A 125,428-nucleotide genomic window follows, 5' to 3' on the forward strand; every position below is an offset into this window, starting at 1 on the left:
TGCCAGCAGTAAAGTACATTCAGATACTTCTTTAACGGAGGACAAAGTTCAACATACAGTTTGTGTAGAAATATAAGAACATAACACAAAACAACATCCAGAAATGACAGGAATGTATGTTTGCAGTAGTCAGAAAGCAAGCAAAACCATCTAGTTGGAGTCGTCTGCACAGATGCAGTTGGCTAGTGCAATTACTTTAATCATGCAATCTACTGTTTTTTTTCTTTACATTGGTTCACATGACAGAAAAAGGGAAGCACAATAGACCCAGAAGGTTCAAACACAAGAGTTCAATCTGTGTGTCTCTCACAAAGAAACAAATCGATGAATAAGTCACCATTTAACAAGTATCATTTCCTCTTTTTTTATGCTTTTTTTTAAATAAATTTGCCTGTTGGTGCTTTAGATGTTAGTGATACTTATTATATGGGCAGAGAGACATGAGAAAACCTTCAGCAGAAACCAGTTGATAGAAGCAGAAGATTTACATGAGTCAAAGGTGTAAGCTCACTCTGTAAAGACTGCAGAAGAAAGGGACGAGAAAAACCTCAAAAGTACTCTGGTCCTCTTCTCAGATTTGGGGATTTTTAATTTTTTCAAGAATCCCATCTTGATTTAAAAAAAAATAAAAAATAATGGATAACTGGCATTTTGAATGTGTTTAAAGCCAACAGGGCTCTCGCCTGGTCCAACCCAGATCTACTCAAATAATCATAAGTAATTAAATGGACAAATCAATCAGATATGTATAACATATCGGTCTGAGGGAAAAGTCTCTCCACATTGTGGGATTTGGGAGGGATTTTAAAAAAATGTGTGAGACTAGAGAGACAGGAGCACAAATGAGGCAGAAGAAGTGTGGAGTGTTTGAGGGTTAAAGGTGAGAAAAGAGGAGGGAGGGAGGGACATGAGACGCCCCTACGAGGATTACGGCCTCAGGAGAGAGCCTGAAACTCACCGGAAATTCGGGAGAGAACTGTTTCAGCCAGTCTCCCAAAAAAGCCTCAAACTCATCCCCGTCCGGGAGGGCATCAAAGTTTATGTCTTGTAGGATATGGTGAAAACCTATGTCTTCAAGGCTGTTGTGAATAAAGACAACTAAACTCTTAATGTCACTTTACAAAAAAGCAGCATTCAATACATTGATTGTCTTTTAAACAATTTATTTTTCCTCACAATCATATCTCTTCACTAGACGTTTAAAAGACAGGGCTGTTTGGAGCATATCGTCGTGTGAACAATTTGTCTCCCCTCAATAAATAGGTCTAACAAAAATAAATCAATGAATACATAAAATAGAGGCTATTTTTTTTTTTTTTTTTTTTTTTTTGGAATGAACAAAAAAATTGGTCCACAAAGTAGATATGTGTGTCCTCAAGTGCTTTTTAAGTACAAAATAAAAAACAATATTATTATCAAAATATTCATTTTAATGGCTTACTTCATACATAAATACATGTTTAACACAAAAGCGATCCACTGATTGTTCAGATCTCAAAAATGACTTCATGTGGGGCTGCACACACTTAAGTTTTTTGTTTTTTTGTTAGTTTTTTTTTCTCAGGAGGGGAGGAGGGGGAGGAGGATGCTACAAATATGCCAGCCGGCGTCCTTTGTTTCTAATTCTCTGTCTATACCTTTTCCCAAGGACTGCCGCCAGGTATTTCTTCACCGCCATTTGCTTTCGGTAGCGGCTGTAGCTGTCCGTGAAGATCCCGTCCGAGTGTCTCTTGGACAGAGGCTCCGAGCTGTCGTCCAGCGTTTTCCCCCCGCTGTGTGAGAGACAAGAGGGATCACTATCATCACACGGATGCGTTCACATTCACATGACCCCCCTCCCCTGTATGTACAGCATGTGGTGCTGTGAAAAGCATCTTTGTGACATCATCTTAGAGGGGGAAATAAATAGATAATCAGATTTTCCATTTTGTCCAGAACAATCCAGCCTGCAGAGCTGTGCAGAGATTCAATCTATGTCCTTAACATAAGGGACATAATCAGATTTCACCACTTAAAGTATACTGGCATTGTCATAGATTTAGATTTTAACATAGGAGATATGTTATTTAGTTTAATTTACAGCCCATCCCAGGTCAAATCTGGCATATTTCATCCTGCATTAAGGTGTGATAGGCCTGCTCATAAGGTTTCAGTAATTGCAACCCCCTTCCCTCTTCCATCGGGGGACCACTGGGACTTCATCCCATGAATTATTCACATGGAAATAAATTTAAACCTGAGCGGGCTAATTCTTCCCTCTCTCTACACAGCAGCGGACTCAGAAAACCCACACTTCTCAAATCAATCAAGCCCCCCTTCTGTGCTCTTATGGCATTAATAAAGGCTGATGCAGAGGACAGAGCTGCATGCTGGGAGATATATATACAGACATATATGTACAGGACGTAGAACAGCGTGGATCATGGAGCATTTAAAGGACCAGTCCAAAGAAACAAGAAAACACACACACACACACACACACACACACACACACACACACATAAGACAGGAAACAGTAGAAAAGAAGAGGTGACACAAAAGAAGATGTTCTTACCCTACACGCTTTGCCATCAGAGAATGCAGATATTTCCTTGCTGATAACTGACCCAGCGCTTTCCTGTAGGCTTTATTAAACATGCCGTCTGCATGCCTTTCCGTTCTGGGATGATAGATAGCCACACAGTAAAACATCACCACACACCCAGCGCAAGAGAGGCAACAATTTCAAGTAACTGCACTGTAAAAAAAAATGATAATCGTCAATTATGGAGTAATATCGGGCCTCTTGCTCTATTTGCTTGTCATAAATACAAAAAGATTTTAGGTTATTTCCCTTGTGTCCTTTTAAGGTGTTTTCTTATATAAATTTAACCAGAATATTTTTTTTGCCTTGATTCAACACTTTTTCCCTCAGAAAACTACATTTTTAAAGACTAATTAAGAAGTTTTGCAGCTCTATTTAATTGCTTTTTCTTTTTTTTTTTTCACCCTTCTCTTTCAGTTTGAATATGTTGATCATTTTAAAAAAGAAAGCATGGATTTTAGTCCACTAAACTCCCCTCAGTGACAACAGACTACCAAGACTTTTTTTTTTTTTTTTTTTTTTTTGGATGAATTGCACGTCTCGAAATAATAAATAACAATCACTGTGCTGAAAGTTACTGACAACATTTTGACGATACGTTACACTGATTCACACACAACAAAAAACCATAGACAGAAAGTAGGACTACGGCAATGAGACGTTCAACGCGGACACGACAGAAACAAGTGTGATAGTCACCTTTTCTCTGGTGGGTAATACAAAGTGAAGACGTCGTCATCCATGGACGGAGAGCTCCTTACTTCCATTTGGTCTCTGTCGTAATCCAGGGACGGTAATGAGTTCCCATCCTCATCGTAAACCTCACTGTCAAGTCTGGAAAGATTACACACGTTTTCAACATCAGCTGCTACGATCCACTCAAACACAACAATCTGACATGTTTTTATAAAGTCGTTTAGCTACTTTTTATGTATTATAATAAAATAAAATAAAAAATAAGGATTCTATGTAATTATCCACAGTTAAAATTCACATAACATGTATTTTTTTAAAAAAAAAGACGCTCTAAGATCTGACCTCTAAAGCTTTTGTTTCGATGAAAACGTTTTACATTTAATTATCTAACAACATACAATGATCGATTATCGGCTGCAGGACACATTGAGACACCACATCACTGGCTCAGTAGCCTGAATGACATTACCACCGTGTGAGCAGCCCAGAGGAGGTTATCCAGTAATCCAATAGGCTATTATAGGCAGATGTGGTCTGCACATTGCTGCTTTTTTTTTAGTGAAACTGTGTTCTCCTGTCCAAAAAAAAAGTCATCTACATCTGAAAAGAGACACTTAAAGGGAAAAGTGAGAGCGTACGTACCTAACACCGGGGAAGCTAAGCCCCACAGGTGAGCAGTGGACGCTGTAATGCATTATGAGTCCATAGATGAGTAAGGCTAAAGTCGCTTTACTAGACATTGTCCTGCTGCAAAAGAAAGGAAGAAAAAAAAAAAAAAACAGTCCGTGAGTGAACAGGTGTACAATCAAACTCATGGGAATAATTATTTGATGCTTACTTTCACACCACACCTGTAAGTTCCTAAAAGCAAACAAACAAACAAAAAACAAAAAAAGCAGCCACACCTGACTGGTCTCCAAACGCTCTCCACGTCAAAGCGCCTCAGCTTACCAGTTGTGAGTCGCGATCAGCTGAAGATCTCAACTGGGAGAGCGAGATAGGATCTCTATCTCAGTCTCTCTCTCTCTCTCTCTCTCTCTCTCTCTCTCCCGTCCTCTCCTCTTCCCGTTAGTTCCCTCAGTGAAGCTCCTCTTCGGTCTCCTTGTGTTTTTGCTCAGTTCTTGAGAATTTCTGCGCCAAACATTTGTCTGCGGAGAACTTCCCTGCGTCCTGTGAACTTAACTCCCGCTTGGTTTTTTATCCATGCATCCGAAAGACATGCCTTTTTCACTTGTCACGTAGGTTGGGGGGGGGGGGGATTGGAAAGGGGAGGTGGGTGGCTGCGTCATCGCCCCCCCCCCCACCACCACCACCACCACCGTCCCATTGGAGTGCATCGTTCCTCCGCGTCAATGAAAAACCCCAGTCATAAAAAAAAAAAAAAAAAAAAAAAAGAAAAATGGATCTCCTGGATTCAAACATAATCCATTAAACAGGGTATTAATGTCAACATTTTGACGTCACTCCAACAGGGGTGCGTGAGGCCTGGTTGGGACGAGAGGGAGCTGTCCAGTGCTGAAATGTGACTGACAGCTTCTCTTCTACAAAAAGTTTATTACATTACAGTCATTTAGCAGACGCTTTTATCCAAAGCGACTTACAATCAGTAGTATATTACATATCATTCACCCATTCACACACTGATGACAGGCTACCATGCAAGGTGCCACCATCAGACTCTACCTAACATTCATGCAACATCCAGTCCACACCGATGGCAAGCCTTCAGGAGCAACTTGGGGTTAAGTGTCTTGCCCAAGGACACATCGACTGCCGAAGCCGGGTATCCGGAGAACTACCTTGCTCTCCACTACGCCACAGCCGCCTCTGAATCAACTGATGTCATTTATCAGTAATCAGTTTCACCTCTCAACCTCTGTTAAGGTCAGAGGTCAGACTCACTTACACAACCACATACAGCAGAGGTCGTCAGTTAAATATTCAACATTAGCTATTCTCTTGTGAGACTGTCGAGTGCTGAAATGTGACTGACAGCTTCTCTCATGAAAACAAGTGTCTCTGACTAAGCGTTGTCTCTGAGGCAGCTGACTTCATCTATCAGGATGTGTTAATTATTCACCTCTCTAACTTTATTAAAGGCACAGTTAGCTTTAAAATAAAAAAAAACTATTTTCTTTCAACCCTAGTTCCTGATGAAACTGTTCACTAAAAGTAAGCAGGTCATAATTTCTGGAAAGAGACATTGCTGTTGAGATTTTCAGATGTATCTTTTTAAGCTTTGAGCACTATTTAATTCAATTATATTGGAGAGAAAAGAGACATCTCTACTGCAAACTCTCACCAAACAAGATCGACTAATAAATAAAACTATGAGGGAAAAGATGGATAATACGTATTTTTGCTTTTGGGGTGACCTGGACCTTTAAGAGCTCAGACACAGTTACAAAACAAGAAACTTAAAGGTGCAGTCAGTGATTCTAATCCAATACATTACTTATGATATGATACTTTTCTAACAGAGAGCCATCAGACTGCGTGGAATAATAAGTATGATTAACATCTTTGAACACTGTGTAAATGGACACAAAGTGACAAAACAGTATTGCAGCCAATCAGCAATGCTGTGCATGTCAATGCTGGGGCAAAGGACAGGTGAACGACTGCTGATTTATAGAGAGGAAGACAGTGAAGGTTAGAAGGACAGTAGTTTGGGACAGTTCGGTTGTTGAGTCCAAATATCAACAATCTTTCTCCAGAATCGCTTGTTTAAACCTGAATCATCTGGTTGAAGGATTTGAATAATTAATGATTATTTTCTTCGTCGTGTGAAGGACATGTATCTCCAAAACATGTTTTTTTTATGTAACAAAAACAGGTTTGTTTGTAGTATTGTGATGCATTTTCCACATAATCCAGAGGGTTATTGGATGGTTTAATTATTGTAAAAAGAAGGAACCATTAATGCGATAGCACATTCCGAATCACCAAATTTGGAAATGCAGGTTTTTTAGTGGATGGTGTCATAATGCTGACGTGTTAGTCTATTTATATATTAGACTCTCAGCTATCCTTTTATGGAGCTGATCAGTTATGTAATATGTCTGACAGTCTTTCTTCTCCAAGAAGTTTTTGTAGTTAAAACACTAAACAGAGTCACTGAGGCAGCTGACTCATTCATAAGTACATTTGTTTTTTCCAATGTCATCTTGTCATTTCTTTAACCACTTGGCTTTCTGTACACCTAATTCATTAATATATTCAGTGGTTGAAAAGTACTCACATCCTTTAATTTAGAGAGTACTAATACGGCACTGTAAACAGGCTCCATTACAAGTAAAAGTCCTGCATTCAAACTCCATTATAGTCGTAAAATGTTTTAAAAGTAAAATGACTCCTGAAGAATGAGAGCTGGGGTCGTGGAAGTTTTCCACATAGTTAGATTGTACATATTATATTTCTATATACAGGTAGGTAGTTTAGTCCAGTGGTTCCAAAAGGCCACGAGATGAAATCTGAGTTAATGAGGTGATGGATGCCTCTTTTGGCCTCAAATTGTTATTTAAATGGAGCCATTTGAGTTTAGAGGGAACAACACTCTTTGATGAAACTGAACAACTCCCAGACATCTGAAACATGATAAATAGACTCTATTCAACAAATTGTTTTCTTTTATTTAAGTAAAAAAAAGAATCTGAAAACAATTAGTAACTACAGCAAAGTGAAGAATACAATAGAGTAAATGTAGTGAAGTTGAAGGATAAGGTATAAAAATTGAATAACTACAGTGGCCGGTTACTTTACTTGAAATATTTAAAACTTTGTATTTCATTTTCTATTTGCAGGCTCTCCTGTCTTCAGTATTAATCTCCACTGACTCAGCTTGGTCCCCACAGGTATCAGGATCATGTGCTGAATCTTCAGCGGGTGATTCAGACCGGTCGATCCTCGTCTGGCTCTGACGTCGTTGCAACGGTTTGAATCCTTGAGAAGTAGAGGGGATAAGATCTGGGAAAATGTGGAGACTCCCTTCGCTCTGAGAGAGCACTGCACCCAAGTGGCTGAGAGAACAAAGTACACTGCAGAGTATCAAGATTTTAATCTCCTCCAGGTAGACTTGATCAAATCTTATAGAATAGACAGGATCTATATTAGTAGGCCGACATCACAATGTACAGAATTACTGACACAATTTAAAACGGACATGTAAAGAGAGAAAAATCACCAAATTAGTGTGTTAATTTATGAGGAAATTGTGAACTTTAGGATCATTAAGGTTTTTAATTTGGTAGATAAAGACTAAATAACATTTTCATGTTTTTTTTTTATAATGTCAAATACTCTACGTGTGTATGCCATATTGCCTTTTGGACCCTTTAATGAGTTTTCTCGGAAATTCATTATGATTAACACAAGACAATCATAATATAATCAGGGTTGTCTAATTGTGTTGAGTCAGTAATCACAGTAAAACGCTGATTACTCAGCCTAATCATGTTTTTTATTCAATATTTGAGCTTATGCTAACAGGATATCACTTCTTCAGCGTCTAATTACATGAACAGAGCCGAGAACATTAAGTAGATAAAAATATTGATCTAGTAATCACCCGATGCTTGACTCACCACACCATATAAGTGTCTTCCTGTGAGAATCATAGTGGAATATTAATAAACTCGCCGCCCTGAGCTTTTTATTTTCCCGCTGAGGGTTAAATGTTCATTGCTTTTGTTGCCACACTTATTGTATTGATTGCATGTGTTGATATAACATCTGGATTATGTCATTAAACTGATAAACGATCTGATGAATGTAGCATAAAATCTCTATACGGCACATTTTATGAATGTCTCCTAACATTGACTCATGATGATATTGTCACTGTACGTATAGTAAAAGAAAATATGCTCCTGTGTGTGTGTGTATGTTTGTGTTTGTGTGTGTGTGAGCGTGAGCTTTATATCACCAAAGAGGAACATATGAGTCATTCTAATTTAAGCACTGTTAGCTTTTTATAGCACCTACTGGTCGTGTTTAAAGAGTTTTATTGAGGTTACAGTCTCATGATTCAAGTATTTTACCACCCAGCTTTTACAACGACAGGTGTTGACAGGGAGTGGCTTTTTTAAATCTAATTTATAAGGTGTGTGTGTGTGTGTGTGTGTGTGTGTGTGTGTGTGTGTGTGTGTGTGTGTGTGTGTGTGTGTGTGTGTGTGTGTGTTTGTATGTGTCACCGGAAGGGTCGAGATGAATAAAAGAGACATGAAATGTGTTATTAAGATGCGAATTGTAAAATGTAAAATGTACAAGTTCATTTAATCTATTATCAATTTATTTTGTCAGATATTTTACATTGCAATGTTTTATTCCTCTTTATTTTCAGTTAATCACTTTAAAAGAACATCTCCACAACATCATATCTTCATGAGTTGATAAAAACAGATTTTTTTCAGCGATGTGATAATCATTTTTCATGGGTCTTTAAATTGTTTATTTAGCTGACAAAGTACGTGAATTTTCTGAACCCATAACGCATGTATTAATCCTTGAGTTTATCGCAAGTAAAAGTAAGTAAAAGTAAAACAAAATATGCAAATTGGACATATAATAACATTTATCAGTGTACTTTTTATCGTCTTACTTGAGACATACCTTATTATGTTTTCAATCTCACTAAGGTTAACTCAGCACTCCTGACCAGTAGCATCATTGATGCAAGGTTATCGAATGCAAACACTGCATTTACACTCAAAAACAAAGGACTCAACATTGGGATGATTAATATTGAGTTTATTTTTTGGGTTATAAGTAACGATTGCAAAACTCAGGAAGTTGAGACTCAGGGTGCTGGTGTTGCCTCCATTGAAAACTCCTCTTGTTCTGAAAGAGAGAGACGGGGGGAGAGAGAGAGAAACAGACAGAGGAGGGAGGGTTAGTCACACCCATAAGGACAGGAAACTGCCTCTGGAAATGAGGTGTGGACTTTGTGCCCCAATTTAAGTTTTGGTCATTTTTTGTGATCATCTATAGTTTTAACATCACTAGTTTAGTTTTTTTAGATCACTGCAGTACCACTCTAATTACACATGTTTGATAAAATGGCCTTAAGAGAAAACAATTTACAAATCATAGGTCGTTCTTGTCGTGTTTACCCTTATGTGTTGTTAATACTATCCTGTATGGTTCATTAGATTAAATCTGTTATCTGTTAACATTCTCTTAATCTACTAATTTAGTGGTGGACAATCCACTGAGATGATTTAATGCATTTATAATTAGTTGATCTGATAATATAAAATCTCTTTCTTTAAAAGTCTTACTTTTTAAAAGTGCAATAGGAATTGTCTGTTGCGCTGTTACTCTATAACGCTGCTAGTATGCGCTGCTAACTTCCTGGGAACTATTGAGCGGCTCCATTATCAGCCATTGCTGTAAAATGACACGACTCTCATTAAACGGCTGTTTTTTAGTAAGGACATCTTAATCAGAAATTGTTACAGTTGCACCTGGTCTCCCCTACTTGGATAATCAAGCTGATTCAGATTCAGTTTTCCTGTCGCTAACTTTATCCTGTATGGTTCATTACCTTAATCTGTTATCCGTTAACATTCTCTTAATCTATTAATTTAGTGGTCACTAACATGCTTTGATGCACATGTTCATTTAAATTAGTTGTGCTGATAATGTAAAACCTCATCCTTTAAAATGTTTTACTTTTTAAAAGTGCATCAGGAACGGTCTGTTGCACTGCTAGTATGCGCTGCTAACTTTCCAGGAACTATTAAAAGGCACCATGAGCAGCCATTGCTGTAAAATGATGTAACTCGCATTAAACGGCTCTGGTATTTCGTAATGACATCCAAATCCCAAAAAGTTACAGTTGCCTCCGGTCTCCCCTACTTGGCAAAGATTTGCTGTCGCTAACTTTATCCTGTATGGTTCATTACCTTAATCTGTTATCCGTTAACATTCTCTTAATCTACTGATTTAGTGGTGGAAAATCACTAACATGCTTTAATGCACATGTTCATTTTAATTAGTTTTGCTAATAATGTAAAACCTCTTTCTTTAAAATGTTTTACTTTTTAAAAGTGCATTAGGAATGGTCTGTTGCGCTGTTACTCTATAACACTGCTAGTACGCGCTGTTAACTTCCTGGGAACTATTGAGCGGCTCCATTATCAGCCATTGCTGTAAAATGACGTAACTCTCATTAAACGGCTGTTTTTTAGTAAGGACATCTTAATCAAAAATTGTTACAGTTGCCTCCGGTCTCCCCTACTTGGATAATCAAGCTGATTCAGATTCAGATTTGCTGTCGCTAACTTTATCCTGTATGGTTCATTACCTTAATCTGTTATCCGTTAACAGTCTCTTCATCCACTAATTTAGTGGTCACTAACATGCTTTGATGCACATGCTCATTTAAATTAGTTGTGCTGATAATGTAAAACCTCTTTCTTTAAAATGTTTTACTTTTTAAAAGTACATTAGGAACGGTCTGTTGCGCTGCTAGTATGCGCTGCTAACCTTCCAACCCATAAGGACAGGAAACTGCCTCTGGAAATGAGGTGTGGACTTTATGCCCCAATTTAAGTTTTGGTCATTTTTTGTGATCATCTATAGTTTTAACATCACTAGTTTAGTTTTTTTTTAGATCACTGCAGTACCACTCTAATTACACATGTTTGATAAAATGGCCTTAAGAGAAAACAATTTACAAATCATAGGTCGTTCTTGTCGTGTTTACCCTTATGTGTTGTAAAATGACATAACTCATTAAACGGCTGTTTTTTAGTGAGGACATCTTAATCAGAAATTGTTACAGTTGCCTCCGGTCTCCCCTACTTGGATAATCAAGCTGATTCAGATTCAGATTTGCTGTCGCTAACTTTATCCTGTATGGTTCATTACCTTAATCTGTTATCCGTTAACATTCTCTTAATCTACTAATTTAGTGGTGCAAAATCACTAACATGCTTTAATGCACATGCTCATTTAAATTAGTTGTGCTGATAATGTAAAATGTCTTTTACTTTTTAAAAGTGCATCAGGAACGGTCTGTTGCACTGCTAGACTGCACTGCTATAATGCGCTGCTAACTTTCCAGGAACTATTAAAAGGCACCATGTGCAGCCATTGCTGTAAAATGATGTAACTCTCATTAAACGGCTCTGGCATTTGCTAATGACATCCAAATCCAAAATAGTTACAGTTGCCCCTGGCCTCCGTCCTACTTGGCAGATCAAGCTGATTCAGATTCAGATTCCCCTGAGCTCCAGATGTGGCAGCTGCAGTACCAGCAGCACAGCAACCAGCAGGGGGGGCTATAGCTCCAGACTTGTGCCTGATGTGAGCACACATAGAGGACGCTTAGAGTCCACCCTTTTCTCCACACATGAAATCCACCCTCCAGTCTGCCGGGCCGCTCTCCTCTCGTCTCTCTCACATGATCATCTCTTTTATCATTTTCTCTATTCAGCCGGTCCCCCTCCTTGGTGCGGTCGCCTGGTCTCCTCAGCTGTTCTGAGATCAGCTGTTCTCAGATCAGCTGTACTGGACGGATCTCTCCAGCTGTGTGCGGCTCTCCAAGTCCCGCAGACAGGGTCGGCCATGTTGTTGTGCGGTGGGGGTTGATGTAAGTTTAGTAGTAGGAAGTGGAGGCTACAAAGAGCTGGGACACTTCAAGGATCTGACTTTTTTTTTTTTTTTTTTTTTTTTTTTTTTTAAATAGCTGGATTAATCCTCTGTGATGACTGTGCCAGCCTCCTGCGTCCTCACTGATTGATTTAACTTCAGCATTAAATCTGTGTGTTTTTTTTCCTCTCCTGCTGGATGGATGAAGTGAGGATGAAGGTGGTTCGGTCCCGGTTGGAATAACTCTGATTTTTCTTTTTTTTTTTCTTTCTCCTGGATCTGATTTAGGAGGGGAAGAAGAAAAAAAAAAGGAGACACCAAGAAGAAGAATAAGAAGAAGAATAAGAAGGCGGATTTGAGAAGGTAACATCCAAAAATGAAAGTGGTCTTTGTGAGCAGGATTAGATAAGGATGGGCCGAACCGCAGCTGCTCGCCTGTCTGACCTGTCACCAACAAAGGAATGGAACTGTCCTATAATAATACACATATATAACCTGTGTGTAGACTCCAGCATGCATGTAATCCTCCCTGCAAACCAGCAGCTATGAATTAATCAGCACATCATTTTTTTTTTTAAATAGGTTAAAAATTCAGTGAAGATACAGCATGTGCTTAAAGTCCCTCAGGAATATTACTGAACCCATATCAGAAGGCAGATACATTAGTTAAAGTAGGACAAGGTCAGCATACCACGTATATTTTACACTGTAATAACATTTAAGCATGTTACGTATTTCATAATATATTGTTTCATTTATATGGTATTTGATATCGTAGTAAATCAAAAGGTTTTCAGTTAAACTCAAGTGAAAAGAAGTGATTTCATTCATGTTATCTGTCTGTTTTTATTAACTCTCACACAAAAATGTTCTCCCGTTTCATCAGATATTTTGCACTTATTGTGTTTGATTTAAAGCCAGACACAAGATGCAAAAGTGCCACCTCATCATTTCAGTTGTTTAACCCAATATTTGACTCGTGCTGAGTCAGATTATAGTAAAAGCAGTAAAGCAGGTTAAGGAGGAAGAGGAGGTCCAGGCCCTCTTTGGTGTGAACTCAATATTCCTGATCGAACAGCTGAGTCACAGTTTATTCTGTGTCTTCCCCAGTTTTTTGCTTTTGCTTTCCCACCTCCACGTTGAGTTCAGGGACTGATGGATTCTCCTCATTACCTCAGATTAAACTGACTGTTATGCTTGATGAACATGTCACGTAAAGGATGCAGCTAAATCCTGAACAGCTCTGCACAACAGTGACTGGATCATTGCTTGTATGAATCCATATAAGGGCTGGTGAACTTCAGGGAGTGAAGGAAGTTAAAGGGGGATACCGCAATTTCTAAGATATATGTTATTAAAACATGGCACCATTCTTTAGACAATTAATGGACAGTGACTTTGTTGACCCATTCTGCAAGATCTCTTCCACCAAAGGAAGATTTAATTTATTTCTGTCCATATCGCTCAACAGCAGTGCAAAGTTATGCATTTTACATTTTATTTAAGTGTGGCAGTAGAACTGGTTCACCTTACTGTGTGGAACCATTTTAAAAACATTTTTATTTAACACGTGGTAGTAGCCTAAATACTGACTTTTAAAATGACATTGACAAAATACCTATTACGTAATTGCTGACCCCAGAACAGCTTAGTAAGGTCAGTGTCAAGCGGATGCAAATCGGGGGTGTGAGATGGGTGCAACGTTACTACGCCGTTTAATCTGTAGCTCATTTATCATCACAAATTCTGATTTCCTGTCTTTCTAGCCCCAGGGAAAGAGTTACAGACTAAATGTTTCGGGATTTGAGAAAGGCAGTGGACAACATTTGAAAAGCTAACATGTGAAACTGCGATCGAAAATGAATGAAAACTGATAGATCCGCACGCCAAGTAGCTCCTGTTAGAAGGAGTTTATATTTGCTGTGTAACGTTTCCAGCACCAGGTTCTTCCCCAGACTTCTGACAAGCAAAGAGAGTCGCCATCTTAAATACCCATAATGACACCATGCCTGTTGCAAATAGTCAATTGAATATTGGTAAGAAAATACAATGTATATTAAACATTTGCAGTTATAGAATATCAATGCTACATATACAAAAAGTACAAAAAGGTACATAAAGATGAACATTTCAGTGTTTATACAAAAACATGCTCCCCCATAAACAAGTGCTCAGACACTTTATTTACCACCCCTGTTGCAAATGATCAGTCAAAACATAGTGAGGAAAGGCATTAAGTATATACATAAATATATAAATATAGGCTACAAAAACACACAAAGGTATAAAAAATAACCTTGAACAAATAAAGAGAATATCATGTACCCACAGTAGTTGTTTTTCTATGAAGGATTTATCTGTTTTACAAATTATTTTAGGAAAACAAGTAACACCAAAAAAGAAAAAGCCTTAATATTTTTTATACAAACATCCAAAAAGAAGCACTGCTGCAAGAGAGACGACACAGACTGAACTTTGATTGAAAAATATGATGTTTTTTTTAAAGCAGAAATCTTCAGATGATCTTCTCGTCAGCAGTCAGTTTGTGATGTGGTCTGGATACGTTTCTGCAGAGAAAACAGGCCCGATCCAGGCCCTCACGTGGTCACTCTATTAGATGTTGACACTTCAAACACTCCGCCCTGTTATGTGCTGACAAATTTGTAGACACACTCAGATTTCCAAAATAGCTCACACTTAGCCCACTCTCAGGTGCCAGTATTCAGGTATTCCCATGAGACAGGTTTATTCCAGAAAATGTGTGATGTGTTCTGTGGCAGCACAGAAACTCACATGAGCACAACAAAAAGCTTTTCTAGGAGGACTTGTGTTAAAATAAGGGATCAGATTAACTTAAATTTCCAAGAGAGCATTTTACTTTAGACTGAAGTTTTGATTCTAAAGATGGTCGATGATTATATGCGGCTTTATTTCAAAGTAAAACAGTCGGGCAGCCTGAAGTCACTTAGTGATGTTTCTCCATAGACGCCCTGAGGCTTCACATCCGTAACGTCACGTGATTTTTTTCTCCAAACCCAGTTTTAACCCTTTGGTATCAGAGGAATGTGGGGGAGATGGCGGTATAGACAGCATCTGTTGCAGATCTGAAGCCCAGTAAAGCTCCAGAGATCTTCCCGTTCTGCAGACGTTCACAGCTGTCTGACGGGATTCTGGGCCGGGTTTCACTCAGACCCAAGTCCTTCAAACGCTTCAGCTCGGCTGTTTGATTTGTGGCCAAATGTCAACTTCATCATGTCTAGAAAACCTAAACCCCGGAGGAGTGGAGTTTGTTTCAATAAAGTAAGATGCTGAAAAAAAACTAAATATATTTTAGAATCAGAGTTTAGTTCATTTATAATGCATGATATGCAAAATATTTCAAATAAGTCTTTTCGGCCAGATGGCAAGTTTACTTTTGTTCAATGTTTTATACTTTACTTCTATCATAACTTAACCCTTTTGATTCAATAACATTTGTCATTTATGTTCTCACTTCTCTATAGTACACCGACAAGTAACTTCAATCAAACCCTAACACATTTTAATATCATTAATGTGTACATGTCAAATATTACTTCAAAATGCTTGCTTTTTCTTTGTAACAGTCATAAAAATATTAAAAGGTTTGTAATTTAAAATACTACAGTAAAATAAAGCAGCCAATCCCCACTTGTGATTAGTTGGAAAAGGGATGTTATGGGATGTTTAGTGATCGATGATGCTAGCATTTAGCTAACATGAAGCTAAGAACAGCCTCACAGTCTTGATGAAACAAACAACTCATATTTACATCTTTAGCCAGTTTGCTAGTTCTGCATAAGATGATATGAGGACATTAGTTGAGAAAAAAGGCTTTTATAATTTGTGTTTAAGGCTACAAGTAAAGGTTATTTTCGTTATCTAATATTTAAAGCCCCTTAAGTCTTTTAAAAGCTTGTTTTGTCCATCTAACAGTCTGAAAACCAAAAGCAATCATTCCAAGTGGTATAAAACAAAGAAAAAGCAGCAAAACCTGGCATTCTTTGCCTTTTAAATAATGATTTAAATTGTTGCCAATAAAGTGTGAGTCTCTCTACGTGATTAATCATCCAATCTGAACTTAATTAAAGTGTTTTAAAGCTAAAGGCATCTCTTTGTGTCTGACAACCACAACAGTGAATGTGGATCAGTAATCCTGCACAGTCAGCTTACTCAGCTGAACTCTGTCTCTGCAGACGTGTTTAAAATTCTGAACCATGGCCACTGCAAGCACCCAAACTTCTTCATCGTTCTGGCCACGATTGTGTGAGGGAAAAAAAAGCCCCACTGAGCTCTCCTTTGACTTATCAGCATTTTGTGAAGCCTGGGTGGAATTCTTCCACTGTGGTCGGAGCGGGGAGGGGTGGAGGAAACCGAAAGCAGGTTGTTGATAAGAAGAGTGCAGGTTTAAAGGTTATTACACTAGAATATGTACAGTTAGGCCTTAAACATCTGTATGTTCATGGTGGAAACATGAAGGGACATGAGAGGTCAAAGGTCAATCTGGATCTCACATCTGTTGTTGCTCATCCTCTTGCAAGCAATGTGTTTAGTTATATTTGCTGTGTCGGTAGCTTTGTTGATACATAACAGCAAGTGGGTTAAATAACTTATTTTAGAAGAGTCCAACATGTAGTTGATTGTTGTAAATTGTTATTTTGATAAGAAAATAATGGTTTAAAGTAATTTTTTAAGCAATACTGACAAATATTTCATGTTTTCAGCCTCTCAAATGAGAGAATTTGATGCTTTTCTTCGTCACAAATGATAGTAAACTGAACATCTTTGGGGATTTGCTGGTTGTAAGACACATAATCTCTGCAGATATCCGTTCCACAGTAGCTGACAGACCCCAAAGATAGTGTCTCGTCTGTGTTACTGAATACTACTGAGAGATAAAGTCAACTTCAAGAAACTAAGAGAATTATTATTATTTATTTTTAATTTTCTGTAGTCCACACAAAAAAGAAAAAGCATCTGGTAGCACTGAATAAAAGAATACACATCTTTGTTTTTCAGATTTCATGCTGTCTAAAGAAAGAGACATGTTTTGCCTTTAGCAGATCATTTCAAACAGTCTGAATCAGATCACAGCGGTTTAACTGAAGCTGAATGAAAAGTCAAGCTCGATTCTTCTTTATTTTCCGTCTCTCCGGACTATAATAGCACCACTGATGGAGGAAGGATCCTACACGTTTTGTTTTTTGTGATGACATGTAATCTTCCTCATCTAAACTCTTCACCTTCCTCTTTCATTGTTAATGTTTGGCTCTAACTGGTGTCCTCTTGCGTGCTGTTGTAGGTCATGTTATCATCCTGGGGCTAGAGAGATGTTGTCAGCAATAAGAATAAGTTGCTATTATTAGCAGCAAGGCAGCTTTTTCCCTGTGGTTTCATGGCTCCGCTGTTCAGGAATGAGCTTGAGTTTAAGTGAAACGACTTGAATGTTAAAGTCAGTGAGGTTTGACATTTAAGATCCAGTCTGGCTGCTCAGATTTGGATTATTTATTTAAGATGAAGGGCAATCGTTCTCAGACACCTTTCATTAAGACATCTTACTCTTTGTGGCCTCAGATGCCACCCAAGACAATTTTTTTTCCACCTCCTCCTTGGCCGCTGCAGTCTCATTTTTGGTGTTGCAATCTGAAGTGTGGATGAAGCCCCCGGTGTCATGACGTAATGGCAACGGATGGAAGGTCATCACATCTCACTGACACCACCAAAATGGGCGTGTGCAAGTGGAGTCTGGGGATGGCACTGTTTCAGCTCCCGGCCCTGGTGGTCACTCCTTTTTTTTGTTTTCTGCTATTATCCTCTTAGGGTAAATCCTCCATCCTCATAATCCTCCTAGTTCAAGCTGGTATAGCGGGCACTGTCGGCCTGGTTGCCCCCCCCCCCCCATCCTGCTGTTCCCCCTGTCAGTTTCTCTCCTACATCAGATCATTGTCTTAATGCCCACACACAGACATTAAAGGGAATTTAATTTAAGTTATGCTGTCGCTTTGCAGAGCTCTACTTGTCTCCCTGGAGTCAGTGCGAATAGTCTGACTTGGAGACTATTCTCCAAGTCTATATAGCACATAAAAATCATATTTTTATGTGCATAAAACGCAGCGATTTACCATAATTTAAAGACTTTTTTCCCCAGAGGAATTAAGGGCATCTGTGTAGTATGGTTTAGTTTGAGTTCAGCTCTTGGTAAAGATGGTGGAAACATATGTCATATGACTGCACACACCCTGTCTGCTGACTCCAACAATGCTCTTCTGCTGCAGCGTGATGGAATTCTGTGTGTTTGTAACACTGCATAAAAAACTCAGGATGTAAAGCATGAAAAACTTTCTCTCTTGGTTGCTGTGACATTCGTCTAGATCTTTCTGTATATTTAATCCTTATAAGGGTTGCTGCTAACACTTGTTTCAGTCATTGCTTGGTCTGTTTGCTGTTTGTCTCTGGAACAGCTTACCGTCTTTAACCATAAGCCAAAGAACAAAGTGTTTTAAATAATAAAACACAACATCTTGTGGCCCCTGTGTTTCCGCACAGTGGCCATTTAAACTAAATGCATGCTGATGTTAGCATTTAGGTTGTAATATTTACCAGGTTCACCATCTTTGTTAAGCATGTTAGCATGCTAACATTTGCCAATTAGCACTAAACAAAAGTTCTGCAGATATTTGGTCATAAACCAGTTTTATTAAGATAAGATAAGATAAGATAATCCTTTATTAGTCCCGCAGCGGGGACATTTGCAGGCTTACAGCAGCATAGAGTAAAGTGCACACAAGAGACATAGTAAAGAAAGACAAGATAAAAATAAAAATAAAAAATGAAAATAAAAAAACAAGTATTATAAATAAGCAATAAAAAACAGTAGAAAATCAATTGTACTGAACAAAGTAGTAGTAAAGTAAGTAAAATCAAATTGTGATCTGATGATAGCACAAAAGATAAGTCAAGGTATCACCAAAGATTCATTCATCCTCTAGGAATGTTGAATATCTGTAGAAAGCTTCAATTCATCCATCATTGTTTTTATTGGACCAAAGTGGTGGACAGAAACACAGATGAATCTTTTCTTTTGTAAAGCTTAAGTCAGCAAGTGTTTGATATTTTTTATGAAGTAAATTAATAAAAGTATTTATTTTCTGTATTTGTATTAGAAAGTATACATTAAAGGGATGACAGGAAATGAGAGGAGAGAGATGATGCTTTTTAATGCAATGTAAGCAGCGTGCAGGGAGACAATGCAGTTAAGAAAAAAACCTTATGCATAATTATTAAGCAAGCTTCTTACACAGTATGAATACAAATGACAATATGCTAATATGTTTTTTTGTTTTTTTTATTCTTTCAAAGGCTCAACTAGTTCAGCTCAGTGTTTATGCATTAATGTTAATTTTGGCAGAGTCATGTCACTTCTATCTAACGGCTGATGTCTCAATTTTGGAAGAGAAAAACATCTTCCCATATAAATCCTGGGACGCTGTCCAGGGTTTTATGGCGTGGTGAGTTCACTGCCGATCCGTTGAGCCAGACTCTCGGTTGTTTGATGATGAAACAACAGCCCACCATAGCTGAATAAGCCACCGAGTGAAGCCCTCTGCTGTCTTTCCGTGACACTGGTTTTGTCTGGAGGTTAAAGGAAAGGTTGGCTCTGACACTAAACGTCTTTTTTTCTTTTCCATACCAACATTCTCAACACACTGGCTCAAGATCTAACGTCTGAGATTAGATTTATTGGTCCTTTGAAGACATTTTTTTTAAAGAAATCTGCTTCAGACTTCTTCAGTGACTGGCCGCTCATAAAATGTTTTTTTTTGTAGAGGACGGCCAGCGCTCGGCAAGAGCTGCAACCTGCAATTTAAACGCTTGTACGGTTTTATTTGAGCAAAGTGCTCTGAATCTTTGGAAGGTTTCTGCGGTTTGGTCCCCATTTCGTTGATTTCCTTGGCAGTTCAGCCGGAGAACTCGATGAACTCTCGGATGCGCCCACTCTTTCGCTGATGAGGTAAAAAAAAAAATCCCTCCCACCTCCCAAAATCAAGGCCACTGTTCCAAAAAAACCAGTGAAAGGTGTATTAGCAGATCCTCTTCTGTGACCCTGTAATCTCGTCACCCCTGTCACCGACTGTGCCGCAAAGCAGCTCGGTAGCACTGCGTTTGTTCAGTCTGCCTTCACACTCCACATCGCTGAATAAAAAAAGCTCCTGCTTCACTTCAGTCCTCTATTGTTTAACTGTCTTGTAATGTGTCTGCGCCAATTAACCGAGTCCAACTCCTCCAGCAGCTGTTGTTCTTGGAGAAGGAAAACGTTCTGATCTCCCCGAGCTCAGACTTCTTTTACGAGCGTGTCTGATTGTCTCCACATTTTTCGGGGCCTTCACCTCACAAAAGAATGCCTCAGGAAGAGACTCTGGCCAAATTATGTTAGCAGGAGGAATGACAACCACGCAAATGGAGACTCACCGATGTTTTGAAATCCCGTAGCGTGGTCAGACTGAGGCCTGGACGGATTATGAGACATTGTGTTTGTGGGTTCAGACATGTTAAAGACCCCTCAGTACTCGCTGTTGGTGTCTTTGTAGTTGTTTTGAGTGTCTTTGCGTCCCTTTTGCATCTCTTAGTAGACTCTTTGTGGTCACTTAGAGTCTTTGTGGTTGTATTGCTTGTTTTTGTACTCATTTTGCATCTCTTTCTGGTCATTCTGAGTCTCTCTGTAGTTGTTTTGCATCCCTTTGTGGTCATTTTGATTCAGTTTCAGGTTATTTTGAGTCCCTGTATAGTTGTTCTGCCTCTCTTTGCAGTTGTTTTGTGTACCTGTGGGGTATGTTTGATTCCCTTCGTGATCATTTTGCATCTTATTCAATTCACTTTCCATAAAACTATAACTATGAACATCATGCTGTTCTGGCCCAGTAACCCCTGAACCCTTGGGCCTCTGGGTCTGTGCCCAGTAGGCATGTGTAGTAATACATCCATGGTCTGAGGGCCCCTAAAAGGGCTCTTTGATTTTTAAATGTAAAACACAGCAGATACTAAGTTCCCATTTTCTCCATTTCAAGGCTTTAGATTGCTTGTAATCTGTCATTTGTCTGTAAACATGAAGTAATCTCTTTGTGGAACAACGATGACATGTAATGGATCACAACAATGTAAAATGATAATCACCCTCCATCCATCCGTTTTGCAGTTGTCATACCTCAAAGCATGCATGCTCGACTGAATCTACACTTTGGGTCGTGCGTGGCTCAAAGCGGATTTATCATTTACCCATATGTCCCAGTTACCACATGGCTTATAGTCTTAGTGGGTCGCAACAACAAAATGATTCACATGAAAATATCAGGTCATTAGATTTTTCGTTTCATAACGCGTGTTCATGCGCCTACAGGCCTTATGATGGTTAATCCTGTACCTCCCTTGGCCCTTTACTTTATTTACGTATCATCACTGATGAATTGAATGCTCTATTCTTTAATCCGCCGCCATTAAAGTGACTGTTCTGTGTTGCGTCTGTCCAGGCAGGACGAGACGATGGGCTGCATAAAGAGCAAAGAGAACAAAGGCCCTACGATGAAGTATCGGCCGGAGAATTCCACGGCGTCGGACCCCAACGCCACCATAACCACGCCTCACGTGGGTCACTACGGACCGGATCCCACACAGCAGCAGCAGAACCAACCTCCCTCCTCTTCGTCAGGCTCCGGGGCTGCAAACTTCAACCACACCCTCACGCCGTTTGGTGGCGCGTCTGCCATGACCCCCTTCGGAGGAGCGTCATCCTCCTTCTCCGGCCCCGTGTCCAACTCGTTCTCTGGCGCTGTCTCAAGTGAGTAGTGTTTCATTGTAAGATGTCATTACAATGCTGATGAGGGTCCTCATGGAGAGCCTATTTGCTTAAATGCTGACCACATTTATATTAGAGCGTATCATTGGGTTTTAGTTTCTTCTTATCTTCCAAGCAGCTACTTGTAATCTTTGTATCCTTCAATCAGCTTTTCGCTGTAGTATTTCCATAATCCTGTATGGAATCTAATTTTTTAAACCATATGGATTTGAATTGCATATTTGAAATCAAGTTGTTGAGTCTTGACTTGCTGCAGATGTGTAATCCATCATGTTTCATTCATGCAAGCGGCATGGTATTACATATAGAAATAAATCTGACTGACTTGATCGACTGATTGAAGTGATATTGAATATATTTAGAATCGCCACTGTTAAGTTGATATTTTTGGTTTTGAGTAAAATTTCCCAACAACTATTTGATGGTTTGCCATGAAATTTGAAACACACATTCATGAACCCATCAGGATTTTTGATCAAGTGGTTTTCATTATCCAGCACACCTGTTAAGGGCAAATTTAAAGGGTTTTAGTTTGATTGATCTGGACAAAGCTTATCTTAGAGAAGAGAATGGTGGTATAAGTATAAAATGAACAATGTTGAGGAGAATAATCAGCAGTGTACATGGTTGTGTATGACAGTAAATGGTTCTAAAACGTGCAAAAATACTTAACACTTATCTTAACGTGGTGAGTATGCTGATCCCTCATGTCGGGGTCACGGCTGATGCCTTAGCCGTTGTGGTTTTAACTAGCTTTTCCCTGTTAGGGTTAACACAGGTCCTGTTATCATCTGTGATCACCCTAAATGTGTCTGAGCAGCTTACAGCCATCCTGATGAGCAAAGAGATGAGATCGAACCCTCCTGTTTCCATCGGGATTTAGGGGTTGTAATCCTCCTCCATGTTGGATTATCTGCTCTGGGGGGGGGGGGCACTGCCATGGTTTAGGATAACGAGATTACTGTGTACAGCATTGTTGTCGGTGGTCGGTATATGAATATCATCTGTCTAAAGGGTGTGGCTGTACAGCAGGGTGAATGATTTACAGGATGCTGACATGGGACGGAAAGATGGGGTGACTTATCATTTACTGAACTGTGTCTTGCAAAACATATAACATGTGATAATAATATGGCTATTAGGGATATAGATTATGACTCCTAGGGAGACGATCCTATTAAAAACTCCTTTCATGCATCGACTTTCCTTCTGGAGTCTAGTCACAGTCGTGTTTCCATGCAGGGGAAGCACTCATACTGCAGAATTATAAAGCATAGAAAATCAATACAGTCTGAGCTCTCAGACCTTGGCAAGACAGATTTATCTCCCTTAATAGGCCGTTTAAACAGTCACACACACAAATAAAACAGCTGTGTTTCTGATGCAGTCCCCCTAGTCTTCAGCATCATAATGCCCTCTACTATTATGTGTTTACTCACTTTAAAAAGGTAGTTTTTCATCACAAATGCGTCTGTGTTTTGTGTTTTTTAGGTGGCGTTACCTTCTTTGTGGCCTTGTATGACTATGAAGCTAGAACAACTGACGATCTTTCCTTTAAAAAAGGGGACCGCTTCCAGATCATCAACAACACGTAAGCATCTTCCCAGTTTCTCTCTCTTTTATTTAGATCTGTTTTCCAGTGATTACGAGATGACTCCCTTTCGAGCAGTAATCCTGAACCGCACCTGTTCCCTGTGTGTCTGTATTAATGAATGCGTTTGATTGCGACTTGTTTCCCGATGCTTGCTTTCTGCACAGTGCAGCAAGAAAGCACTTTTATTTAATTTGTTCTGAGGCAGAATTGTCGCCTGAGGTTGCAGCATTGTCATGTAAAGTAGATTAGTCTTATTGAATTTCCATTGTGACGGTGTTTTTCAGTCCTACCTCACATTTTGAAAGAATCAGGGGGTTTCAATTAATGCAGAACAAATTACTCAAAAACCTATGTGCCCTCAAACCAATTTCGGTAAGCCACCATGCTAGCTAAAGGGAGGATAATAACCGTTAGTATCTGGTTTTCATCCAGCGTATCAGTCCTAGCAGGATATGGTACCAGGCCTTGGTTGACGGTTAAATGGCCGAGTCATTTGTCTCATCTCTCCTGTGTCATTGTCCTCCTGCAGAGAGGGAGACTGGTGGGAGGCTCGCTCCATCAACACGGGGAGGAACGGCTACATCCCCAGCAATTATGTGGCCCCTGCTGACTCCATCCAGGCTGAAGAGTAAGGCCTTGTTACAGCCTCATTACTCCGTCTACGGCGTCTGCACCAGGAGACAAATAACACTAGCATGATCCCGTCTCACATGGCTAACAACACGGTTCAAATAATAACGGCTTTACGACTTGGATGAAGCTCCATGATGGGATTTTACAAGTTATATTCTCAGTCACCAATTAAAGAGGACATATCATGAAAAACTCACTTTTTAAGTGCTTGTCCACATACTTTTGGGTATCTGGAGAGCCTACCAACACACAAACTGAAATAATACAGCCTAGTCGGTTTTTAAATCAGAAAACATGTGATTCATCAAGCCAATCAGATTTCGCTTCCCTTCCCATGTCACATGCAGGCTCATTAGAATATGCCACCATCTGAGTAGCTCCACCTACAACTTGAGAACTACCTTTGCAAAGGTGCACAATCATTTATTTGCAAGCCAATCAGAGCAGACAGAGCTTTTTTAAAGAGACATTGCACTAAAATGGAGCGTTTCAGACAGTGGGTGAATACTGGTATATTCAGACAGACAGTATGAGGAAAAATAAGGTGTTTTTGAATCATTAAAGCATTTAAAAATGTTCTAGTAGAACCCAAATACACAAATATGAACCTGAAAAATTTGCATGGTATGTGACCTTTAAAGTTTGAGTTTGGCTGGTTTTATTAATGTATACGATTTCTCTTGATAGGTGGTACTTTGGTAAAATGGGACGTAAAGATGCTGAGAGGTTGCTGCTGAATCCAGGAAACCATCGAGGAACTTTCCTGGTGCGAGAAAGTGAAACTACTAAAGGTGATGATCACTTCTTTATAAACAGAGTAGTGTAGCAGCGCCGCGGACGATGCTAGCCTGCTAGAAGTTGGAGCACTTAAAGGCACGTATGGACTCAAAACTGACCCGGTTTCATCATCAGCACGTAAGATCAGCAACCGCATCAGAAAACGTCAGGCTCTGCGATTAAAAATTCAAATGTAAGGAAAGAAGTTCGCTACAACTCCCACTGAGCATTTTGACATGAAGCACGCAAACACCCGAACTGAGTTGATAGGATCCTGATAAGAAATTCAACACTTTATATCAGTTCACTTTTAAGATTCTGGGTCAGCGTTGATGAATTCTGCAACAACGGTTCTTTCTCAGCAGCAACGTCAGCTGACAATCATGGGTGTAGTAGTATTTAGAGCACATACAAGGCAAGCAAAATGTATTCATGGAGCCCTTTTAAAGACGGACGCTTTCCAGGAAGAAGAGAAGTAGTAAAAGTTGTAGTAAGAAATAGGGAGATAAAAGAAACGGAGAATACAGTGAAACAGTCTAACAGCCCTGCTCTATGAGGCTTTGAACTAAATGCTAATATGCTCTTTGTCTTTTGTCAGTAACTGATAAAATACGTTAGCTTCATTTGGGAGCAATGAGTTCAGTCTGCTGATCTTCTGCACTCAGTTTGTTTCTTGATCCAGCACCTTTCAAGTTGATACGGATTTGTGCGATCTACAGAGTATTTAAAGCCGTTCGCCACACCAAACTGATGGAGAAAAATCAATTCTAAGAAACAAAGGAGTTACTATGTGGAGGAGAGGCAATCATTAACAAATAACTGTGATAAAAAAGTACCAGCGTTTGATCTTTTTGTCGGCACCACACAGTCCAATCTTTGACACGTTTGTTTCGATGGATGAAGAGCATGTCCCTCGTCTCCTCCAGGTGCTTACTCTCTCTCCATACGAGACTGGGACGATGCCAAAGGAGACAACGTGAAACACTACAAGATCCGCAAGCTGGACAGCGGGGGATACTACATCACTACCCGAGCTCAGTTTGACACGTTACAGAAGCTTGTCAAACACTACACAGGTATGCAGTTTGCAAAGCTTCCCTCTCACTCTCACTTTTTCTCTCTCTGTCGTCTCTCATTCATTATTCATCATCACTCTTTCATCACCCCTGAAAATTACTCTCGGTCACACCTGCTGCTTTGTGCCACCGTGCAGCTTTCTGTGCCGCCCCTGCAAAAAGGCCCCGGAGATGAATAGTCTTTAATTTTAATCACAATTGATGGAGCAGTTAGGATTTTTGGGGCCTCGTCTCCGACCTGAGGAGAGCTGAGGTTAAATCTCTGTTATCCCACTTCATTGCAGTGTGACTCTGGAGAGGGGTTTTTGGTATATCTCATTTATATTTCATCACAGTTAGTATAAGAGCATGAATTCATCCACATCAATGATGTATGAAACAGACTTTAAAACGCTGGTTTCGAGGACTGATATGTGTGTGTTTGTGACGCTGCTGGGTGTGATGTAGCGTTTTTGATCTCTGCGACTCGTTCTTTTATTACAGAGCATGCCGACGGGCTTTGCCACAGGCTGACCACGGTTTGCCCCACGGTGAAGCCACAGACCCAGGGGCTCGCTAAGGATGCCTGGGAGATCCCCCGGGAGTCCCTGCGACTGGAGCTCAAACTGGGCCAGGGCTGCTTCGGAGAGGTCTGGATGGGTAAGAGAGAGACAGACGATATACTCGCGGGAACATGTTTAAAAAAAAAAAATGCTTTCAGGCTTCACACATTTGTTTAATATTTCCTGGTAATTATCTAGATGCTGTAATGCTCTTCAAAATCAGTCCAGATCTGTGTAGTCGGACACGACGCCTGTATTCATGTGTCTATTTCTGTCCAAACTGGGGAATTATCCACTTCCTGCAGTTGCTTCCTCTGTTTGTTGTCCTCTCTTTATCTCCAGAGATCATCTCACTCAGCTCAAGACAAACTTTATTTGTACCTTTCACGAACCCGCCAGGCTCGTATCCGCTCATCCCAGGCATTCTTCTGCGAGGAGTGCGCGCATGACAGCACATGTCTGAGCAATTACAAGACCTAATTAATGATATTGTCTAGCTCCCGGCACGTTAGTATCGCTTATTACCCCTTGAGGCCTGTGGGCGTTTCAATCCCTCTCTTTGTCTCTGCAGGCACGTGGAACGGCACCACTAAGGTGGCCATAAAGACGCTGAAGCCGGGCACCATGTCGCCCGAGGCCTTCCTCCAAGAGGCCCAGATCATGAAGAAGCTCAGGCACGACAAGCTGGTTCCTCTTTATGCTGTGGTGTCCGAGGAACCCATCTATATTGTCACAGAGTACATGGCCAAAGGTACACGCAGAAAAATACCTGAAAACCTTCTATTGTTTTTGCATTTAAACTGACTTTCTGAGATCTCTCAACCTTGGAGAAGAAGAAAACTAAAACTGAATATTAAAGCAAAGTCTTAGCTTGTAGGTTTCTCAGGCATAAAAATTGATCTTGCTGGGTTTCGGTTTTCCAGGCACTGCACTGAAAAATGTAAATTTTCATGGATGTTTTAATTAATGTGATGCACAGATTGAAAGTGCCTTGAGAGTCCCTTGTGGTTCCCTGAGGCCTAAAACTGGGAATGTTTCATTGAAAACTGCAGTGGATTTGTGGGAGCTTTTCAAAGCAATAGCTGCAATGCGTGTATTTTTTTTAGTAATTAGATTTATGTGTGTGTAAATGTTAAATCTATGAGATATGCCTCTATGTGAACATGTGTGTCTCAGTTTTGTTGATCTACTGCGTGTTGTTTTGATCTCGTGGATTAACTGATGTGATATTCTCCACAGTTCCTCTTCGAATCGCATACCAATTCACAGTCAAGCTGATTTTGATATTCTGTTTAATTTCCAAACCCGGGCATAGTAAGGATCGGGGCTAAATTGAAATATTTAGCATTTCATATAGCAGAACATTGGTATTCAGCTGGTATCGTGGCCCTTTTATTGCTCCTACAGTATATCATGGCAGCTCTGCAGTTACAGCTTCTCACTGTCGCTGCTTTTATAGGAAGCTTACTCGACTTCCTCAAAGAGGGTGACGGCAAATTCCTGAAGCTCCCGTTGTTGGTGGACATGGCTGCACAGGTGAGACAAATCACACATACCTGTATTTTTATTTTGTATTCCTCGAGTGCAGAATTTGTGTCAGTGAATGTTAATTTTAGCTTTTCTATTTTAAGCCACTGATTTAAAAAAACAGCCTCAGGTGAACACGTATTCTTGTTTGCTTTGGTTCTTTCATTATTTATCTTCCTCTTTGAGCCCGACGGAGGGCTTGATGTTCTGAATGTGTGAAGAGCTAAAAATGAGTCACAGAAGCAGCCGTCATGAGGTGCTTTCAAATGTCTGTGTTTTTAAGATCGCTGACGGCATGGCGTTCATCGAGAGGATGAACTACATCCACAGAGACCTGCGCGCCGCCAACATTCTGGTGGCCGACAACCTGGTGTGCAAGATCGCCGACTTTGGCCTGGCCAGGTTGATAGAGGACAACGAGTACACGGCGAGGCAAGGTGGGCGGGCCTACACATGCACACATAACACACACACACACACACACACACACACACACACACACACACACACCTAGACACACACGTGAATGAGGTGTCAGGATAGAGAAGTGACCTCACAACAAGGACGACTCCCTGTTGTTTCCTCCTCTCGTGGTGAATTAGGATAACAGTGGAAACCAGATGCTCCAGTCTGATTAGTTTCGCTTTTCACTTCACTTCATCTCACTGCAATGTCTGCTCCTTAAAGGGCTTATCTGTCGTGGTTTCTGGCTATGTGGATATTTTCGGTTTTATTCGTCCAGGTTTTGAGATCCCCCCCCCTCATATTTCTGCCTCCTGATACAATGGAGCTCTGCTGCACTTAGTAAGCATGTAGGAGAACACACTTTGAACTAGAGTGGTGCAATCGGTAGAGTTGCAGATCTCCGCCAGCTGCAACAACCACTGCTGTAATGTGTAATCTTATTAATGCAACCAACAACTACCTAAGTAGAAGAGTAACTCCAAAAAAGAAAAATTTGTGGATTACTTAGTATTTACCGAAACATAGTTTCTGAAAAGACGCGTTGATAAAATGCATTAACGTATTTTTCCTCCCACAACTGTGACTTCTAAGAGAAAACAATGATTTTTTTTTAATAAAATGTGGTTGTTCTGTGCTTATATTTTCCATTACTCATGTATTGCCTTTATATAATGACTAATAAACATTAACCAATAACATAATGTCATGCTTGGACACAGGGGAAGCCACTCTAGGTTTTTAATTTGGGTGAACCAACCCTTTAAACACCAGATCCTTAATAATATCCTTTATAATCATTCTTATCCCTTGAAGAGAGACTTTCCTCTGAGGTGTATATACAATGATGTGATCTTAATGCTCAATATGTCTTTTTCCCAGATGGCAGGGAAAACAAATCAGGTGTAAATAACGAAATGAATGATGGCTGAATTTCCATTTAGCTGCTTTGGTTTCAGGTTCTTTGTATCCTGCATGCTCGCTCACATTCACTCTCACTGGGACACTGAAATAGGACAGAGCCATTGTAATGTTATTAGTAAAACATGTGCTTTTCCTACTATGACAAGTCAAAATGTCTGCTGTGAGAAAGGCTGACTGTAGGTCACTATGGTGCTTGTGATTCACTGGATATAAAGCCAGACATGGAGACACACGCCCTCTGGTGGAATCACCTCACACCCGTCTCCTCTCTGTAACATTACAGGAGCCAAATTCCCGATTAAATGGACGGCCCCAGAGGCTGCGCTGTACGGCCGCTTCACCATCAAATCAGACGTCTGGTCCTTTGGGATCTTACTCACTGAGCTCGTCACCAAAGGCAGAGTGCCCTACCCAGGTAAGTGACAGTGACACACACACACACACACACACACACACACACACACACACACACACACACACACACATTTCACACTCTGGGTGTGGAATTAAAAAAGTGCAGGTTGGCGACAGAGGGCGGTGATTCACAGGTGGAGTTATCAGCTTTCAGTCTGTCAGTAGACGTCAAGCTGGCGGGTTTGTTAATGTCTGAGGATGAAGTGAAGCCGCCTGACATTGTCTGTGCTGGTTGTTTATGCCTCTGCAGGACACACACACACACACACACACACACACACACACACACACACACACACACACACACACACACACACACACACACACACACACGTCTGAGATTAGATGAGACCATCTGGTGGAGGGCGATCAGGAGATTGAACACCACTCTTGTTTATAACCATCTGCCAGACTGACACCGCCCTGGGGAGCAGTGCCTGCTGTGTCCTGCACCACCTTCACACAGCTCCCCCTTTCTATTAGATGTAGCGCTGAAACAAATAATAGACTGGAAATGGAATGGAAATTTGGGATAATGACAATATATTCATTTTCTCGCTGAAAGTACAATGAGAAGATGTCTGTGAGCTAGAAGTCCGTTAGCTGGGGTTCTAGAATGACTTTCTGGAGTCACAAACGTTGCCAGGCAACAAACATGGACTTGTTAACTAGTGAGCTTTAGAGATGCTGTTTGGCGGATTTTGTTACCTTGGGAAATAGGCAGGCTAGCTGTTTCCCCCTCTTTCCAGTCTTTATGCTAAGCTAAGCTAACCGTCTCCTGTACCTTTAAAATGTAGTGAACAGATATGGAAGAGGCATCCATCTTTGCATCTAACTCTCGGCAAAAAAGCAAACAAGATAATGTTTTAAATTGTGGATCTATTGTTTTAACTATTTGCATCATTCATGAAGAATAAATGCCAAATATTTGCTGGTTTGAACCTCTTTTCTCTTTGTAAATTAAAAGAAATTATGATGTGTGCTTTTGGATATTTTAAATACAAAAAAAAGAATTGTTTGAAAAAGAATCCCCTGAAACCTAAACTAAACCCCCCGAAAAAACAATCAAAATCTCTGACAGTCCTCCTCGTCTCCTGTCTCCTCCTCAGGCATGGTGAACCGGGAGGTGCTGGAGCAGGTGGAGCGAGGCTACCGCATGCCCTGCCCCCAGGGCTGCCCCGAGTCCCTGCACGAGATGATGAAGCTCTGCTGGAAGAAGGACCCGGACGAGAGGCCCACCTTCGAGTACCTCCAGTCCTTCCTGGAGGACTATTTCACCGCCACAGAGCCACAGTACCAACCTGGAGAGAACCTATAGCCTGGACCCGTATCCCTACGCCTGGGAGGACACTTGCTTGAAGACATGAGCTCTTAATTACTCGACGCTACCAAAAGTCGACTGGAAACCAGACTAACCAGTTGCATAAACCACTACTTGCTCTACTCGTTTTAGATTTTTGCTTTTGCTTTTGCTTTCAGCATCCGCCATCATTTCATTTTTACTTTTATATCTTTTAGTTTTCTTAATGGTACGAGGCAAGTCTTACGTGAGTGTAATGTTTGATTATTAATGTGGATTTTTATCACAATGAACATTAATGACACATTTATTTCAGTTATGTTAAATACACTACATGTTTGGTTCTTTCTCATGAACACAGTCTATTGCTGTATAAATAAGCTGTGATAATCCTTTGCAATAGAAAAACATGTGGTTTAAAGTGGAGTTCTCGTGCTCCATTTGCCTCAAAATTGTATTATTTTGTGGTAAATTGGTGAATTATGCATCAAAACAATTAATTATTAACAGAGATAATATATTTAACTAACAGGGAGAAGCTCTCGGGGGTGCCTGATGGTCATAATCACAGTAATTATTTAAAAGTTAATACCACACAGCTTAACTTAAGCTACATTTCATCAGCTGCAGTGTAATTTCTTATTTGTTACAAATCAGTGACTACAGTGAGAACTGTGACATGGTCTTTTAATGCCTTTTTCTAATATTTTAAAATGCATTTTCACTTTTTTGTTTTCATATTATTTTAAGACTTTATCACATTGTATTCATATCACATTGTTTTATAGCGTCATTTGAAGACTGTCCTGACTATCCATCATCATCATATGGAAATCTCTGCTAAGACTTGCCATACTTCTTTCTGTCCCTCGCTGACGGTGGTTGTATAATCTCTCTACGGAGGCATGCTCACAGAAAAACAGTGTGCGTTATGTGTCAGTGAGTTAAACATTGATGAAACTCGAGGACTTGCGGCTTCTTGCTAAGCCAGAAAATGACACTTCACGAATGCAAGATGATTTTACGGACTCTCTCTAGAAGTGGAAATCATGAACAAAGCAATCGTTTTATCTTCTACAATGTGACTGACTGACTGACTGACTGACTGACTGACTGAAGCACTTGGGACTCTTTGGTGTTCATGTATCTAAAACCTGCTCTGCAGAAACTATTTGTAAAGCAATGATGACAGTTTTTTTACAGGGATCTAATCTTTGCATTTTGCTCTCGTATATTCATTGGGGCAGTATTATGATGGGAATAACACTAATTGACGACTGAGCTTGTAAAGAAGGGTTTTGTATATTACAAAATGGTGTTTTTTTTTGTTGTTTTTTTTACAATTAATAATAAAAAATGGACAAGATTGCAAAATATATTTGGGAGGGAGGTAACAGGTTCAGTCTCATGTGAGGAATTTGTACAATAAAGACTTGATTTGCAAAGAAGAAATGAAATCATTTGATTTGTCTGTGCATGAAGTGGTCAATGTTTAAACCAATCACAGGCTGAGGTGGGTGGGATCACCTTGTTCCGGGACTCTGGAGAAGGAAGTGCTCCAAACAGTTCATGAATCGCAAGATCTTTAACAAAATGTTGCAGAAAATCACCAGTGTGACAGTCAGGGACGTGAGGTTCCCCACGTCTCTGGAGCAGCACGGCTCAGATGCGATGGTGAGGAAGTTGTGCGCAGTCTGTATTAACAGTGCACTGTGTGTGTGTGTGTGCATGTATTGTGTTTACTTCACTGTCACTTCCCCACACTTGCAGCACACCGACCCGGATTATTCGGCCGCGTATGTGGTGCTGGACACGGACTGCGGGCTGAAGGGCTTCGGCTTCACATTCACTCTGGGGAAGGGGACGGAGATTGGTGAGATCTGTACAGTGGTGATTAAAAGTGCACTTCTTAAAACAGTGTCAACCATGAATAACACACACACACACACACACACACGCAATGGTGCTGCTGCGTTCAAGTGCATCTAATGTTCCACCTCATTGAGCCTAAATAGAACTTTATGCAAGTTTTTGTGAATTGGACCAAAAGGGTTGTTGGATAAAATAATGTAGGTCATATATCAGCCAAATATACAGAACCAGTCAAAAGTTTTGGACACAGCTTCTCATTTAACTACTTTGAAGAATGTAAAATATAAAACATATTCTGGTTTGTTGAGCATTTGTTTACCACATAATTCCATATGTGTTCCTTTATAGTTTGGATGTCTTCAATATTAATCTACAATGTAGAAAAACATTGAATGTCAAAGGTTTTGGACACAAAACATTGAATGAGAAGGTGTGTCCAAACTTTTGACTGGTACTGTATTAAAAGCAAAAATGCTACTTTTGTATTAATAAGCTTTGATCATAGCTCTATAGAAGAAAAGGGTCAGTAATGAAAATAATTTCATCCATGAACAATTTATCCATTTTTTTTTAGATCCCAACCAAAATGTGAAAGGTATTCCACCTCCCCAGGACGGGACACTATGTTCTTGGCTAAAAAGGATACAAAGGATTAAATTGAATGAATTGAAATCTAAATTTGATTACCTTATAATTTATATTTATATATATATATTTACATGTCACAATGTCAGTGTTAACAGATATTTTCAAGAAGAAGAAAATCTTTGTACGATAGTACATTTTCATAAATTAGTGAGATTTGTAATTTGAGTCTTCAGAGTCTTCCCCCCTTCACAATAGTATACATAAATAATTCACCTAGCTCTTGTAAAAGTAAAAACATTAATAAAAAAAAACACAGAAGACTTTAATGGTAAATACACTTCTTAATAATTAAATGTTAACTTTAGGTATCAAAATAGTTTCCATTATTCTGACTGTACTTGAAGGCAGCATTTATGTCTACCATGCTGGTGTACAAACCATAGAAGGTTCAAAGTTGAACCTCACAGCGACATCTTGTGGTGATAAATATTAAACACAATGCAACTGATTTCAGGTGCATCTGTTCAAAGACTAGAACAATGGAACAATAGAACATGTGGTACATATGAGATGTGGATGTATTCCATAGACTGATTTGTGTTGGTTGTGACCTGCAGTGGTTTGTGCTGTGGAGGCTGTGGCTGGACTGGTTGTTGGGAAATCCCTGCAGGAGATTGTGAACGACTTCCGGGGATTTTACCGCCTCCTGACCAGTGATGGTCAGATGAGATGGGTGAGAACAGACACAGAAGCACTAGAAAAATAGTGAGAAAAGATACAGATAACACTGAACAAAGCAGCCTGATATTTAACATATTTAAAAGCAACTGTAGAATAACCTGAGATTTATTTTCCTGCCTCCTCCCTGACTTTTATCAAGTTATCCATCTTGCTTAAAGCACCTTGCTGTATTTTAAAAACTTGTAGATCCCCTTATCTTGTCATAGATGCCGTTAAATCCATTTATTCTTATTTAAATAAGATACATGGCATCCGTCTGATTCTTGCCACCTCTCTAGATTCAAAAATAGGAGCCATATGAATCCTAGTCCCAATTTATAATCATTCTGTCTGTCATCATCTACTACATGGTCCTCCAACCTTTTTTTCTGAAGGTCCCAATATCCTGATTGGAGACTGACTGGCCAAGACGATAAATACATTTTACAAATACCGGCTTTTCAAGAAGGAGTGTCAGGTGCATGCAGCCAAAAAAAAGTAATAGAGGCTCTTTGAATACAAAGCTAAAAAATACATTTTCCTGATTAAGACTGATTGGCCAAGACAAATAAACGTTAAAGTGTTTGTGCTCTTGAATTCAGGCTTTTCGAGAAGTAGTATCAGATGCATGCAGCCAAAAAAAGTAGAAGAAGCTCTTTAGACACAAAGAAAAGCAATTTAGAATTTGTGGTAAAGGTAACAAAAGGCGAAAACATAAGTGCGCACTCGAATCCAGGCTTTTCAAAACTTTGTTTCAAGTGCATGCAGGCAAAAATAAATAGATAAGGCTCTTCAGATACAAAGAAAAGCAATTTCTAATGTGTGAATAAAGTCCTTCTAGTTGTTGAAGGTCTCAAAGTTCTGGTTAATATTTGCACACTTTTAACAAACTTTTTACTGTCTTTCACTACATCTTTATTTCCGTCAGGTCTTCATTTTGGTGTTAGTCTTTCACATTAGGCCTCTTTTCTAATAACCTTTATTTGATGTACACTCTAGTTAAGCCTTTTTTTCCCCCCCAGTGCTTCATGTTTTTAAACTCTCTTCTGAACCAGTTAGGCCCAGAGAAAGGAGTGATCCAGCTGGCCGTAGCTGCAGTCCTCAATGCTGTGTGGGACCTTTGGGCGAGGGCAGAGGGCAAGGTGGGAAACTGTCTGATGAGACATTATTGAAAAAAAAAATGTAATTTCCTTCACTAGCTTGACATTTCATGATTTCATTTTCCTTGTAGCCGCTGTGGAAGCTGCTTGTCGACATGGTGAGTCACAGGATATTTAGATGTTCTGATTCATGTCCAGGATGTGACCACACGAGTAAATATATCGTCTCTTATGTGTATCAATCCAGGATCCCAAGCAGCTCGTCTCCTGCATTGACTTCAGATACATCACCGATGCGCTTACAGAGGAGGAGGCTATAGGTGAGACCGCTTTACAACGTTTAACATATGTTCAGCACAGTTTGGGGAAAGAAACTCCCCTTTTGTCAAATCAACACTCTTAATGCTTCTCTTTTCTCTTGCAGACATACTCATGAAGGCACAGGAGGGCAAGCAGCAGAGAGGTGAGCACACTAACCAGCGTCATTAATTACACGGCTGAATTGGATTTTGCGGAACTAAATTGCCTCTTTAGAAACTAAGGAGTGCTTTAAGCCTGCATAATGGCCCCCTGCACTCCACGACTGCTCTATTAGAACACACTTCTGGAGTGTTTATTACCCGAATGGCTGCTTCTCTCTCCTCCCAGAGGATCACATGCTGAAAGAGGGTTATCCCGCCTACACCACCTCCTGTGCGTGGCTCGGATACTCAGACCAGCTTCTCAAAAAGGTTATCTGCGCTTTGAAATAAGTGTAGTTTCTCACGTTGGACAAATCTATTTCAATTGCCGTGACAGTTGTGTGCTTCTGAAGCTCTGCACAGATGCTCTTAAAAGCGGTTGGACCAAATTCAAGGTGAAAGTCGGTGCAGATCTAGAGGACGATATACGCAGGTGCCGCCTCATGAGGCAAATGATTGGACCCGATAACACTTTGGTAAGGTTTGGTTTCCAGTCTCGTCATCGTATTAAATTAAGAAATGACAGTGTGCTAAAGTGCTGTCGTGTTCAGATGATCGACGCCAACCAGAGATGGGACGTGGCCGAGGCCATCAGCTGGGTGTCCAGTCTGGCGGAGTTCAAACCTCTTTGGATCGAGGAGCCCACGTCTCCAGATGACATCCTGGGTCACGCTGCCATCTCCAAGGTGAGGAAGAAGTTGGATTCTCCACGTTGACGACATGAAACAGACTATTAGACAATTTGTAGAGCATCTTTTATAGAGGTTAGTACAGTTCAAGGTGCTTCACAGATGACTGACGAGCCAAAGTGAGACAGAGCAAGTGTGGACCATGAAAATTTTTTTTGTTTTTTTAATTAAAATAATTAAATTAAATTAAAAAATACAATTTCACAGCTTCAGACGAATGTATGCAAGATAATAAAATAATAAAATGCAATAAAATAGGATTAAAAGCTATAAAACAGTAGAAGTAGTAAAACAGTAGAAGTAGTAAAACAATAGAAGTAGTAAAACAATAGAAGTAGTAAAACAGCGTCAAATTAACACTGGATTTAAAATGATAATAAAATAGAATAAAATGTTCAAAAACAAGATAATAAAATGTACAATTTAAATACAATAAATAAGTAAGTAAGATTACAAAAATGACTATAAACCGTTCTTAATCGAAATAAAAAAGAAGTAAGCCAATCAGATGGAAGGAAAGACAAACGGTTAGTTGTTCTTTGTCTCTTTGTGGTGGTTTTGGTTCTCTATGTGGTCGTTTTAGTTCTCTATGTGGTCACTTTAGTTCTCTGTGTGTTTTAGTCTATGTGGTCGTTTTAGTTCTCTATGTGGTCACTTTAGTTCTCTTTGTGGTCGTTTTGTCTCCCTTTCTGGGCGTCAGGTTGTTTAGTGTCTTTTTTTTTGTAGTTTTGCATACATTTTGTAGTTGTTTTGTATCTCTTTCTGGTCTTGTTGCCTCTAAGTTTTATAGTACTTTAAGCTTTGTAGTTGTTTGGAGTGTCTTTGCCTCTGGTCACCTGCCCTGTAGGCCCGTTCAGTAATCCTTCCACTGTTGACGACTGAATAAAGATGTTTGGCTTTGTTGCTGCAGGCTTTGGCTCCACTCGGGATTGGTGTGGCTTCAGGAGAGCAGGTCAGAGCTCATGTTTGTTTCTAGCGCACATATCACTGGCTTATGAATCTATATTTTCTAATTGGTTTACCGTTTCCTCTCCAGTGTCACAACAGGGTGATGTTCAAGCAGTTCCTCCAGGCCTCGGCTCTGCAGTTTGTCCAGATAGACGGCTGTCGAGTGGGGAGCGTCAACGAGAACCTGGCTGTGATGCTGATGGCCCACAAGTTCCAGGGTAAAACTCGAGACATGATAACAATGACGTATTTATTTATGACCTCGAAAGTGAAAAAAGTGAGTAAAATATTGTTATACCAGTCAAAACTTTAAAAAAAAAAACTATTTTATGAACTGATTAGTCAAAACACAAGTATAAACTCCATTTTCACTATTTCAATAATAGTATTTATAAATTAAATTAAATTATTAAAAAAAACATGGCTACATCACACATACTACTGTCTCCTACCTCAGTGCCCGTCTGTCCTCACTCTGGAGGAGTCGGTCTCTGTGAGCTCGTCCAGCATCTGATTCTGTTCGACTACATCTGTGTGTCTGGAAGTCTCAGCAACCGGTAAGAGCAGGAGTTGTTTTTTTAAGATCTCTTGACTGAAACCAAAAATCTAATTACATCCAGCAATGTTTTTTTTTTTTTTTTCTTGACAGAATGTGTGAATATGTGGATCACCTGCATGAACACTTCACCAGTCCTGTGGTGATTCATGATGCCCACTACATGCCTCCCAAGGTAAGATGAAGGACAGGCGGCGTACAAAGTGAATATCTACATTACTCTAAATAAACATGGGCGTTGTTTTATTATTGCAGCTGGTAAAGGTGGAGCATGTTTTTCACTTTATGGAATGCAAAGTTCTGCTTTTGTTCTTATTTTTAACTAAAATATATTTTTTATTGATAAAAAAAAATTTGAATCTGAATGTGCAGAGTACCTTTTAAGGTATCAAATAAATGAAATGGAGTAAAAGTGCAATAATTTCCTAAAATGTAGTGGAGTAGAAGTAAAAAAAGTAGAAAATGGAAATAGAAGTATTTTAAAATTGCACATCTTTACGCACTTGTTTCTGAGTCCACTGTGCTTATTGTTCTCAGGATCCAGGCTACTCCTGTGAGATGCTGGAATCATCAGTGCAGAGACACCAGTACCCTGAAGGAGAAGTTTGGAAGCGGATCATGAACGAATAAACATTATACCGAAGGCTTTTGTTTAGTCTTATAATCAGACTTGGCTAAGGGGAGTGAAAATGAAGAGCATAAGGGTAGCAGGCGCTGTCAAATTCAGACCTTTGTAATATTAAATTGTGTGTTACTGCTGGGCTCCTGTGGGTTAAAAATTCTGTACAAATCAAGTTGACACAAGTTTAGATTCTTTATTCATAAATTACAAGTTCAGTAACTTGTTCAATAACAGTTGAAAAACGGAAAATTTCCCAGCTAAAAGGCAATTTCAGACTTACAGTGGTAGAGGAAAACACTTGTCAGTTCACCAAAAATCAGCAAGAAATGATACTAAAACCCAGGAGTGAATAACACGTACTATACAGGACATATAAAGCGATACATTTTGTATTCATCATTAAAGTCAAAGTGGGATCTTTACACAGCCATCTGCATCTTAATGGCGGGATGAGGGTTGTAGTCGCAGATCTCAAAGTCTTCTGCACAGAAATCATCGATGCTCTCCACTTTTCTCAGGATCTTCAGCTTGGGGAAGGGGCGGATCTCCCTCTGGAGCTGCAAAATTAGACAGATGAGTAAGTCTGAAAGCCAGGCAGAGAGACGGGAGACAGAAAAGCCATCTTTGAACTAACCCACCTGTACTTTGAGAGGTTCGATGTGGTTGACGTAGATGTGAGCGTCTCCCAGTGTGTGAACAAAGTCGCCCGGCTGCAGGGACAGTTAGAAAAAAGGTGAGGAGAGCACGCACACACACACACACACACAAGACAGTTAAAATGAGTTTTGACAAAAAGTCAAGTGCTCTTACCTTGAGTCCTGTGATGTGTGCGATCATGTAGGTAAGAAGTGCATAGCTGGCGATATTGAAAGGCACCCCGAGGCCCATGTCGCCTGAGCGCTGGTACAGCTGACACGACAGCTCGCCGTCACACACGTAGAACTGACACAAGGCGTGGCAGGGGGGCAGAGCCATGAGGGGCAGGTCTGCAGCGACACGGGAGGAGACGTTAACGTTAAAATGATGGCGCAGTTTAGCGTGAGTTTAAGAAGATTTAGATTTTAGATGTGCAGGACCTTTGGGGTTCCAGGCACACATGATGATCCGTCTGTCCTCCGGGTTCGTGTTGATGGTGTCGATGATCTTCTGCAGCTGGTCAACACCTTGTCCTGTGTAATCTGTTGAAGGAAATCATTAAAAAAAAAGATTATTTAAGATCGGAGGGACGGTAATCTGTTGTGTGTGAAGCTGTAACAATGTGTGTAATATGCCTTGGAAATATAATCTATTTAAAAAGGAATAATTCTACATTTTGGGAAATATGCATATCTCTGAAAAGGTTTTTGCACAGATTAAACAAATTACATATTATCTTTTTAACTAATGGGCTAATGTTACTTTTAGCCAGAGCCCCCACTTTTCCTGGTTATTCTATGACAAGCATTTTTTATTTTATGTATTTACATGAGTAACACATCAATCTTCTCATCTAATTCTGGGCAAAAAAGCAAATAAAATGCAGTTTCAAAAATGTGTAACTATTCCTTTAAGGTTGAGTAATGTAGCTGTTTTATGTATTATTTTAAACACATAAACACACTGTCAGATGCTCTTACTTTTTTTAAATATAATCTTAACTGCAATGCTCAATCTAGATTTACCTACAACCATTTTACAAAGTCTTTAAAAAAGTCATCCAATTAAAATGTCATCTAATACTTTGTGTGGTTAATGGCCTGCATGTCCAAATTACTTTGATCATACAACAAAATCCACATTTTGGTTACCGAAAATATAGTTCAACAGAAGTGGAGGTTTTCGAAGAAAATGCTTTTGTAGGGAATTGATGTCCAAAAAAATTTAATGTAATAAAATGGAAATGGAAACCTTAAATAATGGAATGTGTGATTGTCAAAGTAGATACAACATAGCAAACAAAAAACTGGGCGTAACTCTACTGTAACTGCACCTGCATGCATGTTTGTGTACTCGGCGCCGAAGTGCCTCCACTGGAACCCGTACACGGGTCCCAGGTCTCCTTCCTCTCTATCAGTGAACCCGAGGTTGTCCAGGAAGCCCCGCGACCCGTTGGCTTCCCAAATCTTCACCCCTTTCTCTGACAGCTCCTTGGCATTCGTTGATCCCTGAGGAAAAAACACATTAGAAGAAATATCAGTGCCCAATTCAGTGCTAAACCAAACCCCAGACAGAAATGCTGCATGTGAACTTAAAGGGACAGTTCACACAAATTGCTAAAAGAAAAAATTCTCAGCTAAAAAGCCATATTACTGGGTTTTTCCCCCTCTACAGATAAGGATAAGTAAAAACCTAAGCAATCAATCCTAAAACTACCTGCATGGCTATAAACCACTAGAGTAAAGTGAGAAAATGTTCTTTTTATAAAAAGAATTTTGGGTGAAAAAACGGGACCAATGTTGTCGTATCATTCTCACCTTAATAAACCACAGCAATTCTTCAAGGATGCCTTTCCAAAACACTTTCTTGGTCGTCAGCAAAGGAAACTGATCTACAAATAAACAGGAACAGATTATTTGACATTTCTGACTAAATAATAAATTGCAGCAAGTTGCTTTAAGTGGTGTGAAGTAGCAAAGTACATTTTATAGGCTGACATGCTGTATCTTTAAAGCAATCTCTGATAATGACGTGAGGGTTTAAAAAATATATATATATTATAAAAAAATATATATATAAAAAGATATATTGCTTATGCAGCTATATATCTGTGATAAACTAATTTAAGCCTATTTATCAGTGGGGTTGCTGCACTGTGCATTTAATGCATGAACTAAAGTAGTTTTTCTTGAATATTTTTATGATACTGCACTTACAATGTTAAGATATTTGTACGTCTTACTCCACTGCAAATATTTGACAGTTTTATCAGTTAATTTGCAGATAAACCACATGTATGCATGTGTATAAATCTTATTATTTGGCATTAGTATATAAATGAAACTGAAATGGGACATTCTGCATGATTTACTTTGACTTTTTTGAGTTTATTTTGCAGTTTCTTTTGAATTTTGAATGCATGTTTGTTTCCAGCTTTCCTAACATGTACAGTAATTACATACATAACACTAAAAATGCAGAGATATCTGTACGTTTTACTCCACTACAAATATTTGACAGTATTATCTGTTAATTTGCAGATAAACCACATGTATAAAAATCGTATTATTTTGCATTAGTATATAAATGACTAATGAATGAATTGACTCTTTTGAGTTTATTTTGCAGTTTATTTTGCATTTTGAATGCATGTTTGTGTCCAGCTTTCCTAACATGTGCAGTAATCACATGCATAACAAACACAGTCAAACCTCTCAGGCTGTATCTGGACTGAGCCCCGAACACTGAGAGGATCCCGGTCCCGGTCCGGTCTCCCTTCCTGCGGCCGTGCTGCATGATGTGCTCGACCTGGGCCACATATCCGCGTTCATCGCACAAAACACCGAAGTTATTCTTCTCCTCCACCGCTGCAGACTTCTCCTCCTGCTCCACCGCTGCAGACTTCTCCTCCTGCTCCACCACCTCACGGCTGTTTTCTGTGTGTATTTCTGAGGTGGCGGGCATGTTTGCAGACCCCAAAAAAAAGTAACTTGCCGACTGTCAGAAAAAAAGTGTGTTGCTCAAACTATTGATTTATCTCCCGCGTAATTTAAGAGACTCCTCCCATCCAGTAAGGGAAGTCGCTATTGGCTGTCTTAAATGACGTCATCGCCTAATCTGCATAATGTTATGTTTATTATATTCCTTTATTGATCCCCATGGGGGAAATTCATACATACTATACAACTACACAGACAATAAATACACATACTATACAACTACACAGACAATAAATACACATACTATACAACTACACAGACAATAAATACACATACTATACAACTACACAGACAATAAATACACATACTTTACAACTACACAGACACAGACAATAAATACACATACTATACAACTACACAGACAATAAATACACATACTATACAACTACACAGACACAGACAATAAATACACATACTATACAACTACACAGACAATAAATACACATACTATACAACTACACAGACACAGACAATAAATACACATACTATACAACTACACAGACAATAAATACACATACTATACAACTACACAGACACAGACAATAAGTATTTTTCTTATTAGTGGCAGCTGGCTTTGGGTGTGTTTGAGTATGTTTTATATATTTTTTATATCACAAAGTTTGGCGTATAAATCAGCCTTACAACACAGGCAGTATGCCCGTGTATCATCTTTTCATTTGGTATTTTATCTTGTATTTGTTTACTATATTTTACCAATATCACTTGATTTTTATTTATTTCATTATTTAGTTTGTTTATTTGATTGTCACTTGTTATTTCATTTCTTTGTTTGTTTGGCTGTGAGAGTCAAATGCAGAGATTTATTTTAGTGTGACTGAACAAACATTTTACATTTACATGTGTAACACGGCGGCTCTGCGCATGCGCGACTCGTGTGCGGTGTCTCCTCTAAATCTCGCGAGAGTAAAAAGCACCCTGCTTTTTAGTCAAAAAAACAACTTTTTGCCACCTGAAAATATGAATTAAATTATATTTTATATATTAAAAAGTATATAAAAAAGAGTGTATGTAAATTTTATGTGAAGGAATCAAGTACGTTTAACTAATTCTTTATAATTAATTACCAAAAAAAACTTTTTGCCAGCTGACTCAAACAGGAAGCATAAAATATTCTTTACAGTGCCCTACTTTTTGCCACTTGACTGCCAAAAGTTTATCAGAAAATATTAGATAAATTATATTTTATATATAAAAAAGAGTGTATGTAAATTTTATGTGAAGGAATCAAATACGTTAAACTAATTCTTTATAATTAATTACCAAAAGAAAACCTCAAACAGGAAACAATATTCTTTATGGCACCCTACTTTTTGCCAGCTGACTGCCAAAAGCTTATCAGAAAATATTAATTAAACGATATTTTATATATAAAAAAGAGTGTATGTAAAATTTATGTGAAGGAATCAAATACGTTAAACTAATTCTTTATAATTAATTACTGACAATTATATACTGACAATACAGTACCAGTCAACCTTCTCATTCAATGGTTTTTCTTTATTTTTATTTTTATTTAAAAAATTTCAACATTGTAGATTAATATTGAAGACATCCAAACTATGAAGGGTACATATGGAATTATGTGGTAAACAAACAAATGCTCAACAAACCAGAATATGTTTTATATTTTAGATTCTTCAAAGTAGTTGAATGAGAAGGTGTGTCCAAACTTTTGACTGGTACTGTGTATAAAAAAGAAAGTATGTAAATTTTATGTGAAGGAATCAAATACGTTTAACTAATTCTTTATAATTAATTACTGACAATATATATAAACAGTATAATATCAGTATAATGTCTGTATTCTTAAATTTCTTATCGGCACAACCATAAATCCAGATTGTTCTAATAAACTGAGGAAAATGTGTTCTAATGATTTAAAAAGTCTGCTTTACAAAAAAATAAATAAATAATAAGTAATTATATGAAAGTGCCCTACTTTCTTTGGATGACAAACATAACAAAAAACAAAAGAATGGTTCAAGCACAGTGTACATCATTTTATTGCATAAACATTTAATAAGAATGAACATACGTGAATAAAAAAAATAAAAGCTGTGTGTATAAAGGTGCATTTTTAAGTTTTACAAAGATAAGCTTAATTGTTTAAGAACTGGACTCTTTATTCAGCTTCTGAACATTACTCAATTCAAGTCTTCAAAAGTAGTCTTTTGAAGACCCACACAAGCAAGTCAGGTAACTGGATTTTCACATGGCTACAAATACCAATACTGCATTGCACACGGGTGCATTTAATCTTTTAATACAACAGCAATGAAGGATTAAATTCATGATAGTTTCTTAGCTACCTCATCATTTTGGATTATAACATATCATATATTTGCATTGTGGGTCTCAGAATAAGATTTGAAGACATGCACAGGGATTTGTCATGGTGCAAAGTTGGCGGTTTCAAATTATCACATTTCATTTTACTCAAATTTTATTTGGATATCTGCCAGGTGAAGCTGGGAGCAAAATAATGACCTAAGCCAGAACGCTGCTTGGATCAAAACCTCTTATCTGTTGTTTATGGAGTGTCAGAGCCTCCTGAGCTACATATTGGATAAAAGCAGGGTCGTCCACCTGCAGCTCTGAGGGGACTGAGACGGTTACCGGGCCGGAGTCCAGTATGTCTACAACCACGCTGATGTCAGCTTTAGGTCTCATGTTCTTCATCTGCTGCTGTGCATTCACCTGAAAATAGAATAAGTGGAACTGAATCAGTGATGGCAAAAATAAAACAAGATTCTTGCCAGACAAAATAATTATACACATCTTAGGCTATTTTATATAAAACCAGGTAATCAGATTGGATTAACTGTAAATAACATAAGTATTAAAGTGCATTTGGCCCCTAGCAACCCTCATAACTACTATGAGATACAGTCTGACAAACGTTACTGCAGACGTACTGTGATCACACTGAAGGAGCTGCGTGGGCCGACGGTGCTGTTGGACAGCTGGCCGACCCAGCCGTACTTGTCCTCCATGGTGCTGAGCCATCTCTGTGTGTCGGCCGTGTGTCTGTGAACCAGCTGCAGCCGGTCGTCGTACTGCTGACGGGAGGCGTTGAGCAGCATGTGCATCTCCTCCATCTCTGAGTGTAACTGCTGGACGCTGGGACACTCTGTAAGTACAAATGATACCATACAGAGAAGCGTGCATAAATCCGTGCAGACTATTCTCTGGCTAAAATGCCATTAGTTCGATTTAAAATCAAGTAAAAACCAGCAGTTCTAAACTAAAAAGGGCTGAAATGATTAGTAGATGAATTCATCAATCATCAATTGTGATAATTGATTGACTGTTTAAGTCAGTCAGCAACAAAAAATGCAAAACATTTTCTGGTTTCAGCTTCTTAAATGTTTTTTTATCAGCTTTAAACATATATCAATCAATCTCAAGACGGCATTAAACGATTAATCAAACAGGCTCAGTAACAACCAGCCAAATAACCATCAAAATATTACCATCCTGCTAAATGTTTTCATTCATGATGCCTATTATAACCCATCAGTTGAAAGACTAGTTTGTAATATTAAGACTTTAAAATTAACTTTGCAATGTATTTTAATAATCCCTCTAGGTGAATATTTTTTTATTTTGGCCAGAATTTGCATTTAAAGTCCAGATCTGTTCTTTGTAACTGCTAAATAGTTATGGAACATATAGTGCTCACTTAATAAAAAAAAGTTATTTACCTTTTAATAAATATTCTTCACACGTCTGGCACAAACTTTGGAGCTGCCAGCACTCTGCTGCTTGACTGCGCAGTCGTCTGCACAGATATCTGCTCTGTGACTGTCCCAAAGCAGACAGGGGTCCCGTACCTTTGTAGATAAACACACACTGACAGATGTCACATTGGATATAAATCATTATTTGATACACAGATTGTTTCAATTGAATCTTATTGCTAGGCAACAGTTTGGGTCCATGTTTACTTCCTGTCAGCTTTTATTCAACTACTTTGCAACAAGGAATCTATAAAAGGAAAGGTCATTATGTCATCGTGACACCATTTCTAATTCTGTCCAGATTTATAGAGACACATAACATGCAACCTCCTGACAATAATAGGAAACATTCTGGAGATTATTAAATATAATTAACAGTTAAGTTATTGAGATGCTCTATTCCAAACAAATACATATAGAATACTATGGGCTGGGCGCCAATGTAAGTCCTGAAGTAGTGACCCTTGTTGCTTTTATACTTTTTTGCACTGCAACAGCAAATAAATAGGACACATTTTAAATGTTTAAAACTTTTAAAGGGTCTTTAATGTATACACAAATGTTGTACTACTAATGGCATCAGATACCTGTGTCCGGATGCTGAAAGTACACCTCTGCTTCTTGCATCTCCTCGAATACGTCGGCCACCGTGGAGCTGAATTCTTCTAGCACATTCCTCCCGAAGTCAGACACCGACTCAAAGATGTGATCCAGACCCAGCGTCCTGAAGAAGCCAGCGCTCGAGCTGCCCTGCGTGGAAGACAGCAGGCTGGGTCGAACCTCCGTGATGAAGGCCGCCAGGAAGGAAGGCCCGAACACCTGTTGCATCCTTTGCACCACCAGGATGCTCCGGTTGTACAGGAGGCTGGTGTTCGACAGCAGGCGGCCGAACGACGTGTCTGCATGCAGAAGCTCCAGATCTGCACCATCCTCTGGGAGCTGGTTCTCAGGTGAGTTAATATGAGCCACATTCTCCTCGTTTTGATTGTAGACGTGCTCTGTGGCGTCCAGCTGGTCGGCCATTTTCCTGAAAAACTCCTCCACCTGCAGAAAGAGAGAGAGTCATAGAGGAACCATCACATTTGGAGCCTCTTACAAATCAGTCTAAACTCTTTATCATTTTGAATGTTTGAGACCATTATGACAGTTAGAAGCTAATAGGCTGAGGTCACACCTTGAAGGAGAAAGAGGCAAAGCCGCGGCGACACGTAGACGTGTAGAAGGCTTTACAAGTATCTTCAAGACAAGGCTGACATTCTTCAAAGGAGGATTTGGTTAAATCTTGACATTGCTGCTCAGCCTCCTCTAGTTTCTGCTCTGATTCCCGGACCAGCTGCATCGCCCCCTGAAGGAACCCCAAAAAGAGAAAAAAAATTCTGTCACAGATACATTACCTCTTAATAAGCCGGAGAGGATATGATGTGGTTGGCAGAAAGTATTTTATTTTGAAATCACATTAATGAAAGCAGATTAATCTACAGACAGTTCATTTATCCTGACCGTAGTAAAACTACACCCCCGCTCCAACATTCATTATTCACTGTCTGCTTTGAGGTTTTCTCTGTGAGGCTTTTTGTGGCTTTGCTTTTATGAGGCAGAAAATATGTCATGGGCTTCAGAATAAAGCACAAAGACTGGCGTGTAACTGCTCGACTACCCTGTGGCAGAAACACCATTTTTTTTACCTCCTTCTTGTCCTTAGTGTGTCTCAGGGCCTCCATCAAATGTCGGTGCTTCTCCTCTTTTTTCTCCATCGTTTCCTTCACCTGCTTCACCCCGAGCAGCGCCCGCTTTATTTCCTCATCGACACACTGCTCTCCTGCTGCAGACAGCTCTACACATACACACACACACACACCAATGTAACACACTGTCATTAACCTATAATTGTAAGAAAACGTACCTCTTAGTGATTTTCTGTTAATGAAGGCCTCACTTTTCAGCGTGTCCTCATTCAGTGGAGGCGAGTCAGCCAAACAGAGCAGGACTTTGGTGATGCAAAGAATTTGAACAAGCAGCCTCCTCATCCTTGAGCTCTGTAAAAAAGTGCAGAAGTTACTCATTATTATTTTATGGAGCACCACACTGTACCAGATCTTTATACAACAAAGGACAGGCTTTCATTTTACTAACATTTAAAGGAACATGTCATGTACCGGTCATGTGACCCGCCACAAGGTGGTGCCATTTCTAAAGCATTTTATTATAGAGGCCTTTAAAATATTAAAACAACACAAAGAGCAATTTATTATCCCAAAGTGGACTCATTAGCATGGAATATCACATCAGTGTGAATCAAGATAAACATGATGCTACTGCAGTCATCTGTCATCTAATCAGGTTACATAAAAAGGAAAATAACGGTAATACACTGAAATTGAACTATGTATTTTAAGTCAACAAAGGTTTAAGCTCAAATAACTATTTATTTATTCCTAAATAAAAAAGTTAGACTATTCTTGTTCTAGCACCTGGTGGACTGTGGACATTCAGCAACAGTGTGCAACTGTTGTATTACATTTATTTGCACAAGTATATCATCTAGTCTATTGAAATTGATGCTGCCTGTGAAGAAAGTCACCAAGTCCACTGTCACAGAAGGAATTACAGTGATCATTAATGCAAAACAAAAACAAAATAAATAGCTAAATTGTTTTTTTTAATGTATATTTACCGTTGGCAGCTGTGAGAAGCACCAGACTCCAAAAACAAAAAGCAGCAGGTTGTTCTGATAGAGAGATGAGAGTAAGGCTTCCCCAAAGGATTGTTCTATTTTTATGGATCTACTCACCGGCACAGATCCTATTAGTGAGTTTGCATAATCAAGCCTCATGCGCACAGCGTAACTACAGATCGGTTTATGACTGAGAGTTAATGCACTCTAAACATTATGTGCTCAATTGTTTTGCAGGTCTATCTCACTTTATTGTGTCCCAACATACAACCAGAGCCGACCTCAGGTGAAAAGTTCTGCTCTATAATCTCCATCAGACTGACAGTAAGCCTGAGCTTCCTGCAGAGACCTGGCATGCTCTTGGCTCAGAAGAGAGGACTGTATGTACATGTGCAAATATGCATGCTTATACACAAAACAGTAAAGAGGAAAGCAGTGGGTGTGCTTTTAACTTTATATTTAAATTCTAGAGCATCCATCATGCTGTGTCAGCGCTGCATGAGAAAAAAATCCTCTTGCTTCCTGTCTCCTGGCTCTCTCTCCTGCTGCACACAAGACAATCTGAGTCGTTCTTAATCGCGGTATCCGAACAGGGCAGCGGCGTGGCAAATGTGGAATTCCTGTGTGCTTTCTCAGCTCTCTGTTAATCGGAGCCCACTGCTCAAAAAGCCTTGACCCAGCAAATGAGGTCCCAACCTTTTGAATGAGGACCAGCAGGAGCATGGCTGCAAAGATACCTGACCCTCAGCTGCTTTTTATCAGCATGCCGCGATCCCTATCTGGGGCCTAATACCAACCCGCTGCTCCAATTATAGCCGACAGTAAAATAACAGTTTTGAAGACTTTAGGAAAACAGCTAATTAGTCGCTTTTATCATCTCAGGCGAGTCTGGAATCTAAGCTGCGGTGGACCAGGGTCAAACTCCAGCTATTACTGGGGCTGTTTGGAGGAAGAAGCAAAACAGATCTGAGTCTGTGTCATGTTTTTTTGTTTTTTTTAAGCTCAGAGGATTCTATAGTTGGTGTTATCTGTAATCTATTTCCTGTAAATCACTTGGTTTGAACTGAGCGAGTGTAAAAAGATTAACATCGGGGGCCACATCAGTGCGTTGTAGCCCAGTGACACTAACCTGCAGACACAAGAGCGGCCCTGTCTCATGTCTTTGATGTCCGATGCAGCTGTTTTTCTGCCTTTGATCAGTGATCTGCATCTGCAGGCTGGAGAGATTATGGAGACAGGAACTATTGAAATTATCATCGCACCTGGAGGAGTCAAAGGGGAAATGGCCGCTGGTGAACCCTAGAGAATTTTGGATAGATTGTGGTCAGTATTGGCTGCCGTTGGCGACAATCTTATGCAACAGAAATCGATGTTATGGCAAAAGTAAATAAATAAAAAGATCTATATCATCTAATGAGAAAGTTAAGAAATATAGTATGTATCACAGCAAAGCAAATCCATCTTGTTTCCTATGAAACAGACATTCCAAGGAAGATGACTTTAACGCACATTGTAAAAATGATTCAGCCTGAAACTGAAAATAAAGCACTAAAATGCAAAAATCTACATAATCTACAATGTTGTTTTCATCAATCAAATAAGTAAGGAGACTTCATTTATGAAATCAACTTAATACATGTATTTGTTTGTCATATTTCTTGATTTTAATGTTCCTTTTTGTCTTTGTTTGAGGATACAGACTTATTTCTAGGAATTTCCCTAGAAGCTGCCTTCACTAGACCAGGTTAAAATGAATTTTTACTGTAATAGAATATGTCTTGAAAATATGGAGATTTTCGCAGTATTATTTCTAGGAATGTGGGGGTTATTGTGATAAATCAGTTGATAAAATACCACAAACCACATGAGTACCACATTATTGAAAACCACAGAGAGGCCAAATGGCCCTGAAAGAATATCATGTGAATATGAAAGTGATTTTTCATCCTGAAAGGAAACGAGATGTGAATATGTAAAAAAAAAAAAACTGCACAGAAATGTCGCCGTTTCGGTGTCGCTCGACCTCCTCCAGAACCTTTTGAAATTATCTTTAATGGGTACCAGATTTTTTTTAACCCGGGGACGTGATTGCCATCGACCCCCAGTAACTTAATCTCATCTCCGGCTGGCTTTACTGCAAAACGCCGCACGACGTCCCCGGGGTCTGTCCGCACCTCCTCCATCCCGACAGGGGGAGACTCAGCGGGAGAGGACGGGACAGTCACTGGGAAGACTTCAAAAACCTCAGGGAGGCACTGGTTGTCTCCGAAGGGAACTGGTGAGGATGTAGTGCTTCAAAGAGAAAGCTAGAGACAGATGTGAGGGAGCACCGGGAGTGAGGCACTATAAAATAAGAGTTTTGTCGGTAGGTGTTTGTTTTGTAGGTAAAAAAAAAAAGAAAAGGTCATAAGTGTTTGGTTAACAAATGCACATAGAGTTAAAGCAACTGTTTTTCTATCCGAATTAAACAAGTATAACACAATGTTTTCAATGGGCAGCTTTGGAGACACTTGGATACAAAATGTGAAATTATTCCTTTACTTCAGAGTTGTTTGGAAGCATCCAGATAAAAGCTAAATATTCAGATTGTAGATGAATTATTAGGTTGTAAAAGTAAAATTTAATTTTGATAACAGTTTTACGCAACAAAGTGATTTAATTCTGAAGGCAACACAGGAAGTCCATCCTTCTTTTTGCTATGTAACTTTACACTGGTAGTAAAAAAAAAAAAAAAAGCCTGCACGTCTTCCTCCTTCAGGCTCCAGTAACATCACATCACTCCTGCAGAAACTCTCCTGAAACTAAGCGAGCAAGAGAACAGAGACGATGGGATTTTAAACTGAAGACTGGACATGAAGACATACTTATAGTTTTATCATTTCTTTTATTAGTTGTGTGTCTTGGATCAAGTTTGCACCATTGCACTGGATGCTGAGATGCGCAGAAAGTGACAGGGGTCCTCATCTCTTCTACAACCCTCAACGATTTAGAAAAACGCCATGAAAGGTATGTTTTTCTTTTACGTGCAGCTTATACTTAAAAAAGAAAAAAAAGAAATGTGTTTTCCAAATGCACAGATTACACTCTTTACATATTTCTGTGCGCATTTCTTTGTGGTGCGTGATTCACATCTGGATGACATTACGGTACTGCGGTGCAGAAGTTGTGAAATACTTGGATTTTCTTGGATTTTTCTTACATCACTAAGTTACATCATGTTTTATTTTACTTGCTGGATTGGAGAAACAAGAAAACTTTTTCATTGTAAAGAAATATCCTGCATGAGTGATGATGATAAACTGCTGTATTTGTGCTGACTCTCCACCCATAGCCTCTAAAAGGCAATGTTCTCTATTGGTGGCATGAATAACCAAAATATTATTTTTACCAGCATAAAACTGAGGTGAAATAGCCCTCCAACCCCCTCTGACCCCCCACCAACAAACACACACACACTCAGCTCAACCCTGTCTCCCCTCTCCAATCCCATCTGTTTACCATTACCCGTGATGTTCTCTCTGCTCTGCTCCAGTCTCCAGTGTAGTGCAGCAGAGTGTAATTAGGGTTTACTGTCAACAACCCAGAGAAACCGCAGCCTGTGGCTTTTACAGTTCTCTGGACCTCCTATCTCCACATACACACATACACAGACAGCCTAGAGATGATACTCCACTATCTCCAACCTAATGCACTGTTGGCTGCCTCCACCCTGTCAAACTGAGATCATTGTACTTAAGGATAACATGATGAATTCTTGGCTCTGTGCAGCTGCCCTGTGGCGTTTCTTTGTGTTTTTATTTTGATTGTAGAGTCTTCCCCATTATCTTTACACGAAATGTACTACCAGTGGTGTGTATATGACCTACTTATGTCATGTTTATGTTTATGTCACACAGACGACTTTGCAGACGAGGAGGAAGTACAGTCTTTTGGATACAAGAGGTTCGGTGAGTGAAAAGTCCTTTTTCTTAAGGTGGAAGAGAGAAACAGAGACACAGTTAGAGTTCTAATCACACAACTTTTTTTTTATATAGTTGTCAGAATGAATTGTTGTGAATTAAACTATTCCATAGTATTTTTGGTTTTTCCTCTTTTCTGCTGTTACTTACCTTGAATCTGCCAGTTAACACGAAAGACACATTCTTCACGTCAGGACAGAGAGCAGGCTGCCAGAGCCTCAACAGTCCTGATATTTAGCTTGGTCGCTAATCATTCTGCTGGGTTCGGGTTTACCATAAATGTGGCTGACAGTCTGTGAGGTCCACCTCACTGCTGAACCTACAACCCCTGACAGATCAAGAAGCTTCAGAATCTCTCTTCTCCCTTTCATTCGCTTAAATTGAGTCACTTAAACGCATTGACTCACACAACCGTGAAGTTACTCAAACATTCAACATTTATCTTTCTGTTGTGGTGCAGACAGAGTTCATATGCATTTGGTTTGTGTACACATGCACCATGTGGATTGTTAAATATGCAGTCAGGCCCCATTTTCACAAGTTTTCCCATAAGACTTTGATGCTGGTAGGGAACCAGAAAAGACCAGAATGATAAAGATGAAAAGCTTAAATGGTTAGTTCACCCAAAGTACAAACACGCACCTCTAGTGGCATCAAGCCAGGCAACCAGTTGTGGTTGTATTTTTTCCAGGTTTTGGGATATCTGTCCCTCACATTTTGCCTCCAATACAATAAAACAGCAACATGTCTTTCCAGAAAAAGTGTCCACATTACGCTGAGGAATCCATAGACCTCACTGTAAACCGGTTTTATTTTCTGCCCAACAAATAGTTCCTATTAAAGCTTCCTGTAAAGTGGAAAAGTATGTATTTTTGTCGAAAAGACCCTTTGAAAGTTGCATTTCTAGCTTGTTTTTCCCCGGTGGCAAACAATAAGGTCCATCCTGTTCTTCCCCTTTTCTTCTTTGTACGTTCTCGATAAGTTCACGCAATATGCATTGTTATTTCGCATTTTATTTCGTAAATGCAAAATCTGTCAAACAAGATGTTACATAAATGATGAGAAAGCACAACTACTGTCATGCAGAAAGCGTTCGTTTCTCTGCTCTTCCACTCGCTGCTGTTGGGTTTTTTGAGGCATATGTTTGCCATCAAGCTCATGCATTCATGCGTTTGGATAAAGAAGAAAAAAACTGGCAGCAAAGGGCAAACGCTGTGTCACACACACACTCAAACACATCATCATAAGTACTTTCCTTAGAGACGGAGCGTGTGCTCCATCACTGTTCTGTTGGTTCAACATTGATTTGGGATCAGGAGCCTCTGTGTCTCTGTAGTTAGGGTTTTGCTTCAGTATGACTCATCCACACACAGTTCGGACGAGGTCCACGAGTGTCGATGTGAGGCAGCGGACTACAGCACCAGCTGAGAGGAATTCAAACTGTGTTAAAACACAATCTCTTTTCATCCAAGTTACCCAAGTAGAAGCATCCTGTTTGTCTTTCTCTGTGGGCGCGTGCAAGTGGCGCTCATGGATTAGATTAGAGAGCTGCGGGGCAGGGAGCCAAATCCCGCTCTCACTTTTAACTTTATTCAAATGAACTCTTGACATTCGGCGGAGTAGAAAGAGCGAGAGAGAGAAAGTTGCTGAACTCTGTGCTGAGTGCTGTTGGCCCTCTGAGGGACACGGCAGCTGTTTGGAGGGGCCGACTTCGAGGGTCGGTCTCACCACTCTGGAGGCTTTGTTGTGCAATCTAGCCGCATTCATGCAAACCATCACAAACCCTCATTCTTCTACTATTAGCACAATAATTCCATCACTCATGGAAACAAGCAGCTCTTTCCTCTCTGCATGTTTTGCTTTAATTCATTGCATTCTCCCAGGAGACTGATAGTGTTTGAATTGTTTTGATTTGTCAAAGCTGTAACTGTTAGTCACCACTGAGAGCACTCCATTTGACTGGTTTAATAAGTGGACATCTCTAAGAGACAGTTCATACAATACAAGTGGGCTTCTGTTTTTCTGAGCATATAGATACACATTTCACAACCTTTGCTACTACAGCTGACTGTTTTCTGAAGCGCTCTAGAAAACCTTCCAGGAAGCCATTCACTTCCATCAATTCCAATACACAATGAAAATCACCTTGCAGTTTAAAAACATGGATACATCTTCCGACTTGTGAAGCACTTTGGGTAAAAAAAATGAATACAGTGTAAAAGAAATCAACCATGAACAACAAACAAGAGGTTTGTATATTTTCTAGATTATTAGGTTGCTTTTTGGATCTTATAATTTCACACAAGCACTTGAAGATATTTCAACAAAAGTGCCTTTTTGCAACAGTATGACTACAGGAAAATATAAATGAATGATCTGTTTCAAGCCACTGCAATGGGATTTTTCATACCTTACTGAAATGATTAGAAGTCAGTGGTTGCTGATCAACTAAATCAGTCTTCAATGGACGGATGTTAAATGGACTCCAGTAGTGTAAAGAAGACATAGTTTTGTAGTTAATTGGCTAAAGCATGTAAAAGCGCTGTGGTCTTCTCAGCTAGAATGATTAACTGCTGTTGGCTTGTGTAATTTTTCCTTATAAAAGTGCATGAGGAAAGATAAAGGAGCAATGAAATACACCAAGGTCTGATGGTTGGCTTCGTTTTTCAAGAAAGTTCGTTTTCCAAGAAAGTTCCAGATTTGATACACTCAGTTGTAGAATAAAAGGCTGTAGTGCAGTTGTGAAAAAATCTGACATTTCGCTTTCATTCAGTTTCTTCATCCACACCAACAAACTTAGGCTTTCCTCCAGCCTTTCTGCATTAAAAAGAACAATGTGTAATATCAACACGTGTACAAGTAACACTTAGTGACAACATTGACATATCCTCAAAAGTAGCTTTCAGGTTTTTGGACGCACAAAGTAATGAGTCAGTTTTCCCTAAGTCAGAGAGAGCCTGATGAGGAAACACAGTAACAAACACACACACACACACACACACACACACACACACACACACACACACACACACACACACACACACACACACACACACACACACACACACACACATTTTAAACAGAATTAACTGTTCTCTATCTTATACAAATGTCATCCAGAAGGTATGCATACATCATGTATATTTACACAAATACACACATAGACACATTTTTCCACTCATTTGTTTACAAGTGGAATGGCACAACACACACATACGTACGCACACACGCACACACACACACACACACACACACACACACACACACACACACACACACACACACACACACACACACACACACACACACACACACACACACACACACACACACACACACACACACCAGTACATTCACTGAGTGAACTCATCTGGTAATCCCATCTCTCTGCCTGCCAAGTTGAAGCCAGGCTGGAATTGCTTCCACAGGGCTCAAGCTTTAAACATATTTATTTTTCAGTGGGGGGTTGACATAAGAAGGCCATCAGAATAAAATAGAAAACTACCTGAGCTTTGGCTGAACCCTTACAGCCCCTTTAGAGCTGGTATAATCATTGTTCAATGGCAGCCACCCCTTAGCCTGAGTTAAACCAGAAACCCTCCAGTTACAAAAGAACTTGTAACTTTGCAGTCAGTTGATCTGATGAAAACACAACCACAAGCCATTATGTGTGCACTTTATCTTGCTCCTAACAGTATTCGTTGCTCACTCTCTACATGTATATAACTTAAATGTTGAATGGGACAAGTTCAGTCACGTGCACTATGAAGATCAGGGATAAAGCCTAGCAATAATGTATGTTAGCAAAATGCTAGTGGCACCCAATGGGAGCAGCATTAGCATTAATGTCTGGGACATTGGTAGGGTTTTCTTTACCGGGATAATTAGGTTACTCAAGGGCAATAATAATGTATATACCATATGTACAATATATTGGTTCACTAACTACAAAGAGAAATTGTGATTATTTATTTTTTACTGGAAGTAAAGCAAACTTTCATCTCAATCCTTTGTTTTAGCTAGGATGGCAAGTTAGCAAGGAAGCTAAACATGAAAGGAGCGAGTCCTACATTATATCTTAACTTTTGTTTTAGCATTCACAAACACCTGCCAACCCTTGCAACCATTAAATTGACTTTCTTAAGAACTGGTAATGCAGAACACTGCGGCAAAGCGAGTTTTCCCAAAGGGTATTATGTAAAGAAGATAAATGCAACCTCAGTTAGGCAAACCCAAGACAGATTGAGGCAGAGTCAGTACAACAAAGAGTCAACTGCAAGACTCCTTGTGGAAAGATGTATTGCTATGACCTTTACGTTATAAATAACTGTCAGAAAATCAAAGTATTCATTTTTCACAATTCAGTGAGTTTACATTTAAGTGACAACATATTTTATATAAATGTTCTTGCGTTGCTGGATGCTATTACTGTACTGATTTTAACTGGAGGGATGTTGGTCTGCAGGTAGGAGTCAGGGCCAGTCATTAAATAATGGAGGCTTGATTGCTCCACGCAGCAGGTCCTCCTGGGATCTGGATCTGCACCCACCCCGTCTGGATCGGGGTCTTACTCCCTCTGCTGCTGTGTCTCCTGTTTCCCACACATGTGGGTTTGAAGGGACCGGGCTCGGGAGGTTTGCGGCCGGCGCAGAACCCAGAGTGCACTAATCTATTTCCTGCACTTGTTATGGTTTCTTCAGCGAGGCCCGGAACATTCCTGGAGCCGAGCACGGGCGTTTGGGTGTCTTTGCCTGGAACCAGCTGTGTCAGCACGGCCGGGGCTCGGTTCGGTCCGGTGGGTTCCTCTGGCAGAGAAGCATCACTTCATAATGGCACCTCACCTACCACCTCATCCATCCTGGTTAACATGGAATCAAACATGGTTATGTTAACACCACTAGCCAGCTTTGGTTAGACCCCGACACGTCTAATACATACTGTCATTCGATACTTGGCAGTGTGTTTGTCAGAATGTCTGATGAGGGTTCTTATGCACTTTGCTGTGGTTTCTTGGCCTTTTTTTATGGAATTATGTTGCGGTTTTTCTCAAAGTCGGCCTTTTAGTTCTGTCTTAACATTGCATGGCAGGTTTTGATCTCTTAATACTTTGGTAAACCGTACAAAGCCTTCTTCAAAATGTTCCCTTGGCCTTGAGATTTCACAGTCAGCATGCCTTCACAAACATATCTCTGTGGGAGCACATGTGTTATTTGTCTTCTTTTTTTACTATGCCTCCTGTCATCTCGGCTCAGTTCGGCTCCAGCCCCCCCCCACAACCTTGTATAGGATAAGCGATTACAGACAATACATGGAAGGATAGTTGTGCCTCTCTCTTTGCTGTTATTGTTTACATTTTCTCTCACTTGATTCTCCCAGTTCGTAAAGTCACATTTTCTCATTTTCAGTTACCGAAATTGTAACTTATTATGAAAGGTGTTGCTCAAAGTGACAAGCAGCTAAAGAGCTTCATTAGATATTTCCCCTCTGGAGTGTACGTGCATTCGTCAGAAGGACTCAAACACGACTCAGTTCCTTGGTCTAAGTTTTGTTTAGGGGCTTCATAGTGTCCTTTTCTGTTGAAAGCAGCTCCAGACGTACACATACTTGACCTGCAGCGGGTTAAACACCTGTTGTAGAGAGTAGACGTTAAGAAAAAACACTTACAGAAGTCACCTGCTAAAATGGGGCAGACCAGCAATAAAACAAACGGTTTCTCTTCGACTTTCAAGGAAGTGGCTTTTTGAGTGCTATTTTTAATCGATTTAAAGGGACTTCAAGGCTGAAAATTCAATTTTAAGAACAAATTTTTTCTACATGTGTTTCTCCTACCAAAAGTTATCATGCCTCTTTAACACCTGTTGTGGATTATTTGTGGTTTAATGCCCCACACCTGTTGCTTGTTGACTAATTATGCCCATTCAGTTTAAACAGGACTGAGTGCTGCTTCTCTGTTTGGCTCTGATGATGATGATTCTGTGGAATGAAAATGTCTTCTGCACTTCTCTGCACTTAAGCTTGGTTGCTTGAACATGTTTTAAAAATATATTTCCTCTAATTGTATGCCATCTTGTGTCATTTGCAAGTTCTATAGCCTGGGCACTTCAATTTTTTTAATTAATTTGTCTCAAAAACATTCACACACAAGGTTTTTAAGTGTTTTAGAAGATGTGGGGAGCCTCAGACACCTTAAAGCACTTAAGAGGAAGATGGATAAATTAAAGTGGTGGTAAGAGCCGAACTAAGTGTAGGTGTTTGTGTGAGTGAAGGACAGAAAATTGTAGGCGGACAAGTTATGTTTCCCAAGCAGACATCCAGAAACAGTGAAGTATTATGTGATTAAAAAAATAAAGTCACATCTCAGCCAGCAGCTTACAGAAACCAGCTCCATGTCTCAGTTTCACATGTCAGGCTGAAGTCTTATTTTCTCTGTGCAGGGAGAGAAAAGTTCACCCAGAGACTTTGGAGCAGGCCGGTAAAACTGAAGCCTCTGGCTGTAAACAAAAAGATGATGTGCAGACCAGGGATGAGGGATTTCCCCGTACCTGGTTTTGGGAGAACCTCACACCATCGGACAGACAGGAGGGAGAGATAAGACCAAAATGCTGAATGAGCTAAAAGGGCAGGGGGCGCTGGGCGAGAGGGTATTTTATCCCAGGAGATGGGAAGGGGAGTGAAAAGGAAGTGGGAGAAGGTGGAGGAGACGCAGCTGGTTGTAAGAGAAGAGAAGAGCAGGAAGTGGATGGATTGGTTTGGAGGTGCGTGAGAGGAGCTCTTTGTGAGGAGATAAGGGTACGTATGAGTGTGCGTGTGATGGCAGTAGATAAAGAAAAGAGGAGGGAGATGTAACGGTACAAGATCCAGCTGGAACTGTTTATATGAAGCACAAACTACACACCTTTGTGACATAAGAACATATGCACTCACATGTGGAATTAGAAAATCATTAGTTTAGCACGGCAGTTACGTCATTACTCACGCTCGCAGACGTTTAGACGTGGCCTTATCTCTGTTATATTTCACTCCTTTCAACCTGGAATCCCACAGAGCTGTCTGAATGTGAAGAACGGCAGACGAGAGGGGAAATGGCAGCCGATCATAGAGAAATTATATCAACAACTTTCTTTCCTTTTTCTTTGAGTTTACAATAGTACCGTCCAGGATGACAAAAGCAGTGGTGGAAAATACACACATGCCGCCCTCAAGTATGCGTTTGAGCGACTTGTATTTGAGTACATATATATATTTACAGTATATATGCTATATATATGTATATTTTCACATGTATTTTTAGTTTGTTCTGTTCTGTATGTGATCTGGACTTTAAGAGGCGAGTTAAAAACATAGGATTCATTGATGATGAATTGGAGCATCAATGGCTGAGAAATTCTGACTTAGATCCTAATTCCCATAATGCAACTTGACTCCCCCAGGCTGTAATCAGAATCAGAGTCAGCTTTATTGGCCATGTATGCATAAGCATACAAGGAATTTGACTCCGGTTTCTTCCGCTCACTAATACAAACAAATAGACAAGTAAACAAAACCCCCCAGAAAGGGGATCCAACAGGAACAAAGGATAAACATTCAACTAGTATATTCAACATGAAATGTAAGAATGCAAAAGTATATACATGAACACAAAAACACAAAAAAACAACAACAATGAAATTTAGATTTAGATATAATGTCTTTGTATTAAAAATCCAATCCCAAACTGTGATACCCAAAAGTCACTTGAGTAACTGATCTGAATACATGTTTCAACACTGAACACTGTAGAAGAACTACAGCACAATGGATGATTATAACAGTTCAGTGAGGGGAGAGGGGATTCCTGTAAACTTTAGTCCAAACTTTCCGCCCCCTCCTCTCTGTTATGCCTTCATTAGGCTGAATAAAACAGCAGTAACATGACTCCGGCCGATACAAGAGTCGATCCGCGATGTGTTTTTCCAGGGTAACACATGTGCTGGTAGTTAGCTGCTATTTTCAATCTGGCCTGCGATCATTCGAGTGTCAGTGACTTCTCTGACTCACCTTTTTGAGAGTGAGGCAAAGCAGCAGAGTCCCCTACGAGCTCCGACACACCATAATAACCCCGGTGTCCTTGACGTGACCCACGTGCATATGTCAGGGGAGGGTTTCTGGAGTTCAGTAAGGCCTCTCTTTAAGAGTCTTTAAGGGGGTTTTCAAACAAGGGGGTCTGAGTCATTGATTTAGTAATTGATTAAAAGAATAGCAGAGCTCCAAGACGGCGCTCCAAGACACCTGCGTTCCTTTAACGCCTCCCGTGAAATTACTTGTTTGTGACTTGGCGAGCTGCAGTTCTTTGTTCTGCAGGGATCGTGCTTCTACATTAGATTTTATATTTGTATTCTCTCCAGTGTGTGCTCAGCCTTAATGTAACACACGTCACACTTTTGTAATACAAAACTGATCAATTTTGTGAGTCTCGCGTGTCCACCAACACTGAAAGTTGTCCAACACCTCCAGCAGCAGAACACACAGGCACACTTTAACAACGAATTTGGGGGTTCTTGTCCCTCCTCCTTTTTAGTATAAGTAATAAAACCTCCTAAATCTGTTATTCGCAGTCCAAAACGTTAATGAAAGGGGGGAAGAAAATGACCGTGAACGTTGCCAAGATCAACCTACAGCTTCCTGGTTTGCAAAAAAGGAGTTGAAGCGGAGAAGAAAAGCGAGGAACTGCTCCAAGACTCTGTCAGATACATAATGACTATCACATTTTCCATGTGTGTTTAAGGCTGCAGACAGAGGGAATGCACTGAATTCATTCTCTGATACCTTACAGAGCTATGCCTGCATATGTTTGATTAGGAAATAAAAAAGGAATAAGATAGTACAGTATATTTCTGTTGTTCACATTCCTAATTGTATTTTGGCTGCTCTACTTTGAGTTAAAGCGACTCTGAGTTTTGTGTTAAATTCACTTTATCTGTATTCAATGACTACAGATGTTCAGTGCTTCCATGGATATGGAATAGAAGGGCTGGTAATGGTTTGCTGATAAAGCTGATGAGTGATGTGAAGTGCAGAAAATGCTTTAGGGATCTGAGGAGGCAGTGGTTGAAAAGGTTTAAAACAATAGTGCTTAACTCTTTCCATGTTCTTTATAAGAGAAGTTGTTAATGTACAAACTACTGAGCTGTAAATTTCCTAATCTAAATTTTACCTGGTTGCACTTAAATTCAGATGATGGAACAAAAGTTTGTTACTATTTGGTGATATAGGTGTTCAAGAACAATATTATTTGTGTGATGTTAAACAGGTAGTGTGAGCCAAGAGGTACAGGCAATATTGAAATTATACATGATTTACAAGTTTTTTTTACACTTTTGTATTGTTGCACATAACTTGTTATTTTTTTACATTATTGCGATTTTTGAAAATATACTTGTAGGTATTTACATTTTATAAATGAGGTATGTCTAGGAGTGTTGAGTCAAATGCATCTGGACCTGCTTACAGATTTTTGAAGACGTTTTGTCTCTTCTTTAGATTCAGCGTTCCTATATTTAAGACCTGGATAACTGAGAATCTTCACAGACATACTATAGATATTTGATGTATTATATAAACTTTACTTCTGCATGTAGTTTGCATGGAAACCTACTTTCTAAAGATGTTAAAGTTTGCTACTGTTGAAAAAGCCCTAAAGTTAATTCCATAATCTTCACACGAGTATGTGTAATCCACATTATTTTGTTTCGCTAACAGAATGAAATACAGGATGATGTAGTGCGTGATCCCTTCAACAGTTTTTATTCGGTCACCTGTCTCTGCTGTTTTGAAGGCACAGCAGTTTGATTGAGGATCTTTTTTGGTGGTCAGATCTTGTTGTTTGGAGTTATAAAGTAATCTCTTTGGTCTCTGATCACGCCTGTGCAGCGCAGAATCTTCCACCACCCAGAGAGGAGTTTCCCTCCTCAGCACTTCTTCTAGATTACCCTAAACAAACAGTTGTGTAGAGTAATTTAAAACCATTGTCTGGTGTCGATTACTGCTTTCAGTAAGCGGTATGATTCACGACCCAGATGTCCGACAGCTCCCCCTCTTGATGCTTTGACTCGACGTCAATCTGCTCTGAGGTCGAAGAGCGTGCCACCCTTCATGTCTGGAGTGTGTGTGTGTGTGTGTGTATGAACAGATTATGGCAGAGAGACTTCCTCGTCTTCCTGACCAGCGGCAAGAGAAGATGGCTTGTTGTCATTCAGACTGACAGACCGCGCCCCCGCAGCCGGCCGCAGATGTTGCAGGCCACCCAGAAGGAACTCCAACACTCGTTATGCAGCGTAACAGAAGGCATTTCCATCTTAACCCACGTCAGAGAGCATCCCATCAGTCTTTAAGATCTGTTTTTGTATTTCGACTAGCTGACTTTGGAGGAAAACTGTATAATTTTGTAATTGAACTTTCTGCATGCGGTTTAAATTTGAATTATTGTGTTTAACAATTCATAAAAAAAGATCATCATTTTTTGGTTTCCATTCTAAAGTTTAACTTTATGAGCAAAATATCCTTCCATACTAACAATTTTTATTAAACACAATTTCACTGACACTGTATGAAATAGTACATTTTACCAATCAACTTCATTCTTTAAAAAAAACTCATTAACTCACTAATTTCCTAAAACAGCTCCTCCTGTAGTTTTACTAAAAAGTACATTTTTGTAGTGATGATTCACCCAGGAAAGTTTCACACAATTCAAAACGATAAAAGAACTTTGTCATCATCGATGAGAGAAATAAATGAATTACTGGAGCCATGGGTGCCAAAAGGTAGGGAGCTGTTCTCTTGGAGCTTTGGAGGCGTGGGAATTTAGGAAATGAAGATAATAAATCCTTGTAAAGTTAATTCAGTCTTCTCATAACACGTTAGGTAATTCAATTGAAATTCTAGCTTGCCATTTTCTAGGTAACATAACTAAGCCACAGTCTTGGATGGGGTAGGATTTTTTTGGCTATATTAATTAATAAAAGCAGTGTGATAAATCTGAACTCTCTTTTTATTTAGATGGTGCTGTCAAAATTGACCATCCATCTTCCGTAACCGCTTATCCAGTTAAGGGTCGCAGGGGTGCTGGAGCCGATCTCAGCTGTCAATGGGTGAAGGCAGGGTACACCCTGGACAGGCCGCCAGCCTATCACAGGGCTGACATATAGAGACAGACAACCACTCACGCTCACATTCACACCTACGGGCAATTTCAGAGTCATCAATTAACCTAACCTGCATGTCTTTGGACTGTGGGAGGAAGCCGGAGAACCCGGAGAGAACCCACGCTGACAACATGCAAACTCCACACAGAAGGTTGCCCCCTCTTGCTGTGAGGGGGCAGTGCTAACCACTACACCACCGTGCAGCTCAAAATTGACCAGTTCCTGCTCAACTTTAAGATTATATCACCATATTTTCCAATTTTGCATATATTTTTACTACATCTGTGACTGAATTAACTCTAAGCCTCTTTCAGGCTTAACACCTGGCAACACACACACACACACCACAGTCGTATTTCTCCCACTGTTAAATCATGTAGCGTCTTACACGCAACCCTTAAAATCACAGAGTGGCTTCCTCCACAAAGACCATAATGTTATACAGACATTACCCGCATGCTACACCAGGAACACCAGGAACCACCGAGGTGCAGAGAGAAAATGTCAGGCCACGGCAGATCTGTTGGAGGAGAAACATATTCAAAGAACACAAGACGTGTTTTGGTGTTCGTCCTTCGTCCATGTGGCGGAGTCCGTGACGGATGTGGCACACAGGGTGATGAGTTTGGCTGATGTGGGCATGGCCTGTAAAAGAACTGTTCCATTGAGATTTTCCCCCTAACAGGCTCTCTGTCAAGTATCCCCAAAAAATCTGCACAGCTCTTTAAAGCCTTCCTGTTTTTATCTGGCAGCACTTCAGCAGACCAGGGACTGTTCAAACTGTGTTTAAGTAGGACATGAGGTCCAGAGGTACAGTGTGGAAATGAACTAGAAATGGCCTTTCCTCTGCTGGATATCTTTAGTTTTAGATCTTTGAAGATCGTTTTAAGGTGGACGCAAAACATCATGAGCAGTCTGCTGCTGTCTTTTTGTTCATTCGTCCAGCTGAGACACCCGTCGTCCAGCAAGCAGTCCAACCGCAAAACACACTTATTTTTTAGATTATTTTTTTAAATCTTTACAAAGAAACACATTTGAATAAATTAAATTTTCTTCTTGTAACATGTAGTGGCCATTACCGGTACTGCATGTTAAGGCAAATTTGCATTATTCTGGGCGTCATTTTGCATTCAGGAGTATACAGTATACACCACCTTCTTTGCCACAGCTAGGACGCAGTTTACAGTATACTAACAGGCAGATAACAAGTTTTTAAAACAGCTTGCAAACAAGACAGAAAAATTATATATATTATAAAATATATTTTAATGCCTTAAATACCTTTTTGTGGTTTATTGTTACAGCTGCTCATTGGAGGGAAAATGTCACGTTATTTGTTTTATTTCTGGTTTTCTCCAACTGGAGATATTTAGCTGTTTGTTTTTATTTGAAGTACTTGCCAGACCTCTGTCGGCACTGGGGGTCTTTGTGGTGGTTTTTAACATTTTGACTGGCACCTGAGGCAACCAGCGGGAGATCTAGACATCGATCAGATGAGGTTTCGGAGACAAACTCAGATCCAGATCCTTGCAGCTGAGACGAGACTTTGATGTTGAAAAATGCCGACTGAAGGAGATTTACAGAATCTCAGATTTCCTTGTATTGCAATGTTGTTTGAAAGGGAATAAGATTCAAATTCACATCCTGTATGGTTATATCGGGAAGTGCTGCACTATGTGATCAATTAGAATGGCAGCTGACTGAAGACAAACAGCCTCTGAATCCTGCTTTTCACTGGATAAAGTGTTTCTTCTGTTTTTCTTGTCCTGCTCTCCTGCATTCTCACTTTGAACTCACTTCTTCTTTTTTGACGATGGTGTTGTGTTTCCTTCAAAGTTGAGCGTAGGCAGGCTATCAAATTCCTGATGCTAATGTGATGGTCATTAACTAGTGGGCCACACACACACACAGAGACATAAAGGAACACACTCACACACACTTCCTAGAGAGCTGCAACGATTTGAGGTGCTTAAGCTCCGATGTTTTGCTTTGTAACTAAAACCTAAGTCGCTCCGTTGGGCCCCAAATCCCTCAGCTGAGTAAGTCCATTCCCTTTCCCCACTCCATTGTTGATGTAGTTTTTTTCTGGAAAGACGACCTGTTTGTGCAACTGCATCGAGCGCTGAGTCTGTGCAGAGCCGAGCGGGGCCTCCGGGGGCCGATGGGAGGGGGGCGGGGCTGCAGGAAGAGAGGATGCTGCCGCCGCCTGCGTTCCTGTCTGACCACAGCTCATCTGAAAACCATTTTGGAAGTCTTTTATTTATCTACCTTTACTATCAGTTGGTGAGATATCATTATGGTAGGATGAAGAGTGGGCAGTTTTGCCTGATCTCTGTCTTTTCAGAGTTAAATTTGCACAGCTAAAAGACCAGTGAAGAGTCTTCATGTTGAAGAAATCGAACAACAAAAAAAATCAAAACCAATCAAACTTTTTGTATTACATTTTTCTATCAGGATTTTTCTAAGTAACCTGTCAACTTGTTCTACATTTGCCAATTAAACTAAGAATGACATTTTAGAATGATATGACCTCTGCACAATGATACATCCTGAACTTATATTTTATAATAAAGCTGCACTAATCAATGTTTTTGTATTATTAATGGATCAAATGACTCTCTAGGAAATAGCTGTGTAATGTGAAAGGGGTTGCTAGTAGTAAGTGAATCATTAGTTCAACCTCATTTCCAGCTTTGATAAACCACTGTACACTAAATCCACCTCCAAACACCAGAATGACAAAGTTGTCAACTAGCTGGTGAACATAGTGGAGCGTTTAGCAGCCAAAGAGCAACATATTTCTGTTAGGAGTGGGTGGAGACCAAAACTAAGCTAATAGTCAAAGGTACATTTTGGACATGGCTCCAAATATATTCTAATGTCTATTGGTTGTGTATATAAGCAACTGTAACACATTCACCATAACAACTTTTTAAGGAGGTACTGTAGCGTTTTAAGCTGCTCCCAAGTGGCCAAAATAAAATCACCTGATGCAGCTCTAAATTTGTCTTGTATCTGTCTCCCATGGCATAAACTAAGTGTTGCATTTCTCTTTACAAGCTCAGACATTCAACCATGTTGCACTACTGGAAACTCATCTCGTTCAGCAACATCAGTGCAGACATCTTGCTTGGTCAGCACATTTTTTTACAGTACAAAAAGTGACATTTTCCCACATCAGTCCAACTTGTGCTTTAAGTGGAGGCTGGCTGGTATAACTGTTTATGTACTCTGTATTAACAAAAACCTGTGTTTTCTACTTCTTACCTCATTCTTTTTTTAATATGTGTCTAATGAAACCTCATAAACCTGTCACTGTACAAAAATACTGACAGATGAATTCGATCTTTATGTGGAAAAGAAACGATTCAGCCCCACGCTCCTCCACAGCGAGGCGGCAGACAGTTGGAGCCGGGAGAGCTGCTAGATGCTGCAATCTTGGTTGCCTCATAATTTTGACAATGCCTTTTGTTTGATGTGATCAAAAAGCTCAGTCTGAGACGTTCTTTTTTTCCTCTCCTTTTCTTTTTTAATGTAGATGATCTGGCCCTTGTCACCCTCCTCAGAGAGGTTCTTGGCTCACTGCAGACGATGTGACACGGGTTACCATCTTTTACAATTAAACCATCTCTGCTTTTTCTCCACATCTCAGATCTTCAAATCATTTTGTCCTCCTACTCTCCATCATCCTTTCTCATATTTTTTTTCTCTCAAGTCATCATTTTGCGACTGAGCGTTGTTGGCCTTGTCCTGCCTGTCTTCACTCCTCCTCTTACTCCCCTCCCCAAAATTACAGTCACGATCATCACGCCTGCTTGTCTCCTGTGATGGAGGCGTATGGTTTCCATCACATGCAATAAAAGAGATGGAGCCTGAATTGGGCCACACATAGAGTCGGTGATGGTATCGGTTTTCCTGCAGGGCCCCAAAGCCATCCCAATGAACTCAGAACCCTTTGGCCCCAATTCTGCACTTCCTCTGACTGCGTCATTGGCAGGTACGGCCTAAATGTGAGCTCAGTGGGCATCATGTAGGACGGAGTGTATGCTCCAAGATGTTAAACGGTCAGTTATTAGGCCAGGACCTCCGCTGTGAGAGACCTTTGTGCATTGGCTGAGGATCGTGTTCAACATCGCCTCTCTTTACATGTTCCTTTAGAGGAAAGAAGAGCTGTTTGTGATGTCATTTTCATTTCTTTGTTTTTTTGTGGTGGTTCCAGTGGGAGTTTTGTATAACAAAATCAAAATCACATTTTCTGTGCCGCAAAACCTCCCGGATCTCCTTCTTTTCGTCTATAAAGTTGAAGACAACAAGTGTACTTCTAATGCTTAATGATAAATGTCACCAACACAATTAAGTGTGAGAAGATCAGAAAGGGGATTAATCTTTAAAGGCGTGTCTCAAAGTCACTTATATATGTCCACCAACACTGAATGTCATGCAGCATCACACACATTCACTCACACCCACACTGTTGTAGCATGAGTCAGTGCAGACCACCTCATCATGCCATTGAGAAAGCTGAGCGGAGTATGACTCATTCATTGAGCCACCGTGTCCCTCCTGACTGTAAAACATCTTGGCTTGGATCACAGTGTTTCAGAGATCTTGTAAAACGGAAACCTCTTTCTGTTTGAGTAATGAAGGACAGATGGAACAAAAGATGAAAAAAAAAAAAATTGGAAACAAACAACTACAATCTTGGCATTCAGTGATTCAGCAGAGATACTGTTGGAGTATCTGATGTAATCAAGATGCATGAACTCAGGTACTGGACTTGTGTGCAATATAAGCCACTATGTGTAGAATTTTGTATGTGATTGTAGTATATTTTAGATTATTTTGAAGGCATATGTTTTTGTTTGCACATAAAGAAGACGACGTTATGGTTAAAACTGGATCATTTTATGAGTCACATCTCAGTGTCATTAGGTTGAACCTGTGGGATTCAACTACTAGCAGGCGCAAATGTCATTAAGCCTATAAAGCAACAAATAATAGCTAGTATTTCCGTTTTCCAAGGAAAAAGATTGTACTTTTTACTGATTGCCGTTTTATCTGGCAGCTGAAGTTACTCGTAATTTTACAGGTTATGATTTTTGGTTGAAATTGATATAAATATCGCTGTTGTCAGGTAAAAATCCTGTGTCTTAATGATGTTCAGTCAGGAACACTGAAAAACTGCCCTGTCTTAGATAATGTGTGCCAGAGAATTCATTCAACCTTTACAAGACATTCTTTCTTTTTTTATTTATTTCTATCTTTTCGAGACCATTTCAGCAAAAAAACTTTTGTGCAAGTTCAAGCGACAAAAACCCTCTAGTGGCCGTGGTTACTATAAATCTTGACCACTCGGAGCAAAGAAAGAAGTATTGTGACGTTATTACAGAGCAACAAAGTCACATATGGAGCAAGTTGAGGGGGTTGGATGAATTTCCCTCTTCAATGAGTTTCAGTTGTCTCTGTCCCTTTCTTATATCCTTTTTTCTCTCAAACTTTACTCTGTCCTTCCTCTCTGCCTTTCTTATTGTCTTGACTTGTGTCCTAACTTTTCTTCTGTCCCTCTTTTTCGTTCTTTGTTTCTTTGTTTTGCTCATTATTTCTTTCTAGCTTGCTTCACTGCCTAGAAATAGCAAAAACCGAGAATACAAAGTAACCTCTCCCTCCTCACAATGTGAAGTGTTTAAGCTATAGTACTGTATACTTTACTTGTAACAGAGTTTTTCATCTAATATAGTTAGTTCAAATGTACTTTGACTTAAGTCCAGGCTTAGAGGATTTCTTCCACTGCTGTAGTTTGTCTTGAACTTCTCTCTTTGTCTTTGGTGCCAGGTATAATTTGGTGATTGCCCTCTTGGAGTAATCTGCTCTCTTGTTCCTGGAAAGGGGTTGAGTGTGTGTGTTAGAGTGAGGCAGGGATCCAAATCACAGTTTGGGTGACCTCAGCTCACAGCTTTGTGTTCTCATCCGTTACTATAGCGTCCTTTCTGCTATTTACAGTAAATAAACATTGTCTTTTAATGAGCAGGGCCCACGCATTGTCAGTGTTTTTGCGGTGAAATCATTTTGACATGTCTCGGGCAAAAAGATGGATGAAAAACATGATGTTTGGGTGATCCTTTTGTTTCAGGAAATGACGCTGGTAAGAGACACAGACTTGGAGACACTCAATTATCAAGGTGGACACAATCCAAATATTATTTCAACATAGAGGTTTAACAGGAACAATGAGTGACTTTATCCAGCAAAAACACACAATGACATTCACTATTGAAAACCCACTGGTGTGTTGTTGTTTTGGAAAGCTGCTTTGTCTTTGGAGCATCAGTTTTGCTTCGCTGGGAGCAGTAAAAGTGTTGTGTTCAGCTTGTGGTCTGAACATCCTGGACGATGGTTGTTTTTATGGTTGTGGTCGGTCAGATCTGTGGTGTCTGACTGCGCAGGCGAAAGGGGAAAGATGACGAATCAAAGTCTGATTTAATGACGAGCAGCCAAACTAAAGGAATCTGAGTCTCTGATGTTAAACTGTGAACAAGGAGTTCACTGTTCACTTGTGCTTTCCACGGTCTGCTTCAGGTTCTCTTCTTCCTAATTTTAAATATTTAATAATAACTTGTGTCACACTAGAAGCTTCTTTTATTTACTTCATCACATGACTCAAGACCTCAAGATATTTTATCCATGTGTTGGGATTTGTGCATCTGGGCCCCGTTAGTGTGTCAGATATTTGAGATTGTGTGAAAGACGTTGGTCCTAACAGTCTCAAATCCATCTGGCCATTTGTCATGTAAACAGTCAGGGGATGTGAAGCGATGCCATATAGAACGTTTATTATTGTTATTTGTCATCAAGGAGGAAATAATTTCCCACAGTAGGTGCATACATAGCACAAACAAGTAAGATATACAAAATGATACAAAATAATAAAGAGACAAAGAGAAAGGAATAACACTTAACATACCACTGGTCTTGGATTCAGGTTCTTTTTAATGCAAACTGTGTCAAAACTAGGTTGAAATTCCTGCCAACAAAAACAACCCAAGTAAGAGGACATAAATGTGACCTATATAGTTTACAAAGGCGGGTCCCATGTAAGCATGGTTTTGATAATTTGCAGGTTAGTGGACACAACATTAAAACTGAGCTAAATTTGGGTGCAAGGTGACGTCTATAGTTACATATAAACATGTTTTAACAGAATTTCTATAAATACCTCTCAACTTGTAATTAGGACCGGCTTCACGTTGAAATGTAGTCATGTAAATGCTGTTAAAACAAATAACATAAACAGTTACTTTTCAACCCAATTTAGCCCAGTTGTAAACCTAAACACCTGAATATCCTTATTCTCCTGCTGTATATACGTGGCAGCATCTAGCATAACTAAGGCTTATTTCATTTTAATTCTGTTGTGGTACTGACCAAAAAACTTTTAAGTACTAAAAGCTGGTGTCAAATGGTTTATCTGATTCCTACTTGGATTCAAATGATCTTAATCAAAACGTTTCAAATTTAACTTTATTCATTGTGCTTATTGCAGATATATTGTTATGGGTATGTTAGTTGATAGGTAAACATTTAGAAAACAGGACTTTTAAACTGTAAAATATTCTACTCGTTATGCATTTTGGTAGCAATTATTTGAAATTAATTCTAAGGGATCCTTACCTATTGTTCATTTATGTTACGTGTTTATATTTTTAAAAAGTACTACCAATAGATGTATCATTATTGGATTTTGGTATCTCCCAAATATCAAAAATCAATTATCAGTTACTAGTACTTAAACCGTTCAAGCCCAGTCTTAAACATCATGTACTGATATAAACTCACTCAAAACAAACCAGTTAATACAATAAATTATATAATAAATGAATGGCATACAGCTTCTTAAAGGGAAAAAACAATCCCTGATATCTTCCCTTATGCAGATGACATACATGTATATGTTAATAAACAATGTAAAATAGACGGGAAACACAGATGATTGGCACAAATACCAAACACCAATATTATCCTAAAGCTTCCCACAGCCGTCCAGTCCAGCATCTGTCTCTTCTCCTTATTTGTTCTTCTCATCCAGGAAGTGACCCACTGGGAAATGAACAGCAAGCAGGTCACAACCCCCGATAAAGCCTCTAACAGCCCACTGGTGTGTCGACACTCGGGGGTTGAAGAGATTACAGCTGCTCCATCTGACGTCCGTGTGCTCATGGAGGAGCTGTGAAAACCGAAATCTCCTTTGTTGTTGTGTTGTCAGCCATGTGTGTTGTGTTATGACAGGTGTCTTCCATATTTGACAGCCAACGCAAAAATTCTCCACTTATCCACGGGAGCATCTGAAGATCATTAGTCGCCGTTCACTGAAATGGAAAAACCTTTTGCCTGTGTTATAGTTTATACCCTTCCAAAGTGTTTTGGTATCATTTCAGCGCGCCAGATTTGTAAACACTGTCAGCATGTTTGAGTTGGAACAGCAAATTTGGGGCAGCAGCGCTTTGATTACTGTGAACTGATGAACTGATATGCTTGCTTTATTGTGGAAGCATGCGCGAGCTGACACTTCAAACATGTCAGCAGTTATGAATGATTCAGAAACGCAATCATTTATCGTGGCTACATTCCCAGAGTGCACTTCTCTGCTTACAGTTGAACCCGATGGCAAGGGAAGACTTTGGTAATTCCTCACACACAGCTGTGTTAGCTGAGTTCGTGCTTAGTAACTGGCTTCACACCCAGAATTGTAGCTGTGCTTTTAAATGTCTTTCAGGCATATACACTTGTAAATACATTTTAAGGAGCCTATTGAGGCCCTCCTCATTATTTAGAGCATCAACCATGTTTTGGGGCTCTAAAGCTGAGGTCATTCTCAGGTGTGTGGTACAATATACTATAAGCAGCAAGCAACACACCATTAGAATTCTCCAGTTTTTTTTGTTGTCTTCTTGATTCTCACCGTGCTTTTCTGGCGTTTCCTCTCTTGAAATTGACAAAAGTCAGAATCGTTGATTTAGTTTATGTAAAGATGTCACGCTCTCAGATTTAATTTACCCATTTTTCACTGCAGCTTCAGGCAAAAAAATGAAAGAAGGACAGTTAATTGGCTTGAGAAGCGGTCGTGTCATCTGCTTTTGCTAAGATTAAAAACTGTGGAAGCATAAAATTAAAATACTCAGTTTAAAGATGATTAGAGTCAATATTTTTATTTTAACTATCAAATGTCTATTTGTAATCTGAAAGGACTCACAGAGAATTATCTTTACTCTGTACCGATTGAAAGTGTTTTCAACCACATTAGTCAACTATTTTTAGGGAAAAAGCTCTAAAAACCCAATATAAACCTACATGTACAAAGTCAGCAGCTAACTGGTGAACACAGTGTTGCATTTAGCAGCTTAAAAAACTGATATTTTCATCAGGAGTTGGTGGAGACCAAAACAAAGCTTAAAATAGTGGATTTATATCTGTCCGGTCACCTCACACACAACTCCAAACGAATGCTAATGTTTCTCCTTATCTACTGAATGTGTATATAGACGATTGTTTGCTAACACATATGCTTTCTAAACTTCATAATATGACAATGTCAGTGTTATGCTTATGGCTTATTATGCCGCCCCCAAGTGTTTTATCTAAAGATTATAGCCTGACCGATGCATGGCTTTTGAGGAAAATACAATATGAATATGGCCTTATACACAGAACGCGTTAAGTAGGTCGGTATTCTTGGCGGTTGTGTCATTTGAGTTGGCAAAGAATCAAAACCATAGAAGGATTAAATTCAAAACCCCCTTCAGTGTTACTCAGTTATTTTTGCAGTAAATGCCTGTGCTTTTTACCTTATATCACATGTTCTCTCAGGGCGGCCGGGCGCTGAGGAGAACTCCCTTCCAGCTGGACTTGTTGTTTAACTGATCTTTAACAATCCCTTCACTCCCATAAGAACGAGTCAAGTTGTTAACTTTGGCATCTCAACTCCCATCGAGACCCTGACGAGCCAATCAGCGCTGCATTTTTTATTAATTGAAGTATTACCTCATGTGTTAAACTAGCTGTGTGGTGAAATGGTCCTGGCTCTTTACAGGTTGATGAATAATGGTCACATGATCGACTGGCATTCAGATGGTGAAAGTCATGTACTACACTTTTTGTGCCGTCATGTTGAATATTTTGCGAATGTGAAGCAAGTTTCATTCCAGGTGCATTAAACCAGAACCCCCCCCGAACCTTTCACACACACACACACACACACACACACACACACACACACACACACACACACACACACACACACACACACACACACACACACACACACACACAGAGACACACACTTCCTGAATAGAAAATGAAACGCAGCTGTGTTCCCGTCAGTGCTGTGGATCTCGCCACTCATCTGTCATTAAAGTTTTCCTATTATCCCACAAGTGTCCTCACTAGCTGAGGTCATTTAGTTTTGACTTTTAAGTCAACTAAAGCTGCAAGAAGATTTACAAAGAGGCAACATTTAATGTCTCCTAAAGTGATTTACTTTCGGTGATTCTTGTGTAAAACTCACATAAGTCTGAATCTGTGCACACGAGAGACGTTGACTGAAAAAGAGGAAGTTTGCTGAGTGAAGGCTGAGTTCAGGAAAACAAGCATGTCGCTGAGTGTAAACAAACCGGTGGGGGGGGGGATTGTTTTCGTGTCCCTTTGCCCCTTCACCACCCGGGCCCTAAGGGAACTGCTCGACTGTTTAATGTGGGCTCCAGGGCTGTTTGTCCAGATGTGTGACTCCTGGACATGGAGAGTCCCTAGCTAACACCAAATTCTACCCACAAATCCTTTTTTAGACCTTTTTGCTCCAGAAAAACAATGTTTTGAATCATGTGGTCTTTCTTTTTTTGCACAGGGATCCAGGAGGGCACCCAGTGCACCAAGTGTAAGAATGAATGGGCGCTGAAGACCTCCATAGCTCTGCTCTATGTGCTGTGTACTCTCCTCACCATCGCTGTTGCTGTGCTTGGATACAAAGGTAAGAAGGCCCAGTAAACTACACTACGCTCTTCTTCCGTCACTGCGACCTGAAGGGTATAATTGCTGGATGACCAACATTTCTAAACATCACTTCGACAATGCAATTTGTTTGCCAAAATGATTGGCTCACAGTGTGCTGAGAAAGCGGATGTCCAAACACATCATTTGGTTTCTTTTTGTGCTGCCAAGAAATAAGAGCATGGCTGTTTGATGAGTGTGTGAGTAGACTGAGAGCTTGTGTGTGTTGTTTGTGTGAGAGAAAATGAGAGGTCTTCATCATCACCAGAGTGGCCCCATGCATGACCAAGCATGATATAAATGTTTTTTGGCATGTTACTTTGTCATTATGTAAAGGAAATAGATCAGTAATGGAAAATATGAGCAGAGGATTACTGCACCTATAAAAAAAATATCTTTCTCTCAGAAGTCACGTTTACATACAAATAAAGGGTCAGTTCACCCAAAACAATGGGTTAGATAATAGTTGGACATTTTGTGACTGAATTTAAGTGTTAGATGATACACATTAATACCACCCTCATGAACTCTTTCTGTCTGTTAATTATGAAGCTATAGCTTGCAGCTAGTTAGCTTAGCTTAGCATAAAGACTGGAAGACAAAACAGGTAACAAAATTCCCATACCAGTATTTGCGAAACTCATTAATTAACTGGTTATATCTTGTTTGTTTAACCCATACTACAACCCTTACCTTGGACGTACCAGACTAGCCTGTTCAACCTGTTTCCAGTCTTTATGCTAAGCTAGGTTGCTACTGGCTGTGGCCTTTATAATTGTCGTGCAGACATTACATTACATTACATTACAGTCATTTAGAAGACGCTTTTATCCAAAGCGACTTACAGGAAGTGTATTCAACGTAGACATGATAGTGGTCTTATCTTACTCTTGGCAAGAAAGTGAATAACTGTAATTCCCGAAATGTTAAACTCTTCCTTGAATGTGAGTAGTATGTAGCCATGAAGATCTCATCGTTTTGTTGTAATTTGTCCCTTTAAGTTTCAACCCTGTCCCCTCTCTTTGTGCTTCAGCCCCTCTGTCTCCACCCCACAACCTTCACTTATTTTACCAACACCCCCAAAGCTCACCTCCTCCTCTCGTCTTCAGGCTTTGTGGAGCTCAACTTCCTTGTTGGCCTTTTTAAAAAAATTTCCAGGTCGGGGAAACAGTCCCGCCATCTTTCGGAGAATTGAACTCTGAATGTTCCTGTTATAATTTAGCTAAACGCTCCAATATGCGACTGCGTGTGTCTCCTCCTTATTTTCTTTTTGTTAAAGTTAACATGTTTCAGGAGTTATCTGTGTGTCTTGAGTGCATTAACAATGATGTCCCCTTACTCTCTGAGCTCAGTTGGTCCTACTTGTTCCATGCTTCATGTTTTCATGCAGGCCCTAATTGATCACAGATGAGCAGCTAGTGAACTCCAGTGCAGCTCCACTAGAACCCACTGAAATTGGGTTTTTACTGGCACTGAAGCAGCGCTCTGTCAAGGGAACCACAGCTCAAGCTAAACGCACACTCCCAGCTCCAGATGGTTATGTAGTGAGACCCGGAGTGCTCTATGCACTTAACATGTGTGCTTCACTCTGTCCTTCATCGCTGACCCACAGAAACACACTGGTTGTGACTCTTTTGTTTTGATGGAGTTGAACTGTGGAGGTTTGGCAGAGATTGAGTGACCTCTGTCTTTATTGACAAGACCAAAAGCAATATGAGGTCACTCTCTGGCCTCTGAAGGGATTTGAATCCCATTCATTTTCTTCAGAGACATTAAGAACGGAGACTGGAGGAGGACATCATCTGTGCGTTTTACGTTCTTTTGATTCTCAAGCATCAACTGGATTTAAATGTGAACACGATTTTCCTGCTACAGCCTTTCTTGTTGTGGTATTACAAGTAGCTAATGGTGGCTAATGTTAGCAAGCTTTAGTTGCTGTGTAATTGACATTACAGAGTGAGTTTCTGACGTTGTGACTCTAATTGTGCTACTGCTACACTTTGCTTTAGTATGTCACAGTTAAATACTGGAATGGTTTTATCACAAAAGTAAAACCAGATGTAAACACACCGTTCCTGACTGGGAGACATATTTGTTGTTTCCTGCTTTTGGTCCCATTACACTGAGGGTCTGTCAGATCGCCTAGTGATGTCCTGACATCACCTCCAGGCTAGCTGCTGCGCTACTAGCTTCTGTGATTCAGTGCAAATCCTCACTGAACATTTCCTTCTCAGTTTTGTGATGGTTGCCCCATGGCTCCTACAAATTATGAAATATTCAAAGTATGGAGTTTACAATTCAGTCGCTTCATACCTATTTTCACTATACCTGACTTTATATACATAAGGAAGCTAAGGAAGGTTTTAGGAACCACTCACACGAGAGCTGGAAAGAGTTCAAACTGGATACAAAAAAAGCAATTTCGTACAACCTAAAGAAATAATGCTTTTCTCTGTAGACCTGTTGCAATTTTATGGTTAAATTTGCCACGGTGTGATGCAATGAGCCTCCCCGGAGGCCAGTACACGAGCAGAACGTGGAAATGGCCCAGTGATGTCTATATGTGGGAGTCTGCTTGTTTTAGTTTCAGTTTCCAGGCTAGTGCACATGTGAGTGTTGTGAAAGAAGCAATGTGCCAGTGTGGCCTATGATTCAGTCTGCGGACGTGAAGTCAAAGTGTCTTTTGTGCTCTGCAGTGCTGGACTGTATGTTCTTTATCTGGAAATGTGTCCCATGTAGTTTGATGTGTGGAGATTTTCCTGTCCATCTGACCATTTTCTCTCATAATAAAAAATGGAGACCAAAGAATTATTTTCTTTTGCGTTTGAATTCGTCAATCTAAAGGAAACTTTGTTATTTTGAAAAGAATTAGGCTTATTTGCTTTCTTGCAGAGAGTTATTTGAGATCTATACAAGTCTCATATGTGTATGGTAAATAAAAGGGAACAGAGAGCCAGAAAACAGTTGGTTTATCATAGCGTCAACACTGAAAACAGAGGTAAATGTCTAGCCTGGCTCTCTCTGAAGTTAACAAAATACGCCTATCAGCACTGTAAAACCACAAGGTGGAGATTACAAATGTGATAAAACATGACTGAGCTAAAGAGGTGCTGGTAGGCCGACTTTGCCAGCAAGCTGTGTCCCACTGTTCCCACTCCAATGCTAAGCTAAGCTAACTAGAGGCTGGTGGTAGCTTCATTCTCAACAGCCAGACATGCTGTTGAGTCCTATCAATTTTCTCATCTAACTCTCAGCAAGAAAGAAAATAAACGTTTTGCTTTAAGTTTAATATACATGGGATATAAACTGGTGGCTTACCGTTATATCACATATTTAAGGCCATTATTAGTGCTAATCGGGCCACGAATGAAAGGCTTTACCCGTGTCCCTATTTGGAGGGATGGATGGATTTGAACCAGCCCATCTTGTCACACTGGTGATTGGAAAGCATTGGGACAGAACTGTTGTCTTAACTGTTGGGAGCAAACATTCGGGATGCAGCCCCCCAGTTGGAGGATGTGTCCCCCTGGCGAGGCCGGTGGTAGAAGTGGGCTGACTCGCTGGAATCCCAGACGCATTCCAGAGGAAATGAACGCTGGTGTCGCCTGTGGGGGCGTGAAGAGCCTCCCTGCCACAGCGTCTGTCTCCTCTGTGCTGTCTTTGATCCGCCTGTTTACTGAAGAGACCCCCCCCCACCCCCCACCAGGTCACTTCCTGTCCCCTAGGGCCCTCGCCAATGTCTCCCCATGCGCCTCCATCCTCGTTGTCTATCATTGACCACCCACTCCATCTCTGCTGAATCAACGTTACTTCCTGCCTCCTTCTGTCTCTTTCGCAGTGCCTTCCTTTTTTTTGTCTCTCACTCAAAATTGAATTGCGCCCCAACTCTGAAATTCCACTTTTTCCACGTCTCCCTGCCACACTCTAAATCTGCTCTAACCCGAGAGATTACATTAATCGCGTCCAGCATTATTACATGCTTACCAGACATGTAGACACATCTTTTATAGTCAGTGGTTTCCTCTCTGATCCCTTTTATATATGATGTCTGTGGTTGCAGGCAGTTCTGGTCTCTTAATAAAGCTCGGAGCCTGTGATGAGACTATGTCACTAACCTTTGTCCTACCTGTCCTGTTTTTTTTCTTCCAGTGGTGCAAAGAGTTGACAGCGTGTCTGAAGGTATCGCAAACTATGGAGGAAAGATAATTGCTGTTGAGACTGATTTGAAAAAGCTTGGTAAGTGTCAATATCTGGGTTTAAATTGAAGTGAATGATACAGTGCAAGGCGTAAAGTTTTTTTTTTATTATTTATTGTGCAAATCTTCGCTGTCTGATGATCTAGCGGGGGAGAAGTCGGAGAATACCACCACAGAGATCCAGGCTTTCAAGAACAGCTTCTGGGCTCTCCAGAGGCAGATGTCTGCGGTGGAGGAACGCATCCACAAAGATCAAGTTAAGCTGAGTCAGCTGCAGAACATTGGCTCAGACATTCAGAACAGCCAGGGCTCCGTTCAGGGACTACTGGAAAGCAACACGGCCAGCTTGCACTCTGTAAATGGCACCCTGCAGTCTTACGGCGGCATGATCGGTGGTCTGCAGGAGGACACGGCATGGATGCAGAAAGAAATCCAGCAGCAGGTGAAACTTCAGGACCAGGCGCTGCTCAGCATCAGCAGCCTCAACTTCACCCAGGCCCAGCAGAGAGGCCTCATCGCCGTCCTGCAGCGCTCAGTGGACGACACCAGCCAGGCCATCCAGAGAATGCGCAATGACTTCCAGAACCTCGAGCAGAATGCCCGACAGACTCGCTCCGACACCGAGTGGCTTCGTAGTAAAGTGGAGAACCTGCAGGTCATGGCCAGTAATGCCTCGGTTCTCTCAAAAGCCAACAACGACAGCCTGGAGGAGGTGGGATCGCAGCTCGCTTTCGTGGCCAACCAGCTCCAGAACACCAGCAGCCTGGCCGAGGCTCACGACCAGACCTTGAGGGAGATCTTGGACGAGCAGAGGGACTTCGATAACCTCACGTCCACCAAGTTCGACCTGCTGGAGGTGCGCCTGGACGAGTCGGAGCAGAGCATTGACCGGGTGACCGGCAACATCAGCTTCACCACGCAGCTCCTGGGCGCCATCAACCTCAACCTGAACGACCTGCGCACTTGTTCCGAGACTGTCGGACGCCACTCGGACTTCCTGGTGAACCTCAACAGCAGCGTGACCGACGTGAGGTCAGATGCAGCGCGCCTGAGGGCTCAGCAGGAGGAGCTGGCAGCACGTGTGGACAAGGAGGTCAACAGCCTCTCTAATGTCATGGAGGAGATGAAGCTGGTGGACACCAAGCACACACAGCTGATAACCAACTTCACTATTTTACAGGGTGAGGGATGTGTGTCTGCAGAGTGTCGTACTAATAAAATGTTTGTTTTACAGTTAAAGAAATATACATTTTGTGCAAAACAGCTTTTTCTTAGACTTAGATGATAAGATCACTACCACTGTCAAGTCAGCACAATATGAAGCTACATTTAGCAGTGTTAGCTTAGTTTAGCACAAAGACTGGAAACTGGTTTTGTCTTATGTATTGTTTGGTTGATCTGCACAAATTGTGTCAAAATAAAAGTGTAATAAAATAGTTTTTTTGCCAGACTATTAAGATAAGCTAACCAGCTACTAGCTGTAGCTGTGATACCAATCTATTCAGAACAAAAGCAAAAAAGCGTTGTTTTTTTTCATCAATGTGTGATTAATCTTTTGGAGATTTTTTTTTTCTTAAAACATTTATTTCACTTGCTTACAGTAAATCTTATTTTTCAGGTCCCCCTGGTCCAAGAGGACCAAGAGGGGACAAAGGACCTCAGGGACCAACTGGGCAGCCTGGCCAGAAGGGAGAGAAAGGGGAAAAGGGTGGTCCGGGGATACGAGGATCCAAAGGAGAGCAGGGTTCCCCAGGTCCACCAGGTCCGCCAGGATTAAAAGGAGTGCCTGGCGTACCCGGCAATCCCGGATCCAAGGGCTCCCGAGGATCAGGAGGAAGGGCCGGACCTTCTGGTGCTAAAGGAGAGCCGGGTACTGCCGGTCTGCCTGGAAGAGATGGACAGCCTGGTCCTCAGGGGGCACAGGGCCCACCGGGTATCAGAGGCGCAATGGGGCCAGCTGGTGAGCAGGGGCCAAGGGGACTGCCGGGACCAGTGGGGCCCCCAGGGCCACCAGGACCATCGGGACAACCAGGGATCCCCATCCAGGCTCCAGTACTTCCTCTTGGTCCTGTGTCTCTGCAGGATGAGGCAGCAGCTCCGACATTCTGGTTCCCGGGTACGACTTTAAGTCCTCTCACTGGTTTCAACGTTTCTGTTGCAGTTTCACATTTTAACACTTTACTAGAATCAAGACCCTGAAGGGATGAAATTAACCAACTATCAGTCAGGGTTCCCATGCACCTGGACCAGGAAGACCTGGAACCCAGTTGACCAATTCTCCATTTATAGAAAAAACTTGAAAAATTTGAGAAAAAGTCAAATGTCCTGGAAAATCTTGTGTTGTCCAGAAAAAAATGTTCAGCATTCTCCTGTTTTCCAATGATCATATAGTCTATTAGAGCTCCCCAAAACGGAAACATTGCCATCTGAAATGGATAAGTTTATAATAATTGAAAAGGTAGTTTATGGACTAGAGTACTTTGGTTATGTTGTGGAAACGCTGTAAACACCCCCTCACCTCACCTCACGTTGTAGCACATGCAGGTGGGATGACGTTAAAGCTTAAGTTGCCAAAACTCTGAATGATGTAAGTGACATTATCCTTTAAATGAAAATAGTATTCTTTGCTCCTACACAGGAAACTGTGGTAATGGTATTTTTACTACTATGTAGTTTTATGATCAATGTGTCATAATAAAGCACATACAATATTTTTTTCATAGATAAATTATAGACTGCACATCTTTTTAATCAGACTTCCACAGAGAGGTTTTTTTTTAGGTATACCAATTTGATATTCTAGCACCATTGATAATAATATGGTAGATTTGACTCTGTTTTGCAGGCTGCCCTGTGGATTGGGTCAACTACAGAGACAACTGCTACTTTTTCTCCAAAGACCTGCACAGTTTTGATGACGCAGAGGCGACCTGTGCCTCAATGTCCGCCTCGTTGCTGATCATCAATGATATGGAGGAACAGGTGACTGATTATGAGTTTATCTTTTTTATCCATGTCAGGTAACTTCTCAGTGACTCTTGTGACTTTTTTTTTTTTGTCCTCATGTGATCTCAGAAATGGCTGAAGAAGCAGACCATTGGAAAAGGCTACTTCTGGATGGGTCTGACCGACAGGGGGCAGGAGAACGTTTGGCGTTGGCTGGACAGCACCGAACCTGCTTTCACGTCAGTATTTATGGTTCATAGGGAAAATCTTACCCTGAATAAAAGAAGGAGCCGATATGCTGGATATTCAGTTTCAGACCTGTTCAAAAAACTGCTTTCCAGTAATAATAAAAAAGCAGTAGGTTTTCACTTACATGAACCAACACCAAATAAACCCACAGTCGTGAGAAAATCTCAACTTTCTGATATTTTCCGATTGCTTTGAAATCTTGCAAAACTCCTCTACTCCTGCGGCCCATTCAAACAAAACAAATACTTTAACATTTAATAAACCTTCATTTATTTAGGGTGGTCCAATCAGAGCAGTTCGTTCTCTAGCAGCAGAAGCCAAACACTTTTAGACAATCGTTAATGCTTACAAAATGTTTAATAAAGGGTAAAGATACAATGATCTAATTCATCAAACCAGCATTGAATTAAATCTGAACAGGGCAATAAGGTAATGAAAGCCTCTTTATCTTGGAAGAAAATAAATGTAACGTGTGATCGCCCCCTGTTGTTTGCCTGCAGGAAGTGGAAGCCTGGTCAGCCCGACGACTGGGGCCACGGGCACGAATTGGGAGAAGACTGTGCAGGACTCATCCATGAAGGGTTGTGGAATGATTTCTTCTGTGAAGATCTCATTAGCTACATCTGTGAGAAGCAATTGGAGACATGTACGTTTGTTTTTGTCTTATTTTTCCATCCCCAAATGTCACTGTATCATAAAGGTTTAGTTCCTCAGAGGTGTCCTAATGTGACTCTGTGTTTTCTTGCAGCAGGATCGTAGCGATGCTTGAGAGGGAGCTTGCAGTGAGCAGCTAGACTCCCCCCCCCATGTGGCACTGGTCCACCGGCACGGCACATGGAGAGTCCGTAGGGAAAGAGCAAAGGGACAATTTTTAAAGAGCCCAGGGCTGCAGCAGCGAACATCTGTCCAACGCTGAGCAGATGCCTTTCTCCTCCGAAGTGAACCCAGTCCAACATTACCAGCAAGTGCAATACAGCAGGGCAATCACAGAGGGAGAACTTTTAGTACCAATTGATTTATATATATATATATATATATATATATATATATATATATATATAATATATTTTTATGGTTATTTGAAATACATTTTATATAACTGTATTCCACGTGCAACTGAATATCTGAATGTATATTTCATTATGCAGGTTTTGTAGGACATTATAAATTCTATGGAGCCAAGTGGACTTACCGTAGTGCTTTTCATAACATGTAATTGTTTTAAAAATGAAAAAGGTGCAAAATGATGCGCAAAAAAACACGAAATGTCGCTGATATGCTATCTTTGAGGAACCCATTATCTAACCTCATGAATGTCTATATAGCATTTTCATTTATACGAGTAGAAACAATCAAAAATATTTACACATTAATGCAGAAAAATGTCACAATCAGCTTGAGTTTTAGTTCAAGGCTGCACGTTTACAGTTTAATACTCTATGTATGATACAGTATTTTGTGATTATGAGATTTATTTTTCACTATTACAGACGAACATGTGTTTATGAATATAAATCTGTGGATCCTACCTACAAATCCTACCTACAAATATAAAAATGTGCCATTTTCTGCACTCAGGTACTGTTTCCTGTTAAGAAAAAACACTTGAGTTTAAACAACACTACACAGATGAAGGAAACACTCACAAATAAATATGTAAAAAACCAAGATGTTTGTATTTGTTATCTTATTTCTATATTTGTATGCAGATCCAGATAAACAAACCTGGTATCAGATGGTTTATCTGTCTGCATGAGCGTGAGGGTCATCACAAAACTCTCCACAGAATTGTAGAATTTAGTTTATTGATTTTGCACAAAAAGGTATTATTCACATTTCTATTGTTTCGTTCTTGCAAAATATTTTTTGACTTTTTCCTTTTTTCTCTTCTTTTACCCAGAATATAGCAAAATGTTGATTTACTCCAATTACCATGGCCTATGCAACATTTCCTCTAAATCATTTCACATCCTGTTTTCTGCTTTAGGTCAACTCCAAACACAGGCTCTCCTTCAGCTGCACAGAAGACTGAAATGATCTCACAATAGCACCTTTATTAGGAGGGAATCTAACTACCTTTCTATCAACACGAACATGAGATTCTTTATGTTAAAAAACAAACACAACAGCGTCTGAAGACTGCGAGTGCTCACAAAAAATCTGAATTAAAGTCTCACCTACAGCGGCCGATAGAAAAAGCTGCTACTATTTTGAAGACTCAAATTTGTTTAAGATGCACTCTTGTAAATTAATTTGACAAAGTAAACATCAAAGCAACATAGAAGAATGCAGAAGCCAAGCGGGGGAAAAAATGTTAAGTTTGAGCTGTGCTGTGCTTGCTCTCAGTGACACGGTATGTGAATAAATTATCTTTAAGAAATATGCTTTCTATTAACCGCTCATTTCACATTGCATCATTTACAAACGTACACAAAAGAAGCAGCATATTGTCTGAATGTAGATTTATTGTTGAGGTATGATAGAGGTATGAATATTTACTTTTTTAAACCTTTTTACAGCCACACTACTTCTGTATAAAATCACTTTGGTGGAATACACTTAAAAAAAATGAATACAATTGCCAATTGGGGGATGAAGTTTGGACTCAGGAGACACAATTTTCAATCTTCCTTCCATGTTTCATTTCACATTTCCCTGGAAGCCTTTCGTTTACCTTTTACTCCTTCAGACAGATGTTGTGACTCTTCGGTGGCTCAGGTTTATTCAGTGCAACAAGGTGCGAATAACGGACTCAACATCAGGCTTTCTGTCTCCAGCTCCAGCAACACTGGGACTGTAAACACGTTTCCAATATTACCACTCAGATAGGAATTAATCCTGAATTAATCCATCTGTGCGGTCCCGTGCAATGAAGAATGTAAAGTAAGCAGATGGTGCTAAAGATGAGGTGGAGATGAAGTGGGAGGGGGGTGGTGGTGGTGGTGGTGGTGGTGGCAGGCTGGCTCAAACGGAGGCGTGAGGTGGAGGCTCGTCTAGTCGTCCTTCTCCACTATGATCTCCCCGTGAAGCACCTTTCTCCTCTGCCGCAGCATGTGGAAGAAGAGCTGAGGAAACACTGGGGAAAATAAACCGGATAAATCAATACTTTAAAAAAGTCTCCTCCGATTGGACAATAATTACTTTGATAATCCAAACAGGCTGTTTTATTCATTCATCTAAGATATCAAAAGGCTCAGTTAGAATAAACAATTATCAACTTCACATTTTGAAGCTAACATAAAATTGTGGAGGCTTTAAATAATCCCTGCTAAAGCAATTCTCAACGAAAAGCAGCTTCTTAAAAGTAATGTTTTCTGCACTGATGTTGTGCTTTATTGGATTATAAGGTTCATGTTAGGATTTACACCCCTTATAATGATTTCACTTGGCACAAAGATGCCTTATGTAGCATTTTAACCTCAGTTAATTAATACCAAATACATTTTCAGATGTTGAGTTATATGCTGCTTTATATCACAAAAAAAGATTGCTGCAGGTCTCAAACGTTTAAAGGAATAGTTTGATATATTGGGAAATAATTATTTTGTTTGCTTGCCAAGAGTTGATTGAGAAGATTTATACCACTCTAATGTCTGTAAGATGAATTTAAGAAGAAGATGGCTAGCCTTGCAGTGACTTCTTGGAATCCGTTGCCAGGCAACTCCAGAAAATTACTGCAATGCCTTGTTTTTGCACTTCAGTTGTACAGTTGTTTAATGATTAAAAAAAGAAGATATAATATGTTACTTAGTGGGGTTAAGAGGTGCAGGGCAGGCAGATTCTGTTACCTTTGAAAAGAGCTAGGCTAGCTGTTACAACCTGTTTCCAGTCATTATGCTAAGCTAAGCTAGCCTTTTCCAGCGACATAAAAAAAAAAACACAGGTCGCTAACTCTTTCAGGGCAACAGAGCAAAGTTGGAGTTTAGAGGCCTTGTGGGCGCAGTGGAGAGCAGGGTAGTTCTCCAATCAGAGTATCGGCGGTTCGATACCCGGCTTTGGCCGTCCATGTCGCTGTGTCCTTGGGCAAGACACTTAACCCCAAGTTGCTCCCGAAGGCTTTGCCATCGGTGTGGACTGGATGTTGTATGAATGTTAGTTAGCAGGTGGCACCTTGCATGGTAGCCTTGTCATCAGTGTGTGAATGAATGAATGATATGTAATGATATGTAATATAAGCTTTGAGCTACTGATTGTAAGTCGCTTTGGATAAAAGATAAATTTGCAAATTTCCCCGCTGCGGGACATATAAAGGATTATCTTATCTTATCTTATCTTATCTTAAATGACTGTAATGTAATGTAAATGTAATGTCTCATGAAGCAGAAGATGCACAGGTGAGTCATCATCTGTCCAAGGTCTTTCTCTTTTACATGTTTTACCATAATATGCAGTTTGGGAGTAAAAAAGCTCCTTACGTGGGATGTAGGACAACATGACGACGATGAGGCAGTAGTAGTAGTCGAACGACACGTTATACTTGTTGGGGAGCCTCATGGAGTACATTCCAGATCTGCGCACGAACGGCAGAGCAGCATAAATGGTCAGCAGTTCTCCGGCAACTCCCAATGGGTACAAGACGATGAAGAGGTTGTATCTGGGAGGGAAAGAGACGTACACGGTCACACACCTGCAACCAAACACTCGTTCAGTTTAGGTCTGTGGATGTTAAAACACTCACATGCTTAGATGTCCACACACACACACACACACACACACACACACACACACACACACACACACACACACACACACACACACACACACACACACAATGTACACCCACACTGTAACAAATGCAACCTGTAAAGGATGAGTTCAACAATCAACGCATGCTGCCTAAAATATTCTTTTTAATTTCACAGTCATTGAATCTAATATGAAAGGCTAGCATAGCTTGTTTGTTTTAAGAATGAGATAGCCAATTATCTAACCCTAAATGCATTCTATTTAGTGTTATTAATATGGTATTTAACTATTTATAAGTATTCACAAACGCATGCATAAAATGAAGTTCTATTTATCATATGTATATCTCTTCAAAATGGCTGGTGTAACCAATTCAAGATAATACAAGTTGATGTGGAAATGGCAGTAAAAATGGTCAGGAACTTTCGTTAAAGCACCGATTTGCTCTTCTCACGATTTATGGAAAAGGCCTATAGTGAGTTGGGTCATGATGGTTTTTTTTTTTTAAAAGTGGATACCCCCAAAAAAAGTCCTGTACACTGTCCTGTGTCCTTGTGTCATTTCATGTCTTAAATCTGCTTTAGACAGGTAATCAAACACAATGAACTGAGTCCCCTTCGTATCTTGTCAAAATGTGCTATTTTCCTGGAGTTCATGAATTGCAGTTTCGACACAAGTTCGACACTTAAAAGTTGGCAGCCAAAATGCAAACTGACAAGTCAAGAAGCTACAAAAATCATATTTAATTAGGTTTGAATTTCCAACAAAAGTTGACAAGGTATTCAACGCTGATCAGTCATGGATAGTGAAGATTATCAACCCCAGAAAAACTAGACAAAGGAAAGTCATTCCATTGATGGGGAGCTGAGAGAGAAAGAGAGAGAATTAAGTAGAATGACAACCAGGTCATCAAAAAATGTCTATTTTTAAATTCTCCTATCTCCTAGTCCTCCTGCTTCCCGTGTGCGCCTGTGTTTGGGCTCTCCCAAACCTTCTGACTTGTGCAGATGTGACAAGTGGGCAAAGCATTAGGATCAAGTTGTCGCTGCACTTCGGCCTTTTACAACTGTGCACAAAATTGTTGATTTAGAATATGCTTTTGATTACTACTTACACACCGCATTATTGGATATGAAACAGTGTTTCATTGCAGTGCTTCTAAACATCAATAAGTAGGAATTATTCAGCATGAAGTTGCTTTACTTCTACTACTTATTGAACAAATCTGTGAATGCCACGTCAAAATATGATCCATATTCGTCATAAAAGAGCTGCGCTTCATGCACAAACTGTCATCTTCTTGGCTTTGTGCTACGACTGCCTGTCACCTCTCAGTGTGACACAGCCTGCGTCCCTCTGTAGCGATGTATGCCATGACTCAGGGCTTTACAGGTCCTGCATTGAGTGGAGACCACAGCGACGGCTCGGGAGAGCGACTCGGCGGATGTGAGAGGAAACATTCCATGACCAAAACAGACGGGTCTTTAAAACATGAGCAGCTGAACATGAGCCGCTCTCCGGGGGCCTGGCGTCTCCTCCATGCTTAAAGAAAGCCATGAAGGGCGGGGGGGGGGAGAGGAAGAGAGGGCCATCAAAAACGCAAAACAAAAGAGTAACTGGCCACAAAACTGGCAATCATATGAGACCCTGAAGTAGCAGGAACATTTGCATTCTTCTGGTGAATTTCTCACTGCAGAGACAGAACTTTAATGTCTCACCTTGTACTGATGCGATACTTAAAGGCCTCTATTCTGAACGTCTCTATTCTGAAGTGAGATGTACTGGCTGTGAGATGCCGAGGCCTGCGTGTTGGAAAGCTATCAATGTGTACAGCTGACGTTCCTGCCAACGGCTCCAATTTCAGCTGCGCTACTGTAGCAGAGAGGCTGCCACGTCACAACAGCCCTTCATACAGTAGTAGGCCGGCGTTGTGTCACTCTAGAGCCGAGAAATGTGGCGGTCGTCATCACATTTTACTGATAATCATGGCAGAAGGTTTCAATTTCAGGTTTTATTTTGTGTTGATAATTAAGGGTTTGGATTTAAAACTACTGTTTTTGGATTGCTATTCTTGTCAGATTTTTTATTTATTTTTTTATTTACAGTTTGTTAGAGCACGTTACACAAAATACTCTTTAAAATCTATTTTTTTTTTTATAATTGATAAACATAAATAAGCCCTAAAATGATTTAAGTTTTTCTGGATTACCAGAAGCACAAAGTTAGCAGTTAGTTCACCCTCCATTGACAAGACAATGGCTAACGAGGTGCTAATCAATAAACACACACACGCTTCACCTCTCTGTGTGAGCCAGGCGATACTTCACACACACACACACACACACACACACACACACACACACACACACCACACACACACACACACAACTTCCTGATGTAAAGCATGTTTAAAGGACGCATGCCAGAGGGGGGAAATCGCCAGATCAGTGACCCACATGCTTAGACGACAAAGTCTGACACAGTAAAACAACAGTTCAAGCTCCACCTGGCCCATTTGATGAAGTACGGCAGGTGGTGGAGCAGGTTGAATGTGTAGTAGGAATATCTGGTAATCTCTGTCATCGTCCACACGACAAGGAATAGGATTACGCTTTCTTCATTCTGGATCTTCATTTAGAAAATATACAGGCAAGTATACAGAGGAAAGAGGAAGTATGTTGAGTCAAAGCTGACAGATGCAAATGTGGAGGAGCAATTATGTTAAATACAAAAGGAATAAAACTATAGTAAAGCACGGGGGTACTTGCAGTTTTTTATGCAATATATGCATAAAATAGAGACAGAAAAGAAGGGTAGTTTGATTAGATTTGTCCCAATAAACACTAAGAACCTATGATTACAGAATGTTATTAATATGTACATTGTATGTGTGGGTATAAAATTATATTGTATAATAAATCTTGTGCACTTCTGTCACACAGACGGTAAAGAAAACAACACTACAATTATGAAACTCTTAATTGGTTTGTATAAGTAAATAAAACCCCTTGGTAGCAGCAGAGTGTAGGTTAGTCACCTGTCTGATGCTGTTGGTGACGAACCAAACCATGAAAATCCGTGAACACACTTGCACCCCGGTTACAATCACAGAAGTCCTCACAATCCCTGCAGCACAGCAGGAGAGAGACAGGAAAAAAAGTTTACAGCTGCAGAGATGACGGCACGAAAGGTAGATTTGTTGACATTTTACCACAGGTCACAAACAAAAATCATCACTTACCCAAGGCACAGTGTCCCACCTGTAAGACCAGATACATAAATATTAGTTATTTCTCTCATCTACTTATTTAAAATAACTGTCACTCCTCATTGTATGGACGGCGTTTTATCAATTCATGCTACGCAAACGCTTTCTACTCAATTTCTTACCTCAACTAATGCAAAGGTCTGGAAAAACTTGAGTGTTCTTGCTATACTTCTGTACAGACCCTTTGTTGTGCCTTTCTGGATGTAGAAGCGCATCATTGCCATGGCCAAAACCAGCCACCTAAAGAAACGACAACAAAAAACAATTAGACAACATAATGGCACCACTAAGTGTGAGATGATGGTGTAAGAGTTCATCCATAGTTTCCTGTATCCCAGTATTGATAAAAAGGTAATCTGACAGGTGGCCATAATTATGTTTAAATTGAAAATCATGTTATTCAGCTCTCATTTATTTGAAACTAAGATGGGAAGCTACTGCATCTTCTCCCAGCTCTGTTACGAGCACATTTCTCTCCATTTTCCGCCTCAGTCTTAATCCAAAAAATCTAAATCAGATTTCCACACATTAGTAAATTATAGCTTTAGTTAGGAGGCTTAAGACCAGGGGAAACCAGGTATTCTGTGCAGCTTCAACACCATTTGAGGACATTGTAATCTGGCTGCTCCTGTTCTTCCTCATGGTGTAAGTGCAAGTTATGCACAGATAGAGCGGCGCTGAACTTGTAGCTGCCCTTCAGTTACAATAGATATTTACAGTTGACGACTGACTTGATAAAACATGACGATTAGACACTTAAACAGAAAGTTTCAATTGTAATATTTTCGTCAAAAGAATTATATTTGAAAAGATGTGTCATAACACGGAAGGTTTGAATCTACTACAGCAGGAACATAAAGAGCCCATGGCAATGCACACTAAAAGTTAACTTGACTCTTCTCGTACACATTGTATTTACATTCTTACAGTCCAACATTAGTGATGTCTGTAAAACATAGTAACATAATACCACCTTTCCAAAACTGAGTACATTTGCATTTTACACAATTACAGAATCTTAAAAAAAAATGTTTTAAATGATCTCCACTTCCTCTAAAATTCTCCTTATGAAAAACATGTCAGCAGTAGTCAATCCTTAATATAAGGTAATGCATATATGTATAAAGGCAGCTAATCTGTTGGGACTGCTCTTGAATTTGTGTATATATGTGTCTCAAGTGAATACTGCGGAAATGTAATCCAGGTGTAACATTCAGAAACCATTGAAACAAACTGGCATGTTATGTCTCCCTCTCTGAACCCAACTCAGAGAAACACAAAACACAATCAAACTGCCATCAGGATCAATAGTATTAACAACTTAAAGGTGCTAATCGCTGGATGGAATACAGGGTTGCAACTCATTGATTAATAATCTGCTGATTATTTTCTTCATGAATCGTTTTGACTTTAAAATATAAAAAAACTAAAATAATTACTTATTTACTTTCTTAAAGCAACATCCAAAACCAAAATAAATGTATAAAAGCAGAACATTCTCACATTTGAGAAGCTGAAACTGGTGAACATTTTTGCCTAAAACAATTTGTTTACATTATTTTAGCTCTAATGGGATACTTCAAATTTGTGCTGCTCTACTGTATTGTATTCTGTATCATGATATGTGTTTAAGTGTGTGTGTGTGATCATTACATCGGAGTGCATGGCACAGTAGTTTAATGTGAGGACAAACTAAAAATGTCATCTTCAGCTGGCATTTTGAAATCATAACTACAGATATCAGACTGACTTTGCTTTTGCTTGAATTCAAACTACAAAACTGCATCCTGAATAAAAAACATTTAAAAATGAATTACACAAATATGATGGATAATAAACACAAAATACTGTATATAGTAGTTAAGTTGTATGACTGGGAAGGTATTGATCCCTGCTTGTTGTGTTGATGTACCTGATGGTATGTAAGGGATAATGCCCAACGAGGTGTCCATTGTAATAAAGTACTGTATGCCTTAATGGCAATGTTGTACTGAACTTGAGGCCAAATTGAGGTTCTTTTCATTTACTTGAGTATTTCAATTGTCTCTTACTTTATACTACTACTCCACAAGGCTACAATTCAGATTACTTTAAAAACTTAATTATCTGACAGCTAGTTCGCTACTTAACAAGTTAAGATTTTTCTGTACATAAACAAACTAAGAGCCTTTAAAACATGATTTTTTTTAAAGTGTATACAATTACAGCTGATGATGATAGTGTAAATAATCATAAGATGCAGTCATTTACAAGGTAGTTAAAATGAGTTCCCTTACAACCAACAGTAAAATCCTGCTTTTACATAAATCCATAAGTAATAATAATCTCAATAATAAAATATATAAAAGTATAATTGAGTCATTTCCCCGCATTGAGTGCTTTAACTTGTAATACTTAAACACAGCTTAGTACATTTCCCCGATACTGTAAGTAACATTTTGAATGCAGGACTTTCATTTGTAACAGATATTTCTAGACTGTGTGGTATTTCTACTTTTAATAATCCCAGTACTTCTTCCTCCACTGCACACTGGAGGCAGGTTATTGATCAGGTGACAGTATAAAGACCTATTCGGCTGTGGCACATGAGGTAGAGCGCTTGTCCCGTAACCACAAGGTTGGTGGTTCAAACCCCTCTACCGGCAACATGCCGAGGTGTCCTTGAGCAAGACACCTAATAACCCCAAGTTGCTCCCCGGGCGCTTCATTGCAGCCCACTGCTCCTCCGGGATGGGTTAAATGCAGAGAAATAATTTCCCCATTGTGGGACTAATAAAGGCTTAATTATTATTATTATTATTATTATTATTGATAGGTGACATGAGCAGACAGCAGTATTGATTTCCAAGTGTTTATCCTGACAGTTCATAAACAACGCAGCTCTGTCTGCTGTTGACAAATGTTATGTTGTTGTTGTTGTTGTTGTTGTTGTTGTTGTTGTTAAAAAACAAACAAACAAAAAATAAAAACCTGCCCATTGAGCATTTCTGTGTCCCAGCCCTGAGCTCCAGTGTCAGCGCTCTCCGGCTATACTTATCACCGCAACTGTGGGACACCACCGAGCACTCAGCCCTATTTGGACATCTGTCACTTCAACCAAACACCATTCATTCATTTTCCAACACGCACACAAATAGACCACACCTTTTTAGTATTTCGATATATATATATATTTTTTTGTTGTTGTAAATATCAAATTGTTCCAAAAAGTTTTCCGCAGCTATTAGGAGCCTGTGCAGTGAGCCAGCTGAACAGAGACGCACAGTCCTATAAACAGCAACACACACACACACACACACACACACACACTTACAGGGGCTCACTTATGGGGGTTTTATTCTGTTATTATGGCACAATATTACGCACGTACCCGGCGGTCATGGCGATGTTGTAGAAAGTCAGCCATGCGGTCGCGATTGCGCCTTTCGTCCTCTTCTTGTTGTTGTTTTCTTCCTTCTCAACCGTGCCGTCCTCCTCGCTGGACGCCATGGTACCGGGGGGCAGGGTGGAGGGAGTTCACGGAGGGAGGTGACAGCTGGGGCCGGGAGGAGGGAGGGAGGGGAGGGAGGGGTCATCTGCCCTGCCTGCTTTAAGACTGCTGCTCATGGACTGTTATTATAGTGTAGAAATAGGCTGCTCTCTGTTTAAAGTAAAAGTCAATACTTAAAGTAGTATGCAAGAATACCCAGGGACACGTAGCCTACTCAAAGTACTAAAAGTAAAAGTACTCTATTTGCAGAAAAACACCTATGACTGTACTATTATTACTTAGGTATGTGATTATTTGTAATCATTACATTACATTACATTACAGTCATTTAGCAGACGCTTTTATCCAAAGCGACTTACAGGAAGTGTATTCAACATAGGTATTCAAGAGAACTACTAGTCACCAGAAGTCATAAGTGCATCTCCTTTCTTAAACAAGCATCTCAAAGCATAAACCAGAGCAAAAGTATAGTGCAGAGGCAAATTACTACGAAAACAGTAGTTGCAACAGACTAATCCGAATATAGTAAGTGCTACAAACTACTACGAATAGGATAAGTGCAGTAAACAATTACAAATTCAATAAGTGCAGCGAACTGATACGAATACAGTGAGTGCAACAACTAATACGAGTGCAATAAGTGCTACGAGGAAGGCTCAGGGTAGTACTTCTTCTAATCATGCAATAATCTAAAAGCAGGGCTTTACCTTTGTAGTTGCTTAAAGGGAAGTTTGTACAGGACTGCAGATCCTACATTCAAACTCTTAGTTTAATCATTTCTTAATGGTCAGCATAAATAATTCATGATACATCCTGTGTTAAATAACACATTAAATCATCGTGAGTCATGCATTAGTTAAGCATTTATTATGTATATGATTTGCACCCTTCTAGTAAAGTTGTATTTGTTTTGAAACGCTGTTTTAATTGTGCTTGGCTCTTAAGTACAGTCTATAGGTAGAGCTGGTTTAAGACACAGATTACCTGTTACCCCCGCTTCAATATGATTGGCTGGTTGCCACGTACCTATGTAGTCGTGTATTTATTATGATTGTGACCTAAAAGGCTCCAACCTACCTGATGGACCTTCAAGAAATGGTATTTTTTGACACATCAATACAGTTTCTGGACATCTAGTGCCCAACATGAGTCACATACATACAGTGTGTATCCTTCAGTGTAGTAATGCCTGTGAGGGGAAACTCACGATAGGTAAAGCGATAAGTAAATAACCAATAAACAAGGAACAGTTAGCAGAATCATGATTGTTTTAACATAAATGTGTTTATTTAAACTGTTTTAGAGTAGAAATGATCATTATCGTTGCACTAACTTTAAGGTGTGAACATTGCCACTGCAGGATTTTAGTCTGTGCAATTGTATGGCCTTTAAATTCTGCCCTCTGTTTTAGTGCCAGGGATTCACACTTCAGCTCTACAGGTTCCATTGTGTCTGCAAAGCCCACCATGGATGGGGTTTTGGGCACTGAACATGTCAACAACAAGTTTTCACTTCATTATTAGATTGAAATTGCATTTAAACAAAGGGTTATGGCGTGAAAGAGGATGTCTGTGTGTATGTGGGGGTTGATTTTGAATTAAAAAGAACATGGACAAAACTACTAAATCTTTTCAGAAAATTGCTTTTAGTTGGCTACTCTGAGGGTCTGTCGCTGGCTTGCTGTCATTATAAAGACAACTAAAGTCATATTCTAATCAATTTACATGAATTTTCAGAAAATAGTTTTTAGTATTTGTAACAATGTCGGAATTTATGCACTTATCTGATTTTGCCACCAGATGGCAATGTTTAAACACGAGAAGAGTCACAAGGGCCTTGGATGTTGCTCCACCACTCATGATTGCCGGTTTTGGATGTTTGGAGTTTAATTAGAATATGTGGTCTAACTAATGCAGATGCTCAGAATAATATAGGTTATCTAGTATGTGTGGCTGATTGATAAAACTCCAAAATTAGCTTCACAAACTTGTAGTGTAGTTTTCATGACTGACTCATCCCAGATGTCTGTAGGACATAGGTGTCCCTCAGGGTGCAGAGTTAGATGACCTTTGTTTTTGGTTTTTTTATCCCATATATAAAGAGAGTAAAGGACCAGAGCCACATCGCCGTCACACCAAGGCACACAAAGCCTAGTGCAGTGTAAGCAGTCCGGTGAGCAGAGAGCCAGGGCTGTGCTGTGTGGAAAATGCTAGTGGAGGCAGACAATGCGCCGGTCCGAGGCCTGACCAGCCCTCAGAGGGACAGGGGTCGGCTCACTGCGACAACAGCCCCCCGTCTCCCTCCCTTCTTTCTCCTTTTTTTTCTGGAGCTCCGCAGCATGGGCTCGGGGAGGACGCTGAAGTTCGCCCTGTGCGAGGTGCTGCAGTTTGCAGGCCTGTGCGTGCCCCTCTTCATCGTCATGCAGAGGTTCGCCGTCATCGTGGCGAAGGTCAAAACGTCGGCGCAGCCCCCCAGAGATGGCAGCACGGCCTACTGGCTGATTGTGGCCTCCTCCATCGCCTACGTCACCTCCACCGCCCTGCTGGTCTGGGTGCCCATGAAGTACATGGTCTTCATGAAGAAGAAGTTTCTCATTGGGAGGAAGAAGTGGTGAGTTTTGTCCTGATGTCAGGGGCCTCAGAGCGTACGGTCAGCAGCTGACTGAGACCTGACCAGCTGTTTTGTCTGCAGCTGGTTTGGACTGAACTAAACCATGAGGTAGCAAGTCTGCACCTGTCCTTTGTGTTCCCGCCTTACTTTATTTACCTTCCTTTGTCTTTGAATCAGGAGGCCTGTGGCCCTCGTATATGTGATCCTTTCCACATTGCCCTGCTTTGTCTTTCTCATCGCCAGCTCTGAGGTACAACATGTCGTGGAGTGTTTGTTTCATTTTTTTTTTGTCTTTACATCAGTTTATCTGTTCTCTGATCATGAACTTTGACCCCTATGTTGCCATATCTGATGCAAGAGTCAGACTGTTATTGTTGTTCGTTGGATTATTGTATTCATCACGCAACAAAGCTTCTTGAACAACTTTACATTGAGAAAGAATAATTATATGAATCACAGTGTGAGGTATCTGTGTGAAATAAAGGGGATGATTTGTGAGGAACCTCTTGGTTCTCAGGGGATGAATATGGATAAGGAGCTACTGATAAGCAGCTTGGTCCCTCTTCCTGTTCAAGCTGCCCCCTTGTCAAATCATCTGTCCATGAGGCACATTTTCACTTCCTGGCTGGCTGCAGACCAGCTCCTATTTGCTGTTTTATGTTGCCCTTTTTAGAGCCCAAGCTGACCTTTTGGCCCTTGCTTATCTGGTGTCTTTTCCATAAGAGCCATAAATTCTGCTAAGATGACCAGCTTTGTTCTGTGTCCTGTTGGTATGAAGTCCTGACTCAGGCAAATACCAGCACGTCAAGTGATTTTTAGCCCACAAACCCAGAACTAGAGGATGTCAGACATGTAGACATACATTCTTGGTGCAAAGATCCTTTCATCGTTGAGGTGAATTAATGCATTCCATATTAAAGTGAGAAATGAATTAGATTAAATGCTCTAGTATGTTTTAACCAACGATTTTCTGGCTGTTTGCCCAGGTTCAGATAAATAACAACATGAAATATGATACATTCACGGAGCTCCCTGTATCACTAGTCCTCTTCTCTCTCATCTGTATTGACGTTGTGGAGAGGATACGCCACTGCAGACTGACCGGCCAGGGTGAGCGCCACTCTCTGAACACATCACTCAACAAGTGCTTTAAATCCTGATCTTTCCCCTGACAACCAGCATAGTGTCACCTACCCACCTTTACATTACAGGAGCTAATGCAGCTAGCAGTTCTATACATAATTCATCCACAGCAATCTTATTCTTTGGCTCTGTGCCCGCAGTTGAAAGACATTGCTGCAACTGAGGAAGTGCGCTGGACATTTGTTAGCCCCTTCTTGTAAAACAGTGCTGAACCGACAAAACTTCAGAATTGTTTTTCTAAAGGGAGGCTTTGACATGTTTCATCTGGTATTCCTTGGAAGTTCTGGCTCCAACGACTCAGCAGATCAGTGGTTGCATTGTGATCACAAGATCTGGTGGTGGTGTATTGTATCTCTGTTATACCTATTTCTTATTGGCCAAACTATATTTAAAAATAAAATCATGCTGAATTATGATTCTTGTCATGTTTGGTTAATTTAAAAAAACAACAACATATGAACTCCACATGAAAATAAGCAAATGTAGTTTCAGATTTTCTTTGCTCAGTATGATCTCTTAATTTTCTTCCCCCTAGCTAATGACATGGAGAGAGACGCTGACATCCCCTCCACTGTCCTCACACATGTGGAACAGGTACCACCCATCACTCCAGCTGCGCCGGGGCCAGCTGTGCCTGGGCAAGCTGGCCAAACTCCCATGCCCGCGAACCAGCACAATGACAGGAACCAGAACGACAGGAACCAGAACGACAGGAACCAGAACGGATCGGGAGCTCGACAGGAGTCCAACGGGAACGTCCCGGGTAATCCTGGGAGACCGTTCAGCATCTCCGGCCTGAGCTCACGGTCAGCGAGCGACACGGCATACCGCTTATCTCCGTACGCCTACACGGGTCCACTGAGGTTCCTGTGTGCCAGCGACGCACGAGCCGACGTGTTTGTGGACAGCTTCATGTTCTGGATGGATACGGTGGAGATGGTGAGGGTGGCGGGGCACCCTGATGTCTACTACTCAGGCTGGGTGTTCCCCATCTACATCTTCAGCTTCCTGTCGTGCCTGCGGGTGGTGGTCATGCCCCACAGCCCCCTGCTTTCCTCACTCGGTGTGGCATTGCAGGACTTTCCCTTCTTCTTCGTGCGCGTCGGCCTCATTGCGTTCTTCGGCTTCGTCACGCCCGTCCTCTACCTGATGAAGAACCTGCTGGTCTGCCTGGCCTTTGTCTATTTCAACTTCATGACCAGGCTGAGGGTCTTCAACACAGAGAGGATGGTGTTTTGAGACCAGCACTTCAAGCAAAAACTGTTAAAAACATTAAAACAGATAGCAGGAGCGTTAGGTTGGACCAATCAGGATTCAGGAGGCGGTTGCACCAGCTCTTAAGAATAAACTTAAACGTAAAGGATTTGAGAAAAGCTGCTGCGACCAAACCAAAGTATGAATTTGCATCACAGAAGAGCTATTCTGTCAAAATGCATGATGGTACTTTTCACAGGCCAAAAGGGAGCTCTTGGGCAATGTTTTCCCATGAAGGACATTATGTGTTGTGTTATTTACCTTTCATGTTGAACTTTTTTTTACCCCTCACCAAGCATGACACTTTGGGAATGTACCTGTAATGTAATTTGAAAGTTTATATCAGATTTTTTTTTTCTGCCATCATAAAGTGCAGTGAATATGTAAAAGCATAAATCCATGTTGTTTATATTAGGTTTTTCTTTGCTAAGTTATATTCACCAAAAGAAAAACAAAGTGTGAGTTTGTATAATTGATACATATATTTTGGTAAGATTAATAAAGAAAATAATTTAAAAGTATGTTTTAAGTTTCAGTAGTGTGATTTATCATGTATGCAAAATACCGCCATTCGACCCATTTCTTGATAAACAGACTGGACACTACCTTCCCGGCACAAAACAACAAAAAGAAAGTTTGTGACTAGCTGGTGAACAAAGTTCAGCATTTAGCAGCTAAAGAGTTATTGCCCTTAGGAATTAGTACAAACCAAAACGGAGCTAAAAAGAGAGAGAATATTGGATTTATATTGATAATATGGCCAGAAACATGACTACCACGGAATGATAGAGTTGCCCCGTATCAGCTGAATGTATAAAGACAAATTTATTGGCAAAAATGTAAAGCCATGATGAATGCATTACTTAAATAGAACTCCAAATGTTTGATTCCCCTTTAAAAATATGCCTCATTTTAGATGTGAGCTAGAAGGCCAACAGACAATTTAAACTGTTTGCTAAGGCTGCATGATTTGTATGTTCAGTTGTTGATTTCTGGAAAACTTTTACATTGTTATTAAGTTGCAGTTCATTGGAATATACTGCACAACTTCTTTATGCTCATACAAAGGACAGGTAATTAACAGGTATTTGACAGGTATTTGTCTGCTCCATTACTGGGCATCTCTGCAGACAGTTTTAGGCTGAAGTGGTCAGATCTCCACTCACTTCCCCCAATAGGAAGCAGGATTTCCTCCTGTCCTCTCTTTCTACTGACTTGTATCATCACTGCACTCCTCACCCGAAGCCCCCCCGGACCCCCTGGGGGCTACTATCCCACAAAAACCCCTCACATCAGCAAAGTGCTGCAAACCTCATTTAATCCTCATTTGCTCTGGCTCAGTAAACATGTAACCATCACATTCGTGAATCTTCCAGCTTCTTCTGAAACTTCTTCAAAGCCAGTGTTGCTGAATGACATCTGCTCTCCGGCACATATTTAGCACAGACTGAAAGGCTATTTATGATAGATAAAAAAAATCTCAGATAAAGGCAATATATTGAGAGCCTGCTTGGATAAATAATTTCCAAAATTCATCAGCCGGTGTCTCTTTTGCCTTTGATTTATTAAAAATAGAAATACTGTCCCACCCTGTTAACTATGAGTTCTCTTGAAGTAACAGAGGTGATTTTCAGCCGTTAGATAGTGAGATGTGATTGCTTAATTCCCAGTTCCTGCCTTCCTTATCTCTGCCAAAAAAACCTCTGTGGAAGCTCATGGAAATTGCTGTCGTTTGAGCAACCTTAGCTGCCCATGTGACAGGATACCCATCAGTGTGATTAGGGGGGGAAAGCACTGTGTCTCTGTGTCATTGTTGCTCCATGTCACACACCTTTAGCGCACACCAGACCGCTTCTCTCATGACTGGAAAACTCTCCTACTATCACATCCACCACTGAGTGCAAACTACACATTCAGGATAATGTTACCCTGTTCAAATGTTGCCGTGGTCCTCTGTCTCCTGCAAGTCCTCTGCATCACCGCAGACATAGGTACGTACCGCTGACGCATTTTGACTATTGTGAGTAAAAATGTATGAGAGTGATCAGATTATAATTACATTTGTGCGTTCTGCTCCAGACACTGGCTCCTTCCTGATCTTCAATGAGAACCACAACAAGTGCATAAAGGTGGAGAGCGCCACGTCCATGACGGTGGCCACCTGTGATCCTCACGCCAAAAATCAGCAGTTTCGTTGGGCCTCCGAATCTCGCGTCCTCAGTCTGTCCCTCAAGCTCTGTCTGGGGGCCACGGAGATTACCGACTGGGTGAAGGTTGTCCTCTTTGAATGCGACGAGAGCAGTGAACTCCAACATTGGCAATGCAAGAACGAGACCCTCTTTGGCCTGAAAAACCAGGACCTGCACATGAACTGGGGCAACCGCAATGAGAGGAACATAATGATCTACAAAGGGTCAGGGCTCTGGAGTCGCTGGAGGATATTTGGCACCCGGGGTGACCTTTGTTCAAAGGGTTTTCAAGGTAGGAATTGTGGGGACAATATCAATTTTAATAAAGATAAAGCCCCAATAGTGTAAACTAAAGAGTTTTACATTGATAAATGATGGAAGGGTGTTTCAGAAAGTCCTGCTGAAGTGTTTTTTTGTGCAGAATCTTCCCATGCTGGAGATTGTTGACAAAAATACATTTTTTACAAGCAATATTACATTCAGTGAATTGGGATTTTTTTACCATGTAGACCAAGTAACCCATGGCTGTAAACTACATGTAAAGACTTGTTTGTTTAAGTGATGGACTCAATAAGAACTCTATTTGACAACTTTTTCTGTTAAATTCAAATCAAAGTCAATTCATCTTCAATTCCGGTTGACTTGTAATCGATTTTATTCTTCTCAAAAAAGACCAAATAATCAGATCAAACCCCAATTTACAAAAAGAGCAGGTTGTGGTCCTGATGCTTATTTCGCTTAGCTGAGGAAACTCTTACACTCTATTCTTCTAAGTCTGAATGTAGTTATCTGCCAGAAGATGCAGTATGTTAAAATGCATACTTGAAATAATTGAAACATCCTTAAACCACGAAACATGGGGGTGCTAAAACTGAGGAGAGTGCTTATGGCTGAATAATCTTTTAAAAAGGATTCAAGCACATAAGCATATTCAGAATTGTCCAGAATGCCACAATCAGTCAGTGTTGCAAATATCAAACATGTTTAAGATGACAGACTCCTTAGGACGTCATTGGGTGGAAACAAGATCCCTTCAAATCTGCAGTCTGACTGTCGGACTTGAACCCATCTGTAACTGAACTAAAACTAGTCTTGTATGTAATTGAGAGCAATCTAACAAATCTACCTACAGCAGAGAGTCTACGTCAAGAGCTGCAGTGTAAATGGAACACTAGCCATTTGCACAAATCCAAAAGTATGAGAACTACCCCGTCTGTATATGCTGCACCTCATCTACTCTGTATACAATGGTAGTGTATACAAAGGTAGATGAAAGTGTGCTTCCAAATTTGTGGCAGCAGTTTGAAGGGGGCCCTTTTTTTAACATGTCATCACCCTTGTGCATAAAGCAAGGTCCATAAAGAGGCTGTTCTCTTAGATTTTTGTGGAAGAACTTGAGTGGCCGTTACAGAGCCCTGAACCTCAATCACATCAAAAACCTCTGGAGCTTTAACTCCAGAGGTTTTTGATGGGCAGCAAACCTTCTCGCCAAACCAAGCAGTTGGGCGAGAAGGTTTGCTGCTGATTTGCAGGCTTTGCCTATGTTATCTGGCTTATCAAATTATGTATTATCTCCAACTTCACGATCTGTCTCCTCAGAGAGTTTCACGATAGGGGGCAATGCCTTCGGAGGCCCCTGTCTGTTCCCATTTAAGTTTGAGGAGAAGTGGTATGCTGAATGCACAAAGGAAGGTCGCTCGGATGGACAGCTGTGGTGCGCAACAGAGAAAGATTACGACAAAGTGAAGAAATGGGGCTTTTGTCCCACCGAAGGTAAGAAACATCTATGACAATCAACACCAATCAGAGATATTTTGTTGCAAACATTTAATGAAGAATTCTGTTAATCGAACCATGCAGAAGTATCTTGTTGGTCTATTATTAAGTGCTATCGTTGAGGAGGTCAATGCTGACAGGTCTGGTTTCTGACCCCCCTCCTCTCCCACCAGCAGAACAACACTGACACTTCCTCTCAGGAGTTGTCAACACAGCACTGTCCTTGTTTTCCTCTTCTTTCAGGCCCATCATTCTCCTGCTGCAGCTCTAAAACTAGGAAAGCAAAGGGGCAGAAAACAAGCTTACTTTTACTATTATTATTTTTTTAAAACACAGCACAGTCCTAGACAGAGGTGCAGAAGATGTTTCTCAATCATCTACTTTTTTCAGTTTTCAGACATATTCATTGTCCTAAAATCCATTCAGGCCAACAGGTAACGCTGCTTTTACTTCATGAAGTAAATTGTTTTGATCTGAGTTTGATCTTTTGTTTCTCGACCATAATGCAGCCTCCTCAGGTTGGGACACTGACCCGGTCACAGGTGTTCAGTACCAGAGGAACGCACATTCAGTGTTGACCTGGTATCAGGCCAGGAAGAGCTGCCAGCAGCAGGGAGCCGACCTCCTCAGCATCGTGGAGCTACATGAGCAGTCATACATTTCAGGTACAAAGTCAATCAATTACTCGTACTACAACGTCATATCATTTACCTATCAAACATTTGCTTTATAATGTTTGGGTTTACTAAGGGTTGACGGATACTTATGGAACATCTCTGTGGATTGGACTGAACAGCTTGGATTCTGAGAGTGGATGGCAGTGGAGCAACGGAAACCCGTTCAGATATTTAAACTGGGCTCCAGGTGAGTGAGGACATGTGCTGTGACAGGAGAAGGACCTTATTGTCTGAATTTACCAGATTCATGAAAACGACAGTAAGCTTCTTAAATGATTACATATTGTCAGTGCAATTCTGAATTTTAACATTAAATACATGGGTCAATGTTTTCCGATAGGTCATCCCTCGTCAGAACCTGGACTCACCTGTGCAACCCTAAATGCTGCAAAAGCCTCCAAATGGGAGAGCAGCGCCTGCACCAAGAAACTTGGTTACATTTGTCGCAAAGGAAATTCTACCAGTCTGCCGCCACCACCATGTAAAAATAATAAAATGTCCAACTTATCTGGCTTATTATTAGAGTGAGTCCAAATGTGTTCTCACCTCTTTCGGTCTCTCTCCACAGACATAAACCAGCCCAGCTTCTGCCCGAGTCACTGGGTTCCCTATGCAGGAAACTGTTACTACCTGCAGAGGAACAAACTGATGTGGAGTGATGCTTTGTCTGCATGTCACAAAGATGGAGGAGATTTGGCCAGCATTCACAATATAGAGGAGCAGAGTTTCATCATCTCTCAGTCTGGATACTGTAAGTGTGCAATAAGTCTGTTTTTTCCCCAGTGATTTGTTCTTTATTACGACAATCACCAACAGTATTCTAAAAGTAATGCTTCTGGAAACGTTTGGGGAAAACTGCTAGCTTGTGTCAGTCCAAAGATAGCAAAAAAACACCTACAAGCACCTCTAAAGCTTATTAAGTAACACTTGATATCTTGTTTGTTCAATCATAAGTCCAAGAAGTCACTGCTCCGGGACAGGAAATAGTGCAGCAGAACACCACCAGTAAAACCCAGCACGGGGCTTTTACTCTTCAGATTTTGTAGCCATTAAACTGATGAAATTGACTTTGTTGGTTTGTGAACTTTAGGGGTGCTGATAGGTGGATTTTGTTACCTGTTGACAGAGCCAAGCTAGCTGTTTCCCTCTGTTTCACAGTCTTTGTGCTAAGCTAAGCTAAGCTAATTGGCTAGACTTCATATTTAGCACACAGAAATCTCTGCAAGAAATCAAATAATTGCATTCCCCAAAATGTAGAGCTGTTAATCTAAAGAACAAAAACACTGAATACAGAAGAAATCAAATGTCAGAATTGGTACCACGTTAACATCTCCATTTAAACCCGTCAGTGCCGACAGATTTGCTCTGGATTGGCTTGAATGATCAGAAGAACCAGATGCTGTTTGAGTGGTCCGATCACTCCCACGTTACCTTCACCCAGTGGCAGACTGACGAACCGTCTCATTCCACCAACCTCCAGGAAGACTGTGTTGTCATCAGAGGAAAGGTAACAAAAATGCAAAAGGTGATGGGCGGAGCGATAACATGAGAGGTGCTGTTTCTTATCCTGCTGAATGTTGCCCAAACAGGACGGGAAGTGGGCCGACCACATGTGTGAGAAGACCTATGGATACATCTGTAAGAAGAAGGCCTCCATTAGACCAGCTGGAGGCCCCCAGGAGGAAGCCAACCCGGGCTGCAAGCTTGTGAGTGATGTCATTTCATTCCACATAATGATTATACAACAAAGTGTTTATCAGATTTAGTCTCACTGTGTTTTTTTATCATCTCAAGGGCTCGATCAGATTTGATTCTTATTGTTACAACATTGGATCTGAGACAAAAACCTTTGAGGAGGCGAAGCAGGCATGCTCACACGCTGGTAGTCACGTGGTGGAGGTGGCTGATAGGTACATTTTCTTATTTATCTCGCATTCATGAAAACTTTGTCCCATATTGTACTCATAAAAATGATCTGACACACCTGTTTTTAAAGTATTTCATTGACTTTGATGAACTTAAGTCTTGAAACAAGAAGTTCAATTTGAAATATATTTTAAAGCTAGAAATAGTTTGTCTGTGTTTTAAATGAGAAATTCTGCTTTGCTAAAAGTGAAGCATAGTTTCCACTTAATCCTAAAATCTCAGGCTTTATTTAAAAAATATTTCATTGCTCACCTTTCTTCTTTCATATGTTTTTATGCAGATATGAGAATGCCTTCTTGGTCAGTTTGGTGGGTTTGAGGCCAGAGAAGTATTTCTGGACGGGTTTATCCAACACCGACAACATTAACATTTTCAAGTGGACCACCAGAAGAAAAGTCACGTTCACTCATTTCAATGTGGGCATGCCAGGTACAGCACACCTCCTAACCATTTTAATGAGTCTGATGCAGCAGGATGTATGTACTGTTTATCTTTAAATTACATTTTGATTGGACGGGAAGAGTTATAAGGCACTATGTTTGGTTAATGTAATCTTTTACAGGTTTTATTTTGAACTATGCTAAAGGAGGAGCAATTTCGGTCGGTCGGTCGGTCGGTCGGTCGGTCAGGTCATTTTTGGTTCAGACTGAATCAACAATTGGATTGATTGCCATGAAATTTTGAACATACATTTATTTTCCCCTTAGGACGAATTGTAATAACTTTGGTGGTTCCTTAATCTTTAATCATTAGTTGACGAATTTCTCAAATACTTTGGTTTATGACTAAATACCATCAAAACTGAGTTTTTGTTTATTGCCAATTAGTAAATGCTAGCATGCTGAGCTCAAATCCTCTGTACTTACATACAGCCTACAGAATATTTGCTCTACACTCTTAAGTCACTTATTGTTGTATATCTTCATCCACATTCATTATTTACTCCATAACTTCTTCCTTGATTGTAAAAATTGATTGTAATCTTCACACTTTTGAGCTCACTTTTATCGATATTTGTCTTTGTGTAATAAAAGACAGAAATCAGGGATGCGTCGCCATGACAACCGGGGTCGTCGCTGGATTATGGGATGTCGTCAGCTGCAGCAACAAGGAGAAGTACATCTGTAAGAAACCCGCAGAGGGCGTGCATGTGACAACGGTCCCACCCACCACCCCGACCTTGAGCTGTGAGTCCGGGTGGACCCCCGCTGCCAAGAGGAGCATCTGCTACAAAGTAGGAGGACAAACTGAACTTATCTGTGAAAACTGGTGTGATCTTTAAGAACACAAAACTCAACACGTCTTTCTTTTTCACTCATTAAAAAGCTTTACAAAAAAACAAAGGCAAAGAAGAAGAGTTGGGATGAAGCGCGGGACTTCTGCAAGGCCATTGGTGGAGACCTGTTGAGCATCCACAGTATGCAGGACCTGTACAACGCTCCGTATGTTACCTTAATAAATATATATATATATATATATATTATATAATATATATATATATATATATATATATTGAATAAATGTGTACGTCAGAATTTGTATTATACTACTATAACCATTCAAATAATCAGTTCTGTTTTTGTCTTCTGTCAAAAAGGTTTCATTCCTCTGATCCAGCCTGGATCGGCCTCAGACTTGGTACCAATACAGGTTTTGAATGGACCGATGGGTCACCTGTATGTACCACCTTTAATGTTGTCACAAAAGGCTTCAGTCACTGTAACTCTCAACCCTGGCCCTAATTTTGTGTATTTCCCCCAAAACTGTGTGACCTAGTTCGGCTTTGAGAATTGGGGCTTCGGGGAACCAAACAACCACAATGACCAAGAACACTGTGCGGAAGTCCAGCTATACTACGGACGGCACTGGAACGATATGCACTGTGAGGGCTACAATAACTGGATTTGCCAGATAAGCAAAGGTAACACCGACCGGTCTCGTCATGGAGCTGCAGTTTACGCGGAGACATTTGTTTTTAAAGAAAAGTTATGTGATGTTTGAGTAGTGCTCTGCCCATCGTTAAGACTTCATGGTTCTTGTACTTTCAGGTGTGATTCCCAAACCTGAGCCCGTCACAGTTGAAGCAGGTACATTTCAGAGGTGGCTTCTCTCAGAAACATCCCCCGCTTCACTTCCTTGATTTTATTTTTTATTTTTTGGGTCAAGACTAAAATATTTCAACGACTAAGCAAATGGCTATTAGAATTTGTTCAATCATTAATCGTAAGGATAAAGCCTTTTGATGACGGGGATCTCTTTTTTGGCGTTTAGTAGAATATTTAAAAATGTGTCTTATACATTACTTTATGACTAAATACTTGCAAAGCTAATGATATTTTCATCAGCCTCAGCTGTACTTTGTCTTTAGTGCTAATTAGAAAATGTTGGTGAACATAATAAACATTAGACTTTGTATTAGCATTAGCATTTAGCACAAAGCACCGCTGCGTCTCACAGAACTGCTAGCATGGCTGTGCTATTTTGTTTTCCATCTGATACTGTATCTGTAATACATTTGATAACAGTTATGTTCATCTTTACAGTGTACAACACCACCGAAGATGGCTGGCTTATATACAATGACACACATTATTTCATCAACAATGACAAACTCGACATGGAATCTGCTAGAGCTGTCTGCAAAAAGAGCTTTGGTGATCTCGTGGTCATCACAGGGGAGAGTGAGAGGAAGTTCCTCTGGAAACGGGCAAGAAAATCTCGATACTTTCTTCCAAAACAACAAAAATGACAAGATATTTTATATATTCTCAAAAAACGGATCCAACGATCCAAAGGAACTGAAAACCTTCTGTGTAAAGATTATTTTTGATTTAACTTAAATGTAATGTTTCTCTCACCATGATGTTCCAACAGATATTAAAGGGCAAAGAAGGACAGTACTTCATCGGCATGACAGTGAATTTGGATAGATCATTCAGGTAAGTCACACTACATTTTTTAGGCAAACTACAACTGTCGGTGTGCTGGGTACTTCCCTGAAATGTTATACACAACACAAACACAGATGTTGATTTTTATTGAGGGACGTCTTGGTCTGTCTTCTCTCCATTTTCAGCTGGGTGGATGGCAGCCCTATCACATACACTGCATGGGAACAGAATGAGCCCAACTTTGCTAATAATGATGAAAACTGTGTGACCTTATACAGGAGCATGGGTGAGTCTAACACTTTTATTTTACACAAATAAAAGCTTGTCCCACCTAATAATGAATTTTCTTATTTTTTTTATTCATTCTCTGCACATATAGGGTACTGGAATGACATTAACTGTGGTATTGAGCTACCTTCCATTTGCAAAAGAACCAGTAATTTTATCAATGCAACAATGGCCCCAACCACTATTCCTAAGGGAGGATGTGCACCAGAGTGGCTCGCTTTCCAAGGAAAGGTAATGATATATAACTGCAAACGACACAGATTACTCCCATACAACGCTGACACTCTGTATGGTCAAGACAAAGGTTTCCTCCTACTTTAGGATTCGATTTAAACTCTTTAAATGTATTTCATACTGGTAACCTACTGTCCCTTTGCTTATTATTCTAACACAAAGTGCAAATCTTGTTTACACAGTGCTACAAAATAGTTGTGGGGGATGACAATAAGAACTGGCAGGATGCCAGGAAGTACTGCACAAACCAGGGAGGAAATCTGGTTTCTATCACCAAGGAGAGAGAGCAAGGTGAGCGTTTTCTTTGTGTTTGTCTGCCAAATTTACATTTCATTGTGCAGGGACGTTATTGAACCACCATTTTAAGGGAGTTAAAGATTTATTGTGTCTTCCTTTAAGCATTCCTGACAATGCAGATGCTGAGATACAACAGCGACTTCTGGATCGGCATGAACGACATCAACTGGGAGATGCACTTTGTGTGGACGGACGGCAAAGCCATTTCATACACCAACTGGGCAAAAGGGCATCCAACACAAATGCCTGATCGACATGCGTCATTTATTGATGAGGTTATTTTAACTTAAGCTCCTGTATTCAAAACTTTATCTACCCAACTGTCTATCGCAACAATGTGATGGTAATATTCTTGCAGATTAGCTGCAAAGAAATGTGAAAAAAGAATGAAAAAGAACCTTGTATATCCTGACTTCACACATTTAAAATGTGATGTACATTTTTTCTTCTGCCTGACAGACTTTTGACTGTGTAATCATGGTGGGAAGCAAAGCCAAACTGACAGGATTATGGAAGGTGGAAGACTGTCATACAAAACATGGCTTCATCTGCAAAAGAACCATTGGTGAGTAACATGTTAGCACAGCCACATCATCATGAGTTACAGTGATATAGTTTATTATTGAACATTGTGTAACTGTGTAAATGGGAACTGGGGACAACATCAATATAACATTTCGGTTTCAGCTTGATGTTTTTTTTTTTTCATGATTGTTCTTGTTTTCAAAGATTCTCAGATTGTAGTCCCGGCCACAACTGTGTTACCAAAGGCTTTCTACAAACTTGGTAATGACTCCTACAAACTGGTGACTCTGAAGATGAAATGGGACGAGGCGAGGAGGCAGTGCCAGGCAGACGATGCAGATCTGGCCAGTATCACGGATCCCATCACCCATGCATACGTCACCTTGCAGATTTCCAAGCACAATGAGCCCGTGTGGATTGGCCTCAACAGCAATGAGGTAAAAAGGCTCTACCTCTTATTGTTAGGATTTCAAACTGAGACCTTTTGGCTCTGTTTCAACTTAAATTCAAGTTGGGTTTTTTTCACAGACTGGTGGGCGTTTCAAGTGGGTCGATAACTGGCTGCTGTTTTATACCAAATGGGGCACAAATGAGCCTAAAAACAACTATGCCTGTGTGTATATGGATGTGGACAAAACATGGAAGACTGCACCGTGTACCAACAACTACTATTCCCTTTGCAAGAAGTCACCAGGTCTGACAATCCCTCTGTTAGTTCACCTGCACTATGTACTGTACATTACCAAACACTAAGCATGGCTAGCAAAGTATTGTCCTCTCCCTTTTCCAGTCATAGCACCCATTGAGCCCCCACAACTCCCCGGCAACTGTCCTGAAACAAAGAAAAGAAAAGCCTGGATACCTTTCAGAGGCCATTGTTATACCTTCATGAACTGGATGTCGGACAACTGGGCCCATGCCTCAGTTGAATGTCTAAAAATAGGTATGTTAAGAAGAATTTTCACTAATAAGATACAATTTGTATGTGTATGCATTGTGACAGTGTGCTATTGTTCATCAGGTGCCTCTCTGGTGAGTATTGAGGACCCTCAGGAGGGACTGTTCATACAACAGAACCTGGAGCTCCTGAAGGACGGGGATCTCCAGCAGGAGGGGGTCAGGTCCTTCTGGATAGGGCTCTACAAGACTCATGAAGGTCAGCCTGTCTTGCAATTCCCTTTTCCAACATGTAAAGATGTTAAGCACTATCCCAAATTCAAACAACACAGTACACTAAACTCATTAACTGTATATAAGAAGGGGAGGAAGTTAACGGGACTTCACCCATTAGTTTTTGGACTACCGATTTGAAGCCTCAAGTTCGTCACTTTGGCTGTCGCCATCTTGTTTTTTTGCAACCACAAGTTACACAAGATGTCGGCGCTAACTACAACGGAAGGCTGAATAACACATTTTTATGCGACCAAAAAGTTTACAATTAACAACCCCCAGACCAGACAACTCTGTGATATCGACCTGTCAATCACAAAGAAGCCACGCTCGAAAGCATACCCTGCTTTATGTATATTTTACTTCATATGGGCCATAATTACCAAACGAACACCATACTGTATCGAAGACTTGAAACTAGCGATTGAGACCATAAACTCATATTAACAATGTTTACTGAGGTAACAAATCCAGGGGAAAGTAGGGTCATTTTCTCATAGTTTCTATACAATCACACTTCTTTTTGCAACCAGAGGAGTCGCCCCTGCTGGCCATTAGAAAGAATGCAAGTTTAAGGCACTTTCGTGTTGCCTTCATTTTTCTGAACGAGAGGTTGCTGTATGGCTAGACAAGACAAATGAGGGACCTATACATGGAACAAATATGGACAAAATAAATGACTGATAGTACATTTATTAATTTAGCTCATTCACAATGACACATTGAGGAAGGACATCTGTTATTTTTTTCAAGCATGTTTTTTTGGGGTTAGGAAATACTGTACAGTAGCAACCAAGCAAATGGGTTAAAACTCATTTCTGTTATACAGCCGAATGAATATTGTTGGAAAATTGTATGCTCATGTGACAAGAGGCACATGAGCTGAAGTTTACTGCGTCTGATTAAAGTAACGAGCTTCCCTGTTTCAGGTGAGTGGATGTGGATCGATAAAAGTGTTGTGGACTACGTCAATTGGAAAGCAGGGATGCCAAAGTCCGATTCATGTGTGGTAATCAACTCTGAAACTGGACAGTGGGACACACAAAGCTGCAACAGATACAGGTCTTACATCTGCAAAACAGCCAAAGGTAAATTTAATCAGCTGTTATGTACAATAGTTTTAATTAGACCCATCAGTCACTTACATTGAGCATTTATCCTCTTTTTTCAGTTATTACACCTACAGAAAAGCCACCATCTGTTGGTAAGTTGTTTGACCATCATATTTTTATTATAATGCTTCAAACATCTGTAATGTTACTGTCAATACTTTAAAATATGTTTCCTCCCCAGCCCACGTTGTTAAAGAACCTTCTCATGGGTCTGCTGGCATCACTGTTGCTGTAGTGCTGGTTGTAATCGCCATAATCGGACTCGGTGCCTTCCTCCTCTTCCGTAAACGGATACCCACCCTGGTCCTGGGAGAAAGCACCTTTGACAACAAGTTATACTTCAACAACCCCATCCGAGGCCTTGTAGACACCAAGGGTCTGGTGGCCAACATAGAGCAGAATGAACAAGCATAGGACGACATGAGCTCAGTGTTAATCAGCACTATGAGAATGAATGATTATGGTTTCCTACTTAATTTTGGATTTCTTTCCATTTAAAGACGACTGGGTCAAGGATAATGATTCATAATTATTATATAATAATTCATTCAAGCACTGGCATTGCACTTAGCGAACTAGGGACAAGATGATATAAGTGAACGGTCCTTAACAGATATTACATGATTATGTGATTTGTTAAATGTGTACAGTTTATTTTTTACTTTTACCAATCAAGATAATCAAGAGCATTTGAAGACAGTTAGGATTGTGAAAAGGTGAAGATGTTTTATTAATACAATTATCAGATTTTTCTCAATTGGGTTTCTTGTTATTATTCTCTGTGGGCTGCTCATCAGTCTATTTATGCCTTACAACTTCTAAATAGATGCTCAATAAAACAAATTAAAAAACAAAACTGATGTTTCGTCTTTTTTGGTACTTCTTTCTTCTGATAGACCAAAAACAGGCAAACAAATGTCAACCACGATTTGAAGAGAGCTGTGACTAATAGTGAGTTGTTGTTTGGAGAACCTCATACCCATGTGATAGAATCAGAGTATTAGTGTTGCTTTTCTCACACACAAGATCCCTTGTGCAATATTTGCAGCTATAAGTCATTCACTTTTGGTTGCAAACTGTACAAGAATAAGGTTTCCTTGTTTGTATTTTGCTATGGTTTTGTGCCTTCTTACTGCTGATAAAGGTACATACCAGCATGAATTCCGATTATTTAGATAACCCCTCTTGATAAAAGTGAGTCGTGTGACCAGATTATTAAATGTAAACCAAATGTAAAAGCTAATTTAAAGTGTAAACAAAGGCCAAATAATGTATGGTTTGTGTAAAGGAAATTTTGTACATAGAAAAAAAGATCTTCCTTTTTAAGTGATTTTTGTTTAAATTATAAATTATTCATGCTCAATTTAAAATGTTCTATGTTTCGCTCTGTCTGGCATCAGCCATTCGTTCCCCCCTACCAGCAGCTGGCCACCCCCATCACCTAATGTTGAAAATGAGGCAGCATTCTCCATGGAAACCGCAGCCCTCTGAGGCAGTCGCAGCTAATCCTCAGGAGATTACTCAACTCTTACTTCTCATAAGAGGGTTTTATTTGCAGCACCAATGCGCAAGAATTCTCCCCAAACAAGCTCTGGATCTTCTGTTTATCCCGTCGGAGGAGGAAAGCAAACCTAGTTGCAGCAGCAGAGAGGAGCAGAGGGGAGAAACGGTTCATCTGGTAAGCGTTTTCAGTCTATTCCACCTCAGGTATCACTGCAGCTTCAGTCCTCTCATCGCTCGGTCGGTGTGACCTGCAGGGTGCACAGCGTGGGAGGATGTTTTGCGAGAAAGCTCTGCATGTTTTGCTCTGCATGTTTTGCTCTGCATGTTTTGATCTTAGATGACTCAGAGATCATGCAGAATAAAAAAAAACTCATGTTAATGTTCTTACTACTGTTATGTGTATTGCCCAAATATTTGGACCGATGTTATGTTTGTATTCAGATTTTTTTCCAACATTGTTCTTTAAACTTCCATGCCAATAAAAAAACCTTTTTAAATTTGAATCACCTGTGTGTGTATGCATGGGTGGGGGGGCTCACACACAAATGCTCCAGTTTTATTCTTGAACTATTATGCTAATAAAAACGGAAACTGGTTCAGTATTTACAGTTTAAAACATTCAGAATTTCACAGTTGCAGCATTAACGGTGATCTCTGTGGAGGACAGATGTGGATCTCCATGTCGTTACTGTCGTGTTAATAATAGCTTCTCCCTGCTCCCTAGGCATCCTAAATACTAATGTTTTCTCCCCCTCCATGCCCCCTTACTCCCTGCCCCTGAGCTCTCTCACTTCCCTGCACTAATCCCTTTGTTGTGGACTGAGGGGCCCATTCTTTGGCTGACCGATGGGCACTATAAGGGGCTGGTCCAGCTGAAGGGAGCACATCAAGTCCTCCAGCAGATCAGGCGGGCCTACTATTATTATTTACGCCTCTCACAGCTTTTCTGGAAGCTTTCAGCTCTCTCCTCTCGTTCACCTTGATTCAAATTTCTCTCTCAAGCCACTTGTTTGTGTGCATCATCTCCTTCTTGTCTCAAGCTCTGAGCCGGTCCTTGGAGCTTGAGGGAGTCGGACTGCCCTGGTAGGAACATGCACTTCAGGAGCAGCGCTCCCACTTTGCTGCTGCTGCTGCTGCTTTGTCAGCGGGAGGTGAGAGGCCAGGAGCCGGGGTACCTGCAGGAGGCTCTCAGGGCCTTGGATCTGCCTCTTGGTACCAACGACGGGCCACGGCTACAAAAGAACCACAGCGGTATCCTGATCACCAAGCTCCTCCAGGAGGTGCACTGTGCAGAGCGGACTGGCACCTCTCAGGATGTCTGTAACAAGGTACGTCTGTTTTATTGTTAATGTACAACAACTTTTACATCCATATGCTCAGTACTTATTATGTTTTCATCCCACTCCTTCCTGCTGGTACTAGAAACTTGCTTGTTATGGCTGGAATGTGAGTGAATGTGGAGGTTTAAGTCCTCCACCTCTATGGGGGCATTCATGCTGAGTGGCTTTAGACATCCCTCAGTTTGACATAATAAACTGGAGTTAGAGGCACTTATGATAGGATTATGTGCATGTGCAGCCTTGAAAGTTAGATTTCAAAATAAAGAGAGAGAAATGTTCTACCTTTTGTAATTTCTTGCTGAATAGTCTGCTCTCTCTCAGACAAATAATGGTGCTTTGCCCCCTCTCTTAGCCTGCTGTATTTTTGTGTGTGGGTCTAATTGGGCACAAACAGCACCACAAAGCTACCATTTATCTGGGAAGTAGAGTACAGTGCATGCAAAGAGAGTAGGCCGACTCAAGCAGACTCCATCTCAAACAATACTCACATGACCTTTTTCGACTCTCTCTCCTTCTTTCTTCCTGTTCTTGTTGCAGTGTTTAACACCAGACGTAGTTCTCTCTGTGCTAGAGGATGATGGGAAGGCTTACCTCACTGAGGAAGACTACCAGAGGATCTCCACAGTTCTTCTGTACTACATCATTAACCTTCAGGACCTGTGCGTTTCAAATGCCGCGTCCCTTTCCTCGTCCTCCTCTACCTCACTTGGGAACTATCAGTTCTACCTATTGGCCCTCACCAATCTGCACCCAGCTGAGGACAACCTCTACCTGTCATCCAGAGAAACAGAAAGTATTCTGCAGCTCATTAACCTGCACTACGACTCCTCCAATCAAGACGCCTCATCTGATTTGCAGGTAAGGAATTTTTATCTGAAAGATCTATCCTTTCTCAGACAGGTGCATTTCTGTATATGATGAAAAATGTAACCTTTGATTCCACAGTGTATTGATGCCGCTCACCTCCTTGACGATGTTAACGCACAAGAAAATCCAGGTGCTGATGTATCCTCTGTGCCCAAACTGGCTGCGTCCATCATCAGCCATATCCTGCAAGGCCATTGCTTCAGACGGAGGAACCTCCCGTCTCCTGCTTTCTTTACCGACTACATCTTTCAATCCCTAAATTGCACAAGTGACCTGCAGAAGATAGGTAAGTTCAAGAGTACAGTATGCTTGCTATGCACATTTAAACTGACCAAAATATCAGCGCTGTATTGAACTTTAATAATTGATGCAACCATTAATGATCCGTTATCTGTGTTACTGTTAGTTTTGAGAGCTTTATTATTCAGTCTCATCTGCATAAAGTAGCATTTTGTCCCACAAAGGCACAGAATTATTTGAATCTCGCCTGGTATACAGTATCATGATGCAGTGATGTCTTTGCTTAGATTTAGAGGATCTGCTTCATCAGCTGGGAGTTGGACGTGAAGCAGCGTCACACTCTCACAACAGGAAGAGGCAGAGTTCACAGAAAGGGGTTGGGCCCCCGTCGGATGGTTGCAACCAAGAAACTGGTGGAATAAGCCGGGACTGGGCTCAGGTGAGGCAAATGTTTGATTTCCTGCACAGAGAATCACAAGAAGCATGATAGAATTGCTGTAACCTGTATGCATTTACTGCGAGGGTTGATTTAAAGAGCCTCCTACTCATCCACTAATCTGTCTCTTCCTTTGAACCTAATCAGGTCTGTTATTCAGCCAATCAGCTGTTGGATATTTTTGCTCTGAATCCTCATTTGCCAATTTCCAAGGAGCACTTCAGACAAATGTGCCCTGCAATCATTCAGCAGTTGCTAGGCAATGCCTGCGAGTCTACAGAGCAGAAAAGAAGAGGATCTCCGCCCACTGCTCTTGAGAGTAAGACATTTTGCCTCATCAGTCACTAATAAAGGGGAATGTTGGAGATGCACTCGGCTGTGTTATCAAAACAGGTCGTGGGCCAGTTAAGAGTAGTGAGTGAGGAGTCAGTCAGTGGCAGTATAAAACATGCAATAAAAGGATTTTTAAGAAAGTGTGAGTCACCGCAACAACCAGAGGTCCTGAAGCATGCAGCCAAAACTGGGCACCTAAAATGTTATGCAGTTTGATGCAGCAGAATGTGAGATTAACAGGGGACGGACACAGAGATGCACACTCAATCACAGATGCACACCTGCAACTGATTGAATGTTTCTTCTAGGGAAGATATTCATATTTCATTTGCAACTAAATCAAGCAGTTATTGCTTTGTGACATTTTTTTTTTTTTTACTGAATTGAAGATGACTTTTTCCATTACTATTTTTGTTTAAGGTCATAAATGTACTAAAAAAAGTAAGTCTACCATAATTCTAGGAAAAAAGCCACATACAGGTAACACATGCAAGAAATCAGTAATTAATTGTACTCTATGAGTTAGTGGCCAACATAAACTTTTGTATATGAAAAGCAAGTTATGTCCTTTGGTTTATTATTATAAAGGACAAAAAAGAAATACATAATTAAACTTAGTGGATAAGTGAAGGGTCCTCCCATATAAGATAAATATTTTCCTTGTAATACTAATCTTCAGGTTGGTGTTTTCCTTTATTTTATGTTGCGATATGATCAGCCAGACTTTATAATCTTAATATCTGGACAGAGACAAACTGTGTCTCTGCTCCCTGCAGAGTACGGCTACAGCACGGCGGCCGTCCTGCTCATCACGGTGGGCTCCATGCTCGGTATCTGCCTGATCTTCTTCAACTCCTGCCAGGAAACGTACACGCTCATCCTGCAGCTGTTTGTGGGCCTGGCGGTGGGAACCCTCTCAGGGGACGCTCTCCTGCATCTCATACCACAGGTATAGGACACAGAGCCACTGCATCACCCTCTGTAACTGTGAGTCAAGCTCCATACATGGATAGAGAAACTGTCTGTTTACTGTGGAGTATTTGTCTAATTGTTTTGAGTATTTGTCTAATTGTTTTCCTCTCTGTCTCCTTTGGAGATCCTTGGCCTCCACGACTACACTCACAGTCATGGTGACGAACACTTTACAGAAGATAAAGAGTATCTGTGGAGGATTCTGGGCATGATCGGAGGGATCTACGGCTTTTTCCTCATTGAAAGAATCTTTTCCTTTTTCATGCCTTCTCATGTTCATGTAAGCGTTTTGTTTTTGCAGCCCCTTACCAATTTAATCAAAGAATCTTTCTCAAACTCAAAAGCTGGTGTCAAGGAGAAGGAGCTGATTTGCTTTATCTAGCCAGAGGTAGAACATTTAGTTTTCCATGAACAAGCAAATCTGTGCAGAGCTGATTGTTGAGTAGCAGTGGTCTTGTGACTTTCTTTTGTCTGCAGGGTCATAGTGACCTTCCCTTAGAGCTCAACTGCAACGGCCAGTCACAGAGGGGCAAGTCCATCTCCACCATACAGCTGGTGAGTCTCATCGCTACCCAGAAACATTGTTCTTGGCAGGACAACCTGATTCCCGTCATCATCCCTGTTATGTGCTTGTTAGAGGAGATGCAGGGAACATGACAAGGCAGTTACTGGAACTTAAACAGCAAGATATTAAGAACAGTGCCTCCCCAAGTGTCTAGAACAGAGATATAAAGATATAAGTCGTTACATATTGTTACAGTTATTTTCTCATACAAGTCTTCCTGCAATTGTAGATGATTAAGCCTGCGCTGTGTCCCAATTTAGATACTTGTTCTAGTACACTTCCATTTCTGTTCTCAAAATGGCAAGCACAGAATAACACAAGTTTAGACAGAGCACCGGTCTATTTTTTTTTTCAGTAGGTTCAGTAGGTTCTTGGAATGGCAGGAGAAGGATGTTTCACCCATTTAACTCTTGTGTCAAATTCTCTGCCTGCTTTTATACTTGTTTTTGTAAAATTTCAAACATTTTGAGCCTGGATTCTATAACTAACATAGGTTGGTTGGTGGGGGCATGTCACTTGCAGATCACTTACTGTAGCTGGCATATATGTTTATATAATACGTCCTTTTAAAATAATAAAATCACAAATTTTCAATTGCAGTTTAAAGCTTTAAGACAAATCCCTAATTTGTGCAACAAAACTATCCTTCTCTCCCAAAATACAAGAAGCAGCTGTGGCACAGCTACCTTAACACAATGGTTAAATATTGTGTTTACTCTGTTCTACCACTGTCGAGTTATTAAAGTCAATATATTTTCATTCTCTCCCACACTACTCCTCCAGCCAAGCATCAAGAAAGCACTAATGCACAAGTTATAAACAATAGAGATGAGCTAGAGGACACAGTCGATAGGAGAACAACCTTTCAATCACAGCACAATTTTTAGTCTGCACATATAAACAACATAAAACAATGGCTCAATATATCGTAAAACACACATACTGTGCATCAAGGATAAAAGGAATCCATTGAATCCATGTTCAAAATTTAAAACACTGACTGAAATTCACTTAAATCAATTGTCCTTTGCTGCTTTTATATAACAGGCAATGAAGAGCAGTGTGGGAGGGGAGTGAAGGAACAGGGCACGTAGGATGTTGGAGAATGAGAAGTATTGAATCATTCAGAAAGCTCTCCATGCCCGCATTGAATACATACTTGAAAACTAGAACATTTCGGACACAAAGACCGGGGTCACTCACATGGAAATAAACCTACTTTCCAACCATCCTTGTTCCATACAAAATATCCTGAATTGGTGAACTGAAAGGTTAAAACAGAGTAGTGCTGTAAATAATGATCCGTATCCTGCAGGGACCGGTGGATGACTTGGAGTGTGCAGAAGCATCTCCTGAACACGTTGACACAAGGAGTGCTTCACATCAGAGTAAGGTCCTTCAACATGAAGCTGCACAGCACCGATGAATGCGATGCACTTTGTAATTAGAGCATTTGTCACGGTCTGCCGATGAGATTTGGCGACACACAGACTCCCTTTTGTGTTCCCAGGACAGGGGGTTCCTCTGCTGGCTGTGATGGTAATCGTGGGAGACAGCCTTCATAACTTCGCCGATGGCCTGGTCGTCGGGGCGGCCTTCTCTTCTTCAGCCGAGACCGGCATGGCGACCACCGTGGCCATCCTGTGCCACGAGATCCCACACGAGATGGGTGAGAGGTCACAGATACTCACTTTGGGAGCACTTTTGTTGTTTTTTGTTTTTGAGGACAGGAAACAATCTGCTCTGACTATTTTTTTTTTTCTGCTTTCTGTCTCAAAGGGGACTTTGCAGTGCTGTTGAGCTCTGGACTCTCAGTGAAGACTGCGATGCTGATGAACTTCCTCAGCGCTCTGACGGCCTTCCTGGGTCTCTACATCGGACTTTTTGTCTCCTCAGAGATGGAAGTGCAGCGGTGGATCTTCGCCGTTACTGCTGGGATTTTCCTCTATTTGTCACTGGTTGAAATGGTAAAGAAGCCTTTTTAAAGGAATAAGGCTGGTGCTACTCCACATTTCAGCTATTGTCAACAAGTCCCATTAAAAGACAAAAAGCAACAATTAATTGATCCTGATATAGTTTATACCTCTGATCCCAACAAACCTAATGTTGGACAAAGAGTATGTTTGTGTGGGGCACGTTACCAATGCTGAATATAGTCTATAATGTTACTTAGCTTGTAATATCTCTGCGCTTTGCCCTCTTTGTGAGACCCACATGTAGCGTATCGCTTCATGTTACTGGCTTCACCCAGTTATTAGTACTTTCTTCCGGTCTTTGTTTTAGCTGCATTTCCTGTTCTTTGTAGTTTCCATCTTAAACCACTTAAATCTGCATGGCTTGTGACTTTGAGGTGACTTGCAATTTTCCCTTGTTGGCTATAGCGTAGCAAAGACACTAACAGTTTAACTTGCACTTGACCCACATGTGCAGCAGTTTGATTGACAGCCTTCCCTGTATTCTTCACAGCCATTGGATAAAAGACAGATTTCAGAAAAGTGTCTGTCCTGCAGTGGTTTGACTTTTGAAAACTAGAGCCAATTGAAATGCTGGACATTGTCTAAATATGTGCAACACTGGACAAAAGATGAAATGCTGTACAGTCTCATATAAAGCAGGAAATCTTGTTCCTTCGCCATGAACGTGAGCAGTTTAGTTTATTTTGAGTATTTCTGCAGGGGGCACATGCAAAGAGTGTGGAGTAACTCAGCTAATTTGAGAAAATATAATTTATAGAACAAAGACACAAATAGAATAACGAAGAGAATAACCTTCTTGGACCGTCAGACTTCACCGGACACTTTTCAGTTTCCCACCTGAGTCAATCATACACCTCAGCATCAAGTGTTGCAAATGAGAGTGCCTGAAAACTAGTGAGGAGACAAACCTAAATGGTTGAAATGCCCAGTTACTGCTACTCCAACATGTCCAAATGTTAGAATGAGGTACCATACCATCAAGTAAGGTATGATCTAGAAAGTATGCATGCTCTGCACTAGAGCATCAAATGTTTACTAATGTGCAGCTCATAAAAGTCCCCTTAAAAGAAAATGTCTATTTGAGATGTTTTTTTTTATTATGAAAACTATCACATCATTGTTTTTGGTCTTTGCATGGGATTTTTGACAATAACAAAAAATATACAATAATTCCAGCCTTTTCTTTAAAGAAATACTCCTCTTTATATCCAATATGTCTTTCGAAAAACTGTTAACTTAGTTTTACTCTTCATTTCCGTCTTTCTTTCAGCTTCCAGAGATGAATCGAGTGAAGACAGACAGACCATTCCTCCTGTTTCTCCTGCAGAACCTCGGTCTGTTGATGGGTTGGGCCTGTCTTCTGCTCCTCGCACTATTTGAACATGAACTCAAATTCTAAATGCTGTATACGTGAGTCGTGACGTAAATCTCTTCACTGACGGTTGAGTCCCAAAACATGTTGACTTGTGTTAGTGTGTTAAACCAGGATGTTATAACCAGTCATTATTGGTCAACGAGTGAGTATTTCATGATGTAGTAGTCTCAGCACTGGATGGTAAACGTACGTTAGCTGTATGAATCCTCTTTTTTTTTTTATACTTGATGATTTATTTTTGTATGTTAGGTAACTGGACACTAAATAGTTTAAACTTTAATAATTACCTTATTTGGAAGATTCAGGTACAATTGTGCATTTCTGTTGTTCTGTCAAATATGTACGTTGCCTAAGACAATCAAATCAAAGTAATTCCTTACAAGCAAAGTATAAAGTATTGTAAATGTACTTGATATGGTTTGTATGTATTTGGTGTCTTTATACAGATAGGGAAAAGTGTAGTTAAAAAGTAATTATGGCCATGAAGGATTTTGTGCCAAGTCTCAGGATATATATTGAACTGGGTAACGCTTTATTTTACAGGCTCATAATTTCTGCTTAATTTCCAAGTATGTTTGCCTAGAAGTTTCTTGAAAGAACTTTAAAACTTTGAATAATAATGAGGAAAATGTAGACAAATGTTAATTTAGTGCACTTCCAATCAATAAATTCTGATTAAATTGACAGAATGTGATTTAATATTGCCCTTCCTTCAATTGGAGGACTTACAAAAGACCCATTTTAAAATGATATATAGATTTTGAGTCCTTCTTTAGTCTGTCTTTCATGTATACTAAGGAAATCCATATTTTCCTTAATATAAATACCAATTTATATAGTGCTTTCCAGTAAACTTTAGGACATTGTTAGAGAAATTATTAGAAAAATTACACAAATACTATTATTATGCAAAACCTGATCGGCTTGATGAGAAACTCTTATATGAGGTGCAAAGAATCGACTAACCCTTCTTTGTTCGGCATAAGCTGCCCATAAAACACGTTTATTTTTGAATGCTGGTTTAAAGAAACGTTGCTCTCTGTGAGCTTCTCATCTCAGAGGCATTGTTCTTTGTTTTTGAGGCCTCTCTGTGATCCAATATGAGGGCACTTCCACCCACCTGAGCCACTTGTTCTCTTCATCCACCAACCTGGGTGACTAATGCTCGCTGTTCAAGACAGAAACTCCGGAGCGATCCGGCCCACACAGCACACACACGCTCTTTAGCGGCCAGAGTGGGCCTGCAGAGGGAGGTGGATGAAGAAGAGAGTATGACGAATACATGAGTACAATGAGACAAATTAAACACAGTAAATCAACTTATTTGTACATAAAATTGAATTTGTGATATTGAAAGAATAAGTGGGCTTAAGGGGGAGATTTTCCTGTTTTTTTTAATCCGCTTGCTGTGATTAAACACGTTTCTGTAAAATTTGAACAAACTGCTGTCAAGATGTTTCCTTATTTGTGCTGGGGATTAGTTTGCATGGCGATTATGTTAATTTTATCATTCCTAGCTTACTATCAGAGTGCAAAGTCGAGTGGTGTTGACGGTGTCATGAGATTATTTGGCTATCGCATCAGAAAAAGCTGACACCATTTATTGTGACTTCCCGAGTAACGTTCTAACAATAGCAGGAAGTCCATCGCCTTTTCTCTTATTCTAGCATTTTTGCTGTTATTTTGGAAATGCCAACCCCTTTGGCATTTCCAGGAAAGCTCCAGGCCTACTGGTATGTGTGTGTGTGTGTGTGTGTGTGTGTGTGTGTGTGTGTGTGTGTGTGTGTGTGTGTGTGTGTGTGTGTGTGTGTGTGTGTGTGTGTGTGTGTGTGTAAATCTGCTCTCTTGCACCAAAGAGGCATTCCTTTGGCATGTGTGCGTCTTTTCAAGGCAACTGCTGTCCGAATGGAGGAAGGAAGGGCTTTTTATCTGGATCGTGTCGGTGTGAATGCTGAGTATCCTCACTTGCTCATCAGAGACCTGTCAGAGGAGGAGTTCAGCTCCGGGGTCATCGGGGCAGCAGAACACATGCGGAAATGATGGGAAATGCCAAGACAGAGACAAAACAAGGAAATATAAAAGTGCTTTCCCTTTGATTGGAAAGGATCTGGCTGAAATCAGCTTTTGCACCTGTTATTGTTATAACACAAAAACACACGGGGTCAACTTATAGTGTGATATTTAAGTTTTAGTCACAATACTGACACAGTATTTTTTTTATTTAAAAAGCTCAGGGGATTTTCATAATTGTCTCAGCTAAAAAATACCAGTTTAAAGGGGTATTTAATCAATTCAGTAGGGAAACTTTCAAAAGAGATATATAGAGGCTGAGATATCCTAGGTCCCCAAAGACACTGGATCCTACATTTCCCATAATGCAACCCAATAGCATCTTCCATTAGACCATCCGCGCCTTATAAACACCCACATCTTTCAAACTCTACGCAGTTTGTAATGCCAGCTTTCTGTTAAAGAGCTCCTCCAATCCCACGCAGAGATAACAGTATGACATCATCAGGGTTTATTTTTTCAGACTATTTAAAAAACTTCCTCCAGAGCCACAGAAGATAGGAAACTGACTTTGATGAGTAAAATCAGTGGAGTGGCCCTTTAAAATGCAAACGCACATGAAACCACTAGAGGGCGATAACAAATAACAGAACTTTAGGCCTGTCTGTGGTAGAAACTTGTCTGAAGAAGGGGTGCAGTAGTATTTCATTTAAATGATCTTATTTCAGTGGATTTGCGGCTGTATACTGGGATGTGCATCACAACATGTGTCTGTTACATTAGACTGAATGTCTCTAAGTAGACGCAGTACCTTTACTTCACCTGTGTGTGGAACTCACCTGAACAGGTATAAAACATCTTCACCTGCGACTGTACTGTCTTAGTCTTTTTGTATACAGTCTGTTGTAAATGTACTACCTAAATCTAGAGCTGAAACAATTAGCTGATTAAAAGTGATTGATTAACTGTTACACTTGCTTTATCAAGCAAAAAAAGGCTAGTATTTTTTGGTTGCAGCTTTTCAAATGTGAAGATCTGCTGCTTTTGTCTGTTTTATATTGAATATATTTGTGTTTTGACCGCTTGTTGGTTAAGACAAGGATTTTTTTACGTTTCATAGACCAAACAAAGAACTGATAGATTGTTACAATACTGAAAATAAGTACTTGACGCACTACCTTGATTAATTTATTCAAAATCTAAGTGTCCCAGTTTGCATACAGCCAAAACTCTTTTAACAACAATGACGTGAAGATCAATTGTAGAATACATACTTTACTACAATGATGATGATGATGATGATAAACTGACCTGCTCACCTGTTCTTCACTCAAAAGACCTTTTTCACAGGAGATATTCTAGTCAAGTGTTCCAGTAAGTCATGACAATATGAAAGTCACAATACCAGAACATTAAAACCAAAGCGGCTAAATGTAATTCGGTCATCCTTAATGTAATTAATGATGTATTTCTCAATATATTTAACAATTGCCTTGTTAAGAGTTCAAGCATTTATATTCTTCTACCTCCTTTCACCAATGATGTGTGTTCATGTTAACTTTAAGCTTCGCTTTTCACCCAGAAAAGAATGTTTTCACTGAAACTACCTTGACTTCAGTGTCATTTATATTCAAAGCCTACAATCAGTCACAGCTTATCATTTGGCAACAGCCTTGCTATGAGCCTTAAAATCTTCCTTTAAGTGCCAAAAAATGTTACAAATGATATATTACTAACCTGTTTTTTTAAACATATACATATTATCACTATTGTCAAATATAAATATAAGCAAATACTGCAAATAGCCATGTATATATACTGTAAATATGTACTTCATGTATAATAAGGGATGTAATGTATCCTAACCTATTACATGAATCAACTCATTTGCAATATTACATTCCTGTTTATAATCTACAGAAACAATTTGACTTGTATAAAGACATTGAATGTTTTTTTTTACATATGTTTATCTATTTTTTCACCTGCATGTATGTACATAATAGTTGGTTCAGTTTTGTTGTTGTTGTTGTTTTTAGCTGTATGATTATTTCCATTTATATATAATTTCTAACAAATGTGTTAAA

The 125,428-nt window shown here is 40.3% G+C and overlaps 10 protein-coding genes across 10 annotated transcripts; 6 read left to right on the forward strand and 4 right to left on the reverse strand.

The window, feature by feature from the left end:
* Window positions 1-1,330: 1,330 nt before the first annotated feature.
* On the reverse strand, window positions 1,331-4,158 carry LOC129110737 (glucagon family neuropeptides-like). Its single transcript, XM_054622928.1, has 3 exons — window positions 3,923-4,158; window positions 3,284-3,418; window positions 1,331-1,772 (listed from the first exon to the last, which is right to left on the reverse strand). The coding sequence occupies exons 1-3, from the start codon at window positions 4,093-4,095 to the stop codon at window positions 1,589-1,591; spliced, it is 492 nt and encodes a 163-aa protein (XP_054478903.1). The 5' UTR covers window positions 4,096-4,158; the 3' UTR covers window positions 1,331-1,588.
* A 7,505-nt stretch (window positions 4,159-11,663) lies between these two features.
* On the forward strand, window positions 11,664-32,373 carry LOC129111032 (tyrosine-protein kinase Yes). Its single transcript, XM_054623324.1, has 13 exons — window positions 11,664-11,876; window positions 12,164-12,238; window positions 21,418-21,725; window positions 23,235-23,334; window positions 23,867-23,965; window positions 24,658-24,761; window positions 25,674-25,823; window positions 26,307-26,462; window positions 26,937-27,116; window positions 27,825-27,901; window positions 28,176-28,329; window positions 29,562-29,693; window positions 30,802-32,373. Coding segments are annotated over exons 1-13 (1,746 nt in total). The 5' UTR covers window positions 11,664-11,874; the 3' UTR covers window positions 31,011-32,373.
* Window positions 32,374-32,539: 166 nt separating this feature from the next.
* On the forward strand, window positions 32,540-38,571 carry enosf1 (enolase superfamily member 1). The gene is made up of 15 exons (XM_054622713.1): window positions 32,540-32,666; window positions 32,763-32,865; window positions 34,070-34,185; window positions 35,228-35,314; window positions 35,404-35,430; window positions 35,520-35,592; window positions 35,697-35,735; window positions 35,921-36,003; window positions 36,087-36,209; window positions 36,285-36,419; window positions 37,333-37,374; window positions 37,459-37,588; window positions 37,828-37,927; window positions 38,020-38,101; window positions 38,464-38,571. Exons 1-15 carry the CDS (start codon window positions 32,562-32,564, stop codon window positions 38,554-38,556), a joined length of 1,338 nt encoding a protein of 445 aa, XP_054478688.1. The 5' UTR covers window positions 32,540-32,561; the 3' UTR covers window positions 38,557-38,571.
* Window positions 38,572-38,603: 32 nt separating this feature from the next.
* Window positions 38,604-42,234, reverse strand: tyms (thymidylate synthetase). Its single transcript, XM_054622714.1, has 7 exons — window positions 41,896-42,234; window positions 41,002-41,075; window positions 40,518-40,692; window positions 39,625-39,726; window positions 39,359-39,534; window positions 39,187-39,258; window positions 38,604-39,105 (listed from the first exon to the last, which is right to left on the reverse strand). Exons 1-7 carry the CDS (start codon window positions 42,146-42,148, stop codon window positions 38,968-38,970), a joined length of 990 nt encoding a protein of 329 aa, XP_054478689.1. The 5' UTR covers window positions 42,149-42,234; the 3' UTR covers window positions 38,604-38,967.
* A 2,457-nt stretch (window positions 42,235-44,691) lies between these two features.
* LOC129111057 (clusterin-like protein 1) lies at window positions 44,692-48,682 on the reverse strand. The gene is made up of 8 exons (XM_054623351.1): window positions 48,619-48,682; window positions 47,881-47,980; window positions 47,630-47,778; window positions 47,119-47,289; window positions 46,532-46,988; window positions 45,909-46,037; window positions 45,120-45,334; window positions 44,692-44,901 (listed from the first exon to the last, which is right to left on the reverse strand). Exons 2-8 carry the CDS (start codon window positions 47,969-47,971, stop codon window positions 44,692-44,694), a joined length of 1,422 nt encoding a protein of 473 aa, XP_054479326.1. The 5' UTR covers window positions 47,972-47,980; window positions 48,619-48,682.
* Window positions 48,683-51,397: 2,715 nt separating this feature from the next.
* On the forward strand, window positions 51,398-83,185 carry LOC129110840 (collectin-12-like). Its single transcript, XM_054623076.1, has 10 exons — window positions 51,398-51,624; window positions 52,515-52,565; window positions 74,655-74,777; window positions 78,947-79,033; window positions 79,140-80,174; window positions 80,612-81,109; window positions 81,839-81,975; window positions 82,069-82,178; window positions 82,689-82,834; window positions 82,937-83,185. The coding sequence occupies exons 1-10, from the start codon at window positions 51,618-51,620 to the stop codon at window positions 82,945-82,947; spliced, it is 2,205 nt and encodes a 734-aa protein (XP_054479051.1). The 5' UTR covers window positions 51,398-51,617; the 3' UTR covers window positions 82,948-83,185.
* Window positions 83,186-84,496: 1,311 nt separating this feature from the next.
* On the reverse strand, window positions 84,497-93,631 carry hacd1 (3-hydroxyacyl-CoA dehydratase 1). Its single transcript, XM_054622590.1, has 7 exons — window positions 93,513-93,631; window positions 90,265-90,382; window positions 90,116-90,134; window positions 89,912-90,000; window positions 89,381-89,502; window positions 86,604-86,782; window positions 84,497-85,264 (listed from the first exon to the last, which is right to left on the reverse strand). Exons 1-7 carry the CDS (start codon window positions 93,629-93,631, stop codon window positions 85,182-85,184), a joined length of 729 nt encoding a protein of 242 aa, XP_054478565.1. The 3' UTR covers window positions 84,497-85,181.
* A 2,339-nt stretch (window positions 93,632-95,970) lies between these two features.
* LOC129110507 (transmembrane protein 236-like) lies at window positions 95,971-98,624 on the forward strand. The gene is made up of 4 exons (XM_054622589.1): window positions 95,971-96,242; window positions 96,420-96,492; window positions 97,229-97,352; window positions 97,921-98,624. Exons 1-4 carry the CDS (start codon window positions 95,971-95,973, stop codon window positions 98,622-98,624), a joined length of 1,173 nt encoding a protein of 390 aa, XP_054478564.1.
* Window positions 98,625-100,445: 1,821 nt separating this feature from the next.
* mrc1a (mannose receptor, C type 1a) lies at window positions 100,446-112,569 on the forward strand. Its single transcript, XM_054622588.1, has 30 exons — window positions 100,446-100,630; window positions 100,719-101,120; window positions 102,428-102,601; window positions 103,114-103,269; window positions 103,355-103,468; window positions 103,622-103,762; window positions 103,850-104,032; window positions 104,631-104,788; window positions 104,871-104,987; window positions 105,076-105,191; window positions 105,488-105,636; window positions 106,242-106,441; window positions 106,534-106,649; window positions 106,805-106,883; window positions 106,984-107,128; window positions 107,256-107,294; window positions 107,751-107,914; window positions 108,082-108,146; window positions 108,284-108,384; window positions 108,478-108,617; window positions 108,803-108,911; window positions 109,020-109,192; window positions 109,377-109,482; window positions 109,647-109,879; window positions 109,971-110,136; window positions 110,233-110,385; window positions 110,464-110,598; window positions 111,542-111,700; window positions 111,784-111,816; window positions 111,906-112,569. The coding sequence occupies exons 1-30, from the start codon at window positions 100,561-100,563 to the stop codon at window positions 112,136-112,138; spliced, it is 4,329 nt and encodes a 1,442-aa protein (XP_054478563.1). The 5' UTR covers window positions 100,446-100,560; the 3' UTR covers window positions 112,139-112,569.
* Window positions 112,570-114,318: 1,749 nt separating this feature from the next.
* LOC129111024 (zinc transporter ZIP12-like) lies at window positions 114,319-121,355 on the forward strand. Its single transcript, XM_054623315.1, has 12 exons — window positions 114,319-114,555; window positions 115,105-115,425; window positions 115,513-115,720; window positions 115,962-116,113; window positions 116,258-116,429; window positions 117,220-117,392; window positions 117,540-117,695; window positions 117,893-117,970; window positions 119,296-119,368; window positions 119,491-119,649; window positions 119,760-119,947; window positions 121,227-121,355. The coding sequence occupies exons 1-12, from the start codon at window positions 114,319-114,321 to the stop codon at window positions 121,353-121,355; spliced, it is 2,046 nt and encodes a 681-aa protein (XP_054479290.1).
* The last annotated feature ends 4,073 nt before the right edge of the window (window positions 121,356-125,428 follow it).

This window comes from Anoplopoma fimbria, chromosome 21 (genome assembly GCF_027596085.1).
Source record: "Anoplopoma fimbria isolate UVic2021 breed Golden Eagle Sablefish chromosome 21, Afim_UVic_2022, whole genome shotgun sequence".
In the NCBI taxonomy this organism is placed as follows: Eukaryota; Metazoa; Chordata; class Actinopteri; order Perciformes; family Anoplopomatidae; genus Anoplopoma; species Anoplopoma fimbria.

Excerpts from the sequence above, each read along its gene's own strand:
- LOC129110737 (XM_054622928.1), bottom strand. The coding sequence starts at position 4,095 with ATGAGTTTGATTGTACACCTGTTCACTCACGGACTGTTTTTTTTTTTT. Across the intron at positions 3,419-3,922 it reads CTTAGCTTCCCCGGTGTTAG|ACTTGACAGTGAGGTTTACG; the intron begins GTACGTACGCTC and ends TAATCTTTCCAG. Across the intron at positions 1,773-3,283 it reads TATTACCCACCAGAGAAAAG|CGGGGGGAAAACGCTGGACG; the intron begins GTGACTATCACA and ends TCTCTCACACAG.
- LOC129111032 (XM_054623324.1), top strand. Across the intron at positions 27,902-28,175 it reads TGGTGGACATGGCTGCACAG|ATCGCTGACGGCATGGCGTT; the intron begins GTGAGACAAATC and ends TGTGTTTTTAAG. Across the intron at positions 29,694-30,801 it reads AGGCAGAGTGCCCTACCCAG|GCATGGTGAACCGGGAGGTG; the intron begins GTAAGTGACAGT and ends TCTCCTCCTCAG.
- LOC129111057 (XM_054623351.1), bottom strand. The coding sequence starts at position 47,971 with ATGAGGAGGCTGCTTGTTCAAATTCTTTGCATCACCAAAGTCCTGCTC. Across the intron at positions 47,290-47,629 it reads ACACTAAGGACAAGAAGGAG|GGGGCGATGCAGCTGGTCCG; the intron begins GTAAAAAAAATG and ends GGGTTCCTTCAG. Across the intron at positions 46,989-47,118 it reads TTGCCTCTTTCTCCTTCAAG|GTGGAGGAGTTTTTCAGGAA; the intron begins GTGTGACCTCAG and ends CTCTTTCTGCAG.
- LOC129111024 (XM_054623315.1), top strand. The coding sequence starts at position 114,319 with ATGCACTTCAGGAGCAGCGCTCCCACTTTGCTGCTGCTGCTGCTGCTT. Across the intron at positions 114,556-115,104 it reads CTCAGGATGTCTGTAACAAG|TGTTTAACACCAGACGTAGT; the intron begins GTACGTCTGTTT and ends TTCTTGTTGCAG. Across the intron at positions 117,393-117,539 it reads TCCTGCATCTCATACCACAG|ATCCTTGGCCTCCACGACTA; the intron begins GTATAGGACACA and ends TCTCCTTTGGAG.
- hacd1 (XM_054622590.1), bottom strand. The coding sequence starts at position 93,631 with ATGGCGTCCAGCGAGGAGGACGGCACGGTTGAGAAGGAAGAAAACAAC. Across the intron at positions 90,383-93,512 it reads AACATCGCCATGACCGCCGG|GTGGCTGGTTTTGGCCATGG; the intron begins GTACGTGCGTAA and ends TCGTTTCTTTAG. Across the intron at positions 86,783-89,380 it reads TACTTCATCAAATGGGCCAG|ATACAACCTCTTCATCGTCT; the intron begins GTGGAGCTTGAA and ends TTTCCCTCCCAG.
- mrc1a (XM_054622588.1), top strand. The coding sequence starts at position 100,561 with ATGTTACCCTGTTCAAATGTTGCCGTGGTCCTCTGTCTCCTGCAAGTC. Across the intron at positions 104,789-104,870 it reads GTGTTGTCATCAGAGGAAAG|GACGGGAAGTGGGCCGACCA; the intron begins GTAACAAAAATG and ends TTGCCCAAACAG. Across the intron at positions 109,483-109,646 it reads CATCTGCAAAAGAACCATTG|ATTCTCAGATTGTAGTCCCG; the intron begins GTGAGTAACATG and ends TTGTTTTCAAAG.
- tyms (XM_054622714.1), bottom strand. The coding sequence starts at position 42,148 with ATGCCCGCCACCTCAGAAATACACACAGAAAACAGCCGTGAGGTGGTG. Across the intron at positions 39,727-40,517 it reads GTACACAAACATGCATGCAG|ATTACACAGGACAAGGTGTT; the intron begins GTGCAGTTACAG and ends TTCCTTCAACAG. Across the intron at positions 39,259-39,358 it reads CACACATCACAGGACTCAAG|CCGGGCGACTTTGTTCACAC; the intron begins GTAAGAGCACTT and ends CTGTCCCTGCAG.
- LOC129110840 (XM_054623076.1), top strand. Across the intron at positions 74,778-78,946 it reads TGCTGTGCTTGGATACAAAG|TGGTGCAAAGAGTTGACAGC; the intron begins GTAAGAAGGCCC and ends TTTTTCTTCCAG. Across the intron at positions 81,976-82,068 it reads TCAATGATATGGAGGAACAG|AAATGGCTGAAGAAGCAGAC; the intron begins GTGACTGATTAT and ends ATGTGATCTCAG.
- enosf1 (XM_054622713.1), top strand. The coding sequence starts at position 32,562 with ATGAATCGCAAGATCTTTAACAAAATGTTGCAGAAAATCACCAGTGTG. Across the intron at positions 35,431-35,519 it reads GGAAGCTGCTTGTCGACATG|GATCCCAAGCAGCTCGTCTC; the intron begins GTGAGTCACAGG and ends GTATCAATCCAG. Across the intron at positions 36,004-36,086 it reads CAGACCAGCTTCTCAAAAAG|CTCTGCACAGATGCTCTTAA; the intron begins GTTATCTGCGCT and ends GTGCTTCTGAAG.
- LOC129110507 (XM_054622589.1), top strand. The coding sequence starts at position 95,971 with ATGGGCTCGGGGAGGACGCTGAAGTTCGCCCTGTGCGAGGTGCTGCAG. Across the intron at positions 96,243-96,419 it reads CTCATTGGGAGGAAGAAGTG|GAGGCCTGTGGCCCTCGTAT; the intron begins GTGAGTTTTGTC and ends TCTTTGAATCAG. Across the intron at positions 96,493-97,228 it reads TTCTCATCGCCAGCTCTGAG|GTTCAGATAAATAACAACAT; the intron begins GTACAACATGTC and ends CTGTTTGCCCAG.